The sequence below is a fragment of the Sceloporus occidentalis genome, unplaced genomic scaffold (genome assembly GCF_023333645.1).
Source record: "Sceloporus occidentalis isolate IW3139 unplaced genomic scaffold, rSceOcc1.0.p SCAF_345, whole genome shotgun sequence".
Lineage (NCBI taxonomy): Eukaryota > Metazoa > Chordata > Lepidosauria > Squamata > Phrynosomatidae > Sceloporus > Sceloporus occidentalis.
In genome coordinates, this window is record NW_028317325.1 from 117,521 (window position 1) to 258,695 (window position 141,175).

The window sequence follows — 141,175 nt, forward strand, 5'->3', positions numbered from 1 at the left end:
GGAAACACCATGAATGCAGCCAGGGCTTCCCTCTGTGCTGCAGCTAACTTCAGCTGTAGAGAAGGGGGAGAGGTGTGATCGGTGCCTCTATGGCGAGTGATTTGAATTGGGGAAGCCCACTCGGGGGAGTAGACGGGTGTTTATTGAGTGGAGGCAGTTAGATGTGTAGAATCATGTCTGAAGGAGAGACCTGCATAGAGGAACGAGAGGGGAGGGGGGGTGCAGGAAGTAGTTGCTTGTGGTCAGAATAGAAAGGGGGGAGACTCCAATTTTGGTAAAAGTCAAAGCTGTGAGTGTGTGACAGCCGCTGCCTGACTTTCTTGATTGAGTTTAAGTCGGAAGTGACGGCAGCTTTCTCTCTGTACCCTCTGCCTGCTATTTCCTGTTTACCCATTGTACAGTGCTGTGGAATATATATATATACCCCATACATATGTGATATATCACGTTATAACAAATCTTAGAATGCCAGAAGTGATTCTGGAATTAAGTCACTCTGCGCATAAGTGTATTTGGGATCAGGAGCTGAACAGATTTGAGACAAAAGGGTTTATTCAGAAAAGGGTGAGTTGTGGTTTTAACTCTTTCATTTCACTGTTCAATTTGAAAGGCCAACACTGGTAGGTTTCTCCCACAAGAAGGGCTGATCTGGCCCTGTATAATGCATTAGTCAACATGTGAGGAGACATTATAGAAATCCCCCTGATTGAGCTATACAGTATACAGGGTCAGCCCTGCTCTTCCTGCAGCAGAAGCTTACCAGGGTTGGACCATCATGAAGTTTAGTAGGGCGAAGGCGCTGAGACGCATCTCTCCTGCCACAGCTCGTGATTAACTCCAGAATGAAACTGAAAGAGGTGGAAAGGTTCTTGATTATGGAGAAGATCGGCTACAAGTGGCAGGAGTATAAGATTAATCATCCATGTTTATTGATGTGTATATTGAATGTAAATGGTTTGCTACATAAAGGAAGAAAAATGTCCTCACGGATGGCGCGGAGGATGCAGAAAAGATTTATCTAGAGCTGGTGGAGGGCAGGAACCGGTCGGAGTTACTGGCCGTACTGTTCATATGGGGATTAAACGTATCCATGTTCGTATGGATCTATACGCTGTGCAAGTGAGGAGAATTGACTTTCACGCGGACGCTTTGTTTTCTTTAACTTTTTTACAGAAGGATCCCAGACCCAGTTAGAAGATGAGTTCCCTTTTAGAGCGGCTCCATGCCAAGTACAGCCAGAGCCGGCCCTGGCCTGAAACCGTAAAACTGGTTCGGCAAATCATGGTGAGTTTTTCTTTTTTTTTTTTTTTTTTATTGGATTTTAACAAAGTGAACAATTATCGCAAAGAAAGGCTATAAAACGCTGCACATCGACAGCGATTAACGTATATTAAGACCTTTAATATGCGGTCTTCACAAACCAGCTTGCTTCCCCAAAATGCCGCCTTATCTGCTGTCCGGATTTCATGTCGGTTTTGGCTGCTTTCATCATACCTCCTGCTTGCTCACTGGCCATACATGCTATAATCATTGCCAGCCACTTCCCGCATTGGCTTGTGCCGCGGTTCCAGGGGGGGGCTAACGAGACCCTCAGCGGACATGTTCAGAAATCAGTGGGAGACATTACGAAAGGTTTCTTTTCCATCGTTTCTTAGAATTCTATCCACCAAAATCTGGAGGTAATATCTTCAAACGGTTATTTTGTCGTTTTGCAGGAGAAACGGACGGGAATGATGTCGGGAGGACATCAGCATCTTATCGGTTGCTTAGAAACCCTCCAGAAGGCTTTAAAAGGTATGATGCTGCGAAGATCTTGTCTCATGTTCTTTTCCACTCTCTGAAAAGTATTTTTTTGTAATATAATGTATAATCTGTGTATACGCGCTAAACGATGTACTTAGTGCTTTAATAGCTTACAAAGAAGAGGCAGAGTCAGCGCAGTTGCATAGGACGTATGGTAGCTATACAGGAATTTAGATTGGGGTATAATGGTTGGAAATGCTTTAGCAAAGGTGGTCCCTGCTCCATAGAACTTACATTGTAAATAAATATTAACACATTAAAGAGCAGAACGGTTATAAAGTGATTGGATACTTTTTTTTAACTTTTTTTAATTATAAATAATTTTAAAACATTACAAACATGACTAACAAGCATTAATAAATGAATTTTTTATTTTTTTTTTAATTTATTTTTTTAGTGTCTTCTCTCTCTGCCATGACTGATCGTCTGGAATCCATAGCGAGACAGAATGGGTGAGTAGGTGGTCCTGCCTCACGTGGTGGGTAAGGCAGCTTGCGACGAGGGTTTTCGACCAGACGTTTCTACCACTTAACTTAACGTGCGTTTTAACCTAGACCAAAACCTAAGCAAAGTATTACGTTAAGCAAAGGTGTGCAAGACTTTTGTCCCCCCGAACATGAAAACCATGTCGGGGTCCCTCTGTACAGTGACTCCCCAGCTTCTCTAACACCAAGACACATTGTCCCTGAAATTCTAAAGTTCTGTGTCTACTGCCCAGGCTTACGTCCCATCTGAGCCCCAATGGCACCGAGTGTTACATTAGCTCAGATATGTTCTATCTGGAGGTTCACCTGGATCCAGACGGGCAGCTGTGTGACGTCACGGTGGCGCATCACGGAGAGAACCCCATGGTACGTAGGTGGGCTTTTGCGGAACGACAGGTTTCTTTTAACTTTTGTTATTTGTAACTTCATTGATCGGCATCGGCTGATAATCATTTTCTATTAGTCTCATAACCTGTATGATTGTTAAACTTTTATTTGAATTTTCATATTAATGATATTTACTTATGAACCCTTCTTGGTAGTGTATAGACATATTTAAAAGATGCATTATGCCTGGCAACATTACCTTTAATGCAACCCCACAGTATACATTTTTCAACTCTACAAATGATCCTACATTTTTCCACTCAAGTTACAAAATAATAATATACTGTTCTTTTTTTTTTCCCCTCTCTAGAGTTGTCCTGAGCTGGTTCAGCAGCTAAGGTATGTTAATATTATCTATTCTGTCCTGTATTTGCTGGGGCGTGGAAATATGTTATATATGTTATATGCTGTTATGAAGATCTGCAGGATTATTCCTCCCCATTAAGCTATGCTTTCCCTTAGAAGACATAACACATGCTCTTCTTCTGTACCAGAAGTCTTACAAGTCTTAAGTGGGTCATTTTCTTCCACCAGGTTATTTTACTTATTAACCTTACACAACAAATGAAACATCAGCGGCAGAACCCCTTAGATTCTTACCGGTTCTTATCGCTTTTTTTATAATTATTATTATTTTTATTATTATGTTGCAGGGAGAAGAACTTTGAGGATTTCTCACAACATCTGAAGGGCCTGGTGAACCTGTACAAGGTGCAAGGAGATGACAAGTAAGTAAATATCTGATAGCAGCGGGATGCGGAGAATGTGTGCCTATAGCTGCCTGTATAGACCGCCATTTTTCCATCCAGAAAAATATAATAATAATAATTGAGTCTTTAGTATCCGTAATCCCTTATTTTATCGAATCAATATATATATATATATATATATTTTTTTATCTACAGCAAACTGAAGACAAAAATATACCTTGCACTTCAGTCCCTTGAATTGGACCTCACAAAAATGGCAGCTATGTACTGGTAAGTAGAATCTGGTAAATGGATTCGGCAGGTAAAATTGTAACGGCAGAGGAGTTAAACCGATGGGAAAGAAAACATTTATTGTAATTAATTGTGTGTCTTTCCCAGGCAGGCCACAAACGCCAGCGTGCTGGATAAAATCCTGCTGGGCACGGTCGGGTACCTGACTCCCAGGAGTGGAGGTAATAGCAGCTCTTGTGTGTTGTTGCTGTACCTCCTGGTGTAGAGGATTATTAGGAATGGGATTAATTTTAATCATATTCTTTTCCCCTTTAATTAAACAGGCCATGTCATGAATTTGAAGTATTACGTCTCTCCGTATGATTTGTTTGATGATGTCACAGGAGTAACCTTAACCCTCCCTGAAGGTCACGGTGAGTGACGGGCGCAGACTTCCTTTATCCGCACATAGCGTATAATATATATAATAAGACTATTAGTATGATTATTTCAGTGCAAGGTGTATGTGAGATGGAGAACGTCCATCAGCCTATGCTGGTGCATTTGGTTGTAATGGCTGCAGGGCACACATTGAATTTGATTTCGCTGCTGCCGATGGCAATATCTCCATTTCCAATTGGCACACAACCTGGCATTGCGTTGGATGTACTCATACCATGTGACTCCCTTTCGTTCTCCAGCAGTTCCTCGTTCTCTTGGTCTGAATGTATCTGTCACCATAGAGGCCACTTCTGCCATGTACAAACTACCCATCGCTCCTCTGATTATGGGCTCGCACCCAATCGACAACAAGGGGTAAGATGAATGAATCGCCGGTAGCCAAAATAACATTAACGGGTCTGTGGCCTGAGCGTGGATATTCCATGGATGAAGGTCTACTTACTGAATGAAAGTAACCTGTTTGTTCTTCTCCAGAACGCCTTCCTTCTCCTCAATCACGAATGCCAACAGCGTGGACCTCCCTGCTTGCTTCTTCCTCAAATTCCCGCAGCCCATCCCGGTATCCAGAGCCTTTATCCAGAAAATCCAGAACTGCACAGGTAAGAAATGGATTTCTTATACATATTCTGAAATAAACACACATACAAAGACAACCCAGAATCTTCTGTCTGGAGTACACTCCCCAATTACTTTACGTAAAATAGAGCTTTTTGTCACAAAGATGACTATGTTCTGACCTGTTCCCTCTTAGGTATCCCTCTCTTTGAAACACCCCCTACTTTCCTTCCTCATTATGAACTCCTCACCCAGTTCGAGCTTGCAAAAGAGAAGGAGCCGGGACTTTTAAACCACAACATGCGATTCTATGCGGTATGTATGTTCTTAGAGACGTGTCTAAGGCTGATGTCGTTCCAACTCCCACGAACCTTCATCAATCAGAGTACCTGAAATTGTTGCCAGTGGTCTCAGTTATTGCCAATAACACCATGGTGGTCCATATGTGATGGCTTCACTGATGAGGCTTTTATGGGCCCACTGTGGACAGCAATAGATGCCATTTGGTTTTGCTGTATTGGTAATGCCACCTTAACCTTTTCATCTCATGACATTGATGGATGTACGAAAGAAAATCTACTTATGAGATCTGTGGCTGTGCCGGTACCCGCAATAAAACTTACGAGCATCAAGGATAAGAAAGTGATTTTGTAAACCTTCCCGTTATGTCAGAGAGTCTCGTATCTGTGACCAAGGGTAGTAGTCTTAAAAGAAGATATCTGCATGTATTTTGGACATTGGTGTTTAACAATAAAAAACTACATATCAACGATGTATCCGTGGCTAGAACAGTGGCTGTGAGTCTTCACAAAGAGGGCCCATTAATGACATTGAGAGGTTCAATAAGTGTCCAGATATCTAGAGTCTAGTTGTTTGACTTTGGGCTAGAATCCTTTTATCATACCTACAAATACAACACATATGACCCCAGAAATATGTGTTTCAGCACGTTCGAGGAGAACAAACAATTTCTGGGTGTATTTTGATTACTCGAACACCGTGTTTCACCGCTCGCAACTCTCTATTAGTTCTAGAGCAGCTCTCGTTACCTACCAAGCTCCGTTGAAGTGCTGGACGTGTTGGCGTTCAACATGTCTGTTATATTCTACTAATGATATTCTGGCTATTCCCAGGCTCTCCCCGGTCAGCAACACTGTTATTTCCTGAACAAAGATGCCCCTCTCCCTGATGGAAGGAGCCTGCAGGGGACGCTGCTGAGTAAAATTCCTTTCCAGCACCCAAGCAGAGTTCCAGTCATTCTTAGCTTGATCCGGCACCAAGTGGCCTGCAACACGCTGATCGGAAGCTGTGTCAAGCGGACGGTGCTAAAAGATGGTACGTAGCCGGCCAGAACAGATTCATGTGTAGCCATTGGCGCTGTTGTAGCCGTGCCCCATCATGTTGGGGTTCATGTACTGATCCCTGATTTTTTTTTCTCCAGACTGCCCGGGGCTTCTCCAGTTTGAAGTGTCCCCCCTCTCCGACTCCTCCTTCAGCATCTCCTTCCAACATCCAGTTAACGATTCCCTGGTTTGCGGTAAGTAAAACCTGGCATGTCGATTGGACTACAAAGTAATAATAACAATTACTATAATAAGGATGAATTCATTTTTTTATGGAAATCACAGAGCACTCGTTTTAGGTGTCTTTCTATTATATATATATATATATATATATATATAAGTATTTATTCCTCCCCTCCGCCTTTAGTGTGATGTCTTGTAGGAAGTTACCTACAAGAAAGTGATTAGTTATTTAAGTTTTGCTGCCAGTGCTCGAGTTTCCAACCAAGTAGATCTAACAATGTTAATGGAAAGACAAAAGTTGTAGGCGTTTGGTAGTTTGGAGAAAACTATACCAATAAGCTAATGTCTTTGTGCGTGACGGCTCCACATTAATGACATTCCCTATTATTTTCTGTGTGTAAATATGAGCCGTGCGTGTGATGTCTCTTGCAGTGGTGATGGATGTGCAAGATTCCACGCATGTGAACTGCAAGCTGTACAAGGGGCTGTCTGATGCTCTCATCTGTACGGACGATTTCATCACCAAAGTTGTTCAGAGGTGCGTAGATACAGCGCGTGGGGTTTTTGTTATGTAATCTGTGTATATGTCACATTTTCTTTGTCACCGTTGTGCTGCACCGGGATAGACCTCACCGTCTCGTGGGAGATCTCTGTGATGCTAGTCTAGATGTAGCCGCTGGAGAACGTGTATATGGGGGGAATCCTGCTCTCTTGGCAGCCTGTGAGACTGATTATTGTGGAATTGTCTTGCTGTCACTGCCGCTCTCCGATCGCAGACACATATATATATATATATATATATATATAATATTAGAAGCTGCTTTGTGTCATTACGGTTTAAGTGATTGCTACATGTTCATGGTTTTTTTTTGTCTCCTTTAATCTCATGCAGGTGCATGTCCATTCCGGTGACAATGAGAGCCATCCGCAGAAAGGCAGAGACGATCCAGGCTGACACACCTGCCTTGTCGCTCATTGCTGAGACAGTGGAGGACATGGTGAAAAAGAACCTGCCTCCTGCAAGCAGCCCAGGCTATGGCATGACCCCTGGTTCCACAGGCCTCAGTGGCATCACAACTCCAACAAGCTCATATCCCCCAGGGCCCATTGCTACCCTTTTTGGCATGGGTCTAAAGGAAAGGCATGATTCAACCAGCCATTCAGAAGATTTCAGCAAAGTTACACAAAATCCTATTCTTACCAGCCTTCTGCAGATACCGGGAAGTGTCGGTGGGACTCTTGGATCAAGTCCCACACCTCCGCATCACACACCGCCCCCTGTCTCCTCTCCAGCAAGTAACACTAAGAACCATCCCATGCTGATGAACCTTCTGAAGGACAACCCAGCACAAGACTTCACTGCCATCTACGGCAGCAGCCCCTTAGAGAGGCAGAACTCTTCCGGATCTCCACGTACAGATCTAGGTCCCTCTGGCGCTGGAAAACCGAAGAAAAAGAGGCCAAGACCAGGAACAGAGAAGATGAAGAACCAAACGGAAGATGATTTCCAAAGGGAGCTTTTTTCTATGGACGTTGATTCCCAGAACCCTATTTTTGATGTCAGCATGGCAGGTGATGCTCTAGACACACCCCACATCACACCTGCACCTAGCCAGTGCGGCACACCGCCAACAGTTTACCAGCAACCCATTCCCCACGCTCAGCCTAGCATGCAAAGGATGGTGAGGCTGCCTAGCACGGATGCTATTATCCCTGATGTCACAGACATACTTTCTGACATAGCAGAAGAAGCATCTAAGCTTCCAGGACCCGGGGAGGATTGTCCCAATCTTGGCACCCCGGTTAGAGACTCCTCCAGCTCTGGACACTCTCAGAGCACCCTTTTTGACACAGATGTGTTTCAAGTAGATGGAGGAGGCGGCGGAGACAACCCGTACGCCGACGCAGCTGACCTCATTGCAGAGGCCAATGGGAGCCCTAACAGCGATTCCTCTAATAATTTCTTCAACAGTGTAGATTTCAACCCAGACTTACTGAACAGTCAGAGCCAGAGTGGCTTCACTGACGATTTAAATGACGACAGCAGCCAGAGCGGAGACCACGATTTCAAGGACTTTCCTGGACAGGCTCTGGCCAGTCTAGGTGTAGTGGCAGGGCTTCCGATTGATGGAGGGGATGGCAAATATAAGATGGGACTTGGAGGAGACACAGTAGACTTTAGCATTATAGCAGGCGGCGGGGGCAAAGCACTAAGTGGGGTGGATATCTTGGAAACGCACAGTGGGAGCCAGAGCCCTCTTTTGAGTGGGGAGCTGGGGAAAGACAGACAACAGAAGCAAAGGGTGAAAGAGAACAGCAATGGGGGAGCAGGCGGCAGTGGGGTCCAAGCTACTGGGATTGACGTAAAGTCTGGAAAACGAAGTCGAACTCCCTCTAGTGATGGAAAAAGCAAGGATAAGCCAGCAAAGCGCAAAAAGACAGAGCCTGATGGCAAATCACCCTCTCATATAACCAATCGGCCCTTCACGCCACCAACAAGTAGTGGGGGCTCAAAATCTCCAGGGACTTCAGGCAGATCACAGACTCCGCCTGGTGTGGCCACTCCACCCATACCTAAAATCACAATTCAGATCCCTAAGGGAACAATGAGTGTAGGGAAACCATCATCCCACAGCCAGTACACCAGCGGTGGTTTAGGGAGCTCTTCCAGCAGCAAAAGTCATCATGGCCACTCTTCATTATCATCCTCTACTTCCGGGAAGGTCAAAAGCAGCAAATCGGATGGGTCTTCTGGGATGAAGATGGGAAGCTCGGGAGGTGGAATGTACTCTGGCCAGAGTGGGTCTGGAGGCAGCCAGTCTAAAAGTGGTTCTCAGTCTATGGGCAAGCAAGGATCTTCCCCCATCACAAAGCATGGGGTAGGCAGTGGAGGTAGCAGTTCAGGGGGCAGCAAGACCAAACCTCAGGGGAAACCGTCTGTGCTAATGAATCCCACCTTAACTAAGCCAAACATTTCTCCTTCACATTCTAGACCTTCGGGAGGCTCTGATAAGTTGTCATCTCCGATGAAACCCATGCCAGGGACTCCTCCTTCTTCGAAGGCCAAGTCTCCAATTGGCTCTGGGGGACCTCATTTGGGTGGAGTTTCTAACGCCAACATGAAGTCATCTTCTGGACTTGTGTCTGCAGGATCTCTCGCCCAAAAGCCAAATTCCTCTTCTTCGTCGTCATCCTCTTCATCGTCTTCCTCGTCTTCATCTTCCTCGTCGTCTTTCTCAGGCGGTTCCAATGTCTCCCAGAACATCCACAGTGGTTCAAAGGGAAAGTCTCCAAGCAGAAATAAGAAGCCTTCACTTACAGCGGTCATTGATAAGCTTAAACATGGGGTAGGCACAGGAGGCTCTGGTTCTGAGGATGCAATGGATGGTCCTGGAGGTGGTGCCAGTTCTGTTGCCAGCACTCATAGCATGTCCTCCAAACACGGTCTAGTTGGAGGTGAGTTCCAGGCAAAACGAGAGAAAAGTGAGAAGGATAAGTCAAAAGTTTCAGTTTCTGGTGGGCCATCTGATCCTTCTAAGAAAGGAGGAGGGGACCCTAAGGGCTCTGGGAGCACTGGTGTTGCAAAAATTATCATCAGCAAGCATGATGGAGGGTCTCCCAGCATCAAGTCAAAAATGACGCTACAAAAGCCCGGAGAAGGGAGTGGAGAAGGTATGAGATCTCAGATGGGCAAAAATTATGGCTCACCTTTGATTAGTGGCTCTACCCCAAAACATGAACGCTGCTCACCAAGCCACAATAAATCCCCAGCATATACACCACAAACTCTGGACAGTGAAAGTGAGTCGGGTTCCTCCTCCATAGCTGAGAAGTCCTACCAAAATAGCCCCAGCTCAGATGATGGAGGAGGAGGTGGGGGCAGCAGGACTCAGCCGGAGTACAGTGCAGAAAAACACAAAAAGCACAAGAAGGAGAAAAAGAGACTCAAAGACAAGGAGAGGGAGCGAGAGAAGAAGAAATCCTCCTATAGCATGAAGCCAGAAATCTGGTCAAAGTCCCCCATCTCCTCTGACCCTGGATTGACCATGGGCACGGGCTCCCTGTTATCGTCCGACAGAGGGGCCAGGCCCAGCCCTAGCTTTTTGATTGGCGAAGAAGATGACTTAATGGACGTGGCTCTGATAGGAAACTAATAACCGCCCCGATGGGGTGGCTGCGTGCCTGACTTATCTATTTGGTGCCAGAAGGGCTACATTGCAAAGCTGGCACAGAAAGCAACAATTTCTAGTATTTTTAAATCCCCTTTTTTTTTACCACTTCTGTTTTAAATTTACGTTGGCTATTTTATTATCATTACAACGCGTTTTAAAGTAGAACATTTTAACCATTATCTAAAAATGTCTCAAAGTATTCAGCTTTAAAAAAGGTAATTGCTGTTACATACGGCAAATTCACTGGAGCGGAGGCAAGCAGCCATTTACTTTTATAGCGGTGTTTAGTTAATAATGTTTAGGGCATCATCTGTGCTTCTGTTTCCTGCGTCGGGGAACATGGGAAGTATTGCTGTCCCCGATACATCATAACCAAACCACTAATCTCTGCTGTACGTTTAAAGGAGACTCTGGGGGGGGGGGGGGGGTGTTACACTTTATAGCGTTTTCTGAAACCGTCCTTCAGCTTATAGTGAAAGTTGAGGATTTTTTTTGTTTTTCTGCTAAGCTATAGTGTAAATTTACAAGTGCAAAAAAAAATATATGTATAAGTACGTTTCCTTAAAGATGGATAATATTGGTAAAGAGTTAAAAAGTAAAAATAGTTTTGCTTTTTTTTTTTTTTTAATCCTGATATCAAAGAAAAAATTCTGCTTGGTTCCCGGTTTACATAAAGGGACTCCAAATGGGGGGGGGGGGGGAATCACCTGCACAAAATGACTTTTTTTGTAAAAACATTAACATTCCAATTTATGAATGTGTTTTTTGAGAGAAATCTGATTCACTGAGCACCGCTACAAAGAGAAATGGATATTTTCAGCCTTGTGTACCGATAAAGCCCCAAAAATGGTGATTCGCCCCCCAAAAAGTTGTTTTAGAACAGACAGCATGATTTGTTATTTATTTTAATTATTAGGATGTTCTTTCTAAGAAACGGGGTGCCCCCCGTAGTATAAAGCAAGCCTCGGCCCCCTCAAATGTATGTGTATATGGGGAAAACATGCATTGATTTATTAATCCGGCCCCCGCTTTCATGTATATGTGGAGAGCCCAGCAGACGGGCGCACGTCTCAGTTTTGTTGCACTCGGTGTTAAATCCGCTGTGATTATAAAGAAATGCCTTATTTTTTTTTTAAGCATCCCATTTAGCGATTTGTATTCCTGATTTTATTTTTAGTATTCCTGTTTTTCATGTATCCGTGTTATGTAAATAAGTGCGCTATTTCCTTTTGTAAATACTCCATTCTTTTTTTCTTTTTTTTTTTTGTTATGTTAGTTGACAGCTTTTTGAAAAGAGTTGCAAAAAATGTTTGGTACAAAAAATAAAAAAACATTTGGGATAAACTGGGGTTATTTAGGTGTTTGTGTTATCTTGGCGTGTCCGCGATTCCTTCCTCTTTGTCAGACGCGATGTGATTAGGCAGCAGAAGGCATGTTAACGGGACCCTCCGGCCATCATATGCACTTTAATGCTTACGATAGCTGGGGGTCCTTTTAATCTTCCAAGTGCATCGAGGATTCCCCCCCCCCTATCCGTTTGTTCCGTGCCCTCCTCTCCACCACTTGGCGTGCAGGAGATTGGCTGCTTAAATGGGTCTACGGACGGGAATTGCGCTAAAGCTCTGGAGCTGCAGCTTCTCAAAGGTATGTGACTAATGACTGTACTGCAATACGCATTATTTGATTAAAGGGGATTGTCTCGTGTCCCAAGCAGACTCCTCAACAATCACTTCTAGACCCACCAACTCTTATCGGAAGTGAGTATTATTTCTAAGAGAAACTTGTAGAGATTGGCACGTGATGATACAAAAAGACTTTGGATCACATGACGTACCACTTAGAGAATAAACCCCTTAAACAGGACAGACTTGCCCTCTCTCCTACTAAACCGGTTAGGCCAGGTCCTGGGGTATATGGGGGCTGGTTGAAGTTGCGGATTATGTATTTTTCACCGCTATCTGTTTAGATCATTGATTGTTAATAACGCTATCTAGATCTCTGAAGTTTTAGAAGGTTTTTACCACTTTACCAAATTGCTTGCAGTGAATTGACTAGAAATACATGTAATGAAAACAGCCAATCGTTGCTGACGTCCGAGGACTTCCGACACCTAATGTCAGCGATCGGTCCTATCCTGTGATCAGAACCTTTTGAGGCATCTCCCGAATGATTATAGAGGCTTTATCACGCACGCTATGTAGATGTTTTATACTTTATAGTCTTAGCGTTAACGATATTACAGGAGTCGCCGCTCTCGGGTGTCTCCTCGGCTTTTGTGCCGCTGTCCGGCCAAATATTGGCTGAGAACGTCGGCGCTCTCCAGAGGCATATATTTCCTTTGCTGTCGTGCTTAGTAGTTGAGTTGGATTAGTTGAACTTAATTGGAGCTGAGCTCTTAATCCTTTGAGTTGCCGGGCATTACCGTGCAGACAGCGTCCTTAAGTAGGTTACCTGCCAGTGGAGGTCGTGCTTCGGATGGAAGCCTCATTTTCTAGTTCCCGTGAGAAATCGCTTTATGTCACCGGCGTTGATACCAGACTGGAATACTGCTTAGGTATTATGGTCTTCTGGCGCCTTTATCTATACTGCCTCCTCTTCTTCCTCCCCAGCGGACTGTTCTGCAGCATCCGACAGTCAAACATTGACTGCCCCGGCCCCTCGCTAGAGGCTAACCCCTCAATATTATTTATTAGGAGTTTTTATTATGGATCTAAATTAATAATGTAATATTTTTTTGGAGCTGTCCTGTATAAATAAGCGCATAAGCCCTGGTCTTCCCAAAGCATTTAGTGCTTCAGGTGTCTGATGTATTTTTTGCCCTAAAGCCCCCGGTAAATCCTCTTGGAGACGTGTTAAGAGAAGGAAACTAAAATCCCGGGGCAGCTAATGCGGATTAACCCATTAAACGGCCCCCTCGGCTCCAGCTCCATCTGGCAATCGGTGGCGCTGGCGCTTTAAATCCCTGGCAGTCCCCTTTCTAAGGATTCCCGCGGTAATGACGTCAGGTTTAAATACCCCATGGTCTGTTTCTATTGGCTGATGACGGCAACAAAAGGAGGAGGGGAGTATCGGGGCCCCTGGGGGCCCAAATTTAGACATCAAGTTCAGTTAAAAAAACAAAACAGAGGGGGTTGAGGTCCCCGGGTCGTGAGCGGCTCGGAATATTTGTGGCTGGTTTTTAGTTGAGTCCTCAAGGCTCCGATCAGCTGTCAGCTTGTAATCCACGCCTCTTCTTGCTCTCACTGTCCAATCAGAGGCGTCGATGCTGGCAGGTGCGGGTGTTATTGTTTTGAGCTAAAGTTAAAGGCCTCGGAGACGGGAGAAGAGTCGGGTCTGTCCGGTAATAACACCGACGACGTTTCTGCCAGAGGCAGCCGAGATCCCCAGTAACACCCAGGGGGTCCGTTCATTGGACATTCTGAACAAACAGGGCGTAGACGCCCGTTAACACCGGACCCAGGAGCCTACCTCACCCGGTAACGTCTTCTGACAACACCCGGAGTGGAGAGCCAAGACCCCGGGGAGCCGCGATAGGTCGTCTGAAGACCCTCCCGGGAAATCCGGGCTCATCGACCCGCGTCATCTGGGGTACAAAGGGGGATTTGGACCCCCAAGACACTCGGTGACGCCCGCAGCCGCCCCGATGAGGAGAGAGATGAACGGGGTGACCAAGAGCCGGTTTGAGGTGTGACACCGAGCTGTCTGGTTAGATGGGCCTGTGTGTGACGCGGGGAGGGGGTCGAGTTGTGAGCCCCCCCATGTAGTACGTGAGCGGGGGAGCTGGCGGAGACACCGAGCTGATTGTGAGGTCGGGAGGGGAGTCTGCAATGGAGGATGGCACTGAACAGAGAGTCTGGTCTGGCTCATATACCGAACGGACTCTGATAGGCTGGTAGATACGTGGAACAGGTTCCCAGCAGAGGTGGTAGATGTTAACACACTAAGTGAATTTAAACATACATGGGGCAGGCATAAGTGTAACCTCCTAGGGGGCAGACTAGGAGGGCTGATGGTTGTCTGCCATTGGATTAGGGTGTGAAAATTGTGTTACTCTGTGATGTTGTGCGGGGTTTCTGTCAGTCATGGAGGGGGGGGCGTTGTGTGCTAAAAGCTGTTATATAGAGGCAGAATGGGGTTGTTACACGGGGGGTTGTTTCGCTGTCGTTGACACGCCACGAGGGGCTGTACGTGACGCGGGTGTATTTGGAGGCACTTTATAGCGAGGGTGGACCCGCCTGGCGCCCTGCTATTAAACGTTGGGTGGATTTGTGACATCACGATTACCGTCTGGGCTCAGGAAGAGCCGGTGTGACAGAGCGCTGACGCAGCTCACCGTTTAGCGAATAAGATCCGGTGTGATGTGTCGGAAATAACACGTTATTAAAATCTAAGTGCAGCAGTCACCCGGTAACCGGAGTCCCGCCGAGGATGAAACGTCCGTCCATGCGCGGCTGTCTGTCTTCTGCGCCTCTTTAAAAGCCGCCTGGCACAGGGGCTCTACGGGATCCGTGTATAAAGCGGGTTTAGGGGCAAAAAGAGGTGCTCGTCGTCGAAACCGATCTGCATGAACCTGCCCAGAATCCCCGGCACTGTAGGATCTCAGTCTTGCCTGGTGGATGGAAGTTCTTTTCCGCCAATCCTTCTTTATGTCCTCGATCCGAGTGCCAAAGCCCTGTATGGAGGAGCGGATCCCGGCCGGGCGCGTGGAGGGGTAAGATCTGAGTTATCATAGTGAAGATGTTTGATAGCCGGCGTGCAGGAGTACGCAGATCTACAGGTGGTCTTGTAGATGGCAGATCTGGCTGTTGTGGTTTTTGAGGGTAGGTGGGCTTCATAAATACCCCTAGGTGACAGATCACAGGAACGCCGCTCCGCGCTTTGCTTGGCTTGTGCTGCGAGCAGACAGGTAATTAACTCGCGTCGTAAATACCTTTGTCTGAAATCATCCAGACGGTATGAATGTCGTTATAAGGAACTGTGCGACTCTCGTGCCCTCGGCCGGCATGACAGCCAGCTGAAAAATACCAGGTAGGACCTAGAGAAAGGAGAGCTAGCTCCTCAGTCAAGCTTTCGATCCCAACATGGTTTGCTTATTAATATACGTGGACTTAATATCACGAGCGATAGATGAGTACAGCTGGCAGGGCTCTTTACCCGCTGTGATGGCGCTATAAATATGTGGTATGCCAGGCTTGGTGCTGCTTCATACAGCGATCGCGCCGGGTAACATAGTTTTCATATCTCAATAAGGAGGACAGTCATGGGAGATGGAGAAGAAGCCCTGATAGTGAGGTTTTGAGCCAGATATCATCTTGATGATTAGCATTTGCAACCAGGACGTAGCCTCCCACTCCCAGGACCATTGGACGATCGAGGAAGGTTGGTCAGGAGTCTGATCGGTCTTTAATTTACAGTAAACGCTCCTTAAGGTTTGAATGATATATAATCAAAGATCTGTCTGAAGCTAGGTTTGTTGGGGAGCCCCACAGACGCTGGTTACTAAGGTAATGGGTCATTTGTATGCTTCTTTGTTTTTGGGAGACTTTAGTATTGGGGTTGGTAGAGTTTGGGTGCCCATTGACGTCTACTTCAAAGTATATTGTCCATCAAGAAGAAGTCCGAGGCAAACTGGAACAAAGGAAAGCGAGAGAGATGGGGCAGACACGCATGGCGCTGTAATAAAGAAGTACTTCCATCAATCTAATACACGGATAATGAGAAGCTAAGTGATGTTTATGACTTCATATGGAGCTACAAACCGTATGCACCCTTTAAATACTGGATTTCTACACAAAGGCTACTGGGAGTTGTACCGGAGCTGTGTAACGCATGATAACTCCCGAGTCCAACGATACAAGGAAACCAAATGTGCTTCTCCTTTTTGAGAAGCCACCGTATATAATCTACGCGGGGACAGGAGACTTTCCAGATGCCAAAACCTTAGTAAACTTGGCTGTCAATGAGACGGTGTGAGAGTGATCTGTGTGATTAAGTTTAGGCAGTGGTGTTTTCTGACCATCAGTCCTGTTGTATGTTGTAAGATGTCACATTTAGAAAACTCCAGCTGATTCTTTTGCTTGCATAAGAAAGAGAATGGTTTTTCTTGGGGAAAAGAGGAATAACAGCTTTTGGGTTGAAGGTTTGCTGTCTATACAATGGAGAGGACAGAACAATCTGTTAGAACTAAACTGCAAGATGTCTTCTTCTACAGAAGCTGTCTACCTTGTTATTCCACTTTCATGACCAATGTGATTCCGTGTGTTTCAACGTCAGACGTCTTCACTGCATGAAGGGGAAAATAAATAAACTATATGGCCGGAAGATTGTGGACACCGCGTCCGGCTTGCTGATCTGGCTGTTTTAGCCACGTCCATTGGTGACAAACGCAAAATCCAGACCGTGGCGGTAGAATGGCCGTACTACAGAGCTCAATAAAGTTTGTGTGGCGTTGTCCTAGTTTGCCACCTTTCCAACAAGTCTGTGTCACGTTTCTGCTCTTCTAGAGCCGCGGTGGTTGGTCGTTAGTAGTGTTACTGTAAATTGGAAACGTCTAGGAGTAACGACGGCACAGAGAAGACTGCTGAGTGCTAAAGAGTATGGCACAAGAACTGTTCTTCAGGAGATCTGTGAGAGAGATTTTCAAGGCTCAGCAGCTTCAAACAACCTTAACAGAAGGCCGGAAAAGTTTTTAAAGTTTGCCGCCATGGAATTGTGTTCTGCGGAGTCCAACAAACAGTTCTGGGGTTGATGAATGCCCCGTGTTTGCAGCTTCCCTGACTACATAGTAAAGCTATAGAGTTTGGAGGACTATAAGTGGTCTTGGGCTGTTCTTCATGATTTGGCCCAGGACCTTTAGCTCTATTGAGTGGACAACTTACTGTTACGCCATACATTGCCATTTTATGACTGTGTGGCAGCAGTTTGGGGATGGTTCTTGTCTGGTACAGAATGGGCAATGGTTCTGTGCTCAAAACAAGGTCCATACAGAAATGTGTATATATCGAGATAGATGTGAAAATATCTGACTGGTCTGCATAGAACCCTGACCTCAACCTCCTCTAACGCCAGATGAACTGGAATGCTGACTTCGAGCCAAGCCTAATCACCCAACATCGTTGTCCGACCTCGCTAATGCTCTTGTGGCTGAATGGAAGCAAATCCCCTCAGCAATTCAACACATAATGGGAAGCTGTCCCAGAATAATGGAGGCTGTTATGGCAGCAAAGAGGCGACCAACTCCAAATGAATGCTGCTGCTGATTTTGGAATGATACGTTCGATGAGCAGATGTCCACCTGTTTTTGGCCATGAAGTGCAATCTTAGTAAATTCTGTATGTTGTTTCTACGTATATTATAATTTGTCATACACAGGTGACCGTTTTTATGATATTCCATGACGCGCTATCTCATGGGGGGGGGGGCGATTTGATGGAAACGTTTTTAGACGTTAAAATATAAAGATAATGAGAAGAGAAATAGAACAAGAGATTGTGATTGCAAGGTGAAATATATTAAAGGTTAATGTGTAGGATGGAAAATGTACATGGAATAATTGAGATTAATGGTATGTTTAGTATGCTGAGTATTCGGCATTTGGGTTTTTACTACTGTCCTATACATGCTTTTTTTTTTTTTTTTTTTTAACTATTAAAATAAAATAATGAAAATCCATCTTGGACACAGTATCTATATGGTCCACCTCAATACCTGGTAAAACTCTCCAGGTAAAGCCTTGCTTCTCTGTGTCAGCTTCTCCTGGAGGTGGTGTTTGGTCAGGCCTGTTCCCCACTCACTAAAGAAATGGGTATAACTTGTAAAACTATTTCACAAAAAAAGTGGGGTTTTTGTAGTTCTTCTTTTTTATTATCGCCTGCTGAAATATTCGTCTAGCTCTCCTACTCATATAAAGTAGTAATAACAGTGGCTGGTAGCCCACACTCCATATGGGAACAGAAGCCCTCATCACCCCCCTCAGCTTATCCCACTTACTAGGGCAAGTATGTGGCTGGTTGTGGAGATCCATCCGAAATGTAGTCGGTAGTTACTGGTGGCTTGGATTTGGCTGCTCGGCAGTCTTACCGTTTTGGTCCCTGCAGTAATTAGGATCTCACCCCAGGACTACATGATATAAACAACAAGGTGATCCTCATTTCTGTCTTCTTTCGGTGCCAGCTGTCCAGATTTAGTTGCAGTAGTCTCTAAACTGTGCCTGTGGCCTGCTATGCCCAACAGTTTTAAGCCGGTCTGGAGTCGCTGCCGATTATATATGTGCCGTTCCTCAACAAAAAACTAAGGGTCACTGGGATGTCCCTGTCAACTTCAGCCTCTACTCAACAGGAATAGATGTTCAAACATGAGGTCCTACAGAGCTTCTCCGTTCTGCATATCTGCGCTAATTATGATTTGCTCGCTTCTACCCTCTCGCTCCTTCTATCCCCCTCATCAAGACTTTAGTCCTCTGCACACTATTGAATACTCCGTTTCTTCTCCCCATGTCTACAGATTGTGGTCTGTGACATCTAAAGAAAGAACCGAGTGTTAGACATAATATCTCTACATATTTCTTTTGAACCACAAGCTTCTAGATACTCATCAGGCTCTATTCATTAAAGGAAGAGTTGTGTTTCAGCCCTTTGACTTCCTCATACATTATGAAGGCCCAACCCTGTCTGGCCATGTATAATGTATAGCTAAAGCCGTAAGGATTTGTTGAGTCTAATTTTTTGTATTTTACGAGGCCAAAATCGCAATCAAACCCTTCAAAAAAAATCTCTTCGTATGAGTTCAATTTCTACCCTTAATTCTATGACTCCAGCCTGCCTCATAATAACTAAATTGTCTGTTACTATACAAGATTATGAGGCAGTTTGCTCATTGACAGCGGGGTAAAAACATAAATATCAGGGTAAATAATTGCCTCTTTTAATATGGCTTTAGGAGGGTTCCACCTCACGTGGATAAGGCTCTCCTTCAACCTCTGAGGGTCTTATGCCAAAAGTTGCTCTAAGCAGCTGCCTATTCTACTGTCACTTTCCAGCCATGGTGTCCTCTATAACGTAACGCTCAATCAACGAAGAGTTCTTGAAGGTTATCCGTTTCTTATGCATTAAGAAGGACCAGCTCAGACCTTCTTGCAGAAAGGTTAGCCCCCCATAATGCCTATGTTGAGACCCTGAATACTTAGCTGTCCCTTACAATCTCCCGTCTGTTATATCTCCTGCCGCTTTCCCTCTCAACTGCTCTCCTCGCCTTGAACGTGGAAATAAATAGTTTGAATATAATTTTCTTTAGAGCGTTGGTGACCTCGCTGTGTAGTTGGCTTTGTTTTGTCTTAAGATCACGACCTTTGCCGAGGTTCTCTTCTGTTATACCGGCTGGGATTGATAAAACACAACGCTTATTTTGAGAGACGGGCAAAGAAAGTCGCAGAGTCAGCTGGTTTTGTGCTCGGTTTGTAGCATGAGTCCAAGCATGAGGAGGCCAGATACAAAATGAAGAGGATTGTTTGTTCTTGTAGTCCCCTCTGTGGCACACGGTGACAGCGGCCCTTAGAGCAGCCAAGATCGAGGAGCGTTCCCAACTTCCCATTCGGAGACCAAACTCTCTACTAAAACAGGACGCTCTCACTCTGTCACCAATGAATCCTTTTATACCGCTGTCATCAAAGTCAAAATTAAATAAAAAATTAGGCTTTTTATGTGATGCGTTATTTTCCGTTGTTCTTTCAGTTTTGTTCTTCGGGGGGTTTTTTTGTCATCTAAATTATGACTATTCCTGAAATATTTTCATTGGCCAATCCGCTTTGATCCAATTCCTGGCTCATTATGGAGTGGTGGGTAGATGGCTCCCCCAAGATTACAACCATTCGGCCCGTCTAGTCTGCCTGTTTTTGCTGATGTCACTTGGCCGTTTGCAATATCCTTCTTGTCATTGAATGAACTATTTTGTTGAAAATCACTCTTTAAATACTATATCAAGAAACACATAATTGTTATCATGCAAAAGTTTATCGGTCATATCAGCCACGCACTTATTATCGCTTGTTTTCAGCGCACCAAATAGAGCGTACAACCCGTGTTGTTCTTGTATTCACCTTTATACGGTTATACGAGGCATAGGCGGTGTTACCGTGGTCAGATTCCGGAACATTAGTGTGTATTCGCGGGTGTACACGATGCATTCTTAACTTGCACCGTTCCGTTAGCTGTTACGGTTAGAAGACCACTTCAAAAGTTGAACCGGAATAACTTTTTTTCATTATATATATATATATATTTATTTATTTTTTTATTATTATAGAATGTTTTTTTAGAAATGTTTGTCACCGTGACAATCCGGTGTAGATACTGCTACAAATGGCCGGCTTACCCAGGCCTATAGTTAATGAGTAATAAGCTGCCCCGCGGAGGGGTACATCGCAGGGTTATTAAAGGGCAACTCTTGCCACCACCGCTTCTGGCATAATGAAGTTAATATATTAAAGGGCGCCGGGCTTATGTGTTTGGTTTTTGTCGATCATTGTTCTATGGAAATATATTTCTTAGGGAAATTGAGATCTTTAGCAAAATCTGACATTAGCATGTCTAGTCCGTTTCCTGTCCTGATGTTGTTTCCATTCTCGTAACCCCACCCTTGAATGGGGAGGAATAATAATGCAGCCTGAGAACCAGAAGCACCCATGGCTGCTCCCATGGTTTATACACCCAGCATGGGGTTTAACGCACAGTTGTATTTGGTGTGTATGGTTTATGAACGGTGAGAAACGTATTACTGGATGTTGTCCTGTTAATGGTCAGACAAGGGATTGTGTGCTGAGATTGTTACTGATTACTTTTTCATTCTCTCTTTCTCTCCCTTTTTATTTTTTATAGATGTTCTCAAACAACGATGAGGCTCTGATCAATAAAAAGCTTCCCAAGGAGCTTTTACTTCGGTGAGTAGAAAACACGTAGCCCGATCGCAAGAGGTGCCATCATTCCACCGAATGGTGACTTAAGAAGAAGGCTTTGTAGAATATGAAGCCTCCTAAAGTCCGTGGTGATATTGAGTCCGGTTATACGATTATTGGGACATTAGCATAGTCTTGGCCTGGTGGCCGTTCATAAATCAAGGGTTGGGTTCTTATCCAAGTAACCTCTATTCTTCCCTCACAGGATCTTCTCCTTCCTGGACGTGGTGACCTTGTGCCGATGTGCTCAGGTGTCAAGGGTACGTGAAGAGGATGATGGGTTTGGAGGACGAATGCGTAGCGAACATGCGGTGTACCTGATGCCTTTGGGCAGCGTGTCACTGATTTCCCTTCTCTCTGGTTTTTAGGCCTGGAACGTCCTTGCTCTTGATGGTAGCAACTGGCAGAGAATTGATTTATTTGATTTTCAGAGAGACATTGAGGTACCAAGCGTACAAAAAGCTTCACTTCTCGCTCTCCTGAATCTCAGACTCCTCCATTGCTTTTCCCCTTTGTGTCTTGGGCGCCATTCTATTTTCTGTCTTTAATCTCCTTTTTAATATTTCAGGGCCGTGTAGTTGAAAATATCTCCAAGCGCTGTGGGGGTTTTCTACGTAAACTCAGCTTGCGAGGATGCATCGGTGTTGGGGATAATGCTCTCAGGTACAAAACACATCCTTTGGCTTCCTCCCACCTTCTCTTTTCATTGCCCTTCCGTGTTCCTGATTTACAAAGTTTACAGAAAGTTAATTATTTTGTAGAAAACCTAGGTAGAGATTTCATATGATGCCAATGAATGTAGGCAAGAAAAGAAACATCCCATGTGTGATATGTGTTACAATCTATCTACTAACTGCTACTGTATGACCTTTACAAGATACCACTGGATGGCCAAGCTTCTGACCTGAAAGACGTAGACTGCAAGCATCGTATTAAGTTCAGGTTGCTGTAGAGCGCGTTGTCTTCTGAAACTCAACCAAAGAGTAATAACCGATTGATGTTGAGTTGAAAGGCGTATCTACTTTATGAAGTAGCTGAGGAACGTGGCTGAGCACCGCTCTTGTAAAGCGCATGTATGAAGGGCCTGGTCTCAGAAACCTTTTTTCTGAGTTCAGAGCCACCAAAAGCAGTCTTGATTTCCATGAGCTCAGATGGAGGGGTCAGCAATGCCATGAAAACCAGAGGAAAGACCACTGGAGATGTAAATGCCTTTTTGTGTGACTTGATTGCCGATAAAAAACATACCACTGTATGTTTGACAAGGCAGGAACACGTATGTTCCTGCCTTGCATGGAGGCTTTTTAGAAGACACTGCTCAATGTAACGGAAAACATGCTTTTTTTTTTTTCTGCACGGTTTGGGAACGTGAGCAAATGGAAGGGAAACACAGAAGATCGGTTTGTCAGAGGGGAGCGAAAAGGATCTGGGGCTCTTTGCGTCCCGGGGTGGGGGTGCTACCGATCTCTAACGTGTCTACGGGGAAAAACAGGATATGCAGGATATGCAATAATGTGCTGACAGTCATAGGACTAATATTTTGCTTCTTCTTCCTGTTTATTTTCCCAATTCTCACCACCCATCGTGACTGTTTTATTCAGATTATAAATCTATTCCTCTTTTTGTTTCCTTTTTATAACAGAACCTTTGCTCAGAACTGCCGTAACATAGAGGTTTTAAATTTGAACGGTTGCACCAAGATCACAGATACGTAAGTATCTTCTCTAAAGCATTTGAAGAGAAACGCATGAACTCTCTATCCGTATTCAATATTATATAATAATTACTAGACTTGGGCTTCGTCTTCTGGGGGGGGGGGTGATCTTCGTATTCCATGTACATTCTTCTTCGTGTTCGTTTTTCATGTTCGCCCGAATACGGATGCACGAGTCTAGCAATTACCGTGTTGTGATGATGAATGATTTAATGAAAACCTGATTTTGCTTCTTTTCTGCAGAACCTCTTCAAGCCTCAGTAAATTTTGCTGTAAACTGCGGCATCTGGACCTGGCGTCCTGCACGTCTATCACTAACCTTTCCCTTAAGGCGCTTAGGTGAGGGGAACTCCAAGCAGGACCTTGGGGTACTTATGGGGATTGGCATAACCAGGAAAAGTGGTTGTAGAACCTCAGCAAAACAGACTGAATAGACATGACTGCCGAAGGACCTTAGCCTTGCATACATTTGTATGTTATTATTATTTATAATAATTATTATTTATTATTATTATTCATCCTTTATATAGTGTCAACCATGTATGCAGCACTTCATACAATACATATATTCAAATGATATGACAAAACTAGAATTGACAGACCATGTATGTAAAGAGGGCCCTGCTCACAAGTTTACAATCCAGAGGGATTTATTGTAGATATCATCACTAGTTTCCATTTCATAGTGAGGGTTGCCCTCTCCTGGAACAGCTGAACATCTCGTGGTGTGATCAGATCAGCAAAGATGGGATCCAAGCTTTGGTTAAAGGATGTGGAGGGCTTCGATCCCTGTCCCTCAAGGGTTGCACTCAGGTAATACATCGCCTCCCCTTTATATATGCTAAAATAAAGACTATACACATATTATTTATTATTATATATAGATTATATGTTGTGTATGTATATATAATATAAGTATATAATGTATCGTACTTGTCGCTATACAATAGGCCCTTTTAATCAGTCTTATCTGTTGGGTAATTTGTTAGATGCGGTGCTGAATATGTTTACCTACTTTCTGTTTTTTTTTGCTGTGGAATCAAACAGTATATATATTTTTAAACAGCTGGAAGATGAAGCTCTCAAATATATTGGGTCTCACTGTCCGGAGCTCATCACATTAAATTTACAGGCGTGTTCAGTAAGTTCCCACTGTTTTATGGCAAGTATATATAAATACATTTTGACACTTTCTAATACTTGATATATACAGACACGTGTGAGAGGTCCCAGCCCTGGCGGGTACATATTCTTCTCTTGTCCCAGCTGTTACTGCCTCTTGTTTTAAGCAGCAAATCACTGACGATGGGCTCATCACGATTTGCCGCGGATGCCACAAGCTCCAGTCTCTCTGCGCTTCCGGATGCTCCAACATCACAGACTCCATTCTTAATGCACTGGGACAGAACTGCCCCCGTCTCAGGTAACGGGCTCGGTACCCCGCATAGTGAAGAATAGTTACTGAACTCGGGGAAGATGCTTGTATATAATACATATTAATCTGATCTAGTGTAAGTAACGGATTTCATGCCAATACCCGCATAGTAGTGTCCTTGGTCATTTTCTGGATCTACTAACAGCAGAAAACCGTGCTTTCCAACAGCTGGTAACAGGAAAGAGCCCACGATTGCTTCATTTATGGTAGAAGGCTGCTTGGGGTCAAGGCTTTACTTGACTTTTCACCTGAAATGCCCAACAGTGTAAGCAGTGAGAAATGATGACTCTTCCTTTCATTCAGTGGCTGATTTATTGGTTGTTTGGGTTATCCTAGACAGAATTTACTAATGGTGACAAACGAAACCCTTTGGATACTTATGAGGAAGCCAAGGACTACAGACGTTATAGCCTTAAAGGGACAGTCTTGTCCCCCATTTTTTTTTTTGCACATATTTTAGTACATTTTACTGAATGCAAATCAGCGCAAGCATTATTAAATTATTGGAACTAAAAATCAGACTTAATGAATAATGCTGCTCCTCCATCTGGCTATCTCTGCCATAAGACACGCTTTGTAGCACTCCTGTATTAAGTCAATGGCAGGTGACTGATAGGGGTTGCGGGAATGAATTACATGTATGTTCTATCATCAGTGTTCTGTTAGCATATGTGCTGCTGCCGCTCCCATTAAGTAGAATAAAACAACCATTGACCGTTGGACTCTATTGCCAGTACCCATGGGATCCACGGCTAAGCAATTCATGCCGCAGTTTGCATGCGGTGTAACAGGGTACATTGCACAAATGATTATGTGCGTGATCATTTACATAGGGCTTGGATTGTAAGGCTTTCATTTAAAATAAAAACGTCTTCATCTTAAACAGAATACTTGAAGTGGCAAGATGCTCACAACTGACAGATCTGGGTTTCACCACCTTAGCCAAAGTAAGGATTTTTTTCCCTCTTTTAGTCTGTATCCCTATCTGTCTCTATCTCCACTCCAGCTTTTAACTCTCCTCTTTCCTGCAGAATTGCCATGAGCTGGAGAAGATGGATCTGGAGGAGTGCGTCCAGGTGAGGCATTCTGTGCTTGGATTAATCCATTGAACGTTTTCGCTAGTGTTGGGTGTGGGTTCCAAGTTGTCTCTCCTTGTAACATGTTAACATGTTTTGTGTTAGATCACAGACAGCACTCTTATCCAGCTCTCCATACACTGTCCGAGACTGCAGGTTTTGGTAAGTATCGAATATTGGGGTGTAAGAGGAGGCGTTAGAAGAATTGCAGTGGTACACAAGACTAGATGCTGTGTCTGTATGGGATTTTATGGCGGATGAGGACACTTCTGATACCTGGGAGGGCATTGATTATTAGTCAAACGTTGGATGTCTCATAGTTACTACCAGGAAATGGGTTAACCAGTAGTGACGTGTCCTGTGCTCGGAAGATAAGTACAGATACTTAGTAAATAGCTTCATGACTATATTGGCGGAAATGCCTGAAAAGCCGTCTGTAACCAAGCTTTTCGCTCTGCAGAGTCTGTCGCACTGTGAGTTAATCACAGATGACGGGATACGCCATCTTGGAAACGGGGCATGTGCTCACGACCGACTGGAGGTAATCGAGCTGGACAATTGTCCTTTAATTACCGACGCGTCCCTGGAGCACCTCAAGAGCTGCCAGAGTCTGGAGCGAATCGAGCTGTACGATTGTCAACAGATTACGCGAGCCGGCATCAAAAGGCTACGGGTGAGGAGAAAATAGCGTTGTCCTTTTGTGGACATGTTGCTGCGTTGTAATTTATAAATTCAGTTAAACTATCTATATTGTGTGGTTTTTTTTGGTTTTTTTTGCTTGCCAAAAAAAGTAGTTTTGGAGATATTTTTAAAGGTTCACCTTGTAGAAGCTGACATCTCTGGCTGCTGTTTCCCGTTTAGCCTAATGTTTAATACATTTATAAATTGCTTGTTTTAATTGCCAAACACTATTATATTGGTTTATTTATTATATAGAACAGTGAAATATGTGGGATTTGAGAAATGCGACAGATCCACTTTGAATCTACTATGATCTTAACTGCTTTTTTTTTTTACCATTGCTTCCGTTTCTCTTCCAGACACATCTACCAAATATTAAAGTCCATGCCTACTTTGCGCCGGTCACTCCACCTCCCTCGGTGGGAGGCAGCCGGCAACGTTTCTGTAGATGTTGTGCCATTCTATGAGAAAAGAGACTTCTTGGCCACCTTCTTCTCCCTTCCTGTGTGGGATTCCAGATGGACTCTTTATGACAGAACGCACAATGCGACTAGGGTGGTGGGGAAAGGGAGTGGAGAATGCCCTCTCTTCAAGTGCTCTCCTACACTTAAAATGTGGTGGTGTATGTGAGCCTTCAATATTTTTTTTTAATTTTTTTTTTAATTATTATTTAAAAAAAAAAAAAAAAAAAGACTGTTGGAAAGTGACTTGGACAGCTGGGGGGATCCTATAGCACTCCAGAAGTTAATCAGTCTTTAAAGCAGAGGATCAGCTGCTAAGAAGAGGAGGGAGAAGTCATCACATTTGGGTCCCTGCTCCTTTTTTCGCCCCCTACCTACCACCATCTCCCCATAGCCTGTTTAAATGAGATGTACTTACATTGAAGAGGCACTCGTGTTTTGTCGTACTTTGGAAGAGAGGGTGGTCATCTTACGATCTCTGAGCTTCTCACAATTGATTTAGGGAAGAGACACGGGACGCTTTTATCCTTTGCGATTGTTCGACGGCAGAGGGGTATTTGTGTACGGACTCAGGAAATCAAATTCCGCTGTACTCAATGGACCTTTTTGATGTCCTCCACCCACCGTATCCCATCTCCTTACAACAAAGGGATGGTACGTTTCCTTACTGTCTCCAGATCCTCATAACGCATTCCCCACAAATATAAAAAGAAAAAAAAAAAGCAAGCAAAGAAAACCACAAAAAAAAATCTATTATATAAATGTATAAATATATATAGACTTTGTACAATATAATTTTAATGATATTATGGGGAGCTCCCTCCTCACACTCGTGTGGATGTGATAATGATGCCAATTACATGAGTAAAAATAAAAAAAAAAGTAAGATTTTGTTTGGCTATGTACTGCTTGTGTGTGTGTGTGTGTGTGTGTGTGCACACGCGTGCATCCAAGTTTTATTGTGTATGCCTATATTAAAAGAGAAATGTCAAATCTGAGCAAATACCACAACAGAATTCCACACTGACAACCATCAATCCTTAAATGTTCTGTTTTTGTTCTTCAAATGTTTTTTTAGTTTTGATATAAATCAGCAAAAGCATAATTTGTACGGAGGACCATCATCTTCCTTTTCATTATGATTTGTGATTATGATTTTCAAATCCCCAGAGAGGATGATAAAATTTTGTTATAGCGCTAACAATTTACACAGCAATTACATGAGTACAAATTACTGTAAATTCTACCGATTATAAGAGGAGAAAAATCCAGAAGGATTAGCAACGAGTAATGACCCGTAGATTTAGAATTTAGTAAACCCTTGACCACTTTCATAAGTGGTTTAAAAAGAATACAGGCCCTACGCTGTACGGACCCTACGCTGTACGGACCCTACGCTGTACGGACCCTACGCTGTACGGACCCTACGCTGTACGGACCCTACGCTGTACGGACAACATGATTGCCCCATGTGTATAAAAACAATGCAATGTGCATTTACAAATATTTATGGAAAAAATGGGTCGTTGTGCAGAGTTTAGTAAACGTAATCGTGATACGGTGATCGGATGCCACCTTTGCGATAAATCAGTTATTTAATCCCTGATAGATATTCCAGGGGTAAATGTAAGTGGTATTGTTGGAAAGTGGAAGCTTTTAGGAACAGCAGCAACTCAGCCATGAAGCTGAAGACCACGTAAAGTCACAGAGCGGGGTCACCTGTTGCTGAGGCGCATGGCGCGTGATAGCGGCTCTGCTGATTCCATAGCTGAAAAGTTCCAAACGTCCACTGGTATTCATTTCAGCACAAAAACTGCGACAGGAGCTTCATGGAATGGGTTTATTTATCTTCCTTTTTTTAGGTTCCCTTTATGATATAATGGTGACATCATTCGTTTTAAATGTTACGAAATTTGTATTTATTTTTAAATCTTTTATTTTTATATATTTTTAAACCATTTTTTTTTTTTTTTTTTTTAAATCACATAGTGATTAGAAAGCTGGTCACATGCATAGTTTTTTTTAATGGCTTTTGGAAGTCACGGTGCAGAAAATGGAACATGCGTATTCCCTTTTCTAAACTTGAAATTTTAACATTTTATTTTGTAAGTTTATGTCTCGTTTGGGACCGTGTAGCTGCCCACCAGCTCAAAATACCCCACAAAGGGGCATTTAACTAGGAGCACCTGGACACCTTTCATGCAGCCAGTTCGTCATTCGTAATCTTTGGCGAAAGGAGCCATGATATTCATTTCCTTTGTTTTTTTTCATCACAACCTTTCCATATTTCATGCTTTTTCTGGTGCACCCCCATCAGCCTGGCTGGGGGTGATGGAAGTTCTAATCCACAGAGAGTCATCAAGTGATCCTCAATTATAAACAATTGACAGACTTAATCTTTTTTTGCAAATTATGCCGGGTCAACGCCTTGGTCGGGAATCATCTTAATAAATCACTTGCTAGGGGATGATTTGTTTCACCCAAACTTTTCTTACTTTAACTCACAGTTAAGTAAATAAAGCCTATACACCATTTATTTAATCCTCTCCACCCGGGAGACCGGTGGGGTACAGAATCAGATCTCCCACTTGGAAGCCTTCCCAAGTAACTTAACCTACTGGTGGAATCTATGACATAGATAACAGTCTCTGGGTCCGTTTGGATCAGCACAATGCAGATTTCTATATATTATTAAACATCTGGTGTTTCCTCTTTAGTTTTAAACAAGTGACTAATATTCATAGAAAACAATAATTTATTACATGTTAAATATATACAGAAATATTTTTAAATTAAAAAATATTCGTGACATTATCTAGCAGGTTAGATGGCTGTCCAGGACCTTCAGCGTAGTATTACATATGTATTTTATATACATCTACACCCCATATAAAGCAGTCTTAACCTGTGTTTTATACAGAACACCATGGAGATCTTGGCCATGGGTCTCAGAACAAAGTAGAATAAACATTTATTTCATCCGTATAAAAAATGAGTGCTTTCTAAATCCCTTTTTATTGCCCTCCCCGACATCTACCCTAATAGACACGACCAGTCTGCTATTTGTAGCCCCCCGGCTTGTAAATATATATCACATTAAAAGGTGAATGCCGTGGCAAAGACAAAGAAATGGGTAACTTTAGTCAACTGCTGCATTTCTTTCTTCCGTGGCGGTGAACATCTGGGACGTGTCCAGCGTAGCAACGCAAGGTTACCGTAGGATGCAGTGATAGCCATCTGTATTTTGTACTGCAAGGGGGAAAAACACAGAAAATAGGTTGTTTTTTTCTGAGACTCCATAGCATACCTCTCTACTGACCCATATCTGGTGGGATAGTCCCGAATGCTAACACATGCACATATGTGAAGAGGATAACTAGCGCTCTGCACATGCGTGAAGTAAGAAGTACTTCGCTGAGCCTTAAGGGACCACATCCCAACAGTCCCAGGTCACCATTGGGGGTGGAATCTGAGCAGCTTTCGATTGAGGAACATGGCGAACTCATTAAATTAACCTGTTTTTTTGCTTTTGCCTGTTATCCCCATCATGTAGCGTTTATATACCCCATCCGTGCTGGTGGCAAAAGCAGTGTGCAGGACACCGGAGGAACGGCAACCAATTCGTTAAAAAAAAAATACAAAATATGGGTGTGATATGCGCCTTCCTAATTTTGTTAGAAGTTTAGTCATTTTTTTATTTCTTGTACAGCAGTTAATTTACCAATTTTACATCTTTCGTTGGGTCTCTACTATACCTCACTCCTTCACAAGAATGCGAGTGATACTCACTTTTCTGTAGGGTGGCTGTGAAGCAGGACTCATCTGCCATGTTTCTGACCATCTGTAGGGTGAGAGGAACACAAGTAAGAAACAGATAACCATACTGGGGAGCTTTCTACATGACCCTGAGATTCATTAAATATTAATCCTTTATTGGCCCTTCATGAAGATGCTACATGGCTCCAACACCGGTTCGCGTTTCAAACTTGACTTGTCATTATCTAAAGAGACACTTGATTAAGTCACCTACATTCAAGAAGGGATTTCAACGGTGACATACTGGTAGCAAAAACAAGTGCCCTATGATCACATAAGACCACTGCTTAGAGCCCCTCACAGGATAATGGAGGACGCTTCTGAAATATCTATATTAATAACGTATTTTATTCTTAAACAAACTTGTGATCACATGCCTTGTATCCCTTGGCTTTTAAATAATAGTCATTTTTATCACTTGTGCCTGAAATGATTACATCACCACCGCAAATATGCAGAACTGTTACAGAAACAAAAATGGCGGGAACTCAGAAACACCTCAAGAAATAACTTCCTGCCGGTCATTTGTTAAATAAACGGGCCATGGCCTACTGGAAAGGAGGCCTGAGATGTTTTAATCTATACCACAGTATCCATCATTTTAGGTAATATAGGTGGGGGTCTGTATCTACTACTACTGCATCTACTGTACAACACTATATAACGTCATTTTATGAACACTTCACTAAGCTGACCATGACCATTGGTTGCCCTTGGATACGGGTAACACATTAGGCCACCAAGGTCTGTGATTTTGTTTCCTCCCCTCATCACAATCGCTTTTTGGCGGCAAAATTGTTGTTAAAATGCGCGCGCACTCAGGTGAACCCAGCCATTGGCTAGAAACTGACCGTGTCGCTGAGGGCGATGTGAATTCCATGTGGGCCGGTCCTGGAGATCCGATGTATGTGATTTGCTGGGACACTTAGCAGATCTGCCAGTTTATTGGTCAGTTCGGCTGCAGTCACATCTTCTAAGTAGATTTCCTGATAGAGGGCTAGGGAGGAGGGCGAGATTAATGAAATTTGCAGTTTTTCATTGGTTGTTTCACATCACTATTTGAAGTTGATTGGACCATACTTGAGTTACGGGCGGGGTAAAGGACTGATGGAGCCACTTGGCTTTACCTGATCCCCCGGGTTAGGCTTAAACTTTTGGTCCCCATGAATACATCATTGCCACCAGACAACCATCAAGAACGGTGACTTATTTGGTTTTATTGTCACCCTCACTTATTTACCATTAACTCTTACCTGTCTGATTAGCTTCTGCAGTGTCCTGGGTTTTCCCTGAAGACTCTGTAGTGATATATAGCGTGAGACGCGGACGCACAGACCTGCAGTAGAAGGAGGACAACAAGCATGCTTGTCATTGTCAATGGTTGTTAAAATGTTCATCTGATACACAGTATCATCAGCCTTCGCCATCGCCTCTTTCCACTTTTAATGAGCTACCTTATTCCCCCGGTAGCTCATTTTCCTGTAACGTTGCCTTCACTCACCTTGCTGTTAGTGCGTGACTTAGACGGATCCCATCAGCCACGCCGCAAATCTGAGTGAGGTCCCTCCGAGACAACTTAAGAAGATCAGCTCCTAATAAAACGTTAACAAAATCATTGGCACGGCAATTACCACCAATATATTCGGTTTCCAATATTATACAGCGCTATGTAATATGATGGCGCTATAATAAACAATAAATAATAATAACCATGAATGATTATAACGCAGCACCAGGTTCCATCTACTAAGAACCATGTTTTATGCAATATGAACCATGACTTCCCTTCTCTACACAGACAGACAATTTTAGATTATTTCTCACTCCGGACGTTAGACATTTTTGGGACAGAAATCGAAGACTTGCTACCTCTGATATTTATAAAGCATAGTTTTTTTCCACCTTGTTCTCTATTAAAATGTGTGCAAAAAAGGTTTGATATCTCTCCCAATACTTTGGGGGAACGAGATAAAGAAACGCCAATGGCTTAACGTAAGGAAATACGGTTCCTAATGTTGCCGGTGGAGTCCGGGAAATACGAAATTGTGGCTTTTTTACGTGAATGACATGATTTCAGCTCACTGTCATTTATACCCAAATAATTATTAATCAATGCCAAATTGTAAAATAAACACTAAATAGTAGGTTTCAAAAAAACAATGTAATATGCAAACATCAATACCACATTTAGTCAATTAACAGTAATTGTCAAGATCCATTACAGGCCAATTAACCCAACGCGTCACTCCTCGTTACCTGTGAAATTGGAAAATGTTCGGCAGTAATTGGAGAAGCGGTTTCTCACCAGCCACTGCTGGGTGTCTGACATGGAGGCCGTAGGACTTAGACTCTGGGGGGAGATAAGTAAATAAAAGGATCCTTGTTATTGCATATTATTGTTTAGCATTCATGTATATCTTATTCTTTTTCCTTCATTTTGTACTGTCGGCCATTAAACTTTATTAAGATCTTTACTGGGAGACTGTTCCTCTACTTTGTGGTGTTGTATACGCTTGGTTTGCCACGTCCCCACTTTGGAAGCAGTGCCTTGCCTTCTAAAATGTGCCTTAAATAACGGCTGGGTAGAGTTTTTAATTGTTTCCATTCGATAAGGCTAAAAATTGAAAGTTAAAAACGCACAATTTAGGCACTTTTTAAAAAAGTGACATCATTATCCATTAATACGCACGTGTGACATCATCCTCTGCCGCCCCGCCCCACTGTGTGTCTGGTTAATGGTACTCACCTCGCCGGCACATTCTGTAGAACTATCTGACGCACAGACAGGGGAAGCGCAGTTCCTGGAGGAAAATGAATAGGAATCATCACTCGCTATCATATAATCATAAAATTACTACTTGTGTCTTTATTTATACTGCCCTGGTGGCACCATGGGACTTATGTTTGGTAGATAACTGCTAGATAACCAAATTAGGCATTTATCGCATTGCATTTTTGTTAATCAATGGAAAGCTTAGACTTTGGTTGCCAGAAAGCGGTAACAAAATAAGAAAAAATTCAGTATTTATCAAGACAAAGGGTGGCGAGTAAAGCTAAAGTGGGAATTAATTAAAATAATTAAGCTTTTTTTTTTTCTCTTCTTCAAATAAAACCTCCATGTGTATGAAAGGTGCCCTTTCACGAAATATTCGTTATACTTGTGTTGAGTAAATAAATCCTAGCAGATCTGTAATTTCCTTTTTTCCTCCCAAGATTTAATAAGAAGCAGCACTTTGCTTGTCTTTTACATCATGAACATTAAGTGTTGCTGGCCCAAAAAATCCAACCGGAACAGCCCTTTGAATGAGAACGAGGGTTCCACTTACCTCTCTGGGGTGGATACTTTAAAGTGATGCGGAGAGCTCACTCCCGGGGTGCTGTTGGGGCTCCTGTAAGAATCAGTCTCCGGCCAAGGAGCACACTATGGAAAGGAAGGAATATGTATGTAAGGGACGTGCCTGGAAGAAGCTAACAGGTCCTATTCATTCTTTGAAAAGCTTTTTAAAATTCAAGATGAAATACGCATAGCTGGGTAAAAAAGTAACATTTTCTTTCACCATAATCATCTTCTTCTCTGTAACTGGTTGGCAGCGGGCGCCTTGTTATTTTCCTTCGTCTCATTAAACCATATGGAATGTGTTATCTGATTTAGTTTTTCTTCTGCAAGGTAGCGTTGTTAATGAAAGTATATATCTGCCAACAGTTCTGGATTTACAGGAACAGTCCTGCATACCGGGCAGATGATGACTAGCAGGATTTACATGCAGAGTGCTTGGAATGAGCATGCAAAATGTGTTTCATTTACATCCATGTGTGTATTTTTCTAGATATTCACTGATTGCGTATAAGTGAAACATTCCAAACGAGAGATCCGCTGATTGTTCCACCATAGAGGATCAAACTGATTAACGACATAATCCTTCGATTGCACAAAACAGGGGATACCAGACTGGGGACATATATATATATATATATATATATATACATATATATATACATATATACATATATTGATGTGAAGCAAACCTCTTGTGGTTTGGCTTTTGAGAAATGCACTTCCCATGAACCTTTACCAATCAAGTCCAGTTGAGGTTGATGGAAACAGCAGTTGATTAACACCCGGTTGCCTACAATTACTCTGAAGGTCTTGGTGGTAACATTGAACAGACGACAATCATGATCTAACCCTCACAGACGCCATATATCATGTATACAAAGGTCGCGTGATATGAATCCCCGGGTACCTCAGTCAGGATAGTGTTTTCACAAGGTGTTTGGAACTTCTCTCGTTCCAGAGCTGAACGCTTCTCCACCTTTTCACGGTCAGTTTTCTGCTTGCGATCTGCACCCTTTGGCTAATGAAGACAAGACAATCAATGTAAAGATGTGAGAATGAGTGAGGCATGGTTGGTGCCCCCGTAAAAAGGTACAGGGGTTAAAGGAATTGTAGAAATGATCAGCCATAGGTTTACACACCTTAAATACTTTGACTTGACAGCTGGCTGAGTAGAGATGCTCTGTGAAGCTCCCCTGAGAATCGGCCCTAAAGGTGTCCAGCTGGATACGGAATGGGGCTCCTTTTTCACCTCCATTCTTTCTCTGAGTAAACTCGGTGCTGATGCAGTTAACCTGTAAGCGATTGGAGTTTAAGTACCGACTATGACCATTGCACCTTTACTTAGACAGGACTTACGTGTTCCCTCCAAGCCCCCTCCCATTACTCCCATTTACCTGGATAAACACAGAGGTCCTCTTACTGGGGTCCCACAAGAACTCGAAGGTGTTCACAGTATTGGGGTTTACAAGTGGATCCATCACTCCCACAGACAAGGGAACATCTGGAACCGGCAATACCACAAGAGATGTGTTAAAAATGTCCACTTTTTTTCAAATTCATGTGACCTGATTAAATAATTTCCTCTGTGATTTAAAATCAGAAGATTCCAGCGTCATGGCTAATGGATACATTCGAAGGGTACCTATATCCAGGATTCGATCCCCGGGATGGCTCATTTGCCAGCTCTCCAGCTGTTGCCTCTCACTGTACTGCAGCCGCCGGTCGTGAAAAACCACTCTGACCACCGTCTGTGAGGTTCAAAGAAGGACAACAGAGATAGTTATATACATTCAGCCATTTAATCCCGCACTATGACGTTTACACTTCATTTCAGCCGATTTCGGAACAAATATCCAAACATAAGTTTGGTATTATTAGGTTTCTATCATATTCTTCCACACCCCATAGCTAAGTATAAAAAGAAAAAAAAAAAAGTAGAATTTACAGAACAACCTGGCACCATAAAGTACAGTATATAAAGAAACATGGCCCCAAGTTACGTAGAACTTGGCCTGCGCAGAGAGTTGCCAATCGATCAACTTACTTAAGTCAGGGACTTTCTGTACGTGGGAATATGAGAAGGTTCAGGGGTCTTTAATAACCATGTGTGAAGCAACGTTCAGGTCCTTAGACAGCTAGAAGTAGAACTCTGTTCCATATTTATGTTTAAAATAAAGCTGCCCGGCTGTAGTTCTGTCCTAACAAGAGATAGGACTGTTTCTTAGAGAAATTAATTGGAATTCATGTTTAAATTGGGGGGGGGGAAATACGTAAACTCACAGACCGACTTGGATATTTGGTACTGACCTTTAAGAGATTACGACTTTCAGCAATATCGACTGATCCCTTCCAGTTACAGAGCATGCGGACCTCATAGGACTGACCTGCAGGAAAGGGCGATGAGGTCAGATTTTTTGTATTTAACGCGGAATTTTATATTAATAGCGATAATATATCGTGACACACAATGTTTTCATTGAGTAAATTGAAAGTTTTGTGCCTTTAACGCAAGTTACAAATGAGCCAATCTTTCATCTCTCCCCTAATGCTTTTTCCAAAGCGTTCTATAAAAAATAGAATAGTCCAATTTTTGGAAAATCAATACAATGCAAAGAATGGCCCAAACGATGGTCTCCATGAGATAAAACAATACATGTTTTTAACGTAAACGTCTTTTGTTAATTTTGATAATGTACCCAGATGTATAAAAAAAACATAGAACAGAAAGAAGTAGTAACTGTAATGTAAACAGCCTATGTTAACCCTTTAATAGTGAGCACAGACGCACTCAAATGTTTAGTCTATGCTTCCAGATTAAAATATTAGAAGGTGATCTTGTCTATGTCCGTGATAACCAGCAATGGGAGAGAATCGCAGGTTAGTGAACCCACCCCTACATTTCTTATCTTGGAAGCGACGGACTCTTCTTCTAGGCCCAACACATTTTGTCTACATTCTGGAAAACTCCATTATTAGAGTTCTAGAATCATTGTTAGGTGTGACTGCTCTTATTTCACACCAGATAGACCTCTTTGGAGTCATCTTAAAAAATAATGGCGACATTTCCAGGTGACAAGCTATACATATGTTTAACCCCCTTGTCATTAAGGGGTTAAATCCAAGTATGGAATAGATCCCGGATTTTCTAAGCGCAGCTTTTGGGTAAAGCGTTCTATTTCTCTTGTACCAAATTTAGGATGCTCTGCTTCTTCATTTCAAGGATAATGAAAATAACTACGCTTCCGAACAGAACTTAGTAAGAAGACATCTACAAAGAAGGTTCTTACCCTGGTTGAGGTAGGTTAGTGTCTCCTCGTGTAGTTTGACGGCCGGGGAGGTGGGTGCACAGAGGACACACTGGAAGGCCGGGCACAGAGGGGTCGGGGGCGGCTGGTCCTCCTGCTTCAGGAATGGGAGCTGGATGGACTCTCTGGAACGCGAGAATGCACAGAAACCAAAGGGTTTAGGGCAGGGATAGTCAACCGGCAGCTCTTCACATGCAGCCATCTACAACTCCCATCATGCAAAGGATCATGAAACTTTTACTTTAATAATTGGCGGGACGCTACCTGTTTGTTACCTGGGTCTAGTATATGAGCTTTGGGAGGACGATGGTTAATAGAGATGGATACAAATTGGTAACGGGAAATAAAGGGTGTGAGAATGGGTCTATTGAGCGTTCACCAAATCCTCACTCTACATTCCGTGAGTAGCTTAATATTTTTTTGGACATTAACTACCCCTTATTCTCTTGAATATTTAATACTCCGGGTGTATTTCCGCTGAAATTCACTTCCTGGTAATTAATCAGAATTATGTACAAAGAACAATTCTGGATCAAAGTGGTGCAATTACCATAGCAACCAAAAAAAATGTTCCCTTCAATATGCCACACTGTGTATAAACTAAACACTCTTGCATAGAAAAGTGCATTAGAACAATAGACTATTGTTTCTGAGACGGGTCAAATATACTTTTAAACGACATTATTTCTCGTTATATTAGCCGACCACTCCACGTCCCCATCTGCCACCTCATCCACTATCTGCCACCTCATGCCCCATCTGCCACCTCACGCCCCATCTGCCACCTCACGCCCCATCTGCCACTTCATCCACTATCTGCCACCTCACGCCCCATCTGCCACCTCACGCCCCATCTGCCACTTCATGCCCCATCTGCCACTTCACGCCATACCCCTTACACTGTTCTGTAATCTCACCTGTAGATAGTGCTGGAAGGACTCTGAAAGTGCTCAGCAGGTGCTGGCCAGTAATGATCAGGTTGGCTGTGCCAGAACAACATGATGGCCGGTCCGATCCTACAGGTACAAGATTCCTTTTGATACAATTCCTGAGTAAGCAGGCAGTAGATATACAATGAGCCTAGACATACAATTAAATACAGTAACATCCACACGAGACACCTCTTCTTATACAGCAGAAAGATAACGCAGAACTTGCTGTGATTGGTTTAAACTCATCTGTGATCTCAACTCACCTTCCTGTGATTGGCTACTCGACTTTGTCCCGGGTGAAGATTCGGAGACTTTGTGTATAAATGTGTCAGTGTGTATATATACACAAACACAGAGACATCACAAAGTGGAAACTGTTTGTATGTACGCAACCCCACACTTACAAGCAAAGCTACAATCTCAGATCTTCGATGTTCGTGTTGTCCATACATCACGCAGACACACTTTTGCAAATAAAACATCAAAAAGGGGGGGGGGGGGTGAAACGATGATTAACCTTATCAATGCCATGATAGTAGCATTATTTTTAAAAAAAATGTTTCTTGTAACATGTCGCTTTATACGGCATACAAGTTAAATCCGGGTGATAAAAGCTTTAACTCGCACAAGTATAGCAGGGATAGTACGATACCGCTGGAGGCAGAACATGCACCTTTCTCTATATTTTTACCGTGTCGCTACTGAAAATCTAGAATGGCCAGCATGTAGCTGGATACGACTGCTTCCGCTGCTACTTGATATGTCGTGATTTCTCTAGAAAGAAGCAGGTCTTGTCACTTTTAGGAACACAGGCATAAACGTTCATGCAGCCATACCATGACGCTTCTTCCACTTATGGTGGCGAGGCATGGCAGGGAGTGGGGCTTTATCAGGAATCGCAAAGACTTATCGCTGTAACTGAATAATGCCTTTGGAAGAATAGTTCATTATACAAATTATCGCGACGTTTAAACGCAAACATACTGAGCTCCTGGGAACGAGGGGCGCATGGGAGATAGCCTTCCTTGTTGCTGCACCCGATAATCTTTCCCTATTACGTCTGGGAAAAATAGGAGGAGTAAAAGGGAGAGTTACTCTCCCTTATAATATTTGATATCACACCATATAACTTAACCTCCATACATATATAAAAACCATCTTTATAACCATTCCTATTACTCCGTTCAGCCCCTCTTTATAATTCCTCCATATAAACCCTCAATAACTTATTACGCCTCCTATTACTCTATATAACCCTTGCTATAACTCCTCCTATTACACCATATAACCCCTCCCTATTACTCTATATAACCCTTGTTATAACTCCTCCCATTATGCCATATAACTCCTCCCACTACTCAAAATTACCTGCTACAACTATTAGCGTATAAAACTTTTCCCTATAACTCCTCTTGCACCGTCTTCTCGTAACTCATCCTATTGTCCTATATCCCCCCCCCCTCGCTTCTGTATCACAATATCCTCTCTAACGTTTTTGTGCTGTGGATGTGCCATGTGGCAAGGAGACACTGTTTAGGTTTGAGGTCCTGTGCGTCCATTGTTTGTGGATAAACAAAAAAATCTTGGCCGATGTATGTATAAGTCTTGCACCCACACCCCACCCGAGCCCATGTATGCAGTATACACAAGTACACACAGTCTGCACTATTTACTATAAACACACATATCTGGAGAGGAGAAGACATTGTGTAACTGCTAAGACAGACTGACACTAAAACACAATACGGGACACACAGCCAGTCTTTCTTTCTAAAGGGAGCTGCGTGCCGTTTAAATGGGGGGCTCTGTTTCAACCCGGGGAATGCTTCTTAGAGACCTATATTAAATAATAGAAAGAATAGAATGTATGGCGGAACACTTATTGCAGGGCAGTTATATTATAAACTATAATATATTATAATATTATATTATTGTTTTATTAAGTATTTTAATGTTTTTACAGGTGATATATATATATATATATATCATACAATTATACCATTGTATACCAGCCAGGGTGCAAATGGCAAATGAAATTAATGCCATAGTAAGTAGCATCACAAGCCGGTGTTATCTACTAACCCTACACTGCAACATTGTAATACTGCGATGTATCATATATATATATAGTTGTTTATTAAATATGTGTCTCCTTTGCATTCATATCTCATTTACCTCCCTAGCAGGAGTGATGCAATACTGTCTATTCTGAAGCCGCATATAGTGAATATAGATATATAAATATATATATATATATATATATATATATATATATAAAACAATCAAAAAAATATAATAAATTCCTCTCCTGTACCAGAAAGCCCCTTGGTTTTCATGCGGTCAGTGTGAGTTGAATATAATAGACCATATATATATATATATAACAGGTACACAGGACTAAAGTAGAAAAAACATTATTTAAAGGGTCAAGAGGCCGCAAGACGTAACAGGATAAATGATAAACCGGTTTAGGGCAGTGTGAGGCGGTCACATACCATTCTTCAGGCTTTGTGTGTAACACAACATGTATCCTTTGAATTGTGTATAAATATGTTTAAAACTCCTACATAGAGGGTTAACTATGTTTGTAGCGCAAATATAGGAGATTAACCCTGACAAAAAGTACCCTGACAGAATGTCAACATATCTGCACATGGATGAGCGTGACCCCCCCCCCAACAGACAATAATTATGACAAATCCTACAATATGGTTACTATAAAAGTAGTTATCGGCATTGTCATGAGTTAAAAGAAAGTGGAAGTGCTTTGCGCTTCCCTATTCTCAGTTGGCTTTCGATATGCGTTGTTCATGTTTTAAGGGTCATATTACATGTGCGTAATGCGTTATTGTCTACTTGACACATGTAGGGAGCAGTAGGGGGAGACCAGCAGGTTCCGGGTCCAGCTGGAATAGTCATAATGTCTAGCCCGTAAATCAGGGTAATCAGGGTATATCCATAATTCAGTGGAGCAGAAGGGGCCCGGATTGGGAATAAAACAACTAAATAGTGTTCACTATACCAGAATACAGCAGATGAATTAAAGACTTCAACTCGGTCACTTTGATTGGCACTATGGATGGCCAGCCCCGGCGGTCGGGGAGCTGGCCCTATGTATTCGTGGGTTAATGTGGCCAGTGGAAATTCTTTAGCTCATTTAAACCAACATACAGCTCACTGTTTAGTTAATACGTATTTCTCCTTTGTGGTTCCTTCTGAGAAGGATAAGCTCTGCCTTCACCTACGCCCCAGCTGGTATTGTTCCATTTCCTTGTTTTGATGGGATACACTTGTGAAAGTTACGCACTGCAAACAAATCGGCGATTCATTTGGGGTTTTAAAGCACAGAGCAGATATGGCAACATAAAAAGATGGAGAACATCAAGAAGGATAGACAACCTCTGTCTCTACTGATCTACTGACCATCACCTGATGGCCGTACGTTACCTGCAGAAGGTGCATATGGAGCATCTAATACTAGGGACATGGAAAGTGACATCCAGGGGTGAACCTAGAGTTGGTGGCACCTGGGTTCGGTATTTCTTCGATGCCCCCCCCATAACTAACAACATTCACACACACTTACTCATTCTAATACCATATACATATCCACGCACAAACTCTTTCCCAGAGGCCAATAATGCTAGGCTCGCCCCAACAACATCCGCTGACACAATCTTTCACTTAAAGATTATGCACACGCTAACATCATATACTAACACACACCCTCTAACTATAAATGTATACATAAATATACACACACATTCTCTCTCTCGTCCTCGCTCTCACCCATTTTAGCACATCCTTGGCCTCTTCAGCCAATGCTTTAGGACTAAAGCATGGAAATATGCTATGAAGAATGATAAATTATGAAAGTTTATTATAGTTTAGGACAACACGCGGTAAATATAATATATTCTAAATATTCTAAATAAAAGTGCATTTTGATTTCTTCATCATAGAAGAATCTTATCCCTTTTTGGGGGGAAATGGTATGTTTAATTATTACATATGACAGTTTGTCATTATTTGTGTTCTATTAAAAATCTCACTAATAATCTGTAGAAACTATTAAAGTACAGAAATATCTGAGTACTTGTCTTTTTTAAATTGTTGTTTTTAGTGACAATGCAACAAACCAGTACACTGAGAATGATATAGCGATGTCTTTGGTTATCGCCCTAATTATTGCTTTGTGTTTTTTATTTGTTGTTGCTGAGTGGATTGGACGTTAACTAGTTGGATATTAACACATGCCGTGTATACAAAGTTATATATTTATATCTGATAAATCGGAGATAATTGTGCAAAGTGCTATGTTTCCACCCGTTGCGTTATTGTATGTGTTAGAGCCGTAAGACCTAAAACCAATCAACAATACACTATATTTTATGTCATGATATATTTTGACATGTTTTTAAGACAGTTTTCCTGTTTTATCTTCCGCACCGCACAGATCTTATCGATATTTTTTACATTGTGTTTTCACAATAAGTAATATCTTGATTGACTATCTTGGTGGAATAATATCTCATTTGGAATTTTAAATTTGGGAAGGTCTGAAAGAATTTGGGATCGGTTATAAAATATAGGGTGAAAAAAAACAAATAAAAAACAAAAACTTGCTCACTGTCATCAATAGTACATGTGTAAATATATATTACTACACTATTCACTAATATATATATATATATATATATATATATACTATTTTTTTTTTAAACTGTATGTATATAAGGATTTGAAGGCGATGGAAGGGTTAAAGCAATTGGGACGAATGCCGATTAAGTCACAAAGGTGGAGGAGAGAGAGGCAGGGAGCCCGGATTAACAGTCATGTGGTTCTCGTAGCATCCGCGGCCGTCCCCTGAGCACGCCGCTGCATTTTCTATTGCACATATGCACCCATAAGGGCATCTTGCTTTGTCTTTTATGTTGCGTCCATATGGTCGGGAAGGGGTTAATCTGAAACGCAACTTGCTTATCTAGACAGCGTCCCGAACCACTTAATGGCCTAGTATACCCTGTACGAAACATCAGGAAGAGAGAAATGGTACAGATTTAATTCACATTTATACATGCTCTACGGCAAAGACTCTGCGGCTTCCCTTAACCATTTGAGCCCCAGATTCAGATAATAAAGAAATTATGAGATAAAAACAAAAATACAGGTTATGACGATACGAAAACATGAAAAGTAACCACATGAGAGGACAATGCTGCTGCTTGGTGAATTGATTTCTTGTGCTGTGTTTAGTAAAAGTATTTTTCTACAGTTTTATAGACAGTTTGTATCCATCTGGGATTGTAAATTATGAGAAGGTAATTATTATCTCTGTAATTCCCGGGGTGAGTAGAAATCGGAGACTCTCGATGGTACAGAGTCAGCCCTGGGCAAGCAATAAATATAGAATTTGCGGGCAGAGAAGAACCATTCGGCCTGTATAGTCTACCTGTTTTTTTTCCTGCTTAAAATATTCAAACCTTAACGAGTCGTTGTCTTATCTTTGATTCAGGATTCCTGTCCTCTATTTAAATTATATTACTGTGTTAATTTCTACTAAGGAGGCTCCTTCGCCTAAAACTACAGGCACGGACGGGGATTGAACCCGTGATCTTCGGTTTACGAGACCGACGCCTTACCACTTGGCCACCGCGCCGGGCCCGTCAGGTCTGAGTGAGTCTAAAGCTCATTTGCGTTTATCCCAGACACTATCCCTGAGTGGAGAACCGGTGGTCTATTCACTAATCGTACCTTGAAAGAAAACAACTGAAGCAGACACCTGGGGTTGTTGGTCCTCTTGAGGGAACTTGCCCGTCTGGACCATTCCTTTGGGTGGGATCGGTCTCATGCCGATTAAGCTTTTTTTAAACTTAAAAAGTGTTGCACATCCTCAGCCAAGCCAGCCTCGAGGTCATTTGCTGTTGTTGTTGCCTGTACTTGTTTTTTAAATAATAAATAAATAAATAAAGGAATATATTTTTGACAGCACTGTGAAGGATATGGACATATTGGGGAGAATTCTGGGCAGAATTCAGAGGAGGACGACTCATATAAATATCAGGGAAGACTAAAAGAACTCAAAATGTATAACGGAGAGAAGAGAGAGGGGAGATGTTGATCAAATAGTCAACACTTGAAGGGATTGAACAAAGTACACGAGGTGAGTTTTTTCGGTGGAGACGCGTTCAAAGAAGAGGCCATGGTCAAAAACTGGAGGATCAGAGGCTTAAATGTACCGCAAAAAAAAGGGAGGTAGATAAATGGAACAGCCTCCCATCAGAAGGGGTAGAGGCTAATACATTAGGGAAATTTAAACACGCATAGGATAGGCCTAAGAACAAGGTCGGACGCCTCGGGGAAAATGGCAGAGCCTTTGGCTCCGTTCCTCACAGGGTGATGGCTCTTGAGTTAGGAGACTTGAGAGCCATCAATGATCACCAGTAGAGTCCCATCCCAAACAACGGAAAAGGGCAGAAAACATTAGGAGTGTATTTCAGTAAAATATGGGTAGCAGTAAGAAAAACACCATTTGTTGTACCGATGCCTGAGAAGAAGGAGCTTGCAGCCCCTTTAAGAATGAAAGACCTACTGTTTCCAAGGAGCAACTCTTCCTTCATCAAGGCTATTTATCATCATAACAACTGCAACATCCCCTAGAGGAAAAACTTCCAGTTCTTTCAGTTTTTCGTCTCTAAAAGAATTTCTCCGGGCAATGAAAACAACGCCTCACGGAGAAATCTCGTTACGGTACAATTGAAGGCAACGCTTTTATTTTCTACTATTTAGGTTAGAAGCAGAAATGGAGGCAACCCCAAGCCAGACCACCATTTTAACGGAATATAATGCTAATAAATACAATTATTATATATATTATATGTATTTATATATATATATATTATAATGTAGCCCTAATGTGTCCAGCGCTATGAAATTTGATGGCGCTATATAAAACAATAAATAATAATAATGTCCATCATACTGACCAGCCTACCTTACTCCAACCCAGATAAGTTAACGCAAGCTCATCAGCCAAAACTCCACAATTTCATGTATAATTTCTTATGCATTTTTTTAATAAAGCACCTTGGATATGCCTTCTTTTCCTTTTTATACATTTTCTATCCCTATATTCCTTTTTTTCTCTTCCTTCATTTCCTTTTCTCTCTTCTCTCTCTCTCCTTCCTCCCTCCTTTCCTCTTTCTTCACCTTTTCCCTCCTTTCATTTTCTTCCTTTCTTCCTGCCTAGGAAACACTTATTCTTCCCTTACTGTTAATTCCTCTTTCCTCCACTTACTGGAAGATTGGGCTGGATCAATGGGTTTACTGTCACACTCTATTATGTATTTTTCAAACTTTCCTATTTTTTTTCATTTTTGTATTACTGCCCCATATTTTAATGGAATTCTAATTGCTAGTTTTTTTAGTTGCAAAGCTGTAGCTTCTACTTAAGGTAAGTGATCTTACTGTAAAAAATTAATGTTAACATACTCAGTATGTACTTTAATATTCATTCTTCTTTATGGGGCTGAACATTCCCTGTGCTTTTAGTGTGTAGCTTACCCCTATGTCAGTAAAAACTGAAATACCTGCATTCTACCAGCAGGGGGCGCAAGTGAGCTTTGTGCTTTTCATAGATACTTTCAGTGAATTTAATAGGAGAAATGATTACTGCAAGCTGTTTTATGGAACAAGGGAGGATTATTCAGGGAATAGTTCTATGAATAAGATTAACATTAAGCTCGTTTAACCCTTTAACCACATCAAACTATGACAAGTGCACTACAGAACAGCTTACTTTGTATCCAACTAGCACTAAAGAGGGGGGAAGCAGTCCCTGGTCTATTTTGTGGGCACCCCCCGGGCATTTGGCATTGAGCGCCAGCCTCCTCTGAGTTAATTTGGTTAAATTCTCCACCAGAAATGAAACCTTCTTGGAACAGAACAAACTCACTGTGGAAAATGTGTTTATGCAGCGTCGTACATATGGAGATCTCATGGCAGGGAGCAGAGGGATCTTGGCCAAGGTGGAACAAATGAGTCTGTTGACCCATTTCAATTCTTCGGTGGCCAACATACCTTGACGCTCTCCATGACTGAGATTACTGAGCGATACGCTCAACAGTGAGCCGCTAGAGCTGCTGATCTCACCGCTATTGATACCCTGGGACTGCGCTTGACGTTATGCAAATGGTTTGTTTGTGAAATGCTACGTAATGCCAGATGATGCGGGTGACCAAACTTTTCCATAACACATATACATATCACATGTTGATGACCAGCACATGTGTAAATGGGGCTGTTTTGTGAACATACATCGCGCAGGATAAAGCTTTACATGGACTGATCAGCAATATATTAAATGTATATACAGTATGACTTGGAGCTGTCTCCCTCCCAACGTTTCAGACGATCAGAGAGGGACACTTTGTCAAGACCTTTTATGAGCCATTGTCACCTATTGGTAAGGGGCTTCTAAGAAGAATTATGTATTTTACTTATTATTTTACATTTATTTTGTGTCGTTTGTATCCGTATGGTTGTTACCTTTTTAGCTGTAGATGATAGACATCAGTGGAGGAAGAGGATTGATGAATTATGGTCAAAAATATGGATTTGCTTCTAAAAAAAGGGGCATGGGGAGGTATGGATGATTGACATCTCTGCTTCTCCCTCTTTAGTGCTCGTAGGACTTTGTTCTTTATTAGCCACGGTATGGGTGTTAGCGCTTGTCTACTGTTACAGCCGCTACATATTAATGGGATGGAGGTCTGCTGAAGAGTAAAATATAGCCCAGCATGGGTCCCTCAAGGGTTCATAGTACATAAGGTTGAAGAAAGACCTAAGTCCATCAAGTTCAACCCTTCTACCCAACCTTCCTATTCTTAATCCAAAAGAAGGCAAAAAAAACCCTAATGAAGCGACTCCGAATTCTGCCATCAGGGGGAAAAAATTCCTTCTTGACTCCAAGAGGCAATCGGATTTCTCCTTGGATGTTGTTTAGTAGAACACGTTCGTGCCAAAAGAGGCATCGGTTGCACCTCTTAACCCTTAGGATACAAGATGAAAGTCCGGTGTCATCACATAACAATACATTGCCCATCCCCTGGCATTCATGGCTCTAAAGCTCTATCAGATCCAGATATGAAAAGGATTTCTTTTCCCTTTTTTTAAACTGACAGTCTGCGTTATCGCTCGTTAAAAAGGTTCCTGCTGATCGCTTTGCTTGTGTGCAGATGTTGAGGCCGAGCAGCGAGGCGGATACACGGATTACACGCAATCCGCTTACACGGTCAGCACCGGGCTGTAAACTGCTTAACCAGCGGCAGGCAGAATTATCTCGAGTAACGTTACAGAGAGATAGAGGAGAGCGGGGACCGGAGAGATGTGTAGCTAAAGATTCAGGTTAGAAGGCGAGAATAGAGAACGGGGGGGGGGGGGGGGGGGACAAAGAACAAAGGAGTGATGCATCCTCTAAAGCAGGACTGGACTGGCCATCTGGCACAGCTGGCAAATCCTGGGAGGTCCGCTGGCCGATAGCAGTGGGCATAGAAACGTAGCGCGTGGCCTCGCATATCCACCCGTCGGCCACAATTACGTCACCGGTCCAACCCTGCTGTAATGGGAATATCTAATCTATACCTACATATTTATACGTCACGTTAGGGCGTACGTCCCTTTTTGTATTTTATATATTTATATAATCTAGAGTCAATATTTTTAATATTATAACACACTTTAATATTTTTGCATTCAATGAAATATTTCATAAGCTGCTGTTGTATCACACGGCTGATATGGAAAGCCTAAAGCCAGCCTTAGTGGTGTTAGCTAGCCCTGTGCAATTGCCCAGGTAGCCATAAAGAGCGGGGGGTGTCACATGGGCACTATGACTTCCTGCCAGATTTTGCCTATTTTTTACGTAATACATTTTTGGGGCCATTACTACTAAGCAGTGGTGTCCTTCATGCACAATATTATATACCATTGTTCAATGCCCAGAATTAATTCGCCAGTCATTTATTTATTTCTTTGCCGGGAACACTTAATTGTCGTGCGACACAAAAGTAAGCACTGGTTGTGAACATAGAAACAAAAAAGGCTTCCTTGAACTTTAAGTGTTTTTTTTTATTGTGCGTAAACCATCAAAAGAAAGAATAAAATGACAGATCTGTTTATTTTGTTTTAACATACTTGAGAGTTCAATTGAACAACACCTTTTAATTATTGTTTATGTAAAACACTCTTTAACAATGGAACAGAGCAACTCTTTTGTGCTTGTGACCTATTGTATTCCACCTGAGTGCACTTCTTTAAAAACATTTATCCTTTTACTGCTTTGATACGTTTATTACTCATTTCAATTCTGTTCCCTGGGTGTAATAAGAAAGGCCGGCACTTTCTTATTACACCCTCCTTATTTCTGATCTAGTGCAGCCACAATTCCAGATATATTTCCTATTATTACCACCTTTTTGTTCTGGCATTAACATCACTCTGTAGCTGCATTGTCACTTCCACCTCACTGCCTCTCCTCCTTTTATGCTCTTTTTTTTTTTCTTTCTACCAGCCCTACATCCTTTTATTCGTATCTGTCATTGTTTCTCTGCCTTTCCTTTCTTCTCTCACATTCATGAATTCTTAATAGCATTGCCATGTGAACATGTGTTGTCAAAACAGAGCCCCGTACTGAAAAGATGGGGAAGAAAAGGATTTGTGAAGGTTCCTGGCGGTGCTTCTACAAGCGCTGCAGCTGTGGTCTGGCCCCAAAGGGCCCCCGTGTGCATGCGCACCCTGTGCCGCTGTCACTATAAGTGTGACACAGCATTGAGATGTGAGCCTTCGCTCCCATTTACCAAATAACTGTTTATTCAGCTAAATGAACAGCTGAGCTGTGTGAATAAGTAGGGAAAGAGGGATTTGTCCTACCCATGAGGCACACATCTCTAAGTCAGCAGTAGCTGGCCACGAGATGTCCCCCCTTGACGTTACCCTGGGGAAGAACAACATCATGTGAGCATATCTAGTACACAGCACGTGAGTTAAATATAACTTTAAACACATTGGATTGCAAGCTCTTGTAGCGAAGGAGAAAATTGTCATATGCAATTTAAGTTTATACTATGCGCCTCTTATTTGATCTGGAGGATTTTGAACGGAGTCCAGTGTTGGAACTTTGGGTGGGCATTTGCACCCAATACTGTTTCCGTTTATTGTCTGCTCTGTATTAGTTCCCTGCCAGCACATAAGCTAGTAAGTTCTTCCCCACTTCACGATCAAAAAGTAATAAGGAAACGCTCAAAAGCGACGAGAGCCAAGAAAAACAGAACATTGAAATGCAAATATCCCAAATGATGTCAATATATAGAGGCAAATGCGTGCAGAATGGTTACATTAGCCATTGAGTCCAGGGAATTTCTTTCAAGTACCAGTGTTTGCCCTTCTACATATACCCCCGTCTGTGTCCCAAATTCTCACCCCCCCAGACAATGACCACTCAGACAGAGGCTAAGCACCGTGGCACATTTCCAGCTAGATATGGGGAAAGCTATCTCCGTCTCAAATGGTTGAAGTCAAACCTCACTGAGTATCTGAAGTGAGAGGTGGAGGCAGCAGTCCACTCCAATCCAGAGTCCTAAAAGGGACCTGATGGAAGAATGACTTTTTCAACCAATAATCATGTAAACAAGTATAAATTCAGATTTAGAATTTACGTGAAATAGAATTTAAAATCAGATCAAAAGCAAGTATAGTTGGGAAGTTCTATCCAATCAGTTTCTGAAATATAAAACAAAAATAAGATGAATCAGGTTCACACCAGAAGTACTTGTCAAATATAATGGAATCCAGAAGATAAAAAATGAGATCAAAGGAACAAAAATAGTCAATCTGGAATCAGACGCAGAACCAAACTACTGAAATGACTTCAAAATAAAGTCAAATGACAAAATGTATCTTAGTTAAATCTAGATGGGACAGCTAAATCCTGTACTGGAAACAAATGTAGAAGAACCTAGAGTAGAACCGTGTATATTTCTCAAAAAAAGCAGTCCTTTGTGATATTTGGATCTGCTTTGTGTGAGAAATGTGGTATTTTGCATGACACAAAAAAAAAAATCCAAGAGTCCTTGGTCCTTTAAACTATTCTACAATTAGCTTTATCTTCGTGGAGAACAATGACTGGCGTAATCTAAGGCCACTTCACATTTGCACTTCATGCTTATTATTCTTGAGCCACTTGGTCCTGGGGGGTATTTTCTACAAGGTTTCGAACCCCACCAACTTAGTAGGTGATGAAATTAGTGATGGCGGAGACTACGAAGATCTGCTTCCTTTGGGATGTCCAGACTTGAAGGATATCAAGTCTGGACCCCCCCCCCCCCCCGTGTTCACCTAATCGCATTCTGGGAGGATTTATATTGAACAATTTTGCTCTTGAAGTGTCCGGGTGAAGAGTATGAGAAATATTTCTGTTCCTTGTATTACCCCCCAGAGAACAGTTAACACCGCGTTGCCTCCTCACCATGGGAGCCATACGACTCTCCTAGTACAGCCGATCTATTTAAGCTGTCAAAGGCCACAACAGCCATAAAACGCGGATAGCCGTCTACATGTATGGGGGATTGCATTAGTATTCTAGCTATAGGGCAAACCATTTATATAACTTAGCTTCCCCATTCCGTTCTTAATGGGAGAAGGAAGAGTCATCACAAGTCATACAGTTGGGTTATTATTTATTATTCATGTTTTATGGGTTTTTTTTAAGGCGGGATCACTCAGGATTCAATGATACCAAATATTGCAAGATAGGTAAAATCTCCTGCTGTTTTTGCTCTAGAAAATCCTATCCCGTAGTCATCCCAGGCGGTCAGTAAGTAAACGTCCTCTTTATTCGAAACCGCAACATTAATTACAATAAAGTAGCCAAGGAAGTCAATATTCTCCCATCGCTATGGGCTGAAAAGTTGATAAATGAAGTGAGATAGTCGCAGTTTAAATTTTTAGAACTTAAATAGAAACAAGACAGCTTTCCTCTGACGTCAACTCCTTCTGCCTTCTCCAGCCTCAGAACTCAGTCCTTAGTATGAACTAAATGAAGGTATGGAGAGACAAATCCAGAAGAAGGACAAGAACAAGTAAGGACCAGATCCAAAGTGACAAGTGTTTTAATATTATTATATTATGCCTTAATCTGGAGTGTGATGGGAAACAGCCAGAAGAAAGGCTGACGCCAAGACTGCTGAAGACCCTTCGTCCTACATACTGTATGTGTGACACCAAAACAGAGCATCACGCATGTTCACCTACATATCACAAACATATTAATAAGTACTGGTCCTGTCATAAAACTTCTCTAGTAGACCGACAGACCCAATTGTAGAATCAGTTGCCCAAGAAGCACCCAAGCCTTGTAGCTTCAGCTTCAGGTACCATATCTGTAGACCCTCACACCATATTGTTCTCGTTGCTGGGGCAAAGTGTCGAATCTAACGTCATATTAACCGCACAGGTGAAAAGTCCCAGAGACTTTCGTCAGAAACACCTGAGATTGTATATTTTTCTTTGTATTGTTTTCTTGCTTTTTTTATTTCTTCTAGTATTTTGTCTGATTTTTTTTTTTCCTTTTTACCGTTGTGACTATTTTTACTCAGATTAAATGGAGCACATAATTAGTTTTGTGTTTGTGCTCCCAGCTTTTAAGGACAGCGGGTTACCGTTTATACGTTCTTTAATTAGAATGTTTATAGTTTATCCATTTTTCTAAACTTAGTTCTTGTATTATCATCAATGGCGTTACCTGAGGCTCCTCGTGTACGTTAAAAGGCTTAAATATAGAGGGTGGCAGTGGGGGTTTTGGCCGAACTGTTTGGGGTAAGGTGTAGTTGCCCTGTGGGCAAAAATGACTAGTGAGTCAGAGGGCATTAACCCTTTCACGTCCACGATCCCGACAACACATTCTCACCATGGCCATATTTTAGGACCAGGTGGAACACATTTTAAAGAGTTGATTTATGGTAAGAAAAAGGCAGATCAGCAATTCCCCTCAGTGGCATCTCGAGGCATATATAATATAATATATAATATATAACATATAACATATATAATATGCCTTATGGATAACGTGGCCGTCGGTGGAGTTAGAGGTGGAAACGCAGGCTCAGATGCTAACTTGCGTTTATCCTTGGCTACCAGTGGAATAAAGTCCCATCCTCAATAAAGATATAATCACAGAAAATATATATTAACATATAAAACGTATAGGGCCACAGTCAATGGAAAAGTTAGGGTAGACAAGTTCAGCAATAGGAGGGACCGAGAGATATAATCGGGGCAAGAATGAACTAAATAGTCAAAGTACCAAAGACATAAGTATATATAGATATAGCAGAGAGGTGATTTTATATATATGTATATATATAATTTATTTTATATGTGTGTATACATATATATATATAATTTATTACCGTATATATGTGTGTGTATTATATATATAATTATTATATATGTGTGTATTATATATAATTTATTATATATGTGTGTATTATATATATAATTTATTACCGTATATATATATGTGTGTATTATATATATAATTATTATATATGTGTGTATTATATGTATAATTTATTACCGTATATATGTGTGTATTATATATATAATTTATTACCGTATATATATATATGTGTATTATATATATAATTATTATATATGTGTGTATTATATGTATAATTTATTACCGTATATATGTGTGTATTATATATATAATTTATTACCGTATATATATGTGTATTATATATATAATTATTATATATGTGTGTATTATATATCATTTATTATATATGTGTGTATTATATATATATAATATTTATTATATATGTGTGTATTATATATATAATTTATTACAGTATATATATATATGTGTATTATATATATAATTATTATATATGTGTGTATTATATATATAATTTATTACCGTATATATGTGTGTATTATATATATAATTTATTACCGTATATATATGTGTATTATATATGTGTGTATTATATATATAATTTATTACCGTATATATGTGTGTATTATATATAATTTATTATATATGTGTGTATTATATATATATAATTTATTATATATGTGTGTGTGTGCGTGTGAGTGTACGTATATGTTAAATAGAGAAATATTCTGGACACATAGAAAGGGATGAGAGAGGGAGGGGGTACTGCAGCAATGACAGAGAATGGGATAGACAGACTGCAGCAGTGACCAAGAAAGAAAAAAGATAGAGGCTGCAGCAGAGAGGAATAAAGAGGGAGGGAGATAAAACGAGGGAGGGATTGATTGCAGAGGCAACAGAAAATAGAGTACAAGAGAAGGCGACAGCGGCAGGATTTGAAGACACAGATTCCAGTCATGTCTCGCCACTTTACTACTAGACATTGAAAAGAGTGCAGACGTTCTGCGAGACTCAGAATACAGGAGACAGACGGGCTGTCAATGCACTGACATACTGGAGAGAGAGGTACAGCCAAACGACTGCTGTCTTTTCACCCAAGCACTAGAACTTAAACAGCGTTACAGTTGCATGGAACAGAGGACTCGGAACAATGACGATAGACATTCATCGCCCAAGGGACTGTTCTAAATCTACAGTCAGAAAGCCCGAGAGGGAGAGCACAGATAGCTGGAAAGAATAACTACATATCAACTCAAGAAGAGACTACATATCCAGTGATAGAAGCCTAGGAGGACAGAGTCCTTTGTCCTCTACATAGTTCTACCTTTCGCAAGACAGCAGCTATACAAAGAGTAAAAAAGAATGGGCAACTGAGACCAGCGCAACACACGCAACGTGCTATGAGAGCGTGTGACGCAAAGCACAACTCTGACAGCACCACGAATAGACTACTCCATCAGATACAATTCGCACGGCACTGGCAATAGATGGAACTCATTGATCCGTAGACTTACATATCGGATATATGGACATCAGTCATTATAGTAGGGATTTGTGTAATTAATTACACTGCACAAGGAGCATATCTCACTCAACAATATCCACCAGAGAAGCCGGCTCGGACATTGTTTTTTTTTTTTTTAATCACTCAACGGAGTTGGAACTTCTCTTTACAATGACGGAGATAACAGAAATTGATCCACAAAATTGCGAGCAACGGCCGCCAGAGACCAGCGTCAGTGGAAGTCATGGGCTACCAGAAAGCAAGGTATTTTCTAAAGCACACAGATTCCTCAACAAAACTCTAGGTGCTCCCACCACCATTCCTATATCGCGTTAGTAGATGGCCAACACCCATACTTCTGACCATTGATCAATACGAAATCTCTTTACACAACTCTTTTCACCAAATATCCTTCTTACACAGTTAAAAACTAAGATTATTTTCCAGCATACAAAGAAATTTGTCCAAACCAGCAATTTAAAATGTAATCTCCTTAACGAGTCCCATCAACATCAAATGTTCTCCTGCTAACCTTCAGACATATAATATTCCATCTAACATTTTGTTCCATATTAACAAACTCTTACCTCATTACAACCTCATCAAGCGTGTCATACCACATCATAACCACCCTCTAAAATAATTTGTCCAGTTTTTTTTTGCCCCAACACTTTTAATTTCTCCATTCTGTGATGTTTGGAAATTGTAACTCTTCACCAATGCTCTCTTTGAAGTTCTCATCACTCAACGTTCTGGTTTTCTTCCATCTCACTCGATTTTGCTAAAATTGCCATAAATATCTATATTCTACCATGTCATCGTTACACCAATACAAAGAACCTTGTCATATTTACCATCATACCTACACTCCTCGCATCACCACCCAAACAACTTACATATTCTATGTCTCGACTTAACAAAGAGGTCTACGTTATCCCTCAAGGATCGCGATGTTATGCATTTTTGTGGGATAAACATGGTTAATGTAATCTTGAAATCACAATATATATATATATATATATGAATAAAAACATGCATATGGTAATGATGATCCTAACACATTCCGGTAAATGGGATCTTTACATATGTCTTTGATGTCAAATGTGATGTCATCAAATGCTTCGATAAAGTCAACTTTACTAGAATTAAATTGTTTTGTGTATGGATTATTAATATGTTGGTACTATTAATATGTTGTCAGTCTCCATAGCATACTTTTATTATTATTATTATTATTATTATTATTATTGGTGTTGTTGTTGTTGTTATTATTATTATTTGTGTAGTTTCATCGGATTCTGCAGTGTTGTAGAATGTCGTCATTGTATATTTATAACAGTAGACCACCTGAAATAGAACCATTGTAACCCCGTCACCTCCCTACAGCAGCGATATCCTAGTTGGACTCACAGACAGCCTCCAGCTATATTTTGTGTTATTATTAAAAATATCCCAGTTCTATTTTGGAGCCATCTACACCACAGCTGGACAACTGCGTGGCGGCGATGGTGACGCAGACCAAAAACGGAGGGGTGGCTGCGTCTTAAACAAACTTAAACCACGCCAGGGGGTATAAATCAATACCTTGGGCAGACTGTGAATAATATCCTTGCTTGAGCTCAGGTGGATGAATGCTGAGGATTGATATACGGACTGGCCGATGCTTATTCTCTAAATCTTGGCCTGTTAGCCAATTACCTAATTAATGCCGTCAATATAATCCATACTTCTTCCCCTTACGTCGCTTTCATGACTAAGACGCCGTCATTTTATTCATTCTACGTTGCAAGTAATAGAGTTTTTTCATCATCTCCTTGCTGACGAATCACATCTCATTGCCATACACTTGCAGCCAAAAAAAAGTAATCCATCTAGAGCCAAGAAAGCATAATATCTGTACTAAAAAGCACAGACATATCTATCAATATATATATATATATATATATATATATATTATTATTATTATTATATATGTATACCATATCTGTAACATATATATAAATATATATATAATATTATTATTATTATTATATATATGTATACCATATCTGGAACACACACATATATATATATATATATATATATATATATATATATATATATATATATATATATATATCATATATATATGTACATCATATATATATATATATATATATACTATGTACTATTTTTATTACAAATAATCATTACTAAATAATAATTTATTAAATAAATATTTATTAATAATAAATAATATTTAATAAATAATCATTATTCAAAATAATCAGTGTTTGTCATACTGATAAATGCACATACTAACCATGTACCTTGTGACGCTCCAATCATATGCATTTAAATATCCCCCATTATTAAGTAATAAGCTGCTAAAATCCTTCACTTTTTTTACAAGCCCACCAGTAAGTCCCCTCCGGGCGTCTCAGCCGCAGGTAACTCCTGTCCCCGGCGTGAATGGGTCTAAATGGCTGAATCAGTGAAAATTCTATTTTTATCATTTTGTAGCGGGGCCAACAATGTATGTAATATTTTTAGTCTTCATCAGAATGTACAGACAGGCACGAGCATTAATATCTGCAAAATAACTGTTAAAAATGTAACGTTCCAAATGTAATTATTTATTATTTGTAAACAAACAAAACAAAGAAATAATCCTACTTATTTCCATCTCATAGGATATTAGATTTGTTATGGGCAAATCATGTTATGTAGTATATGTAGGACTACAATAACTAATAATAACTTATTTACTGAGAGGATGGTAGATATGTGGAACAGCCTCCCAGCAGCAGTGGTAGGATAAATGCGCGGACTGGATGGGCCGACTGGTTCTTATCTGTCGCCAGATTCTGTTTCTGTGTTTTAATAATTGGATTTATACAGTCTGGAGCGGACGCTAATACATTTATCTGAACATTCAGACACAGCAAACACAGCAGCTCAATTAAAATGTTCCAGGCAAGTTAATTAACCCCTTAATTAAAATAGAATGTTCAGAATTGTCCCGATACAGTCTTGCACATTCAGGTCATGACATCAGCTGTTTGTTTTTGTTTTTTCTACGACACACGTAAAGTGCGGCCCTGCCGTATGAGTGATGTATAACTGGCTGATTGCTGCCTGTGAGGTTATACATCCCACATATTGCAGGGCAGCCTTAAATATATGCTGATCAGCAAAATATGAAACGTATGTGTCCTGGAAAAACAGCCAACTACTCAACGTTAAGGAACTCGTAGTCATCTGGTTATAAACAGACAGGGGAACCCATAAGGAGTCATAAGATCTCAGTACGGCGACTAAGACACGGCGGTGGTTTATAGTTTGTGGGCAAGGAGTTAATTGGCTTTGAAATGCCCGTAAGCTGCATTACTGAACATAGACAGTTAAGTAGAAATAGCCAGCTAGCTATTAATCAGATCACGTCGCCTGTGATAAATGACCCCCACATTTACAAACCGTGTGTACCTGCTGACAGTGCAATCGGCAAAGCGGGGGTCTGTGTGAGCGGATCAGTGCCAGATGGGGTCTGGAACGAGGACCGAAATCTAAAGCCGGGAGGAAATATCTCTACGGAAGGCTCCCTAAAATATTTAAGTCTTCCAGCCCCCGGCAGTAAAGCGTACATAGAGTCGCCCCCCCGGTATATGTTCATCTATGTATAGGATTGGCGGAAAAAGTGGTTTCAGCTTCAATAAGGAAAGGGATTATTTGCAGCGAGTTGAGTGAAGCTCGGTAATGCGGTACCCGGAGAGAAAGCGGCGGCACCGATTATAGACGTCCTTTACTGTGTGGGATATAGAAGGAAAACGACATGAATAAAGGAAAAAAATCCGACCCTGTTACCGAAACACAACGGCCGTTCTTCTTCTGGACCAATAAAGGGGATTTCGGAAAGGTTGAGCTAGAAGCGTCTTTTTTTTATTCAGCCAGATAACTCCATAGGTCTGACTTTGGGGTAATAGATAGAAAATATAGAGTTTGTGCCCTAACAAAATTCCCACGTTTTGGTTTAATGCGCGGTTATTTTTCTTTGGTATTGGAACAAAATGTTTGCCGAGCGATAACATGCAGCTAAAGATGAATGTATCGAGTGTTCAATGGAACCTGCAGCTTGAATTCTTTTTATAAATGACCGTATTGTTCTCTTAAGGCACCGTTGAAGCTCATACACAAATATATATAGCTCCAAATCTACTTTGCTTTAAAAATAAATGTTTTTTTTGGTGGATTGTCACAACTCGGCTAAGCAGAGATCCGCATTCGCCAGAGGCAGCGAGGTGTTCATGGGAATTTATTTTCGAGGTCGTAATTCTGCGTTATTAAGTTTCTTTTCAGGAGCCTGCGCACCTTTATACGACTCCGTAGTGATGCCCAAAATAAATCTTTGGCGGTGGCATAAAGCGCACCTCGGCGCCCGTGCATTAGGGCATCGCAGCTGTGCGATGTTCTGCAGGGTTGTGTCTTAGTAATTACAGGGTGAACGTGGGGGCCAACGGGAACGTGCTCATTAGCGCACAATGTGATATGTAATTACGCAGCGAGAGCCTACGCTCTGTCATGCACACAAACCCCGTACTGAGCCGGAAAGGTAATAAGGCATCATCCACCGTGCTTGTCAATCGACCAGTCTGTCCCTCTGGATTCACAGATTTTGTGTCATATTTTGCCATCTTTACATTATTAGAACGGGAAGCCTGTGACGGAAGGTAGATGCCGGCTGAGGGTAATTACTTTCTATGCGACAAGTTGCTTGACCCCTGCTATAGAAAAAGCTTCGGGCATTTTGAGTGTCCTGTCTATTCTGCATCTTCTGAATCTAATTACTCATTACTAGCCGTCTTTGCATTCGTGCGACCCAAGAACATATATATTTTACACACGCATCCATTCCTTGGAGTTGGAAATATAAATCACTTTGCCGCTTGCCCGGCCCCCCTCCTTTCCCCTGCTGCCCGCGTGGTAGTGTGTGATCGGCTTTCCATACTGGGAGATAAATGACTGCTCAGCCTGAGGTCACACTTGGCAGGGACCCAGTGTCTGCACAGCGAGAACCACTTACGGGATATTGGTGTTACGGTGACGAGGAAGACATTGTAGCGCATGCCGGCTCTATGTCCTTATAACAGACGGCTAATTCCATATCTGGGTACACTCATTCACAACTCTGTATTCTTTTATCCTCTCAAACATCTTTCCGTGAGTGTCCTTAATATACTCTACTTGTTTCTCTGTATCTGATTGGCTTAAAATCCCATTCATTAAGCTGCCTTGGAATCTTTTTGGTACCTTTTCCCCCTCTCCATGTTCACAAGTTCTCCCTTCTTTAATTTCTACTCCCATCCAACTACCCTATCTCCTTCGCTGCCCTCTCATTGACTAACACCCCTTTGCCTCTTTCCTCTCCTCATTCTGTCTTTCCCGAGCTGTCTCACACAGTGAACTCACTGTCACATCTCTGCCCAGGGCAGTGGTCATCTTCTGATATGTGTATAAACCCACCGCCCCTCGTCACCAATCCTTAGGGCCTGTCACTTCCCATCTAAAAAGATGGCTTCACCTCTTGACCCTTCAGATGGAGTCAAAGTCACAATACACGACACTCAGAAACAGCCGTGTTACAGCCAAGTCTCTCTTCTTCTTGGTTTCCATTTCTTCCATCTTTCTTCGCTTTTTTCACATATTCCTCCCCCCACAAACATATAGTTTTCACTATTTCCTGCTCTAGAGCCTTCGCTTCAATATCTGGCTTTTCTATCCCATTTCTTAACAATTTCTCTTTTGTCCAGCTCCAGCGTTTCCGTCGCTCCATCTCTTTGAAGACCATTCTTCGCAGTAAAAGTGTAGAAAATTTCTTTCAGCGGCCAAACAGCGAACTCAAAGTCCAAACCGACGTCCTGCTTACTCCTCCAGTGCCGCCGCCAGCTCCGTCTCCCCCACCTCTCGCCAACGAGACCGTTCCTCAAGCTGAGCAGTCCCCGCACCCCTGCCACAAGCCCCTCTCCCTCTTGCAGCCTGTTCGCACTCACAGTTTCCATGACCATGTCTTCAAGAAGCAGTGCCCATGCCATCTTTGCCACCAGATCATTGTTGGTAAGTGACCAAACATGTCTACATATAATGTATCAGCAGCATGTCTAAGATATATGTTTGGCTGAAGAGTATCAAAACGTGATAATTTGGCCAGCCACAGGGGTCCTGGGGCGTCCAAACTAAAGAGTAAGGGTTAGGTCAGGAGTGGTAACATTTTTACCCAATGGACATCCTTTATCAAACACCAAAATGTTAACCCAATACCCACATCTATCCATATCATACCTATATCACGGTGAAAGTCATTAAGTAATAGAAGTCATTAAGTTGGTTCTCATTCTGTTCAATTCCAGGCAACTCCAAGCAGGGTTTACGCTGTAAGATGTGTAAGATAGGGGTTCATCTGTGGTGTTCAGAGGAGGTCTCTCATCAGCAGTGTCTGGGGAAGACGGTAAGCGTGTTACTTGTCTTCGTCACACTATGTGATTCCGAATAAACTCTCTAAAGGATGTAATCCCTTTATCTCCTCTTCGTATATTGTTGTGTCCCCTGCGATTGTATCTTTATTGTGTTCTGTCCTCTCTTACCTTTCTCTTTCGGGTTCCTTTCCTTTATTCTCTACTCCCTAAGAACCCCTTTTTTTTACCTGCCTCATACCCCCTTTAATGTTTAGCTTAAACACCTAATTTTGTTTTTTTTCAGTCTACTTCTTTTCGTCGTAATTTCAGCTCTCCACTCTTAATCAACGAGCCTCAGTCCAGCCCGAAGGAGACTCCAGTGCTCCCTGGTAAGAAAAAAAATCAGATTATTATCCTGACTTCAAATACTCAACCACATTAGAGCTCTGTTATTATTATACTCCTCTATATCTAAACACCCTCTGCGTAATGCAAATGGTATCATTTATTTCGAAGTTTCCTATTGGTTGACAATGTGTTTTTTTTATGTATACAGAAGTTAGTCTGTGCCTTTAAGTTATAAAAATGCCTCCTTGTAGAGAGTCTTTGATGAAGGTATGCTCCTTAATATATACAAGAATCCTCTCTGTGTAACAGCTGTCTATACTTAACCGTATGCCTGCTTACAGTTCTATTTCTTAAGGTCTCTTTCTCTCACAGTAGCTGGTCCTAGGGGTAAGGTAGACCCTGTCTATGAGGCTCTACGCTATGGAACCTCGCTGGCCCACATCAATCGCTCCAGCTGTAGCAGTGTTTCAGAGTCGCCCACCCGCAGCCTGGTGAGTTTGGCTATGGAGAGTCTTTGGGTTTAAGCAGTTTTTGTACTGGTCCCAGTTAACGTTCTGGAAAAGGTTGGGGAGGCAGGGTGATGCCCATGCCTCAAACCCAAACAGAACAGAACAAAGATTCTGAAATGTGCACCGGACCAGAGGGTTACTGTAACGTAAAAGTTCTCATATGGTGACAAAAGGAGCCACCAACTAGTTGTCCATTCCTTCATGGAAAGTGGGATCTGATTTATTCTACCAACAATATGTGAGACCTCTCTGTAATCATGAGGGTAACCATTGTAGACAACTTATATAGCTTTTTTCAGCCACCTGGACTTAATATGTCACAGATAGATGAACTTTGTAAACAAGCGCTGTTTCCATACATTATATATATTTTGGAATTCTAGGGTATTCCCAAACTAGAAGCCTAACGAGTAATATTGTGTAGAGCAGGCATTACGTTTTTTTTCCCCCCACCAAAGCATGGTGGCCCGCTTGCGCGTTTTAATCGTCACTGCGTGATCACACTTCAAACATGTGTTTTCCAAGCAGAGCGAGAGGGAGGAAAGAGCAGATGACCCAGAGGGCAGCATTCAAAGCAGCGAAGAAAGTCCCAGTCATCCAGGTTAGTGGTCACATCGAGGAGGATAAGACTTGGGAATTATTTCAACCTTCTATGTCTTAATGAGGGGAGTTGATTTCAGCAGAAGCTGACTTTAAAGACTTTGGAGATGACTATCCCACCAAACATAAAGCACACGAGACCTGTAATATCATTGATGGATAAAAATATTGCTTGCATTTTTCTACATTGTAAGACAGCCCAATATCCATCTTCCCCTTAGCTGTCTCTTTGAGAACATTCTGAAACATAGCTTCATGTTCTCACCAACCTACCTTTCAATTTGTATCAATCCAACACAGTATTTCCAACGGAAAGTGAGGTGGCAACGAGCGAGGACACCCGCAGCGTGTCGGTAAGTTGTTCCCATGGTATTTCGGGGATCTTTGATCTTACTTCCCAGGACTTTTCTCAGCTTTGTGTGCCTTGTTCGCAGAGCTCAGCATCTGGAGGAAGGGTTCGGAAGGAAATCTCTTCCATGTATAGCTACGTGGCTCTCTATAAATTTCTGCCTCAGGAGATCAACGACCTTCCATTGCAGTGAGTGTTTTCCAACGTGCCATGATTTTTTACCTGTTTCATTTTCATATCCATCAGTATAACCAACGTCATCTGTCTATATGCTTTTATATTTCATTCTATCCAAACACCAAGCCACCCAGTCCTTCACAAGTTGGTATTCGTTGTGTCAATGCTTGCGCCCGCGTCTATCAAGTGGAGTCATTTTATCTACAATGGCTTCATTTAGCAGAAGATGACAATGAGTTGGACAACCGAAGGCATTTCACATGCATATGGACTGGAATTAAATGGGGGATGAAAGCTATATTTAGCAATGGAAGTTGGATTAAAGTATTAAGTGTGGGAGAAAGCAAGAGTGGAATGTTTTCACTTTATTCTTGGTGGCCTTCCATTTCTATGCTCATGATGATCGCAACCTTCCTTTATTTAATTTGGAGAACGGTCAGTTTCTCACTGTTTTAAGGGGTTGGAGCTGGCCTGATTTTATGTATTAAATCACCGTTATGTCCCTGACATTGTTGCCCTTACATAAATCATGCAGTCAGTGCTCAGGGCAATTACCGCTCTTGGAATTATTCCTATCCACTAATTGTAAAACTAAATGGTAACTGATGGCCGCATTCGGCTGTCGGGGAAAATGATAGTATTATCGGTCGTTTCAATTGCCGTAACATCACTCTTAAAGGCCCGACAAGTGACTATGTCGGACCTAGGGATAAGGATGTCCTAGAACATGCATAGATAAGGACCGGAAGGCAGAGTTGGAAGGAGATCCTTATTTTAGACGGAGCAAAAAAAGTCAGGAGACATGGACAGACTAAAAAGAGTCAGAAGTAGTGTGTAATATGAGAGATCTTGGCTGGTCTTGTTGGTAGATAACAAACATCAAAAAAAGGTTGTGGTCCACATGGAAGGGAATTTCAGAAGAAATGAACTGGGGAGAGAGGCTTTGGCAAGCGTCCAGAGAGTGGAGAAAGGTCACGTTAAATAACTATGGAGGATTAGTTTATTATTAGCATCAAAGCACGGATAAACCTACAGGTTACATACCATTCTATGAAAAGTGCTGTTTGTAAAGAGGGTGGTTGGATAAATGAGATATGGAACCAATAGCCTTAGGTGAAGATCACGACAAGATCGGGACTACAGGAATATAGAGAGACACTTCTAATGTGAGTGGGCTTCTAATCTACTATGTCATATCATTTTAATCATAATAAAAGAGAAAAAAAACACTTGAAAGAACACTCAATTGAGCTTATTATACTTCAAGCAAGATGAAGGTCAATATGAAAGCATGATGTACTTTATGATCATGGAAATAATCAAAAGGAGAGAATAATTAACCCTTGTGAGTCTTACACAAGGGAGGGGGTAGCAAATCTTGATTGAGCAAAGCTCTAAAGCGATCGCAGAAATTCCCTTTTATCGGCTGATGCAATAGAAATAAATGTAATTTATCATCAGTCATGCGACATTTGGGTGAACACCACACTGAGCCGATTCTTTATGGAAATGCTAATCAAGTCGGTTCCTCCAGACTTTCATTAGTAACAGTGTCAGCTTGGTTGGTTGAGACCAAGCTATTCTATTGTTTACAACAAGGTAGAGTGATATGGGGTCAAGGTGCATTTTCAACTATACCCACTAGGGTGTCTATTGTAAAAAGGGTTTTAGGTTGCATTTGTACCATGTCTGGACCCTTTCTATGTACTTTTTCTGAGTATTCCATTTAATCCATGTCTGTAATGTGTTTCGGAAGTGTTTTTTTACGGGCCACATGGATGCACCAGCCATCTGAGGTGAATCTTGCCAGCCATCCCCTGTGAAGCATCGAGATTATTAAATGATCTTATTTTTTTTTATTATTATTTTTAATAAGAAGCAAATGGTAATTTAGATTCTGAACCGTTCTGGAGATTGTCTAATCAAATTAAACAGAGACATTTTCTATAATGCTCGGGGATGACAGAATGACTGTAAAATGAATCTTTCCGATGATGATACAGCTGGAAGTGGGGAAGTTAAACTGCAGATGACAGGACGTTGTAGGACATTGTAGAACATTGTAGGATATTGTAGGACATTGTAGGACATTGTAGATCCAGACCAGAATGTTTGCTATCAGTTGTTTACAAACCACATTTGGTTTGATTAGGGACTCTTGTCGGATTTTGTTCCACCGATAAATGTAAGGTTATGCATTTTGAAGAATACCAACAAGCAGATCACTCATTTAATAACTGTTGGACTGTGTTAGGCAGGTCCTTGATGGAGAAGTCATTTCATCTTCTAGTGGATTATAGAAAATTCAGGAATGCAGGTTAAATGGCAAGAAATACTTGGCCCTAAAGAAATTGTCGGCTAGAAATTTAGCGCCGTTGGTGAAGCCTTTGTTATTCGTTCATACATTGGCATCTGCCAATATAATCTGTGCCATGTCAGCATGCCATGTAGACAATATCATGGGTGCCACTCATCATACAAGCATGGCCAGTGCAACCAACTCACATATAACGCCAACCAGATCCATGCACCATGATGTCTCTATAACAGGTGCCAAGCATCCATATATACCAAAGTCACTAAGAAAAGACGTTTTACATATCTGCATACACATATAAATAGAATCGTACAAATCGAGTGTGTTATGGGCACAGAATTTGTATTGTCTCATCATATCCCTTCTATCTTTTTTCTTTCTCCACCATCCCTCTCTCTTTCTGCTCTCCCTTCTATCATCGTTTGCATTCTATCTTCCGCACTCCCCCCCCCCCCCCCACAGGCCCGGTGACAGGGTTATGGTGATGGATGATTCTAACGAGGATTGGTGGAAGGTAAGAAATCAGACTTTGGTGTCACCGTGGTATAGGCAGCCAGGTGAAGACACGAGATGAAGGGGGGGAATTTAGAGGGGAGTGGGGGGAGGTGAAACAGAGAGAGAAGGCTTTTCATGTGTCCGGTTTTCCTTCTGCCTACATGTTTGTCGGCCTTATAGCTCCTTTTCAGGCTGTATTCTCCTCCGTATATCGTGTCGTGCGCATCGCTAGAAGGCAACATGTTACGCGGAGACAGAAAAATAATATGTAATAGGGGTGGTGGGAGAGAGATGTGTCAGATGTTTTTTATCACTATTATCTACATATATGCACTGGGATATAATTATTCACTGACTGCTCTATAGGAACGACTCCCCCCTTCCTCCTGAATAACCCTCCCGTTCAGCCCTGCTATGCACAGGGCATTGTCACTGATTATTATTGTGTGACATCTACCCACTCGTACAGGGGCACATATGGAGGCGCAGAGGGAGGTCAACGGAAAAGACCTTACTCTCTGCTCAAAATGAAATCAGTAACATTTCTTACTGCAGTCACCATCCATGAAAACAAGGGGTGGGTTGCCTCAAGGTCTTGTGTGAACAGGCTCGATACGGCCAACGGGAAAACCGGGCCAGTGGCCATTGATCCAGTGCCCATTGGCGCCCTTTTACGTACCTTGAACACCCTAGTTAGCATGAACCTGTAGGTAGAAGGACACTCGTTACAAAGGGCAGGATTTAGGAAGCTAGTGCCGACATTAACTGGTATGGGGTTTTTTTTTACAGGGCAAATGTGGAGATCGTACTGGGTTCTTCCCTGCAAACTTTGTACAGAGAGTGCGGCTGGGGGAGACCGTTTGGAGATGCACCGAGTCTTTTCAGGGAGTCAAGGACCAGGGTCAGCTAAGTCTGAAAGAGGGGCAGGTAGGTGATGTTTCGGGGACAGGTGTACCACAGACATCGCAGGTGCAGTAGCGGCCGGTAGACTCCAACTGGAAAGGTGCCACAAACTCAGCCCATGGCCATCCACTGAAATTTGTCGAGGGGGAGTGCAAAATCTTTGCCCTGTCCAAAAGTTGGTCCAAAAGCAGAATGAGGCAGAGCACGGGCAGTAATAGCAGCTTGATAGGGGTACCATGCCATACCCATAATGGTTTGGCATCCGTGGAATGGGGCCATAACAATTTGCCACGCTCATAAATGGCTGCCCAAGTAGCTGCTTAGTATGGATTATAGGAAGTAAAATCCAAACTGTTTGTGATGAGATTAATAACGACAATCCACATTTGCCACAAAATAGGGCAAAAAACCCTCAAAGTCCATAACATATATTAGCAGATCCTGGTTCGGCCTAAGGATGGCCCTGTCAGGGAATGTTTAGGTGCCTATGTTGCCTGTGTCTGTAGCTTCTCCATATAGGGCCTCCGATTGTTGATTATGGCCATAAACATTCTGTACCTCCTTTCTTCCCATTCTCACTCATTGCTCCTCACCTTCTCTCACCCCTTTGGCTCCTCATTATGTATTTCATCTGGTGTGACGGAGGCTCCCCACTGTCTTCGATTCTATCCTCTCCTATCCGTAATCATCTTTCCCTCCTTTCCTCCTCACTCTCTCTTCCACGTTCTCCTCTCAGACATGTCTCCTGTATCACATATGTTCTTCTCCCCGCTTAGATTTGTGTCGGCGTCGGAAAGCCGGAAACCGAAGGCTTCATTAAAGTGTCCAGCGGGAAGAAGAAGGGCCTGGTGCCCCAAGAGTGCTTGGCAGAAATCTGAAGTCCGTTATTATTTTCAAAGAAACCCGCAGCTCCCCGAGGACGGCTGCAAACACAGGACGGTGTGAAAACGCACTCAGGCTTTGCTGACGCCACCACTAAGGGGGATAACACCAAGATAACCCAACTCCTGAGTGCAGTCACACGTTGCAGAGCCTTTAAATGCTGCGCAGTCTTTTTTGTCCCTGTATAGATATAAATAAATATATATATATAACTATATAAATGTGTATTTTGCAATATATGCCACCAGGTGTCTGTGACATCATCACTCAGGGCCAACTCTTCAGGGAAAGCCACTCAGTGACCTCATACCAGAGCTTACATGTCAACGGCGTCCTCCCTCGATAAACCTTTTCCTGTAAACACTTTGCTGGCCTGGTGGTAGAGAACGGATTCCTTCCACCGCAGTGCACCTCAGGAGTTGGGTTATCGTCGCAGTCACCCTTCCATTACATCACGCCCTGCGTCTCGAACGGCCGAATGTATCTTTACCTATTTATGGAGAGTCAATTATTCTGGTTCACACTCAAGCTTTGCCAGCGGTAGGTTAAGTGATGTATGACAGATACAAAAAATACACAGCGGCGGAACAATATGTCTAGGTTCTAATGTGGAACGTCTGGGATTTCTTTCCATTAACCCCTTAATGACAAAGCCCATACATGTACGGGCTCAAAATGCATTGTTTTCAATGGGTTTTGGGACTGCCCATCGTCCTTAAGGGGTTAAGTAACTATTGTCTATTTAGCAGAGACAAATTATTTAATAGGGAATACTCAACAAAAAAGAGCATATCTAATAATAGTTTGTTCCTCTACTAACCTGATCCCACCTGTCTACTCCCTGCACGTATTACCTGTTCATTACCTGTTGATACAAACGGTGCAATCTTATATGATACATCATCAGTCCATCCTGCGCAGCGATGGGCCAGACCGTTAGGACCTCTTTGTTGGTCAGTCTCCATCGCCTGTTGGATAAAGCAGCCCTGCGGCTAATAAACATTTAACTATACTGTTCCAAGAGGTCAGTGTGCGGGACAAGGCTTCACTACGGTGAGAGGGACAGATCATACCTGTCTTCTCAGCTAACTGAGAGAGTGGTACGTAAGTGGAATAGCCAACCAGTATACATGGTAGAGTCTTTTAAAGGAAAAAAAAGAGCCGATTAGATGGGCTGAAAAAAAGAAATGATGAAAAAGTAGAGGAGATGGGAAGTCCGGGGTGCAGAAATAGACTGTGAGAAGCGGTTGCGCATGAAACTGGGCTCTGAGTTGCACCCACTCTGCTTTCACGGATCATCCCGTCATTATTATAAATATACATATATATAAATAATCTGTGTATTTGTCCGCCTCCGCGTTTAGCCAACAAGCTATGCTGTATGACACGCAAGGGATTAACCCCTGCTGTACAGACACATCCCGCAGCCCGAGGCATCGCTTGCTGTTGAACGGGGTTTGCGTTGAATTGTTTAGTTTGATGATTGCTGTTTAAGCACCGAAAGGGTTGCGAAGTAGTGCGTGTGTACAGTATATATGTATATACCGTATATTTACACATATATATATATACCAGTGTATATACCGTACATGTACATATATATATATACCAGTGTATATACCGTATATGTACATATATATATATATATATATATATATATATACCAGTGTATATACCGTATATGTACATATATATATATATATATATATACCAGTGTATTTATATGTGTGACAGTGCGTTGGCATTAAGGAGAGACACTGCTCTTGGTTGTTATAATGGACAAGGTTCATCTTATTTCCAAATGTTCCTATAAATGTATCGCAAGCAGCGAATTCCAGCCCATTGGCTCTCTTTCCATTCCATGCTTCTCAGCTCGTTTTCAGTACTTCTACCCCATCTTTTTTGCTAATCCCCCCACTGACGCATATCATTGGGGGGGTGGGAGGGGTTCTCCCACTAGACTCTTTGCCCGACTCTGATTCCCGGAGCAGAATTATCATGGGGCCCATAGGCAAGGCACCAGTTCTGGGTCCCTCTCCTTCTCACCCCACATCCTGCTGGACGAGAACCCAGCCTGAAAGCCCCGATTCCCACCCTGGGCCAGAGTCTGCGGCTCACACCGGTACACAGATTCTGCATACCTCCCAACAGTCCCGGATTTCACGGGACAGTGCTGCTTTTCTATACACGCACACACACAGACACACACACAGACACAGACAGACTCACACACACACACTGATCCTACACTCAAGCTTTTTCCTTCCTCTCTCGCCCTGATTTCTGCCTCTCTCGTTCGCTCTGTTGCTCGCATTCATTCCGCTCCATTTCGCAGACTTGTCCTCGGGGCTTGTTCTGCTTTTTAATGCCGTATTTTATCCTGCCCGGGCTTCACTGTATAGCAGCACCAAGTATCTTTACCCCGACCTAGTCTTCCTGTACGGCGTTACCGCGGACTATCACAGCCTCTCTCTCTCCGGCACAATTTATCGAGGATGCTTCCAGTGCTGGGAAGGCTTTGATACTCAATCCGGCTGTAATCTAATGCATGGGATTCACTTTATTTCCCCTAAACAGCAATAAATACCCCAGTAAGGGCAATAATCTGTTATATAACTCTTCCAGTTACTCAAAATTCTGTATCAATAAACTGTTTTATCCCTCGCATTCTCGCCTGTTTCTTTTACATTTAACCCTCTATTCACTAAATAAAAGGATCTGCGAGATTCTCGTACCTGGGAACTTCTCTCTTCTTATGCAGCTTTGTGAGGGGGCGGAGCAAGCTGTGACAAGGGCAGGGCTAGCACCAGAAAGCATTGCATGGGCTGTAAAGGGGGAGTGGGAGGGAGTGGGTGTGGCTAAATGCCACGCCCCTGCCCCAGAGAAAGGCCAGGGTGACCCAAAGACCCGGGGAAGCAGCACTTCACCTGGAGACTCCGGCTCAAACTCGGAAAGTTATTCTTCCCCACTCCATATCACGGCTATATTATAAAGGGCCTGATTGCTGTTGGTTCAGGTAGGCTATGTATACCTCCTAACTGTCCCTCTTTAGTATGTATAGTCCCTCTTTTTGTAGGATCTCAGAATGTTTGGTGGTGTGAGTGTATCAAAGCCCTAAAAAAAGTAATTTGTATAGACACAACAGAAGATGGGATTATTAATTAATCTGTGGCAAAGCCAATATTGTTACAATAAAGATACCAATAGTATCTTCTACATATATACTGAGTGTGAGTGGAGCCCTATTTTGAAATAGTATAAACTATGTCATGGCATAACCATCACATAGAAAGCAGAGCAGTAAAAGGATCCATCATGAAAACAATAAATGTAGAATTAAGGTGTAAGAAAGAGTGAAGAACGGAGATGTCAGTGCAGTTGCGCCATTACCAGGATGGGTGAAAACCGCTTCAGCAGCTCGTGACAGCTCAAGGCAAAGCATGATAGAAAACTGCCCCCCCGCCCCATTAGACAGGCTGCTGGGGGTCAGTAGAATAGCAAATAACCTCCGATCACGTGTTACGGCTCCATGAATAAAAGTAATACGTGGGGGTCCCTATCCTGATTACAAATATCGGCAAATCCCATTTAATAGCTCATTGTGTTCATGCAAGGAATCTTTTTAAGGACGGTGGTCGGCTTGTAGGGTAGGTGAGGGTAGAGCCGGGCAGAATGCATATCAGTGATATTATATATGGGGGGGGGCATCGGTGCAGCATCCACGCCAGCACTGCTGTACTTTTTTTCTTTAAAGATGCCCGTTAAGCGTCATTAGAATTGTAGATTTCGAGCTATGGTATAGTAGGCGATTTGGGTTAATGCACAGAGAGACTTGGTATTGGGAGCCGCCGTCTAGTCTTTGTATCTCATATAAGCTGAGTTATACTCAAACTGATGTCAGAGTCAGGTTCTATCTCTATAATCTGGGAACCGGGATCCCTCTCCGTATTAATCTCCAATAATACGCCCCAGATCATCTCCCAATCTACTAAAACGGACCTTTTATTCTGATGAGATGATGGAAGCCTCATCTCTTCCTCCCCATCATTCTGCGCGGATTGGCTTTACGGGAGGCGTGGGGTTAATGCCGAAGCCCGTAACAGCTGTCAGATATAAATAAAGCAAATGCTTTTATGTCTTTATATACATCCAGCTAGTGCCAATCCTTCTGCTCCATTAACCCCTGCCCTGCTGAGAGAGCAGGAAGGCAGCTGGGGGGGGTGGGGGGGGGTTGTTTCTGCTTGCGAATTTGCAAGCAGAAAATCCTCATTATCTCCCGAGAGAAGTTAGAATGTTTTTTTCTAGACGATTCCTCTGCGTGTTAGAAAAAGCCTTTAAACTTATAATGGACATATATAGGGAAGCGTCTCCAGAATACAGAATCAGGCCGGGAATCAGACTTTTATCATCGCTACGGCGACGACGAGAAAGCCGCTTCACAGAAATAAGAAAAACCGCATTAACATTTTTCCACGTAAACAAATATAAACATTTAGCCGCTTGTACGCTACTAATCACGGGAAGGAGATAGCGGGCCGAGGCAATGAAACGGGAATTAGCAAGAAACTGTAGGGGCCGCCAGACGTTTAGGAGACATTTCTCCTCTGGATGTATGGCGCTTCTTCTATAGGTTTTTCTATGGAGCCTGCCCCCCCCCATAATATAATGATTTCAGGCAGCTGCGTATTAGCCATTTGTCTGAGTTCTTGCTCTGTTATCTGAACTCAATCTACTAGACAAACACCCCAACTCTTTAGTGACCGCGTGGCAAACGATACGATGGCGCACCCAGCTGGACACCAGCTAACGAGCTGGGAAAGAAGCCCCTAGAGTGGCCGGCTTGGTCACAGTTGCGACCCCTGCGACTGCAGTTGCTGCAGGCTGAAGGCGCAGCTGCTGTGCCCCCCCCCAAGAATGAATAGACCTGGGGAACCTGCATCATTTGGTGGCCACCAGTCTGGCCCATGTGTTACTCCCAATCTGGTCTTGGGGCCAAATCTGCCATGGCGGCCTTATTAGAAGAGAAACATGGATTGATCCTTTATAATGTACAGTAAAAGAAGCCCGGTGGATAGTTTTGACCCCATTGCGAATGGTTTGGTTCTATGGTTCTACCTGTAGGCCGGGGGGGGGGTCAGAAAATACGCTCATAGCGTCAGTAAAACATCTCGGCACCTGACTTTCCAACCGATTAACCTTTAAGACACAAGGACTCCTCGTAGTAACTCAGAAATCATACTAATCAAGCAGATATGATACGGCTCTTCTCGGAAGTTCTCAGAGCTTCAAGAAATTCTCATACGATATATTCAAGATGCACGAACGCGTGTATTCAAGCAGAGCGATGAATAATGAAGTATTAGTGAAAACACCGCAAAGCGGAAGATCGGATCCCCGTTAAATGAATGCAGAAGAAGAAAGAGCCAGCTCCGGACGGTATTAAAAACCTTGACTTCTCAGACACCTCCATTAGTGATCCCCGAGAAGCGGCCCTTAATTCAAATAAACCGGAACGGACGGCGATTTCGTTGGCTGCATCTGGGTATCCAAATAAACCAATCCCGTTCCCGGGATCAAAAAATACCCTTATTATAACCCCACCCTAAAACATGACTTTTATTAATATGTTTATTAAAAGGTATCACAAAAAAAAAAATTTTTAAAAACACCAGTGTCACCAGTCCTACTATATAAGGTATCCGTCACAGTAACATAAGCTGTGTAACACTAATATTAGGTCGTACATACTGTTGATGGCTGCAGTCCTAACAACAGAAATAATTCAATTATGACCAGTGACAGAGGCTAATTAAAAACTCAGACAAGTAGCCCCCCTGACATGTTTCGCTCCTCAGAGCTTCATCAGAGGTCTGGGCTAATGGCTTCCAAAATGGAGACTGTTTGGCCTTATATCTCCTTTGTTAGTGACATCACGGATTCGGGGCGGGAACAATCATATCCAATGGTAACCGATGTATTAGATGTGTTGCCAGATCCAGCCAATTGCTTTAAAGGTGACTAAGCATGACATCACCCACATAGTCCAATAGAATTCCATATACATGATGGGCAGTGGTTCTCTCCAATTCCCAAAGGTGAGCAGTCAAAGAAATTGACTGACAGTTATTCTCACCAATCATAGATGTTCCTTTCCACTCAGAACCACTCCTATTACTAGATCTCCTATCCATTGTAATTCTTATTATTCAGATTACACATGGTTCACCAAAGCAAATCGCCAGGCAGCACAGTGGCCCAGTGGCCTACACCATTGTCCTGCAGCACTGGGGTCAAGGGTTCAAATCCCACAAGGGACACCAAAAAACACCAGTGCAAATTTACATCATTTGGCATATTTACTGTACATAGTTATACGCTTCACAATTGAATAATTCCCTTCCCAAATATCCCTATCACAATGTAAGTCTCCATAATATGGTCATACCTCCATATAAAATAAGTAAATCATTATCAGATAATCAGTATTACAAATCAGAGTCCTATTATTTAGGATCTACAAATAGGCTGAGAAGGAGAAACCTTCATTTAAACCTAGAGGACTCAAACTTTTGAGTCTATAGATCCACTTGGCTTCCTCTTTTAATAGTAATCGATCCAGATTCCCTTTTCGTGGACCAAGTTTAAGTTGAGAGATACCCCAAAACCTCAGAGACTCTAGATCTCCACCATGGAAAAAATTAACATGACGGGCCAAAGATGTTTCTTCTTTCCTCCTAATCGTGCCCAGATGTTGGGATATACGTCTACGGAACTCCTGGATGGTTTTCCCTATGTACAATTTATCACAGCTACATTTAGCAGCATATACAATTCCCTTACTTTTACAATTTATGAATTGTCTGACTTCATAATTCCTGCCATCCACGGGATTCCGAAATGTTTTTACAGTAGGTAGATATTTGCAAAAGCTACAGTTCCCACATGAATGTGAACCAACCAGTTGGGATTTCAACCACGTTCCTTTCTCTTTTTTGTACAAGCATGTCTTTAAGGTTTAGGGCCACGTCTATATGTAATCATTGGTCTATTTCCGATTACATCTTTTAGGTCTGGATCAATGGTCAGTAATTTCCAGTGCCTCTTAAAAATCATTGACACCTCAGTAGAGTAACAGTCATAAGTTCCAATGCACCGTATCACTTGTGGGGAACCATTGTCTACCTTGTCTTCATGGAGTGCCCGATCTCTGCTGGTATTTTTTGCCCTTCTAAACGCTTTCTTTAAACAGTTGATGGGGTATCCCTTAGCCATGAATCTAGACTTTAAATTCTCACATTCCTTTTGGAAAGTGGATTCCTCAGAGCAGTTTCTCCGTGCTCTGAGGTATTGTCCTACAGGTATTCCTCTTCGTAGTGGTTCTGGATGACAACTAGTCCAATGGAGCAGATTATTGGTAGAAGTGGGTTTTCTATAGATGTCAGTCTGTATTTTCAGACCGTCATCTATATAGATAGTCATGTCAAGGAAATTGATCTTTCTTGTCTGAACTTCATCCCGATGGTATTATTATTGAGAATATCAACAAAATCCAAAAAAAGTGCAGGATCCCCATCCCAATAAATCTAAATATCGTCAATGTACCGCCCCCAGAATAAAATGTGACTAGTGTAAAATAATAAATCATCATTAAAAACGTGCTCGTGCTCCCACCACCCCAGAAATAAATTAGCATAAGTGGGCGCACATGTGCTCCCCATGGCGGTACCCCTAATCTGGTGATAAAAGGTGGAATCAAACAAGAAAAAATTGTGCGTGAGTACAAACCGTAGTAATGTGAGGACAAAAAAATTATGTTCCCCAAAGATAATACTTCTAGTGTTCAAATAACTCTTCACTGCTTGAATCCCTAAATCGTGCTGGATATTAGTGTACAAAGATTCTACATGGTGGAATCTAGATGGTGGAGATCTAGAGTCTCTGAGGTTTTGGGGTATCTCTCAACTTAAACTTGGTCCACGAAAAGGGAATCTGGATCGATTACTATTAAAAGAGGAAGCCAAGTGGATCTATAGACTCAAAAGTTTGAGTCCTCTAGGTTTAAATGAAGGTTTCTCCTTCTCAGCCTATTTGTAGATCCTAAATAATAGGACTCTGATTTGTAATGCTGATTATCTGATAATGATTTACTTATTTTATATGGAGGTATGACCATATTATGGAGACTTACATTGTGATAGGGATATTTGGGAAGGGAATTATTCAATTGTGAAGTGTATAACTATGTATGGTAAATATGCCAACATGATGTAAATTTGCACTGGTGTTTTTAGGATGTGGTGCCTTGGTGTTTTTTGGTGTCCCTTGTGGGATTTGAACCCTTGACCCCAGTGCTGCAGGGCAACGGTGTAGGCCACTGGGCCACTGTGCTGCCCGGCAATTTGCATTGGTGAACCGTGTGTAATGTGAATAATAAGAATTACAATGGATAGGAGATCTAGTAATAGGAGTGGTTCTGAGTGGAAAGGAACATCTATGATTGGTGAGAATAACTGTCAGTCAATTTCTTTGACTGCTCACCTTTGGGAATTGGAGAGAACCACTGCCCATCATGTATATGGAACTCTATTGGACTATGTGGGTGATGTCATGCTTAGTCACCTTTAAAGCAATTGGCTGGATCTGGCAACACATCTAATACATCGGTTACCATTGGATATGATTGTTCCCGCCCCGAATCCGTGATGTCACTAACAAAGGAGGCCAAACAGTCTCCGTTTTGGAAGCCATTAGCCCAGACCTCTGATGAAGCTCTGAGGAGCGAAACATGTCAGGGGGGCTACTTGTCTGAGTTTTTAATTAGCCTCTGTCACTGGTCGTAATTGAATTATTTCTGTTGTTAGGACTGCAGCCATCAACAGTATGTACGACCTAATATTAGTGTTACACAGCTTATGTTACTGTGACGGATACCTTTTATAGTAGGACTGGTGACACTGGTGTTTTTAAAAATCTTTTTTTTTTGGTTATACCTTTTAATAAACATATTAATAAAAGTCATGTTTTAGGGTGGGGTTATAATAAGGGTATTTTTTTATCCTGGGAACTGGATTGGTTTATTTGTAGTTGTAACTTACCCTTGTCCCCGCTGGGGCATTATTTTGGAATTGTATCTGGGTATCCAAGCGCTGCAACACTTACAACGCCATTCATTTTCTTGTCAATAAAAACCGGGCTCGGATCCCTGAATCTGCAAAGGATGACAAAACCTGACATTTTATTACCTACCCTCTACAAGCTGCAAATGCAATAAATCTGGGGTGAGGTCAACGTGACAGCCATAGAACGTCACAGACACAGGACAGCGCCCTTCTGACCACATATAATGCGGATACTTGGCTACACGCGTCAATAAGCTGAAATAATGTTATTTTCCTCCGGAGACGTCCGAGTAAATAGTGGGAATTTAAAGCAAAGGAGGTAAAGGTGGAAACACCAAGCATAAAGATGGCGCACAAGATGGTAGAGACATGAAGAACGTTATGGGGCAAGGAGAACATTTCACAAAGCAGTCTGGGCACAAACCACAAAGGCTGAGAGAGGGAAAGACGGCAAGAGACAGATGACCAACGCGCCATGCAGACTGCTTCTCCTCTCGGTCCGACAGAGGCGCTCTCATGTTTCTCTACGACCTTCAGCTTCATCTTCTGAGCTGTTGGCTCGAGCTTCACAGCGGCCGTAAAACAGGCACTGTGCCCAGCTAGCAAACTGTGGATGAATAACTGTTTTTATATCATGGGACTACCGTCCATTCCAACTAACACGAGAGAAAAGGTGGAACAAATCTATTTTTTAGCTTTCCCACTGGCTAGCTGAGCTTTGTGGCCCCCCTGCTTTCATGTCGCTATAAAACATGTAAAATCGGTACTCGCCTATGTGCTGTTATTTTATAGAACGTATAAACGCCACCATCAACTTACAAGTAGACACGTCGCTATCTGCCAACACTCGGGCCGGCCAATGGGACAACAGGACGTTAGACATTAAAGAACAATTTGGAAACCAGAGACATCGGCCGCCAACAGAAACAATCTGATAGTTTAAAAATCGGAAACTTTTAAAGAACGGAAAGCCTCGTTTTGAGATGTATTCTCTACGGGTTGATAAGAACCATTCTGCTGCTTAACACCTCCTCGTGAATATTTGGAATCAATGAGTCAGTCGGTGACTAAGACCACTGAGCTGTCTGCTTAGCATTTAATCACCCAGGGACATCAAGCGGATCAATCAGTCTGAAAGGAGAGGAAAACAAGGTTCCCAGCCACGCCGCAGAACAACAAAGGCCGGGACTGGTCTCTCCCTCTTCAGGAACAGCGTGAGGATCATCGCCAACGAGGTAAGCCTGGCGGAGGAACCGCGACGGTATCGGTGAAGAACCTCTACGGCCTCGTTCTAAATTCACATCACCTTTCAGTTAAGGCTGAAGGATACAACTCTTGGCGGACTCCATGGACATGGAATAAGAAAGCAGCGAGGAATATTTACGTACATTATTACAGTTGGGTTTGAGTAAAACCATGAGCAGCAGTAACTTCAAACCTTTTGCCAACTTCATAATATGTTAACAACCCTGTCGAGCATCTCTTGTTAGAAAGGCTAAACTAACCCCGCAGTACATCTCGTTATACCTGTACAATGCAAAATTCATGTTTTGTTCCCCAAAGTCACAAGGATCTGCCATTGATTTATACTTGGCGGCACGGCCCTCACCTCTTAGGAAAAGGATAAAACCCACTAATCATAGCTCCAAATAGCTTGGCTCAAAGTGCTACAAAGAAGCAAAAGATCAGACACAATAAAGCTGATCTTACATAAAATATCTAGCAGTAAAAAAATAAATAAATACCCTCCAGCCAATACCCATAAGGCATTCAATAAATATAATAATGCAAAAAAACAAACTGCAATGGCGCCACCTGGTGGATGATCAGAGACAGGAGCAATTTATTGTAAGATTTTGTTACAACAATAGAACGTTAAACAGATATTCCCAAATCCAGGTCACACCGGTACATCATCCTGTATTACATCACACAGAAAGACAACGGCACTTCAAGTTTCAATGTCTAAATTAAATAAATAGTCAGCCTGCATACTGAAGGCATTAAATCTAGAGGTCAACTTTTTTAAAATAAAAATTAAAAAACCCTGTCTACAGCATAAGTGAAACTAACAAAAAGTTAGCGTACTCGAGTGCAGTTACACTTCCCAATTTAAACTTATACACAAGAAATTCATTCACGCCGCCTTCTCAGTCCGGGCACGGTTTGGGGGAAGCTGGAACAAGCCACTCAGGTTAACCTCTGGCTCAGCAGGATCACGGAGCTGACGCTCATTGAACAGCCTGGAAAGGTTACTCTCCATCAGAGTTTTGAAACGGAATAAGAGCTTCTGGTTGAAGAGGCGGCTCAAGTCCTCCTCCACTACTGGCAAGCGGCGGGGGACTCCTTGCAAGCGCGCTTTTGCAGGCATCTGAAATATAAAAGTTTAATTTTTTTTTGTAGTTCAATTTATAGAAAAGCAGCAGGAGCAAGTCCGGCCATTGCAATACCAAAGACTGATTGATCAAGAAGCCCTTACAAGACTTGTCCAACTTTCCATAGCAGCGCATGCCACCTTATAACTACCCCTAGAAGACCCCAGGCACCCAAAGAGTGAGCCCGACAGACCTATTTGAGCTTTACTTTTGACCCGCATCCTCCAAAAATGGAATACAAGGCTTACATCGGTGGAGTATTACCCGAGTCAGCCCTAGGACCTTACTCTACAGCCACCATCCTCATTATGATGTCATGGTTTACACCCTTAGACTAGTCTGCCTAGGCTAGGACATGCCACGTTCCAACAGGTCACGTGGCCAGTCATTTGTCCAAATTAGTTAGGATCCAAAAAAGGTCTCAAAACAGTCCCTTTAGTCATTGTTGCTGAACCTCAGACACGGTCCGCCCTACCTTCAGCTTCTTCTTCTCAGGGTCATGTGTGGCAAGATGTCGCAGCAAACTTTCCTGGAAGGGAGAGAAGAAAGTAAGCAAACCCCCCTATAGTTTTACGCAACGATCCGTTAGAGTCGTTACATACCCTCATGGCAAAGGCACGATCGCAGCCCGCGTGGTAGCAGCGGTAAGTCTGCAGGCACAGGTGAGTTTTGCGCACATGGTGCGTCAGATTGAAAACCGTTTCAAATGTTTCCTTGCAGTCCTCTCGAGGGCAGGGTAGGTGAACCCGCACCTTCATGTGCTTCGCTTTGTGTCTCCTTAGAGCATTCCGCTTCTTGAAGGACTTCTTGCACATCGCACACTGAAGCTCCACTATAGAGGAACGATAAACGGTCACATTGATTGGACATTTTCCATTAGACGGGGGGGGGGGGGGGGGGGGAAGGGAAATAAGATGCCGTTACGTGGGTGTTTCTTGCGGTGCTCCTGAAGGCCACTCCAAGTAGGAGACACCACGCCACAGCCCTGGAGAGGGCAGGTATATCCTGGAAGATATGCGGGGAAAGTCACTGTAGGAGCCAACAACTCAACGCCGTGCTGAAGCTAAAGCTGCTCTCTACCTACCTCGGTGTTGTCTGCGATGGGCAGAGAGCGCGGCTGAAGATGCCAGTTTCTTCTCACACCCAGGAAGGTCACAGCTGAAGGACAGAGGACACACCTTAACCATTAAAAAAAAAAAAAAAAAAAAAAAAAAAAAAAAAAAAAAACTTTCCCTGGGGTGTCCAACCTGCGGCAGGACTACATGTTTAGTGTATGGTGCGCTACAGCACAATGCATAGAGCAAACCCATGCAGATAGAACAAGGACACTTATTGTATTCCTTCTTGGACACGAAGAATATTAAGTGCCTTATCATGGCAACTCCTGTTACAAAGCGGGTATACCCCCCCACCCCCCTCAATATCTGTCCTTCATATGACCTTCGAGGACATAAGTGCCACCGGACTAGTAATAAAAACGCTCATGAACGCGGTCTCTTCAGATTACACTCACGGAAACAGGAGATCCCCGGTGTGCTGAGCGAGATGGACGCGGAGATCAGGTTTCTTGCGGAACGTTTTCAGACACCCCGGCACAGAACACTGAATAAAAGCATTAAGATAAATTACATAGAGAACAAATTAAATTGACCCCCCCCCCCATGAAAGCAACAGAATCAAAATCAACTGCATCGTTATCGTTTTCTAAGATATTAAGTATCACAGTAATCGGTTTAGCCCCGAATGTTGAGGATGAGATACAGATATTTTCTCTCTACAATAAAATATACACATAATAAATAACTTTATTTGTAGAAATAAATTGGGGGGGGCTGGAAGGACATCACAGCCCTTTTACCATCTCCCTCCAGCACAGTTTATATTTAAATATTTGTCCCCAAAACTCCAATACTCAATTGCCAGAGAATCCTGGTTTTAACCATAATAACGAACACGAGGACTTAAACAGAGACATCGACTGGGGAAATACGGGCGAAGGGGACACAGGGGCGTAATAAAGGATCCTGTAGCCCCCCAAATAAGTCATTACAGAAAACGGTACCCCACCGGCGCATAATTTGAGCAAAATGGTTTGATTCAGAATACAAATAAGTACTAATTTAATATATTTACTGTGACCCAAAAGAGAGGAATCTATACATGGGGCAGCAGGATCAAGAGTTAAACCGCTACATGCTGAAGGTAATGGGAGTTGCAGTCCCACAATAGCCGGGCTCTAAAGTAGAGGGGCCACAGTTCTTTACCTTAAGGGGCCCGCCGTTTCCGTGTTTATACAACACATGCCTCTTCAGGCTCCTCTTGGTTCCAAACGCAGCGCGGCAGCCAGCGGACGGGCAGCTGCGGGAGAGCACAGGGTCAGATATAGTCCCCCCTCTATAGACAGTCCATGATTTTACATCAACGCCAATTTGGACCGATCTCAAGTTACATCGTAGCATAGACAGTATAATCACGTTTACGTGAGGAGGTTAATATTGTTGACTATTTATAGAACATCCTTTTTATGAAAGTAGCAGCAGCGCAGTTTATAACAGTCCTAGAGGTATGAGCAGGAATTTAGACTATCGGACGCGGCAAACCCCCCCACATGTGCTTCTTCAGGCTCGAGTGCTGCTGCAGGTGTCTCAGAAGAGAAGTCCTCCGGAAGAAGGCTTTATCACACCCGGCTTTATCGCATTTCCAGGTCTTCTGTACCAACAAACAAGAGGACAACAAACACATAAGATATGACATGGAAATAGAACAGGCAACCCAAAAATATATATATATAAAAAATACATAAAGTCCCGCATTACATCACGGAGAACCACCTTCCTTAATGTTATAATAGAGATGCAATAAGGCACCGCAAGAGCAGAGTAAGAAATATCGCTCACCGCCCCACCACTCCCTAAACAGCTATGAGAAGCCTTCCTGAGGCCATAAAGTAACACCTGCCGCTGTATGGTAGACCCCCAAGCACCCACCTGCCCAGCGTGGCGGGATACATGATCTCGGAGCCTCCATTCCTTCTTGAATTGGGCCATGCACCCTGCGCTGGGGCATTTCAGAACACACACAACCTTGGGCTTGTTTGGCAGCACCGGCTTTGGCCCCGGGACCTGCATTCTTAATCCACTTCCCCCCACTGTGGAGTCCACCTATTTATAAGCCTTCTACCACTTACACCTGGCACTGATCTTCTCATCCAATTCACCTGGAACTGGTCAGACTGGGTCATGCGTGGATATGAGACAAGTGAACCAAACCTGACCTCAGGCTTAAAACATTTTGTATCTGTAACGGAATCCCAGTAACCAGACTAAAACTGAATTACTCCGCAAAACATTAAGTCGGGCTATGAAGTAAAAAATCTTTAATATGAAATAGGACAATGGAAGAATGAGTTCATATCGCGCAGCTGCGAGGACTTCACCATCAATGGTTCTATTGGGCAGAGCACCTGTCCTCCCCACCTGTGGGATCCTGGGTTGAATAACAATTTATTATTATTATTCTCTTGCTTGTATGGGCAGAAGCTGAGCAGTCGCTGGGGATTTAGCCGTTTCAACTAATTATTAAATGTTGTGTTTCAGGTTCCTGGCTGGTTTTGGTTTCATTTTATGTTTAAACTGGATATGGATCTAAAAATACGGCTCAATCTAATGAAAAACTTGCATTTACTGTAGAACCAATTATTATGCTGTAGACCACATTGCCGACGGGCTGTCTGCTGTAATGTAAAGTCGGTACCAAAATACAATAAAATATAGAATAAAAAATATGCTGAATGATTTGCAATAAATGCAATGCAGCTGTACCCAATATATGGCTCCAGGTGTCACCAATTTAAAGAGGATTTCTGATTGGTCAGTCTCCAGCTTTCCATGTAACAGTTAAGTAACCGTCCAATAGCAGAGCGCCAGATACCCAATTATTTAAGTCTGTGCCATAAACACCTGTATGGTTTCTGGGGCTTTGGTCGCTTCCATGAGATGCCCCGTTATTTTAGTTGTACCGTAGCACCTGATCACCGGCACGCAGGTGAGATACAGCGGTGGACAGTCTGTAAGCCGGTCCTGATAAATTGTACTGTTGTAGGCCGATTGCATGCTTTTTAAAGCTTTTTTTTTTTTACACCTGAGTTACCGTATTCCTCGAAGTCCACAGCCATAAATTACAATTTAGCAATATAGAATCTGCTAGAAGAACGTACTCATTGCTTCAACGTTTAGGGCTCACGTTGGTGGGTAGCACATGGACCCCTCACAGTACATGGGATGCATAGGCTTGCGTTAATGGCTGTTTAAAGAGCCGCCTATGACATCATATGGATTCTTTCGGCCCCCCAAGATAGACTTTTGTGAGTATCCCTTGGAAGTTTTTATTTTTTTTTGATGGCCCTACCACAGTTTAATATGACAGTATGTAAGGAAGGGTTGGGACAATTTAAATATACTGTGGTACTCACTGGGTGGCATTTACAGTGCTGATTAAGCAGTAGAAACATATCACCATATGATGTAGTACATAGGTTATTACATGAGGGGTCATCCGCTTCATATACTCTACATGGCACACGCGCATACACGCTGCTGCTAAAGCCACCCTGGCATCTACCTTCAGATCAGACATTTGCGGTTAGAAGGGACTTGCCATCACACCTGCACTTGGCAGTCAGGACTCTGTTGCAGCATCTGCAAGGAGTCAGTGTGCTCAGATATTTGCCCCTAGGAGGTATTATAATACTTTGCTGAAGCTATACATTTGCAGCATGCAAAGGTTAAGCAAACAGAAGATTCGCTTAATTGCGGACACAAAAATGGCACACATTTTTGCTTTTTCCTTTGTAGCTGTCCTGGGGTTGAGAACTGAAAGAATCAGAAGAAAAATCTCAAGAAACCTCTTTCAAACCCTAGTTTATCTTCGCACATTGACTCCCTCTAATACCGTATTTGTTTTACTAGTAAATATTTACATGTAAACTATTTTCATATTTACTAAAAACTATGATTGAGAAAAATGCAAGTTTTTATTCCCTTTTATTTATCTAGTTATGCACATCTGCCGCCGACATGCCTTACATCCCCCAGACGGTCACGTCATGCTGGTGCTCCGTCACAGAATCGTCTGGTAGCAGCGGAGGTAGTCTGCATGCATTGTGCAGACATTCACCTGTTGCCAGAAAGGAGGATCCAGGTTCCCTGCACCGCTGCGGGGGATCCTCCTCTCTTGCAGCCGGTGGACTTGCACAATTAGCGTAGACAACCTCTGCGGCTGCAGGCAATTCTATGACGGAGCACCAGGTCATGTCACACCAGCGCTCAGCCATAAAAGCCCCGGCAGAAGTGTCTGCGCATCGCTCACCACCTGGCAGGAGGATCCAGTCCCCTACAGCACTTGCAGGGGATCGGGATCTTAGGCTTATAGTCAGATCTCTATTTGAGGTCTGATAAGATGTCCTCGAATATAAGACTAGGTATTTTTCCAGAGCATTTGTTCTGAAAAACAAAAAGCCCTGTCATATGCGAGCAAATACGGTACTTACAACCACACTGAAGTGCAGTTGCATTACAAAAAAATTATATGCCTAAAGAGCCACTTTGGACCTCCCAGAGAGGAATTAAAACACAGACCATACATTCTCTTGCACGTACAAGACAGGCAGAGTGAGTTGAGCACATTTTATTGAGTTTGCACAAGATAGCACTGTATATATACACACAGCCAGGTGGATTATTTTTTGCTGGACTCCTCTTCCTTTGAAAGAGTCTTGATAATCTCCTCTTTCTTGGCCTGAAGTCTCTCTTCCCGGCGTTTCCTTGCTTCCTTGGTCTTGGATCTGCGAGCCTCAGCCTGGTCACTGCAGATAAGGCAAAAGGTTAGATTTCACAGAGATGCATCTTAATCCTTTTTGCAGTTTCATATCGCATTGCAAGGATCTTGGATCGAAGGTTGCCAGTCTCCATTAGAATGAGAGAATTCGGAATTGTGCTAACCAACCAGTTACCACAAAGGGTGGGAGCAAAACTAGTGCACCAGTCACAGTAACAACCACATAGCTTTACACTTAGTATTTCCACAAGCTAGTACTATCTAGCAATCATATGAGATCTCAGCAAATAAATCAATTTAGTGCTAAATAAATCTTTAATCCAGACTATGGGAACCTGAGATAACTACCCCAAAGCCCTCCAGCTTTTATAGACAGTATGATTTTAAATACTAGAAATAGTAAAAATACACATTTCTGCCAGAAAGGCAAAACTGAGTATTACCGCCTAGGTGGTACTGCAGTAAGACCCAATGAACTTTGTCCAACTACTCAAACCATCATATTTCCTTACACTCGGCAGCCTCGTGTTCTAGAATGCTACTGTATTTTTATTCTTCAGTGAATCGCCCTATTCGGGTGTTTCTAATACAAGCACAGCCCCAAATGGGAAAGATACTCACGCCAGGAGCTTCTTGCGTGCTTTGTCTGCCTTCAGCTTGTGGATGTGCTCCATAAGGATACGTTTGTTCTTAAACACATTACCTTTCACCTTCAAGTACAGGCTGTGGTACCTGTGAGGGGAAGAGAAAGTATTAATGAATTTTGATTCCTGGTCGGTTACCAAGCATGACCACAGTTTCTGAATGTCTGCCACACTTTTGTTTCTAATATGTGACAGCGCTGAAGACCAAGTTCTGTTACAGCCGTCTGTTTTACGTTAATGGCCATACAGGGTAAAGCCTCTAGATGTCCATTACAAGAATGCCAATAAGAGGTGCTATTTGCTGCTCTTATTGACAAGCTCCTTAAAAATTGCAGATCTTGTACATTTCATACAACCGCCATCTTTTTTTTTTTTTTTTAAAGTAACTAGATCCAAAAAAATACATGCACTTACATGTGCCTATCAATCTTTTTGGATTCGCGATAACGACGGAGAAGACGGCGCAGAATTCTCATCCTCCTCATCCAGGAAAGTTTCTCTGGCATACGGGCATTGGCAGTACCCTTCCTCTTACCTGGGCAAAAAGGTTATTCAATCAGTAGCAGAACACAAAAGATGCCTTTGTACAAGTAATTAAGGAATCTTACATTTTTAAGGAAACCTACCCACATATAAAATAAACCGGCAAGTTCTATGAGCCATGTCTTTCCTACATCAATTCGATGCTAGCCATATAACAGTTTATATATAATTGCTCTTTAGAAGCTTTGCAGAACTGAGCAGTGAAATAAAAGCGCATATGCTGCCATCTTTAAGGTTTATCATGAAGTTTATACTAGAGTTGGGAATCTATACCTCCCACTTAATAACTACATCTGTAGTTACCAGGATCAGATCAGCAATACTTTGCATCAAATAGTACGTTAGTACAAGTCTTACCAACGCCCATATGTCTTCCCTTTCTGCGTGCAAGGGTGTTCTTGCGGCAGCGGGCACGAGAATGCACAGTCACCGGCTTACGAATGATCAGACCATCCTTAACCAGCTTCCGGATCTGCTGACCTGAAAAGACATAGATGGTAACGGTCAACGTGCCAGGTTCTTAGGAAGCTGAAAACCCACGAGAGCAGGGCACTTAGAGACTTACGTGAGTTGGCATTGGCAATCTCATTGGTCTCGTTGGGATCCAGCCATACCTTCTTCTTGCCACAGCGCAGCACGCTCGAGGCGAGCCTCTTCTGCAGTCTGAGCATGCTGCGAAGCAGATAAAGAACAGAGTTAGTGTTGGAGTAACATGCGCATATCCAGCCAGAAGAGGAGCCATTGTTTCTATCAGCAATAAGGTCTACAAAGCGCAGGGAAGATCAAGTACACCATGGGCCAAAGGAGAAGGGGAATATTACATTTAACAAAGTTAAATATGATAAGTTATGTTACAAAACATAAGGCCGAGTTAAACCCTCTACGATTCCGGTTTCCAGCTGTATCCCATCCCCTGCACGCTAATGTATAGCAGGACAACAGTTAGAACTGCTAATTGGGATAAATTCGAACGTACACTCCGTGTGCCTCAGTCACAACATCTTGCCTAAACGTTAAGGCTTTAAAATACACGAAGATCAAATGTTCCAGCTAAAAAAAATTCTTCAAGGTATCAAATAATTAGAGCTGAAAAGTTCTAGATCTATCAGATGTCACCGGATATTACTGCGATCTTCTGTTAGTCTAACGCCAGCCTCGGTTTACTACACTTCACAACGCTGCCCTAAATCAGCCTGACCTCGGGATAAAAACCTGACCTCGGACATTATGGGGGGCACCGACCAAGACAGTGTAGCGGCCGGCAAGCCTTACTACCCAAGTGTCAGTGCAGAAGATGACACGTTCTGTGTAATGACATCACTGATCATGCAGGTCACCAACAGTAAAGCCACACTAGCCTAGAACCGCAGCAACGAGCATGATGTTTCATTACCTGGGAGATGGCACAAAAGGTGCGTACAATGAAGGAACGCCATGTATTAAGTAACAAAGTGACCGTCCCACACATGTATTCCAAGACATCACACACTGCCGTTATGGATTAGATGATGTCAGACATCTCCCCCATTATAATCACTATATCAGCGCAACCAGTGCTAGACAGCCACATTTCCACCCAAAATTAGATCGAACGTTCTAAACTACCATGGAAATGAGAGGGCATGTAATTTACAAAACACTGATGAGAGATCAGGCAATGCAGAAGTTTCTCCAAGTTTGATTCGCCCCCCCCCCTTACTTCCTTCACTATCCTGAATCACGATAACGTCATATTTCACTTTAAAGCTACACGTCACGCAATACAAGAAACACCACAATTCTAACATTCATCACATCTACCCCGGAATCTGTGATACCAGCTTATAGTATAGAAAGCATATGATCCGGCGATCACTTAACAGGTTAACCACGGTAATTTAATGTCAGGGATCGAAACACTTCCTTCAGCAATCACAAAGCTAGGCATCAGAGATAATCTACCATATTATGCGGTAACGTGGATCAAGGTGCTGTAAATATCCACGAGAGGGGTGAATGGCACCGGCAATGAGACATATGTGTGTGGCGAGTATACACGTATAGAAGCATGTGCGGCCTGTCATAGGCCTTCTTTGTCGGGCCGCGAATCAACTAAACGTATTAGTCAGGCAATTAAACAAAGCTCCCGGGAACGGCCAGCCCTCGATACACCGTGATTGAGACGATCCATAGCACCGGGGAGCTTTAGGCGAGCCCCGTATCAGTAATATTTCACACTTGCACCCGGGCTCCCCAGCTCCTCACCTCATGGCGGCTGCTCTGCTTCAGCTCGGAAAGGAAAGGAAGACGGTCAGCCCCTACCATTATTAGGAGGGGGTGATCCCACTGCAACTCACGGGATGAAACAAATCCAGCAAGGTAACGAATAATCGCGAGTTCAGCACAGTGCGTTCGCGCCACATTAATTTGAGAAAATGATTTGAAAATCAGAGGGAAATTAAGTAAGAGTATGGCTAAATTGGAACGTTTGGTGCAAATATGATTCCCCTCTGTAATGGAGTGGTTTGGTCTGACCAGGTTGCGCATGCGCAGTTAATTGGCTGCTGCGCTCATACCATGTGGGAGGCGCTGAGTTTACAGCAAAATGGCGGCCGGGTCGGGAGCTGGGGATTTTTTTGTAATATGAATCGGGCGTGGCTAATTTAAACTTAACAAAAAAGTTTATTTCAAACTTAATTAGGTTTTAGAATCGTTCGGAAGTTTTATCCTCCCTCTCTTCGCACTCAATTTCGCCAGCTTTATCTATTCTGTGTGCTTTGCGACGCCACAGAGTTCTTATATTGCTGTGGGACAGAGGCCAATTTACGTTTTATTTACTAGCTGGGCCTTGAATAAACCCGCAACCAGAAGAGGCTGAATATATAAACATTATTTGTTTAAAGAGTTTTGGGTAGAAAGGGGTGTAAATTAAATCAATGGAGTGTAAAGCTAAAAAAAAAATACCTCAAAAAGCATCAATACTTACAGAGCTGCACCCCCAAAAAAAAAGAAACTTAAGGTCTATAGAAGTGCGTAGGGCCTTATTCACTATATGGGAACACGCGTGATAACAACATGATACTAACACGCGAGGCAGGCTGCAAGCTTATTATGAATTTAAGTTGCAGGATTTGTGCCTTTACAGATTTTAGCGTCACTAGATGTCTTTACCAAAACTACCAATAACTTTGCTTTTCAAACTTAGTCATTTTTTGGAAATATTTAGTTTATAAATATGAGACTGGTGTACATCAGGGTAGAAAAGGTGGTAATGCTAGGGTATCTAATAAGGATAATCCTCACTCTAGTCTTACAAAAGTAGGACCAAAAACCCACTTAATCAGCAATGTCACAAGTTACTGTTATGATGTCATCGCTGTTCTTTTTGACATCATTTTGACAATAAAGTGATTACGCTATGGAGCTTTATGTTCCCGTTTTATGGACCTGAGTCCATAAATGAGATTGAAGATGGTATTTCCCTAGATAGTACCATGATATAGAATATGGTGACAGATAAGAACCATTCAGCCGTCACTCTCGGGAATTCATTCTTGAATCGTTGCTGAACTAACTTCAAATGAAGACAAAATAATTTTTAACAGTTTGGTGGTACTGTGTGTGAATTTAATATCCATGTAGACGTTTCTTTATATAAAACCTTTATTATTAACCTAATAACAGGATCAATACATTGTGTACATCGCTAGAAAAAATAAACAAATATACTTACAATATGTTACTTAAGTTGTTTACTTAAATGTTTTGTGCTTTTGTAAGCAGTGCTCTATTTATTTGTTATAGTTTGTTATAGCCCATACAATATATTTATATATATACATATACATGTGTAAAAATTGGCATTTTATAATTGCTCTTATTCAGCTTCCATAAGTCAAATACAGTTTACACAACTGAAAGCCCTTCCATTTATTTCTTTAATTCATTAGCTTCCTTATTCTTTTTTTCCTTTTGCTTTTCACCTGGGCCTGTGTGTCGCTATTGTGTTTTCTTAAGTTGCGCAATAGGTAAAAGTCTCCTTCTTCTAGACTTATAAGACGTTCCCACGCCTCTCGCACCCATGTTTTACATAAGATCTCACCCCCAAACTGGATTAAGAGTATCTGACAATAGGGGAGCTCTTAGGGAGAAAAAAAATTCCTCTTAACGGGAAGTAAAGATGACCGCTCCCATGGAATACTCATAAACTCACGTATTACCTATTTTAATCTGTGAACAACGTTACCCAACTTGTTAAGTGGCAAAAAAGGGCCATGTTTGCTTTAGAGGGTGAGGTTAAAGGTATGGCCAGGGCTTCACTGAGGCTTGTCATGTGACTTTATGGCTGTGTGAGCGTTGTGTTACACAGTAAGAAATGTAGAATACAAAATATTTTCCATTTCTGCCGTTTTTATATACGCATCATTGTGACTTTTAGGGCTCTAGAACTCTATGATAGACTCATACCCATACTGAGGATTTCTCTGGGTTTTACTTGAAGTCTCCAGGTGAAGTCCTGCTTCCCCGGGTCTCCAGGGCAGTTTCTTCTTTCTCTGGGCAGAGGAGTAGCTTTTGGCCTCCCCCATCTCCTTCATACTGCCCTGACTCTTAGGGCTTTTTGTGGCTAGCCTCAGGCCTTCACAAAGCCACAGGAGATCTCCAGGTAGCCTACCCTGGGACGTTCCCAGCTATGGTTAGTTCCGACACACATTTAGAGTTCTTGGAAAATGGAGGAAGGATAGGCAAAATGATTTGGGACTTTGGAGAAGGGCTGAATTAACAGCGGAGCACATGGGGGAACAAAAGAAGAAATAATAGAACAGATGAAAAATCTACAAAAGGCAGAAATCAGAGAAAAAGGAAAAAGGGTTTGCCGAAGGCAGAAAATCCAGAGAAGGGGGCCTTCCTCCTTAATTGCTCCAGGGTCCAAAGCTCCCTAATTTAGCCTTGCTTGGGAATTATGCTTATTTAGTGTATAAAACTGTAACGTTTATGCTTTCAGAAAAGAGACAACACGTGAGCAAAAGCTCTCCGACTATCATTGTTTCCCCACTCAAGTTGGTGGGTGTGGGTTATATAAATAAATATACAATCAGAATAATTCACCTTGGGAAAGTTTTTTTTATTTTTGAAATAATTGCTCTACAGGCTGTAGTATTTAATAACATTTAGTCTCTTATATAATAATAATAATAATGATCTAACATTTTGTACATAATATAGTTATGTAAAATGACATTTGATATAATAATATTTCCATTACTTTTAAAAACATAAAGCAAGTATGTACATATATAAGTATTTGGCTACTAGAGATGAAACATCTACGTTTTATTGCTAAACAACCAAGCACACAATAGTTAAAAGGAATCAAGAACTAAAATATACATTTTGTTTATAAAGGAAGAAAACATTGACAGATATATATATGCAAGGTTTTTCGTACATAACAAAAATAAATTTCTAAGACGCAAACTTTTAAATAGTAGTATACATTGTTTTTGAAAGAAAAGCATATTTTGTCCATTAAAACAACATGAAATGGATCAGAAATACAGTGCAGATGGTATTAATGTTGTAAATGACTATTCGAGCTGGAAACGTATGATTTTTAATGAAATAACTTCATAGGTGCCCTTTATCACTCATCACTCCAACGGCGCTTTGTGTTCGCTAATCCAAGTTTAAAAGGCTATTTGATCGTTAGAAAACCCTTTTGCAATTATGTTACAGCTAGAAATGTCATTGTTTTCCTAGAAAACAGCTAGGTGACCCCAAACCTTTGAACGGTAGTGTACATTAACCAATGTAATAATGCTGCTGTCTATGGAAAGCGGGGGAAGCAATTTTCCTTCACACAATCTACTTCCTCTTTTGTCTTGCTCAGAAAGTACAAAGAAATTCACAAACAGCGTATCAATCATTGTATGCATATATGTGTAAAATTTGCAACATTATTTGTTCATATTGGCAGTGTTGTTCCTAAAGGGTGACTAAGGCCGTTTGTCTGTTTTTGGAACCCCAAAGTCTTGAAGAACATAAACATGGGTGATATAGGCAGGAAAGCATACCTGGGAGCTTCCCAGGATAGGTCACCCCGAGCTCTCCCTCTTGTGGTATATGGCATGGTATAGTGCCAGAACTTTACACAGTTTTATTGCTTCCCCCCTGAGCGGGTTAAACATTTGATTTTCTTATTAACATTAGCACTAGCGTTTTTTTGAAACAGAATAATTAAAGTATGTAGATCTGATGGATGCCACGCTTTTTTATTTAGTCCACTACATCCGAGAGGACTATCCGTTAATAATCTTCTCGCTGATGTATCCAGGCATGGTGTACAGGATAAGAACCAGGAAAACTGTCAGGATGGCTATGATGACCAGAGCAATGATGTATTTCTTATATCGCTTCCAGATGAAGAAGATGAATGTCTTCAGGGGGTTGACAAACCAGTTGAAGGAAGTTTTGGGACGGCTGTAATAGAAAACAAATATATTGAACTACAGCTACTGGACTGTGAATGTGTGCCCTGAGAGTACATACAATACATTATATTATATAATGACTTAATTGTTTAATTATGTCATTCGCCACAAATGCGGAGACTAATAACGCTGACATATTGTTTCCATAGAAATCAGAAAAAGCTTCTTAAACAATTGGGTTGTTTTTATTTTGTTGAACATTTAGAGGAAATAATAAAATGACAGATCTGCTAATTGTGTTTTGCTTAACGTGTTAAATAGTGGAATTAATGTTTTTTCCATGCTGAGTTGGCCCTGCCAGTCGATTTTGTGAGCTGACTTGGGTTCACAACCTAACTAATTTCCATGTATTTGATGTAATATCACATCTATTATTCAATATGCAAACTTTACATATTTCTACATGAGCTCATAGTGAAGGCTGCTAAAGAACCTTAGACCCCATAGACTATAATGCACATACTTTGGTTTCTCCAGAGGCTCCGGTTCCTTACGTGCCAGTCCCACCGGACTCTTCTCGGCCTCCTCCAACGTCAACAACTGAAACTCCGCTTCCACTTTTCCCTGTTGGTAGGAAGCATGGCACTGTTATTCATCCACCGTGTTTTCCCTCTTCACAAAATTAGGACTCTTCGTATAAGAACAGTTTTTTTTATTGCGATTACAACCTGCTGAGCTATACAGTTGTTTCATTAAGGCACAGAAAATAATTCCGGAATATGTGAAGGCCACATAGCTGGCAATTGGCATAAGGAAAGTCTGAAGGACATAAACAAAAGGTGGAGCGTTACCTAGCTGGGATATGGCTTGCACTCCTACTTTAACACATGTTGGGTTTGCTATACATGGGGCTAGGTATGGTTTCTCCTCTGATCCATGGTTCTTTGCTTAGCACAGGTTTAAAAGATGTTGACTGATAGATTTGAGAAGATCCTGTAAATGTCTGCTGAGTTGATTTAGAAATTATTCTCTACATTTAATATGAGCTTAATATTGATCATAAAAGCCCTCCTATACAGTGAAGATACGACTGCCGTGTGATGTGAGCGCTGGATATATGTGTTAGACATCTACTTACTACTGCTCTTTAGGGAGGCGCTACAATCTATTGACACCCATTGAGTATATGACCGTAAAGACTTCATTTAGTAAGCATGATCCAAGTATGAAGAACCTTGTTTTGTATTGTCTTAACGTATTACATGCTTTGGAAATTTGCAACCCATATAGCAAAAAGCCTAAAGAACTGCCCCCTCACCGTTCCCAAACCCAAATTGGGAAGTTAGCCACCATTGGGTCACTATAGGTAAAATAATTTTTAGGAAAAAATACACATTTCAAATTAAATTGCGGAGAAAAACTTACTGCCAATATGTATGTATTTCCACTCGGGTCCGTAAACTGCACATCCTCGGGATTCACATTTTTCCTCTTTTTCTTTTTCTTCTTTTTCTTCTCTTTGGCCTCTCTTTCCTCCCTCTCTTCATCTTCCTCACTTTTGAGTTTGATGAAGGGCCACCACCCTCTCATGCGCTTGTTCCTGAAGATCGAGAAGCGAGGGGTGGCCCTATCCTTGGCCATTTTAATTGTACATTGTTGGGCAGCCTTTGCTCCACGTACCATGTCGCTTAATTTCAGCTCTATTGATCCTTTAAATTGAATGTAAGCAAGAAATTGAAGCATTATCCTCATAAAACATATAGTGTCGTATACATAGTAGCTTTCATGGCCCCCACAAATGTTTTAAATTTGATAAATGCAGAGCCAAGGGGAAACTTCAGGACCCCACTGGGTTATTATTGATTAAGAGACTTATTTTTTATTGTTATTTGATTATATTAGAATATTGTATTTTTATACATTTTCTGGGAAAGACTAAAATATGAACGTACCTAGAAAATCGTTAGCTGATATTCGGTCATAATCCCAGACTTGGAGGGCAAGAACAGCTGGTTCTCTGAACTCTGACTCCTCTAAGGAGAAGATGGATTCCTTCTTCTTATAAGTGACCTCCTTCTCTGTCGGGAGATAGTCGAACCGGAATACAAACCTCCAGTTAAAGTTCCCTTCTCCAGTTAAGGAGTTAAAATGTACATCGGTTTCCTGTTTGTCCCCCTCCAAGCCTCTTATCCACCTGAAAAAAATGCATTTATCGTTAGTTCTAAACTGGATTGTCCATAATACTTGTCTAGTGCTGGGCATAGGGGAGTCTTAAAGTACCAGCTTTCCTTATTCCCAGCTTTAAATGTTTACCGTATTTTGTGTTACCTTCCTTATTTGGAAATACTGTATTGTAATAATTTAACGAACAGTTGAATATTTATATTACACCAGCTGTGTTTATCAATTGTATCAATCAGTGCTACCTTAAAGTACATTGCACATTACTGTTTTAGACTACTATGACAGCACAATATATATATTTTTTTTTTTTTATTATTTATTTATTTATTTTCCTGGCATGGGCACCCCAGGAATTAGACTGGTGTAACTAATTTATATATGCCACTGTAAATCCAAAGGCGAGGTGGGTGATGGGTAAAGTCCTTCTATATATAATTTTACCTTATTAGCCACTTCATTTTTCTTCAGAACACCCCAAGACAATTAATGCGTAATCTTGTAATTAGGAGAATGCATAAGGAAGCAGGAGTCTATCATTGGAAACTTACAAAATATAATTAAAACCTAGTACATACCCCTTGACATAAATGTCACTCGATGGCTCGCCAGTAAATGGATTAACGTCATCTAGAATGACATCATCTGTATTCCAAATGATGACACGCAGCTCATAACTACAATGCAAAAATACACTGTAAGGCAACAAGTACAGAACAGTCACAGGGGTTACAGCATCACACCCTTTTTTATCGTTTAGTAGATAGTATATCTAGACCCACTTAAAAATAAAACTAGGATAGTGGCAAGGATGGTTTCCAGATTGTATCCGTATCTAGAACGCAGCGTACGCAGGGAAATAATAGACTGCCCGATCAGACGGTACCTGACTGGTGCTCGTGGCTTGATGTTCACTGGTGGAGGTGCAGGAACATCGTTTGGGAACATGTCAATCCACATGTGTAGGGAACCCTGAAATGCAAAGAAAAATCTTTAGGTGTTGGGATGAAAAAGCGGTATGAATGCAAAATACATTTCAGCGGAATTTTCGGAATCAGCACAGTAGCCTTTTTCCGCTAGTTACATCAGGGTTAGTCACCGGTTACTGTTAACCTTTGCTGTGTAATTCGTTGGCGCTTAATAAATCTAGAATGTGCACACCAAAATATATAACTAACGCTGCATAACCTTCATAGATTCCAACATACATAGTGGTGCGGAGCTGGTATATTGATATCCAATAGTGATTATTATTATGATAATTTCTAAGACTATATCCATTGTCACCAGAGCCGGCTCTGAATATGGCCATTGAATGATGCAACTCAATCAGTGGGATAAAATATTACATCAATAAAATCACAGATTAGTGAATATTGATCTTATAAAGCTTTGGTATCTATAATTGTTTGGTGTTCTGGTTACAATGGCTCTTACCTGTCCCAAGCCTGGATTTTCTTCATTGTAAAGAGTTCTCACTTCTAAATGCTCCGGTACTAGTCGGCACCCATACTCTGGCATCTCGTCCCAGTGCTGAAGAACATACAAGGCTTTGTGCTCATCATAGTCTGCCAACATCTCATCCTCCTCTTTGTTCTTATCTCTCACAAATGCCTCTGAAATGAAAGGTAATTTAAATGACTATAAATTATCGTAAACTGCTGGGTTTCCAGGAACGATTGGATCCTAAACAAAACTTGAGAAGAGTTGGAAGAGAAGGATCAGAACGGGGGAGTGGCAAACAACTATAATTGTTTCTAAAGACCTGATCAGCCTTTAGAATTCTATTTAGGGAAAATATTAATCCAAAGCAAAATGGGTTGACGCAAACTCAAAGACAGTTAGTTACCGTGTGCCACAAAGTGTCTTATAAACAGTCTTACCATTTGGAAATGCTTCACTGGGTATCTTAAATAACTTGCTGTTCACCTTGACCTCCTCTCTCCGGTACTCTGGGGCTGGAAGACTGTGCTTCTTACACAAAGAACTTAAAATCTGGGTTGGTTTAAATGCATCCCTCCATTTGTTATATCCGTCTCTGTTACACAGCAAAAGAAAAATGGTAAAATAGAAAACTAAGAACACAGGAAGAAGAAAAAAACAATAATGGAAATGTTGATGAACTCAATTGTGCATCCTCCCAGTAAGCAATAACTCTTTCTGAAGCCATCATTCTTCTGAACCTGAATCTCATGTATTCACCTGAAACTGACATGTTCCTTTGGCTCTTCCAGCATATTGATAAGGGAAATTATGTATTCAGGCTTCCCCTTTGGTAAAGTTGAAGGAAGTAATGCCCACTCTGGTATTTGGTTGTTCTAAAAGTAATGATCATCTAGACTTTTAGTATCAGGAGTAGGGACATGAGAAGAACTTTTGAAGGCTTTGCCACTTCTACCCAGACATGAGAATATTATTGGCACATCAGGCACTAAACATTTGGGAAGAGTGGTAATTAAGCCGGCTATTGTAGCTAGTAAAGTGGGCCATACCAAGAATAGTTTTAGTGCAAAGTGTCAAACGTGGAACCCATGGAAAAAAATAAATTGGTTGTATTGATGATTGCTATGACTATTTACCCCCTAACGCCCAATGACGGCCCAGGCAAATAAAACAAACGGTCGGGTAACGACCAATGACGTGCCAAAAACAGCCTGGTCCTTAAGGGGTTAAGGTGTTACTGCATTTTGTGCAATGTATAGGCAGTGTAAAGTAATATCATGTGTATGTTAACTTGTTTCATTTGTATTTTGCATTCAGCGTCGGTATTTGGACGGAGGAAGTTGAGTGGCACATAATTTATATAATGGCTGGTGATATACGCCACACTTACGAATCATACTGAGATGCAAATCCACAATTTGCTCGATGGTTGCTGTAGAAACGGTTTTCCAGATCCAACTTTGTTTCTCCAATTAAGTCATCGGAACCAACGAGATCGTGGTCAAAAACCGAGATGGTGAGCTCTGATTCCATGGGGAATGAGATCGTTACTTCAAACACCCTGGAAACACAAAGCAAAGTGCGTTACATTTCAGAATACAACACAATTTTAATGTAATTTGCATCTGCTTTTCAAATCAGATATCCTATAACCCCCTATAATTAAGGGAGCCTCAAGAGTCTATGTCCGAAAGTTAATCATGATACCCAAGGCCACGTTGCATGCCCTAATGATTGCCCTTCGTTAGGCTATAATGTATTGATTTGTATAGCTGGGAATTCTGATTGAATTGACAAAAATTTCAGGATCTATGGATGAATATATAGATTATCAATAGATTTTTATTTATTTATTGTTTTATATAGCGCCATCATATCAAAAGTAGATTTTGAGTAGCATGAGTCCCAGATAATGTGTTTCTTAATAGAATGTAAAATTAAATTGCCCTTTTAGGTCAAGAAACTGCTTTTTAAATTTTTTAGAGGGGCATTACACAGTCTCTGAAGGAGTAGACTAAAGGGGTTCTTTTACAGTAAAGGGGCCCATGAGAAGATAAGTGGGTTTGCCTTAATTATAGACAGGGTTAATGTAAGCATAGATCAGTTTCAATTAACAATTCCCCAGCTGCACTTACTCTCCAAACACTGGATTTAACTGTTTGGGGATGTATCGTTCCTTGCTGTCTTGCTGCTGTTCTCCCACCTTTACAACAACGTATGGATCAGCCTTTCCATTAGGATCTGCTGGGGACAAGTTAGTCGCCTAAACACGAAAAATAAAACGTTCATGTTAGTACATCCTAACAAACAAATGGGCTAATAGTTTCTAAGAGCTGTTAATACCCATACACTTACTTTAACAATGTATATCCTGACAAGAACTTTCACCGGACGGTTTCTTGGCACACCTTTCATTATTTGGAAGTCGGAGGTGGCCTCTTCTGCTGAATATATGTAAAAAGAACCCTGAGGGAAAAAGCACAGGGTGAGTTCTACAGCATTGTTCTAAAAATCAATTCCATTGAATACGAAAACAAAAGAGAATGAAGTTGAATTAATAGAAGCTGCATATTGCAAAAAGAAACATACTGTACCTTATACTTTCCCATAAAGTTATCTTCCTCATTGCCATCGTCATCGTCTAACGCCTTGCCGCGATATAAGGGGAAAACGTGCAGCCAGTCTTCAAAATTGTCAAATTCATTTTCCAGCTCAGAATTGTAGATCTGCAAACATGTATATGTGTTCTGTAATTCTGAATATATATATATATATATATATATATATATATATATATATATATATATATATATATATATATATATATATATATATATATATATATATATATATATATACAATGTTTCATACACAGAAAGCTTCCTAAAAAGAAATCCTGGTTCTCTTTTGCATGATACATTCTTGTAACAAGAGTAGGGTTGACTATTGGTGTAAAAATAATAAAAGACTGGCGCCAAATACATACCGTTAGAGTCGCTATTGTTTTCCTCTTTGGCTTCACAACTTCTATTTCAACAGTAAAGTCCTCCTCGCCGTCAGCATCTAATGAGGCTACGTTCATGTGCCCTGCATCTATTCATCAGAAATAGACATTCTGTTTAACGCTGTAGACATTATCGGCAACATTTAAGGCCAGATATGATCATTAATTAGCTTGCGTGCAAAATAGAGTAGAAAGGATTTCAACTAAAATGGTAGATTTTTATAGCAATTAGCTGTTGAGGACCTGCTGGCCCTGTTACTATCTGGTATTGGAATACGACTCTCATCATATTTAGCTAGCCTGTGGTTTACCAAGGTTGATGGAGATGTAGAACAACAACATAACTGCTCCCAACCTCCCATGATCTATCTAGAGGCATGAGCTGTAAGTCTCACCGCCAGCTTCTTCGTTCTCTCCATCCTCGTCTTCTTCGGCAGCATAGATCTATAAGAAATAATTAAAATATTATGGTGGTCGCACCTCTAATGCTTGTTTCCAGAGAACAGACCATCCCAGGAAAGCCTAGTGTTCCAATAAAACAAACAACAACAAAAGATAATCTTAAACACACTGTGATTCATCTACATTAGTCCTCAGAGATACGCAATACTCAATGCTGACTATTTGGCACACATTTGCACACTGTGGCTCCACTACGCGTAATTATCCTGAAAATGCACTTGAATCTTATTGACACACATTAAGAATCGCCATTTTGAGCCAACCTACCTGATCATTTATTTCTCTTAAAGATTCATAGTACTTTGACCACCAATCTAACTCTTCTGGATCTGGTTTCTCTTCTTCCAGCTCTTCCTCCTTTATGACTTTATTTAAACTCTTGAGAGGATCCTAAAGAAGTAGCAATATGCAAAATATCAGCCATACCTTGAACCTTTCAACAACCATACTATAGTTTGTATTCTACCAGTGGCTGACATTGTTCTGTTCCTTATTACCCATCCTTTGTTGTTACAAGCATATGTGGTATCACTGTGTTGGATAAAGGGTCACTGCTTCTCCATGCATCCAAGCCAGCTTCTGGGGGCAGGTATGACTGGACCACAGTACCACTGGGGTACTAGAAGATGCTTTCCCGGGGCCCCGTTAGAATTAAAGATGCCCCTGACATTTAGCATAATAAACATTATCTTGTGGAGCCATCTCTATGGCTATTGGTTGCATCCACTCCATGACCATTGTGACAAACCTGTCTTTCCGAAGCTCACTTGATGTTGATCCATTGGATCCATTGTGCCTATGTGAAGGATTGCCGTCATAATTACAGAATAGTGCCCTCTAAACTTATAGTGCCTAACAGACAAATTTTAACACAAACATTTCTGAAGCCAAAATCTTACATATTTTAATATGTTTCATTCCCCAAAAATTATATTTTAAGTCTTAGATTTTTTTTTCAGGCATTGAAAGGAAGGTTGGATTACAAAATAAAGTCCGTAAGTATCAAACATACCTTCACAAGGTTAAGAGGGTTGAATCTGCTACTTGTTCCTTTGTCATCGGATTCATTGCTTGTAATACGCAGCATGGAGTTTATCCGAGGGAAGTTCTTTTTTTCTAGAGGAAAGAAACAAATCAGGTTTGTTTTTTTTTAAGATTCCTCGAAATAGCAAACAACCTCTAAAATGTAAAGATGATCATAATATGTGGTGCAAGCAACCCAAAAATAAAGACAACGGAGGAGGGATTGGTTCATTAAAGTCCAACCACCTTTCCCAAAGAGCCACTCCTATACAAACCCAATACACTCACGTTTCTGTTGTTCCTCTTCTTCCTCGCTCTTTTCCTCTAACTCTTTGGGAGCGAACTTCATGAGATGAGATACCACTGTCGTTCCTACCAAAACAGAGCGGCCAAAGGCTCGCTTCTCCACAACAAAGATGCTTAGGGGCGGGTGGAGATATACCTGTTCCGGCAGTTCCTGAAATTAATTTATATGTTTAATTTCTTGGGGGGAAAAAAATGGATTGTTGGCACATGTATAAAAATATACATTAACAATATATTAATGTATATGTGTGTTTATCCAAAAAGATGTTTTCTCCATAATGCACTAGAAATGCGTACTCACCACTTCGATGGATTTAACCAGCTCAGTAAAATTGGGGAATTCCTTGTAATTTAAAATAACCTCGGATTCCACTATCTTTCCGGCACATTCGATGCGGACTTGAGGCTGATCCACCTCAAAAAGATTTATCCTCCTCAAATCTCTCAAGCCCCAGAAAAGTACCTAGATAGATGAACACAAGAGGACGCGGAGAAATAGTGTTTTAGGATAATGTTCTTAAATTACATTTTTTTAAAGAATACCAACAAATCCCATAACACTAGTAAATAGGGGGGGGGGTGAAATGAATAACATTAAAATAGAACAAAATTGACAATAACCTGAACACACATTAAGACATTTTGCTACAGAAAGAGAAGCTTTTGGGATTTTATAATATATTAATGTCATTAAAGTTCACTCTACATTGATTAATGCGCCATATAATTGTTTAGCAGTTTGTAAGATATGTTTGATAATAGATTTGAACCTAATTAATTTGGCACTTAATATTCAAAGGCATAAAAAGACCTTAAACTATAAGGCCCATATCTGTGAATATTCAAAGGGCAATAGGGCAGTTTCTGCACCTATTATGTTAATACGAGTATCTTTTCAATACGGTTTTATATTGATTAATATAAAAGTGTATAAGTTACTATGTTCGTAATAAAATAAATACCTCTATTCGGAACTCCTTTAGTACTGGACGGATACCTCTAGGGATAATGAAGCGTTCAGATTGCTCGTCCATAAATTCAGGTTCTTTGGGTTCCACATAATCCGGTATTGTTGGCTTATAAACATGGAATGAAAGAGCACGTTACAAACCATTAACTAGACGATGATTAAAACGTATGTGATAAAGAGCCTTCCATATGCCATCTTAACCTTTTACAAAGAGTATACAAGCGTTATAGCCTATAGAAGATGCAAAGTCCAGTAATGTGTTTAATAAAAAGAGTTCCTTCACAGAGTGCAACAAAAATATTGGGGAGCCCAAAGGTGACCCCTTGGCAGCTACCCCTTTTTATCTCAGCTCAATGGTTACTTATTGAGAATCAGCACATCCCTCAGGCTTGAAATGATTGGCAATGCCACGAGAGTGCAGGTAGACGGTGCCAACAACAGACCTTACCTCCAAATACTTTTTGCTGTCAAGTTCTATTAACTCAAAGATGGCTATAAGTTCCCCAGCATCCATGTTCCCTTTTGTAATGTCAAAGAAGTGCAGGGAAGGCTGGACATATTTTGGGTTTTCATCTTCATTATCTTCATATCCCAGGAGAGTAACAATAGGAGTGGCAAATGCCCGACCCAAGAAATCTGGAGATCCCTGATTAGAGAGAAATGAGAGAGATGATGGATGGGGAGCCTGCAAATTGTCGTGTTAATAGTTTATTGTTATAATTTAACAAAATGCAAAGTGGGAGAACAGAAGAAAAATTAAATCAAACCAATATTTGGTGTGAGCAGCCATGGTCTTCAAAACAGCATCAACTTCCACAAAGGTAGGGATTTTGTAGGCTTATGGTGAGATGTATGATTAAACCAAACATGTGCTAATGATCATCAATTTAATATGTAGGTTGAAACCTTAATTTACTGAAGCAGAAAATGGTCAGCAAAAATGAAAAACATATCATGCTTATTTACTTTCACACACGGAAGATGTCCAGCTGTGCCATCAGCTCAGCAATGGCAGAAAACAGTGAGACCCTGGTAAACTCATCTACTGTCCAGAGAAGTCTGGTCAGAAATGGTCTTCATGGAAGACTTGCAGCCAAAAAGCCATACCTCCAGTGTGGAAACAAGGCCAAGTGATGCAACTATTTCCAAAAACACAGGAATCGGGGCTCCTTCCAAGTTTGGGGCTGCATTCATGCAAATGGAGTTTGGGATTTGGTCAGAATTAATGATCTTCTCAATGCTTTACCATGTATGAAGATGTAAACATACCTAAACCTGAGTTCACCATTGTGAAAACCTGAGTTCACCATTTTTATTGCTTCATTCTGTTTGTTATATTCATTATTACAAGCCAAAAACAGAGTGCATACTTACAAACTTGTCCATATCAAAAATGTTGATGATAATAAGTGGGGGATCGTTCCTCAGATCTTCCCTGTTACCGTCAATAACGAGATGATCAAATATTAAGAGTTCATTCCACAGTGGGGCTAGAGTCTCATTAATGACCTGAAGAAGACAACCACGTCATAAAATGTTCTTGAAGTAAACAACCTAGTGGCGCATGCTTAAGGCCTATTTAAAAGCTAGACAGGCTACGACTACATACTACAGCGCTTAATACAATACATATATTCAAGGGGTACGACAAGACGAGAATTGACAGACAAACCGATACATTAGGCGCATGTCTCTTTACTCAAACATTTATACAGTCGTAATCTTAGTCAACAGACACAAAGGAAATTCCTGCCTGGGAAGCGTTACCTGGGTACTTTGACACTGGTTTCCAAATATAACCCGAGCAAAAGGATCAGACAAGCCATTATCATCAGCAGGCAGAATGCCTCGGGCCTGGTATAGGTGAGCGCGGAGTTGGAAATAACAGTAATCTACAATGAGAAATGTGTTTTAGTGTCTTGAGTGTGATCGGCGCAAAGAAGACCCAGAACAAGCACTCTGTGTTGTAATGACTCGGATGGTATACAAAGTACAGAATTGTTGCAAAACAATAAAAAACAAAGATTTTTATTTTTTTTACTCTTTTTGTGGTCATACTACATCTGCCCTCCAGTCACTTCATCTACATCTTGACAGGAGATCATCTTCAATGGTCATTCATCAATGCCTGTAGATTCTAATTAATGATGGATATATGAACACTGGACAGATCTTTGCGGTCTTTGGAAGCGTTTACCCCAAATGTGGGGAGAAGAAGAGGCAGAGTTACACCTTTGAGATAGTTTAACGCTTCGCCCTGGATTTCACTATGGATTTTAATATGATTTTTGGGGGAACATCTTACAGCATAGAAAGGTTTTGGGGGACATCATCTGTTGGAGGGTATTTTTGCTCTCACCATCTCGGTTGAGCAGGATCGGTGGATTTGGGGTCGGGGTATCTATGAGCTCTCCATTCCTCTCGTACATCAGCTTGAAGTCCTCCGGCAGGTCGGCTGTGCTGTTCTTGGCGTACTTTGTCACTCCGAGCCACAAATATATTTCAGCTTTTGCAAAGATTTCTCTGTTGTACGTTCCTGGTGTCTGAGCGTGAACAGGCATCAATAATTAGTTAAAAATGGTAACAAAAAATCATCATTAATTAACAGTAAATATCCCTTAATATATTCTTAGGAATAAATTACAGTTACAAGGAAAACTAATATAAATATGAGTAAATTCCTGTATCATTGTATTGTTGCTACCGTTTATAGTAGTTTTTTATACTTTTATGTTCTATAATTAAATTGCCTAAATAATTTTTCTTAGTTCATGAAAGACTGTATGTATTAAATAGAATTTAGTGTATCAGCTCCGTTTGCATCTCTTATTATAATTTTGTTCATCTTCTCTCTCCCTCTCCATATATAAATATCATTCACCCGTTGCTTATATTCAACTTTGTCCCTTATGTTCTTTACAAATAAGAAGTCACCTTGAAGAACACGGTGGTGATTTTGCCGCAGTCTTTTCCCTTCTCCTCTTCCACCACGGAGTAGAGGATGTTCTGGGCCGGGATCCGGGTGTAAGCTATCCGCTTGTTATTACTGAACAGCCAAACCATAATGTCTGGTAGTGTGCACTGTGGCTGTAAAAAGACATCACAAACGTTGAACAAAGCAATCGATACAAACCGTTATTTATTCACGTGCCCCGCGGATCAACATGGAATCCATACAAACGTGAATATGTCTGCTTGTTACATGGAATAGCTTACTATGCTTCACTTTGTCTTAATACAATAATTAATTTTGTAGGAAATACAATAAAATGTAAAGATTAGGATTTTTAATATAATTACGTTATGTGATCCATTGACCCCGCTGTCCATGGAACGGCTTTTGACATTACCTCTTTGGCTAAGTATCTGACTTTTGTAAGGATTTTCTTTGCGTCTTTAATCTTCTCTTTAACGTTATGCTTGTTCAGCCGCCGGCTCGCGCGCAGTGCTTGCTTTGCATAAAGAATCTAGTTGGGAAAAAAATAATTTACTTTACAAACAGGGCTATGAAAAGATAGGATTCTCCACTAGGCACACCGGGCAAATGTTAGTGGCCGCCAGTGCCACAAACCCATGCGATCTGATCAACTGCTGCACAGTGAGCAACTTGGCCACATTTACGTCATCAAGCGGCTGCTGGCCTTAAAGTGACAGGGCCTCCTCAATATCCCCACTCCGGCCCTGCATCTACCTCTCTGGCGGATAGGTCTGTATTAATGCAAAATTCAGCCCCTAGGTCCATGACCATCTCTGACTCTTCCTTAAATGAGTAAAGCCATTTTTAAATCTGTAGTGAGAAGGCTTTCTATGACATTCATTCGTTAAACCTAAACCTATGTTACACAAGCACAGAGTCTACACGGAGGGAATAATAAAAATGAAAAGGACACGACTTACAATGTTGTGGGAGAGGGATTTCATTCTGCATCGGTCCAGGTTATTGGGCCGGGTCATAGCCCTCTTGCCTGAGTTGAGAGAGTACTGTCTGTAGTAATTAGTAGTAAGAAAAATAGTCAGGATTCATATATTGCAGAGGAAATATATAACATTTTGGTTACCATTTTCTTAAAATGAAGATGAAAGATCTGCAGCTTGGCATTTATAGAGCGCCGCATGGGATTCTATCACACTTCGTGGTGGTTGTACTCCTATCGTACTAACTTACAATAAAGCTGGGCAGACTATGTTGGCCGAATGCATCTTATCTGACACCAAATTCATTGTGTTTTTTAATGGTTTTTGTGCTGAAATGCATACTTTTTCACACTTTGCTCCAGAATCTAATTTTTTATATGTTAACAACTACGTACCGGCAACCGGCAACAAATTCTTCCAAAACCTGCTTCAGTCGCACCTCTGGGTTGGATTTAGGTCTTCTGGTAAGTTTTTCCACTTCTTCGAGTCCATGTTCCTATAATTCCATGAAATAGAATAACTCAAAGGGAACTGCAAGAAGATGCGCATATGAAATGTGAAGCAACAAACTTGTATTTGCAGATTTAGTTTTGAATATTAAAATGTTTTGATATAATTATATATAGTATTTAATGGTTCTAAATAAAATACCATATCTTCTAAGGAGTGATATATAGTTTGCACTTTCCAGCTGGGAGGACGGAGTTTGTCTTATGCCAAACGAAATGAAGAGGATGTGATAGCAGGTTATTATATATATTTACATGACACAAACGTGTCTCCGTGTATTGTCTCCCGCATTCGAGTTGGCGAGGGCAGCTTACTAAGGGACTAAGATATTAGGAAAAAGTCTTTTTGTTTTTTTCTTTATGTGCAATTTCACATACGGCCACTAGGGGCAGATGAAGCTAGGATTGTTACAGCCTAAGTATCAACTTTTATGGAAGCACAACCAACTCAACAAGGAAGAAAGAAACTATCTCCGCACTGGTTACTAATAAAGTCTCACTAATGATGCTGTGGGACATACTGAGCCACCAAATAAGAGGTTGAAATCATTAGGGCTGCCCATAACTCGTTGGCACGTGATCCAAACTGTACCCGTCGACTCTTTGTCATTGCAACATTGATCAAACTCCTACAACAAAGCACCAATACATACGTATAGACCAAAACATGCTAGCGGTTGCTGACCCCGATGAAAAATACACATTGTTAATTGGAAGAAACCTTTTTCTGGCATCACCCTAACCAGGCGTATCAACAACTTGGGGTTATGAACTCAATAAAGCGTTTAGTCGATGTGCTGAAGGGAATGCAAAGAAAAGGCAAGACTGTCGGGAAACAAACCTACCAGGCGTTCCGCTATCTTGATAATCCAGTTGGAATTGTACAGTCTCCAGCTGTGGTCCTCCCAGTAACTCCACACATATACACACGGCTTGTCGTTCACAATAGGAATACAACTGTATGAACTACAGATCACACACAAGGGAAAATGTGTCATATACACAGTATAAACTGCAACATACAAGCCGATTCATTGGCCTCCGCTCCTAAAAGCCTGCGGTGAATCCTAACTCCTCGGAAAGTTTAATCACATAAAAACAACACAGAAACCTTTCAGAAGCTTAATACAGAATGAACAAATAAAAACACTATATTCTTATACTTCTTTTGTGTGAATACTGGAATCTTTGTGTCCAATAGTCTATGGGCCTGTTACGTATATACACTTTGAGGCCGGTTATTTATTTATTAATATTTATTTGTTAATGGCTTAGCTTGACGAGTTTCCGTAGCCTTTCCAACCGGTCTTTGTTTTGACCGTTAATTCAATACCCGATGACCTCTGGAAAGCATCATTAATTTAATCAGGTTTACCTGTCGAATTCTGTTGGTTCCGGCCTCATGCTGGGAGTTACCGATTTACCCTCCTGCTCAGAGCTTGCGGGCTGGATGTCCGTTTCCAGTTCATCTTCTGAACCCGTGTCCAGCAGACCCTGGCGCTCCTCGGGCACGGTCTCGGATTTCTCTTTCTTCTTGGATGTTTTTGTGATCACCTCCGCTACTTTTCCGTAGTTCCCTGTGAAACCGGTTCTTGATTAAGGTTTGCATTTTAACAGAAAAAAGGTGCATATATGCCTCATACCTCTGTTGTTCAACTAGCATTGGATTTTGCATTCTTAATAAAAAAAACTCATACTTACCCATAGAAAACTCAAATTTTACTGGTTTGGTGCCGATACTGGGGTCGATCATTGTGACTTCAAACAGCGCACCGAATAAAAGGAATTCTTCCTTGGTTCCCAGAGCATTCTACAGGAATTTAAGAAAACTGAAATGTATATCCAATGTAATTCCCTCGACAACAATATATGATGCCATTTACTATGTCTCGTACCTATAATAGTTATGCAGTTGCTATTCATCTCGATGATGAGTATGGTGCCTATAAATTGAGGTCTTGGGTCCAACGTAGATCTCTCGATACATTGGTAAGGGAATTAATACTTAGCAAGAGTATTCTAAACAAACCTTTAGTTCAGCCAGTTTGGACCAATGCCAGTACTATCAAGAGAAGACCCTTTTGCTCACTTTTCTTGTTATTTTCAGAAATAACAACTATTTTGGAGACCAGAAATGCTTAAGATCAGAAACCTACAGTGCATGTCCAGTGCATACCTCTGGAAATGGTAGAATATCATCAACTTCGACTGTGACGGCATTAGGCTGTTCATTTTCTTTCTCTTCTTCACCCCCTTCACCTTCTTTACTCTGTTCTGCTACACTTTCTTTTTCCTTTTCCTTTGATTTTTTACTCTTTTTCTTCATCTTCAACTTGCTGAATGCGTTTTTTAATGCCTGCAATGGTTTCTTTTCTTGCACGTTATTATTGGTAAATATTTCCACGGATAAGGCGATAAGGATGCGGCCTCTGTAGAATATCCCCTCACCAAGACCTTCATTCAGGTCCCGATGAACGTCTCTCAACGTGTAGTTTTGGGGAGACCCGTACAAGTTTACCCAGGCTGGTCCAAAGGTTGGGTTGTATCCAGCTACAAACAAAGGTTATACAAGTTAGAGATGTTATTCCAAATATTCATTATTATTCAATAATATTTATTATTACTATATCTGATTTATTTTTATTTTTAGATATTTTTGTATTGAAACATCACCATTTCTGCTTGGGTCAGATATCTGTTGTAGGTCGATAAAATGAGTGGCCAGAGCCACATCGCCAATGTGAGCATCGTCTAGAACTTGGACTTTCATCTTTCTCACAAGAGGAGGAAACTGCTCGATGAAACTGATCTGCTCGTTCCACTCTGGGGAAATAGTGTCGCTCTCCACGGAGGTTTCACCCTAGATTACAAAAAAGATGTATAGATGAATTTAAGAAAAAGGTTTTTTTAGCAGTCATGTTTACATTGCAGATGGACTTTGATATTTCACAAATTTAATTATTCTATAAGACAAGGCCATAGAAGTTGTTGTCCATACAAGCGTGATCAGATACCTGGAACAGATGCTCTGACAATAATATACATAATATATAACAATAATATATAACAATATAAACCAATAATATATAACAATATAAACCAATAATATATAACAATAATATATATCAATATAAACCAATAATATATAACAATAATATATAACAATATAAAACAAGAATGCTGAGTACTTGTGTACCTGTTGCCCTGAAAATGAAACCTGGACGTAAGGATCAATAAACACTTTCTTCTCCCCCATTATCTTGGAGAAGCTTCCCATAATTCCAGAACTCATGCTTGGAAGACCCTCGGCTTTATATATTTTAATACAGATTTTTGACCATGGTCGTTCTGCGGGAACCCTCTTGGGAAGCAGTAAGTTTCTACAGGAAACAAAACATGAATTACTGACCACATCAAGTATAACAGTTACCAAAGGATTCCGAGAGCATAGTAACCATTTCCTCTGGTTATTGACACAGTATTTGTTAAGGGGTGTTGTGTATTCTGATCATTGAGGTACCGCATACCCAGAGGTGCTATAATCCGATTTAACCAGTCCATCCGGGATAATAAAAGTCAAGATTTTGAGCAAGGCTTGGCCTGCCCTTTGAAGACACCAACTTACTTTTCAACATCATCATTCTGGCTACTGGTAGAAGATGGCGGCGCGGTCATAGGGTCTCCCCTCGTAAGAACAGACAGGTTACATTTCACAAAACCTTTTATTCCAGCTTTGGTATCTTTCGGGTCTGTGATAACCGCCCATTTCTGAAGAAACCTGTGATCTGTAATCAGCATCAGAACTAGTCAGTGTTGTACAAGAAGTCTATAATGCTCCAAAATGATATCTCCAGTATAGTTCATCTAAAAAGTAAAAGCCTACAGAGGTTCTACAGCTCGTTACAACATTTACGATAGCAACAGAGTTCTACAACTACAAAGTATTAGCTACTGCATCGGAAAGACAGGGAGTCCATAGCTGACCACTCGGTCCAACTACCTCCATGACTCTACAAAGGGCAGGTATTATACCTTAGCTGGATCACATCCCCCCCATATCTAAATAGCAGCAATATATGTAGGGTGGGAGTGGAACGTGTCAACAATGAATGTGGCTTTGTGGGATTTACATTTAGCTCTTTAGTGTTGATTGGGCTATCGCCATACCTTGCTGATTGTACACAGTCCCTGCGTCGATTTTAAACGTCCCCAGACGTGTTCCCATAAATGGGATTTTTTTTGCATGAACAACCTAAAAAAGAGAGAGATTGCAGGTCGCAAGGATGTCATAAATGATCCAATATATTAAAAATGTTAAGACCCTCATTTTTCTTTCAGTTTTGTTTGACTTTATTAGTTTTGCCCTAATTGCGTCCCTGCTGTCTGTGCACGGTTGGTGTGCATCTGACGGATCTGCTCTAACGCACAAAATATCCAGAACGGTTCTATTTGTGTTCCGCGCATGCTGCCCTCAATAGTGCCCTGAACCACACATACAAAGGCAAAAGAATTATACTTACAGATATCTCAATAAGTTTATTGAATACAAGTTCCCGCGGCTCAAGGAATTCAAACAGAAAGTACTGGAGGAAAAAAAAAAAAGATAACAATGTCACATCGTCAAATCCGTCCCGCGGGAGCTCATTCCAGAGTCAAGTTTGTAAAGCCTCCCCCCCCCCAAAAAAAAACAATAGTGACCTCATTTTACTAACAGAATGTTTGCAGCTCTCGTTTGCTTATTAATCAACGTTCTTATCCGTTATCTGTCCCAAGCAGAAGACATAAGGTCCCAGCATTTTATTAAAATTATTATTTTATTTTTTTCTGGTGGCTAATTTAATTAGTGAATAAATGTGCGGTGTATTTTGGGTTACATGGAACACCACCCAATACTGGGTAAACCAGAAAAAATCTAATATCAATTCGCAACATTTTGATCCCTTAGAACACTCTGGCACAGGGGGCGATACCAAAATGATTATTAGTAGTATTATTAATATTATTATATATGTTATTAAATAAAATATTTTTCTATGTGCAGCGGTGCTGCTTGGCTTCATTCAGGTTGATGCCTTTAAGCCGGCCAGCATGCCATTCGGAGGGTTTTAACGTCCGTAGAACAAAAAGAAGAGCTCAAGGTGAAGGTGAGCTTGGGCCAAATGGTGACAATGTCCCTGGGCCTCCTTATGCTTCTCTCCATTTCCAGAAGAAGAAGCGACATTAGCATGGGGCATGACTTCTCACCAGAAACAGGCATTGGTTCAGCATACATCATTTCCTTTATAGATATCTAAAGAATCTGAGCATGAATGACCGTTTAGCCAAACATGTGAAACAGTATGTCAGAAGTTACACACAATGTGATTTATTCTCACCACCAAACCTACAAGAAGTAGCAGCTCGTACTTTACACATCGTCTTCTGAACCGTCATCCTCACCTGGTTGTAATAAGGGCAGTTTGTAGATTTCTGGGTCATTGTGTGTCTTTTCTCATCTCCAACCTTCACGTGTACCACAGGATCAATGTTCACCCCAACAAGTTTTTGGGCCTGTATGACAGTGACGGCGATCTGAAAACACATCGTTCCAGACGATGAATTTAATGCAACAAGATTTATTTGAAGGCAGCTCCTACGGCACATTATAAACCCTACTGACTTTGCACCAGGCTTGTAACAAATGCTGATTTGTTAATGGCTACTACCGTATTTTGCTCCAATATAAGACCAATGCTTATATTCCATTTCGAGGTTGTCTTATAATCAGACCTCAAATAGAGGTCTGAGCTTTCAACCTGTGGTAGAGACAAGAATCGCCGTACTCTACATACTACATACATGCATTGTAAGTCTTTTATCTTCACTAGCCGTTTTTAATGGATGAAGGTCGGATAATCCTTGGCACGTCATACCTGGAAGTTCCGAGGTTTGGGGTTGGCTGTCAAGTCCTTCAAGGGAACATTGCAACGGCTGTAAAAACAAAACAAAAAAAGAACGTTTAAAATATTGTTTGATGTCACTCATTGTCCAAAAACAAAAGAGAGGAATACTAAGTGATTTCTTTAGGTCATTTGTACCCAACACTCTATCAGTATCGTAATTGTTTTAGTATACTCCAATACATACTGTGACACTATACTCTCAGAGGTTCATAGATATAAACACAGTCCCACATTTAAATAATTGTGTCTTGTGATACAAAATATAAATTCTGTGATCTTCTTAAAGTACCTTAGCACTGGAGTGAAATTAACTCCAGATATCTCTATTTCCGAATCATCGTAAGAGTCGTCGTCATCATCATCATCTGAACCTTTCACCAGTTTCCTTCCAATACGGACCGCATCGATATCTTTTTTACGAGCCGCTTCAGCGTTGGAACTGAAACAGAGGACAGCGTATAATTGCTCTGACAATTTAACTATTTGACAGACGGTAAGGGTGTTAGGGTTGCTATTTCCTATGAATTATGAAAAATGAAAGGTAATTTCCATGAAACACCCTGGTGTGACCTTGGTGGGACTCAGAGATGACAAATATAAATCCAGCATAAATCTGGGGTTTAGTTGGAATTGGTGCCCATATGGTAACCCTAGAGGCTTCATCTTTGGTCAAATGATTTTGATGATCCCTTCCATTGCTCTACTCTTGGTCTTCCATTCATGTCATGGTTTGGGGGGGTGCATATGGGAGCCCTTACAGTATTTGTATGATTTATCCCCTTCCCGGGAAAACTGTCTGGGCAGCCAAGATAGCTGGCGTGACTAATTAACTGATATATCCCAAAAAAAAGGAAACTGCGCCCAGGAGATTTTTAATCTAATTGCTCCTGCAAAAATGAAATGAAGATTCCAAAATATGAACAAGGTAGTCAGAAATGACATCATAATCATTAAAAGGGGTTTGAATTTTTTCAGGAAGTCAAACTTACTCCTCGTCTTCAAAACCAACGTTCCGGATAATGAATGCAGAACTACAAAAGAAAGAATGTCAGTAAATACATAAAAAGAGCATTCCGTTTTATAATTTTGAGTACAGTGTGGCATAAAATCACATAAAAATACATTTTGGAAAATATTGTGTTTTCTGTTTTTAAAAAAATAACGAGTTTTTTTAATATTATAGTGTTTTCAGGCAGTCTGAAGGAGACAAATGTTTTCCAGGGGACTTTAACTGAGTGGGTTTATCAACCAAAAGCTGGCAGGTTCTGATTTCCTACCTGTCTTCCACCGAAGCGAAAAAGTCATCTCCCTGCCACACGCCAGCAGAGCCTTCGGGAGGCTGGTAACGTATATCCAACTCAACGTAGATCTGGAAATGGGGAACATGTATAGTACAAAGATTATTATATCTCACGGCCTCGACTCGCAGGTCTCATGGAAAAGGCTAAGTACATTTGCTCAGAAACCACCAAAGACATCCAAACTGAGAAGCCTATCTCTAGGAAGGAAGAAATGCTTAGTTGGCCCTTCACAGACTAGAGGGACACGGTTATTATTTTATTCGTTACTTATTTACATTCCGTTGTGAGTTTTGTAGAATGGATTTGTGTTAGAAAGGAGGAGACCAGATTTCAATAACTCCATCCAGTGCCGTACCTGGGAAGTGCCTGGGTTTGACTCGGAGTCTTTGGGTCTCCCCTCTGGGTCTCCAGGTACGTTTCCTATTTCTCTGGAAAGGGGAGTGGCATGTGGCCACGCCCACTCCCTGGTCATGTTCCGCCCACTCTCTGGTCATGTTCCGCCCACTCCCTGCCTACTTTTCTTTGCTCCCCGTTCCCACTCCTATTCGTGGCTATCCCTGCCCTTGGCGAAGCCGCTGCTCCAGAAGAGGGACAACCAGGTGGGATCCAAAAAGTGACAATGACTCTCCATAGATCATGACATGTGACTGTGACATCACTCCTTTTATTATCACTATTATGCATTTGTAGTTGCAGTTTTCACAGACCTTTCACGTTCATCGTTTAATCTTCGCATCAATCAACAGTGAATAAAAATGGCTGTCCATACGTTGGGCTTTCTAAAGGCAGATTTAGAGAGAGAACCTCTGCTAACGGTCTTCCGTGATCAGAACTTATTTTCGAGCATCATCTGACCCCTGACCTCTGACCTGAGCCCTTGTAATGTGTTTTATAACACCCAACATTCCCCGATTGTAATGTGAAGACGTTTAGACATTTTGGAAAGCAGTATTTAGAGCACATGCGCCTCGGCTTTCCTGCATTGTTAACTCGACGTTCCCCTTGGAGGAAACAGAGGCTGAAATCTGATTGTGCAAGACCACGAAGGGCCGGGGTTAACAACGTCCAAAGTGTCGTAATCACCGAGCAAGAATGCCAAACTCATGAAAATGTTGTATCAACAGAAAATCCCATTTCTGGCATGTTTGTCGAAGGAAGATAAAGAACGGGTGTGTTTTTTTTTTTTCTGTGAGCAGGGTTTATAATGAGTCACGGAGATGTCTCATTACTCACCGGGAGAAAAGAGACAGTTCCTACTAGCCTTTCACTTGAATGTTGGGTGTAGTTATAGCAGGTATTATAATGGTCAATGTTTACCAAAACACGAGAACTCTACACCTAGACGACGCAGAAATCCCACATCAAGGCTTAGAAACGCTGTCTCGAGACGCGGCGGCGGCCGGACAATTAGAGTTAGCGTTCTACGTTATGATTCAACGTGGGAGACCCGGATCATTTTGGATACTTTTTTTAGGGTGTAAAATGTTTACTGACATTTGTTACGGATATCAAAACATAAAGACTCTGTTTTTGCATTGAATCACAATAAAGGACAAAAAAAGTTTCCTGCCATTATTGTTTCCGTCTCTAAAAATAATCCCCCCCGCTTTCTCACCACTTACCCCCGTAATGCTGTAGTTTTTGTCCACTAGGGCTTCAGTTAGGTTCAGACGGCCGCTCTTCGGGAGGTGCTGCAGGCTGATTATTAGGGTGCCCAGCGATCTGGAAGGAACGGACGGCTTTCAGGTGAATCTCAGAGAATATTAACAACAGGAATAGTAATCCGAGAAATGACCGTCTCAATAACGACATCCAATGAGAGCTTTCCTCAAGGCACGACTACTGCCGACTTAGAGTTATAGGAGTTACAGGGGGGTTAAACCAAAATTGTAACGTATGACATGCATGCTCATCTCACACTCCTTTATTCTGATGACTGCGTCTTTACGTTTATTTTTAGTAATGGGATAATATTTTCCATGTTAGATTATTATGAATATTAAATGATGTAGGCCATTTGCAAGATTAGAACTACCGTGGTATTATCGCTTAGTGCAGAGACTAGTGAGCATGCCGATTTACTTTTATTATAGATTAATGTAGTCGTATGATTGGCCTCTCTGCTTTATGATTGGACAGCAGACATGAAATAATTGGTTATTCTCTGCCCGGTATCTAGAGAGCTTTATTTGTTATGTCATGTAACAGTAATTAGAATTTGTGTTATTTTCATACAAGCTACCCCTATACCAAAAACGCATCGCCTCTGCTGTACTGACAGCGATAAATCGGATAATTTAGTCACCATCCCACCCCACCCCACCGAGTGTTCCTCTGTAGGAGACACCGACCCTCTGTCCCTCTTTCCTTGCTGATGTCCCTCTTTCCTCGCTGATGTCCCTCTTATCTCGCTGATGTCCCTCTTATCTAGGAGCCCAAAATTCTTTTAGGGTATAAGAGTGTTCCAGTGTTTCCCAGTTAAAAACGGGTTATAACTTAGCTTTCAATTCCTTCTCCATTCAGCACCTAAAGTTCTGAGAGTTGGTAAAAGTACAGTAAATGGAAGTAAAATGTTCCGGTGTATATATATATATATTTTGTTTTAACCAATAGACATCTCCTGGCGGCCAAAGTAACGGTAACCGACGCTTGCTCTTTCTAAAAATACATCTCCTGGTTTGATAGAAATAATATATTTTTTGCATGATTGAGGGCCACTCGAGGCAAGTCATCTTACCGGTTAGAGAATACCTTGCTGCAGTTGTACACCTTGACAACAAGAACTTCTTCAAACACCAGTTTCCCATAATGTGGCCAACGGAATAACTGTACGGGACAAGAAGAACATTTTAGCTTCTCCAGAAAGAGTCCGGAAACGTTTGTGAAAATATGCAGTTTAGATAGGGTACTAGAGTAGGCCACGCGCCAGAATATCCCCTGTGCGGTGTCAGATCGAAGAGGAAGAGAGGGAAGCCATGCATCCCCTGAGAGCAAGAGAATATTCGTTATACCTGGTCTCGTCCAAGCTCCTCACACCATCAGAGATGGAGGTCATTGAGGGCTTCAACACAGACAGGGTGATCGGTCCACAGAGGAGATATATAGATGACGGCAAATGCATGACGATGACGTGGGGCAGAGCAGCCCAACTTCTTCTAGCAAGAGGCTCCGGTCTTCACGCCCTCTTTTTGGGTGTCGTATTTACCAAAGCTATCTGCACATCATGCGGTCAAAACACTTACAGGATCTCATCCAGCCGTGAATGTAAATATTGTGGTCTGTGTTCTACGTTACATTGGATTACTCCGGCGCAGTTCATTGACCTTGGTGGTTTGGATTGGATTCACAATCTCAGCCATCTTGTTGTCTTTTCCCACCATCAGTCACTTGCAGTATACCAACGTTTTACTTTAACGAGAGGCTGCTAGATAAGTGGAACAGCTTCCTGGCAGAAGTGGTAGAGGCTAAAACAGTGAGGGAATTTAAACATTCTTGGGATAGGCAGACGGCTCCTTAATCTAAGACGAGACCAACGACTGATTAAGGTCTGAATCTGCCGGCAAATTCTATGTTTCACTTCTGTTGCAGGAATGACAACTGCTGACACTGCCGGCGCCTGTACTGCCACCGACTAACACTGTTTACTGGGACACTACGAAAGTCCTGAATTAGCCAACTGGCATACTGGGCAAATGCCGGTGGGCCGCTGGCACATGATTTCCCCACTACAGCGACAGATTGGGTGCTGCATCGGGCAACCGGTGGCTGGATTTGCCCAACCGCACACAACGTGAGCATAGAAACATAGTAGCCAGCGGCCGGATCTACATCATGGGACGGCCATTGCCAGCCAGCTCCAGTGTGGACTCGAGCAGGTCTTCCATTGACTTCATTAAGAATACTTTCCTCCGAGTGATTGCTTCAAGCATCCAAAACTCAAGAGGAAAACAGACGGTGGACGGAGAGGTGCGCTGCAGCTTCTTCTAAAGGTTAAGCGCATTAGTTAGTGTACATTGATCTGCATTATTCATTGATGGCACTCTATTCCTACCCTGCAAGATGCATTAATTAATGTGTGCCCTGTTATGGGGCCATCTGGCCACCTTCACATTATCAGACCGGGTGCGCCGGGCACAGAGATCACTCGGCTTCCCCGGAATAACTGCCTGTGGCGGCCGTCGCTCCGGACTCACCCGCTAGACAAATAAGAATAAAACATCACACGGGAGCTTTTATAGAGCGCGTCGGAGGAAGGCAGCGAGCTTCCGACACTCACGGAATGTATTAAAGGGACCCTCCGGGGCCCCGGACGGCCCCCTGAACAAGGAATGCGTATAAAAAGGATAAAAAAGCATTTCTATGCATTCATTAGATCTGGAAAACAACCCGAGAGGAAATAACCGGGCTGCAGAGCATCGCCTCCTCCATGACCTTCCACACCAGAATCTACGGGAGCGCTTTCTCCGCATGCACACGGAGGGTCTCAACAGCCCCCAAAACACTCACCAAGACTGAAAACGGAAACTGAATGAAAATAATTTCCCTGGAACAAAAGAATTGTTAGAGATCGCATTTCCTGGTTCCTCCCGCAGCGCTCGGTACGACGACAGCAAGCGAGCGGCTCTGAGCGGACTCGGGATTATTGATAAAGCGAGTATGAGTTGGAGCTTTCCATAAAATAATTATTTTATCCTCCCGGAGATTTAACTTCTACGCCGCGTAATCTCTTCAAGTAATTAGAGAAACGATGAGAGATTAGCGCTGCTTAAACCCGACCCGCGCCGGATTTACTGACCTCTCCAAACTCCGCCACGGATCCTGCGTTGATTTTCTTGGATTTATGCGTAAAACCTTTAATGAAAAAAATAATAATTAGAGATCAAGTCAGGTATTTATAAACTCGTTAATAACGCTTCGCTCCGAAACAGACCAACGAGTCCCAGCGTGACACGGGGTGCCACCCTGGTCCCCCTCCCAATACAAGATTGGGGGGCGCACAACCTAAAAAGCGTAAAAAGGCATACATATTCAGATTCCCGGGGCGCTGCTGGAATAATAATAACCAATAAATGCACAAAATAAGGCAGGAATTCAGCGCATGCCCGGCGAACGCCAGAAAACATCTAAGGCATAAACACTGTAACCAATCCAGCCGCGTGAAACGACATCGCCAAACGTGGGGTACGATGGGGTTCAGCAATATACGGCCGTGTAGCGGGCAGCTCGTATCCCCGAGTCCCAGAACCAGGGGAACGGACCGGGAATAGACTGGGAATAGACTGGGAATATACTGGGAGTATACTGGGAGTGTGCCGGGGATGGACATGAAAGGGGCCGCAGCCGTTACGTGGTTCTTTAATACATTGTAACGTTAAGTAGAACGCGTTGGTTTCATTCAGTCGTTTAGCGTTCAGGATTTACAGACAAGGAAATCTCTCTTTATTATCGCAGAAACCTACAAACCGGTGAGGCCGCTTCCTTAACCCCTTAGTTACCGGGGCAGAGAGAGACTTAATGCCTTCCCTTCCAAAACAGAAATACGTCATAGAGCACCGTGTCGGTCGGCTTAATGGTAATTGGGGTATTAGTGCCCCTCCCTGGGGGGGGTATGTGTGTGTTGGGTGTGTTGTATGTGTGTGTGTGTGTTGTGTGTCTGTGTATGTTCAGGGCAGACAGACATTCACAGTTGTGACATTATTGGATTATTGGGGTTGTATATATATGTTTATACATCGGATATACTGTATATATATATATATATATATATATATATATATATAAGTGTTATAGGTGATGGTAAGCAACATGGCAAAATTAGATGTGTTCAGGGGAAAATGCTGATATGGCAACCCTACTCCTTCAACACAGTGTGTATGGAAGTATTACAAAATAAACATGTATTAAGTCTATACGTTTGCTGGCCTCCTAGCCCAATGTCAAGTCAAGAAGTATTTCCACTCACGGTTACGGCAGTGTCATAATTAAAGGCGCAGTTCCACTTTACGCTCCTGACATTTGCAAGTACAACATTCTTCTTTTGTTATGACAAACATTGCTGTGTTTTCACCGGGACTGCTTAATTGTAGCCTTTAGTCATGTGACCCAAGTAAAACAGCATTGTTAGACTGGAAGGCTTTACTGCTATAGCAGCAGATAAGAAACAAACATTTCTGGGTTGGGTTTGTGTTCAGGATAAGTTTGCTTAACTTGCTAGAGAGCTAAGTTACCGCTTGGCCTTGGTGGAACAGCAGCTTTAATCGTGAGTGGGGTAAGTGATGGCCGACCTGAGACTTGGTGAATAGATCCCTATACAGATCTTTGGATCAGATGGATCCTGAATGCTCTGTTACAATGTAGATCCAATTAGTGGATCTGGGAGAAGAGGTTGAGCCCGGAATGAGTAAAAACACAGTAATAAAGTTAAAAATAAAGTATTAAAGTTACATAAAAAATAATTTGAAAATAGCCCAATGGGCTTACTGGACCGGCAGCTTCTCACCGGCAGTCCCAGTCGTTCTATGGCTTTATTATCTATTTACACAATAAGGTAACTTTATTAATATCAGCGACTCTTTTGTTTGGTAAGAAAGTAACTCAAGCTCAAGACAAATGTTCGGAGCGTGCGCGTATTTATCTTTAGATGTGTAGATATCTTCGGCAGTCGTAGACTATGGAAACGGGATTTGCTGGCCATTAAAAAGAACGGACATCTCTATAATTAGGGCAGGCTCGACCATGGGGGCAACTAATATGGTTGCCTAGGGTGCCATCAGCAGGTCCTATCCTACATCAGCGCAGAAAACAAGCAGGAGATGGGATGAACTCCTTATGTGCAGAACGTACGTATTTATCAATCCATATAGCGGATATGGAGCAGATATCCATCAAGGAGAGTGAAAGTCCCGAGGTGGGGGCATCAGACGCACCTTTTTGGGGGATATCGGCTCTAAATCTTATATTTATTACAGGATGGATCGATAAATAATATTCCGGTTATGCCGGAAGGAATCGTCGCTGGCACGGACTGTCTGGAGCTCGAGGAACCCCCAGGGCCGCTCACCGATCTCGCTCTCTCTTTGTGGATACGCAGCCCACTCACCAGTGACGAGTGAGGAGTGGGCAACACAGAGCGTTAAGAAAAAATCCACCCTGGGCTAGTGTTTTTTTTCCTCCATACGACACAACACGACGTTTGTTCTCGGAAGCCTTCGGCGCAGGTATTCAGATCCATACATGAAGCAGACTTACCTCTGAAGGCCAGGGTCACCCGTCTCTCCTGCCTTCCCGGGAGGTTGGTGACCTTCTTCAGACTGACGCTTAAAGACATAGTCGCCTAAATCCAAAGCCGGCCGCAGCGAAGCGTCCCAAATGCTCTATGGGAGTCTCGTGCCAGTGCGGAGGGGGTCCGCCGCCCAGCTCCCGCTCTCTGCTGCCACTTCGCACGGCAGCGTTCCGGCCGCATACTGGCTCTGCAGGTTCTGAGTGACACGGGATACCTGCAGAGCCGGTTCCACGTACATCCACGAGCCGCCCGCCTCGCACCTCCTCGAATACTTTACTCTCAGTCTTATCTCACCAGTAATGGCTATTTATAGATCGCAGCGCAAAAAAAAATCACGTTTCTTACATAAAAATCAGGGAAATCCAAGTGATTTACGTTATCGGTGATAGAGGGGCTGGAACTGCTAAACACAAGCCCAAAATTCACGGCCAGCTCCCCTTTCCCCCTCAATGCTTTGGTTGGATTCATTCTATCCCGAAGTCACGTGGTGCATGACAAGTTTATTGGCAGCTGAAGCTTTGTTGCCATATCAGCAACAAAAAGAAAAGGTTCTTTTCAATTTTGCTGCTTTTATGTTTTTTTAAACTATTTTCCAAGAGAAATGATTGCACTTTTTAAAGGGGATGTCCTCTAGGACCGCAGGACTACATATTCAGTCACCTACAGAAATGTTGATGAATACCGAAATAGAAACAGCCTTCCGGCAGAGGTGGTAAGGGCGAACGTTATTAAGTATGAGATTCTCAGGCAGAGTGGGTAGATTACATGAGCCAAAGCGATTATACCCCAGGGCTACCTAAGTGCCCTTAACATGTAAATGGCTGTGCCGGCGTGATATACATGAAAGCGCAGGGTGTGTATAAATTCACGCCTGTTAAATGACACGCTTTTTATTTGTACGAGGAGTCCGTGTCCTCCGGGAATGAACAATAAAATGAGGAGCAGGCAATTGCCCCCCAGGCCACCCTGAATCCGGGCCGGTGGGCCGGCAGACGGATATTCAACGCAGCCGCTTAGTTTGCGGCTGGATTGAATGCGGCTGTCTTGCCGGTAGCGTACCTGGCGGGGGGCGGCCCGCCCCGGCTGCCGCTCATCTGAGGGGTGCCGGCGCGGCAACTGTGGCTGTGCGCCGGGATTTGAAGCCACGCCCACCATCTTCCGCACCGGAAGGACAGGACACAGAAGAAAGGAAGAACGAAGAGGAGGAGGAAAAGTGACAGAAGAAAGGTAGGACAAGATTCAGGGAGAGTGGATAGTGTGTGAGAGTGATGGGTGTTATGCTGAATGTTTGTGAATGAGGGTTTCAGATAGCATGGATGTGTAAGTGCTGGGTGATAGCATGGCATAGGGAGGCTGTAATCACATTCCTTTCATGCCCAGATTCCAGCATATACTGGCTGCCTAGGCATGATAGGAGTGTGATTGCTGTTATCAATTTTTTTTTTGGTCCAACTTTGGTGTGTTAACAACACTTTTATTGGACAGAATAATTATAGATATATATATATATATATATATTGCAAACAGCAATCACACTCCTATCATGCTAAGTCAGCCAGCACATGCTAGAACCTGGGCATAATAGGATTGTGATTGCTGTTAATTATATATATATATAAATTAATTAATATTGGTGTTACTTTTAATAAAGTATTTTAAAGTTTTTGGGGTTTTTCACTGACGTGGTAGGCCTACACCACATCAATGTTTGGCTTAGTATAGAGTGATAGGAGTTGTAGTGCAGTATTGTCAGCGTCTGGCTCAATGTATAGTGATAGGCACGCATTGACGTCAATGTGTGCCTCAGTATATAATAGTTATGCTGTACCCCTGTCAATGTGTGCCTCAGTATATAATAGTTATGCTGTACCCCTGTCAATGTTTGCCTAACCATAGAAACTATGCAGTTTTAAAGTGTGTGTGGGGGGGGTGCCACATACAGTATATGCCACAGGTGCCAAATACTCTCGGTACGCCCCTGCGTCATGCGGCAGTCAGACCCAATGGCTGTGCCTCAGCTCTTTGTCCCACATCTTAAAAGTGGCGAGATGAAGAGCTGAGGCACAGCCATTGGGCGGCGCGGTGCCTGCACGCCGGCAGCTTTGATTTCATTAGGCGCCGGTGGAGTGACTGCCGCACGACAGCCGCTTTCAATGTCGCTCGCAGCCGCTTTGGTGGCGCAATGGGCCAGTTGACTAGACTTGCCCCCCAGGCCTTGGGCTGCCAGCCCTCCCCTGACAACGCCCCCCCCCCCAAACTTTTAAGGTCTCCAAAGCAGGGCGCCCTTGGGCTGCAGGTGGGGCTGGGGCAGGACTGGCCGCCTAACTTACCCCACTAGCCACCTTGGAAAATACCTAGCCGTACAATCTGCATTTCAGCCAAATATTTCCTTTCCGATGATCCGAAGAGTGCTTTCGTTCTGTTGTCGGAATGCAGTCAGGTGAGATTTAAATGGCTTTTGTTACCGCGACATAAAAGATAAAACAAAGTTACCAATGCAGTTTTATGAAATCCGGTATCTCTGTTAAGCCATCGTTTAGGGCGATTAAAAGGAAATGAAACCTTTTCAATTAACAATTTTTGTAAGAACCTTTCTTTTTTATTTTATTTTTTAGATTTGGGTATATTTAGCATGAAATAGTACGTTGCAGGCGACTGTACAGCCAAATCCTGGCATGATAGACCAGCTATGTTTATCGTGACAATCGTATCGCTCTTGGGCCAGTCTTGGGGTCTCGCATCTCATGGCCCCCGAGTCTTGGGCCGCCGGACTGGGAATTTAAAGGACTCGTTATATCAAATTATCGCAATTACTTTGTCTGCTGCCAGTAAAAATTGAAGCTCTTAGATTTACGGGCAGGTAGGACCTTTGACCGATCCGGTTTATATTCTTTACTTATGTTAAATGTTAAAAAGCTGCCAGGCGAATCGCTGCTCACTCAGACAGGTTGTAGCTATGATTGCACCTTTAACCCTGTGAGCGCCGGGCTGCTTTCAGTTTGGTGGACCTGGAGGTCAAGACAATGTCTAGGTTGTCTAGAATGGTGAAGCCGTCCGGAACCGTCAATGCTGCTACAGAAGATAATGTTTAGAGAATATTGAGATTTGATTGTTTAGTACTCGGTCTAAAGATGTTTGCCCGCAATACGGTTGGTACTTTAGGCATAGAGCTGGAAGGCGGTGCTCGCAGTGGCCGTACATTTGTTACAGATTAGGCGGCTGTTTTATAAGGACGACGTAAATTGCGAGTGACCATATAAGTGTGTAATTAATATTATACAATAGGGGTGCTGCCCCGAAAAACACTTGTACTTTGTGTTATGTGAAGAGCAGCGTGATGGCGGCACAGGTGCACCTTATAGTGTGTGTGCGCGTGTGTGTGTGTGGCATTGTCGCTTATATTATCTGAACATCGCCACAGCAGCGATGGTGTTATACACAACATCCAGCGTGAATCACATTGCTTTATTTTTATTTTCAGTTTGAGGAGCACCCTCCCCACATCTAAACGCCCAACGCCCCGCTAGTAATTTCAATTTTGAGAGGCAGCTCTGGACTTGGTGGGTTTTTACCATCAAGCACTCACGGCAGCACTCGGTTTGAGGATCAAACGTGCAGGAGTTTAACGTATTAGATGGGAGAATCCTTTTGAGTAATTTAAGATAATCTTGTGATGACATCATGTGGGTGTGAAGAGTATGTGCAGCAATAATAAACGCAGGCGCCGCTTATCCGATGAGTGTTGAGCTCTAAAACATTGCAAATATGTAGAAATATATTGGTGCCAATCTATGAAACGTCGCTGAAAGTCTGCCGTGATGTCTGAAATCTACAGGATTTTCATTTGAAACCTTTATCAACACGCTTTCTGTTCTGAAGCCTACTTCAGCAGAATAACTCACTGGTCTGAGTAAAGTGGACACGTCCTACTTAAATAAGTTGCATATACAAGTCTCATGGTTTTAGAATTTTATTCTTGCGCATGGTCATGGACAAAAAAAATACAAACTACAAAATAGAATGGAGTGGTATACAGACGAACTTGGTAACATTTTTGTAACAGCTCTTAACACAAGACGAAATCGGCTAAAGGCACTACTGGAACTATAAAAAAAAAAGATGTAATTTGGCAAAAAATATAATCACAGCAAAATATTGCATAGGTTAATTATGAAGCCTTTGGCATTAGTACATAACTAAGAGAGAAGTGCAATATGGCAACGGTTAACCACTTTGGTACTAGCGTGCATAGCGTAAGGCATCAGGTATGGCTTAGCAATCATATAAAAGGCACAGCGAAAGAGAGCGTTGGTGCGGGGAGAAAAGGAGACTGCAGGAAAGTGCACCGGTTAATAATCTGAACACTCGAGACAAACGCCGTGTATGTATTATTCCTTTTGAGTGCTTGAAGTATTCCACAATATGGAGAGAAGTCCTTTAAAGTAACGGTCCCTACAGTGTCTAAAAAGTTGTTGCGCTTTCACAACAGCCGAGCTCAGGGTGAGATTAGGATGCAAGAGAAAAACCACAGCAGTCTACTGAAAACCAGGACCATAAAACAGGGGTTATCCACATAGTGTTCTAGAAAATCAGAATTATTATTCCTAAAGGAAAGGATTAACCTCCAGCACCCGATGACCGATCAAACCCTGCAGAAGTTAAATGCTGGGATGCAGGGCCGTCGTTAACAGGGATACTATGTGAAGTTTTGTTGTTGTTACACATTATAACAGCTCAAACGGGAAACAATATAATGGAACAATATATGGCATCATATTTAAGGTTCATTTCTACGTGTAAGAGAATTAGCAGGAAGAAACAGCGGCTGTAAAGTGTGGAGGCAAAACAATGATTATATGCAGCATTGGCCATATTTATAAAGGCAAAGAATGGGATGTTTCTGTGGATTTGTTCTCTTTGCCTCCCTGCATAAACAGCGGTAAAGTCCCTTAAGAGATGGGTGTCCACTAATGTTTGCCGCTTTGCTTATAGTCTTATATAGGGGGCATCTTGGGACATCAACTTACAAACAAGGATGTGTTACGTTTCACTCAGGGGATGAGTGGCTCAACACATGAAGTATCAGCAACGGCTCTGTTCCAGTACGCTATTTGTTAATCCTAAACCAATGCTGGCCCCCGAGGACTGGTTTGAGGGTCACTGGAATAAAGCCTGCTGCTATAATCTGGAAAACGTCTGCCACATTGTGGAAAAACTACACATGAAAATACAAAATGACTGCAGGGTTCGATGGAAGCGGCTAGCTGCTGCCCCTCCAAGCTGAGTAACAAAGTTAAGGGTACAAATCTACATAGAATGGCATCTCTACATGATATGGATTCTCCAAAACAAAGAGAATGTTTAGGAAATGGAACAAGAAAGGTGTGCGATTCCTGTAATAAGATTCTTCTGGAAGCACCATGCCCACGGAGAACCGTCATATGGTCTACGCAGCGGTCTGCTGTGGTGGCTTCGAAGGAGTCAGGCCCAGCATCTTGAAATAGGAGACCAGTTGTTTGGGAACTTCTGCCAGAACAGACTGGGCTAAAGCTTCACGGGGTGCCTAGAAGTAAATAAATATGATCACACATTGACATTAAATACCTTCGTATAAACGTGACAGCTAAAATGTGCAGCTTTAATGGCATTATTCAATTGTGTGTCCATTACAAGTGTGCAACTTATTGAGGTGGTTGATACAGAGCTCTAGTAGAATTATAATTAAGAAGGAGAGATATAAGTGACTAGTATGTAACTCTTTCATGATCACTAAGTATACACACACTACAAGACATCCCTGCACCGGCCACCCTGCCCTCAGCAAACCAGGGACATCCCCGGGGCCTGCTTCGATCTGAGCGAGAAAATAAAAGCCAGCTCACGTTTTGAAACTGTCGGAATGGGACAAACTGGACTATATCCCTCGCGGCTGCCTCGCCACTTGAAGACTTTAAGGCTCCGTTGTCCCCATCCAGGAATTCCATGGCCTTGAAATCTGCGCTTCCAACGCCAATAATGATGATGGACATCGGGAGCTTTGAGGCTTGAACGATTGCATTTCTTGTGTCATTTAGATCAGTGATCTCCCCGTCGGTGATGATCAAGAGCACAAAGTATTGCTGGAACAGAACGGAAGAGATCATTAAAAAGCGCTGGACCAATGAAGAGAAATAGAAAGCAGTAGTTTTTGTGCCAAGTACAATAATCAGTCCAACTGTGAAGCAGACGACCCCAATCCTTCACATTTTTAAGGATTTCTCTCAACATGTAATCAAGTAATGCTGCTCATCGCAACGTTACTCCACATAACTTAAAAGCACAACAATTTAGCTGCTACGAGTATGTAAAATGTGAAAATAATTCAGACAATGTTACACATTTAATAAGAGATACTCACAGACGCTACTTTCTGCTGTGCTGCCGCGTAAGCAAAGCGCATGACGTGGTTGATGATCGGGGAGAAGTTTGTCGGGCCGTAGAGGCGCACCTGTGGCAGGGCCTGGCGGTATGCATCCACTACACCTTGTATTCCTGTCAAAATCACCAACATATAAAAAGTCTTAACCAGAGAGGCTCCACGTCGCTCATCACTTACACAAAGCAGCACAATTTGTCTAGAAATTATTAAATTATTATCAGCTGCACAGAAACCACAGCTATCAGTAAATGTATCAGACATTGTAGCTGTTCCTACCTGCACAGTAGGGGTTGCTGGGGTTGAAGTTTAAGGCAAACTCATGAGAAACCTGGGCAAAAAAAAGTCAACAAGAAATGTTCACGCATACAGTTACACAGTAGAAGCTTTTACATCTGTCCCTCAACTCGTTTATATCAGCCCCCCCATACAAGTCCTTGGTGCCACTGATTACGGTGCACGCCTCCATTGAGAATACATGCGCACAGCGCTGCCTGCCAAGAGAGGGACAGCAGAGCCCCTGAATGATAAATGAACAGCGCTCAGATAAAACACTCATGCCGTCGATAAAGCAAACACGTTTCATTGATGGCTTTTTAAACGTAATATAGAGTCTTACAGGGCTTCGCTGCAGACGTATAGTGCTTAATACTCTTGTTTTAATGTTAGTTGTCGTTCTGTTGGTCGCGTCTTTTGAGAAGCAGTATCATAGTAGCGAGAGGGAGGCAGGTGTTGATTCTTTCCCTAAAGCGACTTCCAGGTATCAAGGTATTTCTACATACACAAAGCGGACCTCACCTGCCAGTTTGGGGGGACCTGAGCTCCAAATCCGAATGCAGGAAACTGTTTGTCTCTGAGGGAAAACACATACAGAGTAAGGGGTGGTCCGGGTTACGTCACCCGACAGATTTTACACTCCGTAACCGCGTGAAAATAACACAAATCAAATGCGATCCAAAGAATAACAGTGGCTTTATCTATGAGCAACACTAAATGTGTATTTCCAACCTTTTAAACAGAATAGTCAGCTCTGTTTTGTGTATATTTAAGACATGTTTTCTGGTAAACTTAAATTTAAAATCGTAAATGTAAAAGTAGTAAAATAAGAATGCTCCTTTTTAAGTCTCCCTCCCCAGAATCAGTGAGCTTTAACTTTTTTTTTTCTTTTTTTAGGAAAGGAGTCATGGTGGGAAGATGAGAAATGTAAATATATGGGCATTAAAAAGCCCTGCTCTTTTTCCAAAATAATGTAATCCAATGGTGTATTTCATAAAACCGCCTATATTTAACTTTTTAGGAATTCAGCATAAAGGTGGGAAAACAATGTATCCAAGAGAATGGGGACAATAATTAGACAATGGATGAGGGCTGCTTGTGTTAAGGATTAGGTCAGATATATGTATATATGTATTTAGGAGGTGCTTACGTGTCATAATCCTGGACCACGTTACCCACACACCATATTGCGGTGAGGTATTCATTCACACCGTTTGGGCTGATGTAGTGAAGCGAGTCAGGAGACTTGGGATCTCCGTTGGAGCCGGTGAAATCTATGCCCACCTAGAATACAAAAGCACAGAAATACTATTAATATCAGCATCATAACATGCCAAGAAAACAGAATAAGGTTCTTAACCGCTACAAGTATGAAGCCCAAGTGGCAGTTCTGTAATAAGAGCATGTATAGCTCCATATAACCGATAAATACCAAATACTAACCAAAGACTACTAGGAGGCATAGATAGAGGCTGAATACTCGATGAAATCAGTTATATGTATGCAAAAAACGTACGCTGGATGTCACAGACCCATACATCATGGATGCACTAAGATGTATTTTAGTAAATCCTGCACTATCCGCTAAATAATCCCCTTATGTTTTTTCCCTTTAACAAGATCTCTAGTACATTCCGAATAGAAACGTGCAGCCAGTATGACGCACCGTAAAGTTGATCTGGCATCCACCCATCACATAGTCCAAGAACGAATACTCCACGTCAATCTGGGTAACGGAAAACAAACATATTAGCCACAGCCCAAGCAACATAAAATGCACATATTGCAATATGGAAATGTTTATTCCTTGCTGTGAAGGAGCAATGTGTGCTCAGATACTCCTGCAGCGCTGGCTTGTGCAAGAAACCCAAGGAGTTTGAGATGCCCTTCCACGCACATGCGCCACCCTTATTCACAGCGAAGAGGGCGATACGCTACAGCATTTAAAAAAGAGCATTTTAAAGTAATGCTAAATTTGTAAGGCCGTTTCAGTCCCATTAATGCTGTAGCGTCTTTTCACTGGATCCTATAGATTTTGGTTAATCAAGATAGGACTCTGAAATTACTTTCAATAACCCTTTGCAAGAGGGGCTAATATATTACATGGCCGAATGAGCGGTAAGGATATTCTACATCATGTATTTGTAAATAATGACACAGGAACAGGCACCAAGAACATAGCAATGTTGCCCATGTTATCACAGAACGATGGAGAGTTTATTATAGGTGGGTTGAAACACTGAACCGAGACCAAATGCTGGTTTATACGGAGATAGACAAACACAACTTACTTTACATGACTTAAAGCGTACAACTCCAGAGTTCTTGTAACTTTTTTTCTGTTTCTTCTTGGGGTTGATGCATTCAAACTCTACCTGGTAACCAAAATACAGTGAATGAGCCAACCCCCCTTACGCATTTAAATCACGTCCCACCGCCACTGCATTTTAAGTACAAATAACAGGAATTGCGAGGCAATTTTAATCATACTCAATCATTATGTAAATGATTATCCATGCACTTGCAGGGAATTAATGCAGAATTAATATTTGTGTGTCAATGGTAACGAGGGGGTAATTTATTATTAAACGATAATAATAAATAAAGCTCACCGGAGTACCTCCTCCAGCCTTCTGTAGCTGAGACAAGTTAGTCTCAAAGGCCCCTATTAAGTCATGAGAGCCATCGCTATCATAATCAATACAGTGTACCTGGAGGAAGAGAGGCAGGGAGTGAGTAAGGGATTGGAGAGCTCACCGCGTTCTCCCGAGCTTCCAGCAACTTGGAGGTGGTGCACTCAAACTCTCCTATCAGATCAGAAACGGAGCTGTCATCGTGATCACTAACAGAGACCTGACAACAGCAGAAGAGACGCGTGAGCCTGGACGTAAATACTGATAGTCCATTGTACAAGCAAATAAGGTTATCAGGGAACATGTGAGATTTAAATGTGTAAACCAGTCATTCCACTCGTACTCACAGACTTCCCTCAATCCCATTCCTGGTTATGCCCCACTGATTAAAAAAAACTAGCTATACCCACACAAATTACACATCCTTTTTTCAGAACAAATAGGGCCTTAATTTGAAACATGAAGACATAATTGGGTACTAGCATGTAAAAAAAACAATTTGTCACGGAATGGCGGATCGTGTGATCAGGCATTCTTTATGCAACGGTTTACCAGTGCACGTGCCAGCAGCCATTGCAATTATTCAGTCAGCGATGCTGCTGCAAGGCATGTATGTCCTAAAGGGCTTTTAAGCAGAGCTTTTTAGGAGATATGGACTTACCAAAATGGACTGACCTGTTAAATATTTATTTAGCTTTGTCGTACACCCTGTTCATTGGTAATTACCTTGATAGGCTTATTCATGTCCCCTCCACAGAAGGTCTGCAGCGGCACACTAAACTTCTTCCAACTAGGATTGAGATTATTTTTGATCACCTATAAAGGAAGAGAGGTATTTTGACTGTACCTGCGCTAGTACAGAACTAGTTCATACTTTCATCCAAGTCTCTAGGTTGACCTCGTTTTGTTTTTTAAATATACTCAAATACATGAAAATACCACCAAAAAAAATCTAAGTTTTTGTGGACTTAGCAGCAATTGTATCCTAACTGTGGAAATTGGTGTCTACTGATTGATACCGTACCTCCGATCTATAGACCAGTTGCCAGTTTCCACCATCTCCTTGCCTGAAGAACTCAAGGAATGGATCAGACTTTCCAAGGAAATCCTTTTAGAAAGAAAAACAAAAAGTGAATTCTCCAGCTAGCAGCCTCGTATGGGAATGCTTCCTTTATTAAACATTAAATAAGAGGATTAGTTTAATTGATGGATAGTGAGTCAACAGGCCTCAAAATGTCACCAAAAATTATTGAAAACTTTATCTTCAATCTTACATAAAATCACAAACAGAAGTAAATCTAAACACAGACTTCCATGCTATGCAATTCCATAAGCAGCACTGTACTGAAAACATTAGCACACCTCTAATATGCATTAAAGTGTATACGATGGCTAGAGTGTCCCTGTAACTGCACATTTACTTATGTTTACTCGTATTCTTGTGACCTTTTTGAGATATTTTAATGGATAGCAAGGGCCATCAAGTGTAGTAAAATACAATTTTAAAATAAAAAAAACCCCACAATTATTACACATACACACACACACACACACACACACACACACTCTCTCCCAGGAGGGGATGGACTGACATCAAACGTTCAGGAGATAATTCCCTGGCGTGCTGTGTTTCTTTAATTTATATTTGCTGGCTAGAAGATGCATCTTGATACAATAACCATGCGTACAAATGAAGGATGTATGCAAGATTATGCTAATGTTGGTGTGTGTATATAAGATTTGCTCAATAAGAAAAAAAAAATCATTAAATTGTACCTTTTTATCAAGGTTTCTAGCTTCCACTTCTAAATTCACAACTCTTGTGTCCTTGATTTCTTCTGCAGTGATCTAGTTGGAAACAAACAGAAAAAGCTAAAGACAATAATGTTTCAGGACGTATCTGAAAATTAAATGCAGTTTTTAGGATGTGCGTGGTTTTTACACGACCAGGCAAAATATCATTGCAGTTGGAAAGATTCAGGAGTTAGGAATGGTAACTCACCGAGATCATTCCTTTTCCAGCAAGTTTTCCTTTCTTCAGCTCCAAAGGCCCCTTCAATGTGTGATTTGACACAATCTGAAAAATCAACACAAAAATATTGTCTGTGATGTTTGCTAGGGAAGTATCCATTTATACAAAAGTACATCTCCAATCTTCCTTCCAGCAAAGTGGTAACATTTTATCAATAATACACTAAATGCTGGTTTTGTGTTTTTTCTGAATTAAGCATAATCACGCCACTAGCCAGAAAACATAGAGCAATAGTACATGTTATTATGGAACACGTGATACATGTACATGATACAAACAAATGAACCAGTTTACATCTGAATCTTAGATCTACAGAAATACAAGAACTTTTAATAAAAAGACTACTTATTGGTAAATCGGGTTCTCCTTTTTCTATAGGAAGATAACGTATATATATTTGTATACATGTTGTACCTGACCAAGAGTGCACTCAAATCCTCCAAGATAATCATCATCGTTCAGGTTTACCGACTTATTGTCAATATCGTAGACCCCGAATTTCAAGCTCTGCACTTTTTCGAAGTAGTAATCGATGATGGGCTTTGTTGAGAATTCGGGGCTCTGACAGTTCTTGATCCTCTCTGTGCGATCCAGCTGAACAGGAGAGCGGAAAGCGGGAGAAACGTATTGATATCAAAAGTCAAATACAGACCGACTCCAATAGGCGATGCACTTGGTATTTTCAGAAGGAACGTGTAATATAAACTAAAATATTGTACGTTCTCCATATTCTATACATTTGTACAGATGCACAGTTGTTATTGACTCTTACACTAACATAATGGTGACAGGACTCGACACAACCCTCTTACAAACTCACCTCTGCCCACTTTCCATCGCCAACACTTTGTAGAACCACACACAAGGGATCAGACTTGGAACCCACGTCTTTGTCGAGCAAATCCGTACATGAGACCGACAGCTGGACTTTGGTCACACACTGAGCCATCTGAAATAAAGAAGAAACAGACTGTAAGCTGTACATACAGATATGAGGATGGATCTGCAGGTTAATGTTTCAGTGCATATTGAAACACATAAGGGGAGTGCAGCGTGGGGGGGGGCGAAGGGTCCCTTTCAAGAAAGCACGTTTTGCATCAATAAAGCAGATATCACGCAATAAAGTGTTTAGAAGCACTTTTACGCAAGTCAATTTATCAGTCATGTCTTTTAGCAAATATATATATATATAAGTCCAAAAATAGTTACCGGCACTCCAGGGACCCTCCAAACAACCACACAAACAACCTCGGCCCCCAAGTCAACGCCTCAGTCCTGTCCATTTCAGACTTTCATCAGAACATATTTTTTTATATATATATATATATATATATATATATATATATATACACACACACACAAACACCAGCGCGTATAGAGGTTCTCTGCAATGCAAAAATGATCAAATATACCCATTAGCTTTAAAACAAATGCGAAGAGTCTTACAAAACACGACAGCACCAAGAGCAGTCTTACCACGTCTGCTATTTTCACAAAATAGATTTGAATACCACGCGGACGGCCAATATAATCAATAACTCAGACGCAAAAACCGCAGCGAAGCTCTGCGCACGGCTCACAGTATAACAAGCCCCTCGGCATTACGTTTCTAACGGTAACGAAGCATTATAAGCGACAATGCTGGGGCTTAAAACACCATTTAACTCCCATTTAAGTAATCCCTCCACGCTTATAAAAAGCCCCCTTCTCAAGAAGCTCATCATCAATGTATATTTTCACAGCGAACACAAAGGAAAATAATTCCCAGGACATCATGAAACGATTCGGGGGGCCTAACGATGTGCGTTCGGCGACCCCCGTAGTGTCAGATATCAGGGAACGGCTGCTTGGGGTCTGTTTGTCATCATAACAAAGACTGGATGTGAAAAGGTTCGCCATTGTGACCGGTTTCCCGGATAATCCTTCTGGTATTTTCTGTGCTGAGCAAAACTGTTTACACAGCAATGAAAAGGAACATTAACTGACTCGACAAATACCGAGAGGAAACCCGACCCCACGGGAGAGGAACACCGAAAAGAAAGGCAGGGAGAGTCAGCCAGGAGACAGGACATCAGCCCGTTGGTAGGCTAGACCCTCCGTTCTTGTTTCAACCGGAATTCGCTGCATTTATTATTTTGGAAGTCCGTTCTGATGTAGACTTTCGTTAGTCAGACTGTCCTGCTGGGTGATTAAGACTGAGACATTCTACTGTTTAGCACAGAATAATTAGCGGTCAAAGTGTTTGCCAAGTAGACCGAGCTACAGATCTGAAACATAGAAAACTGCTAATATGCAGCTTTATCAATAAGTTTCCTAAAATAATTTTCATTCTGATGCTACCTATAAATATTGTGGTAATGCACCGATTAAGAAAAATAATAAAATCTTAACATGATTGTATGCGTCTTCTTTGTGAAACACGACGGCTAGAAGTTGCATACACAGCGACAGGAAGTTACCGGTGCGCTATACTCAGCGGTCCCCCTTCGATGGATGCATTTGCTCGCTATCATTGACACGTGGGTTGTAGTAAAAGGCAAACATGGAATAGGTGGACAGTAACAGACGGTGAAATAATTTAAAATCTGCACTTTGGGTTATCTTTGCCTGATATTAAAATTACTTGGGATGATCTGAAGAATTTGAGTGACAAAAATATGCTTTTTCACAGCACTGTATGGCTACCTACAAGTCCACGCTAGGCAGTTAGGGCAAGTTTTAACAATGATTGGCATTACAATATAATAATTTTATGATTGTCTTACTTACTAGACACATCCTATGGAACACAATCCCACGGAATACGGTGCTTCCCAAACCAGTCTGGAAGGCATACTAACAGGACAGGATTTGGTAATCACTGCATTTCCAATAGCATGTAACGTTGGTGTGGCTTGCAGATTGCTGGGGGCCACGGGTCTAGGGCTCCCTCTAGCATTAAGTATCGCAAACCCACTCCAAGAGCGTGGTGACAGGGAGCCCTGAACAAGATGCGCTTTCACTCCCAGAACTCACATTCTTATTTTATTACCGTCCACGCATGTTCACAGCCAACCCATCCAACCGGTCTGATGAGATGAAATGCGAGCTCTCTTCAGGAATTTACCTACATTATATTTGCAAATGTTAATGTAACCTGGTGGTGTGGCTTTACTCCCCCGAATGTAAGAAGCTACCTGAAATGTTTTAGAATTCAGGAACCAGGTAAACCAGATTAAGAACCAACTTTATTGTAAGATATGGAAAAGGTAATAATTGGCATTTTGTTGGTTCCTTTTTCCCTAAACAAATGAGTCCTAACAATAAGCAGAGCTGCTTGGCCCCCACGGACTGGCGTTCTAACTTGGTTCACCAAACGCGTGGACGGGTCGCATCAGAGAAATCCTTTCACAAAATAAAGTTAACTGTCACTGTTAACTGTAATTGTCACTGTCTTTTGGTAAACAGTAGAAAGGCTCGGTCTTAATCACCCAGTCAGACTAGTCTATGTAGGAATGGACTTGAAGTCTGGAGCAACATGAGATAAGACCTGTCTCTTTAAAATTTGATTTGAAATTAGTACTGATGCATAGATATACTTTCTAGAAATATCTTCAGCAACATTAGGATTTCTCAAAGGGGGGGGGGCATCCAAACAATGTATAAGTGATTCTACAGAAGTGTTAAGGTCTGCAAGCGGGTAGACATTCCAGGGGGAATACATCAAATGGCATATTATTTAAGTAAATTAGAAGAATGGTGGAGAGCGTGGCGGCTGCAGTTTAATGTTGATAAGTGTAAAATAATGCACTTGGGAATTAAAAATCTCAAAGCAGTATATAGCATTGGGGGCTCTGTTCTGTCAGTGACAACGGAAGAGAAGAATTTAGGAGTAATTATTTCTGATGCCTTAAAGGTAGGTAGAAAATGCAATAAAGCATGTGAAAAAGCAAGCAGGATGCTGGGTTGCATAGGTAGAGGCATTAGTAGCAGGAACAGGGCGTGATTATACCACTTTACTGATCTCTGGTCAGACGCTTACATGTACAGTTATACTTTAGTGAGAGGGTGGTGGATAAATGGAACAGCCTCCCAGAAGAAGCGGTGCAGGCTAATACAGTGAAGGAATTTAAACAGGTATGGGATAGACATATAGCTATTGTCACTATGGGACCCCTTACATTAGGAAAAATGGGCCGAATGGTTATCTGCTGTCCAGTTCTATGTTTCTATATTAGTTCAATCGCCTTCCAGTAGAAGTTCCAGGGGAACGGTAAACGGCACTCGGGCAGACAGAGTATCTATGCATTCATTTACAGGCCAGGAGTTACCGAATAAACCGGAAACCTTTCCTTACCTCGGAAACGCCCGGCAGTAAAGACACCGATGTGCGATCTCACCCTGGAAGCCTCTGCAAAAGGGTGGGGCACCTTCCTTTGGGGAAGAGGAGGTGGCTGGAGAGACACACAGCACTGGGTGCATCTGCTGTCAATCACCCGGACCACACCCACTGCAAGAATCCCACGGCCAGGCTCTACCGAGCGCGGCATCACTTAACCATTTAACGTTTAAACATACGGGGGCCGCATGTAAAGACTAAGCACGGATATCACCCACAGCAACTACATTTATTGAGCATTTACGCGGATGCAACTTAAGCAATTAGCATAAGACTCGTGTCCGGTGTTTACAAGCCTCACAGGTATCCCGGTATTGGCGAGGAGCTAGACGGAGGCCGTTCCTGTGCTATCTATGGAATGTGGCGGTTTAATAGGTAGAGGCTGGATGGCTACAAGTAAAATCGAGATGATATGGAGTGACGCGCATCATCGCGCGTGGAATTTCCTGAATGGCTCTCAATACAAATAATATAATTCACTTCTATGGGGTTTTCCTGCGACAAACATATAAAAGCTCTCGCGTTATGCTGCGCGACTGTCTGCGTCTGTAGATATAATACAGTAAGCCTGCGCGTTACTTCTGTGCTTTATAAAAGGGACTTTGCATTTGTTGCTATGGCAATTAGTCCACTCTTAAGAACTAGGCACCAGAATAAATATGAATAATCCCCAGATAAGTGGTATACTGCCCGTTTTCTAAATACTCTTGGAATAAAATGGATGATATGGTCTGAAATGGGTATACAGACCCACTACCCACTATCACCAAATACACCAAGTAACCTCCAAAGCACGCCATGAACCCCGAAAACACACCGAGCCCTTCCTACCGACTCACTGCTCACCTCCACACACTGAACCCGTTTAGAATACATTTTCTATTTGAACGTCAGAATAAACCAGCAGCTGCAGTCCAGTCATTCATCTCCTGAAATGCCTCTGTGGCATAATAAAAATAAAATAAAGTTCCCCTCTGTAAACAGAAACATGTAATAAACACAAATATATTTAAATCGGCCACAAGAAAACTGCCATAAGACGAGGCCTTCCTTCCAGATCTTATTGTTGGCTGTTAGACGCGGGGTGCGAAGCCAACCACAATGCACTGAATCCACCCGAGAACCGTCCTATGCTGCATGACACCCAGAACCAGAACCACCGGGTTAATCCAACTCACTAGAAACCGGTAAAACTGTGCGAAGAACCCACAGAACAAAGCAGACCCCCTTCCCCAGATGCATCACTCACACCGGTAAGACCCCATAAACAGATAACGGAATACATCGTTTCCACCATGTTTGTTTTTATATTTTACTACAAAACTGAAAAAGAAAACACCGACTATTAATAAATCTTCTCTTTGTGACATTTAGATATTATAATAAAAGTAGTGTTTCTAGTAGAACCTGAAAAGTGAAACCCTGCTAGCCGTATCCATTCCATACAACTGCTTTACCTTTCTCCAAATCCACCAGGGTTCAAATCACCTGCAAACGCACAGTTTAGTGAATAAGCCTGATAGACTTACCGGGCGAAGAACATAAATTAAGACAGAATGAAACTATTTACCTAGTACAGTACAGAAGAAGTACATGGTTATCACACTTTAATTGCACACATTTTTAACCCATCAAATGACATAAGAAATGCCTTCGATATACATGAACCAAAGCGCTGCTAGATGTTTCCTTGGTTTGTTACAGACAGATAACCCACAGAGCTACAAGAGTTAATCCTAACAGTTCATGGAGAGACCCAACCCGACAATAAAAACACACGTTCTGCCAAATGCCAGATAATAAAATTCCGGATAAACCTTTCACCTTTACAAACAGCCCCAACGGTTTTTCTGCAAAGTTCATTCTCAATACTGGGCGCTGCGGTCCCTTATTTAGGCCCAAACCGGTGCATAAACCAAGAGAGAAAAAAACAGCACTAATAACATGAAAAATACATCATTGAAGCAAGCGGCTCTTCTGGACCCCTAGATATGGATAACCCATTCCGAGTCACAAAAAAAAAATAAAAAAATCGGAAACAGCACAGAGCAGAACGCTTATCGGCACAATATTCCCTTATAGCATAACATAGCGTTAATTTACACGATACAGATATAACACAGAACTCAGAAACGTGATTTTCAGCAATAGAAAGTACAGGATAATAGTATTGTACAATAGAAAAATACACATGCGCAGGCTGGGATACAATGCAGATTGTCAGAGCCGCATCATTGCTCAAGTAAAATAAAATGAGATAAAAAGCAAAAAAAACCATACTTCCTCAGGTCAGACTAATGAGGCATCGAATCCTCAGCAACTCAGCCAACTATCCTGTAACAGAAGGGTTAACGCAACAAGAGGCTGAGACGCTACCAGGCAACTTTAAGACCAAACCAGGCACTGGGCCCAATGTCAGGCCCTTGAAGGGGCCGAGAGAGGCTATTGACTATAATATCCAGGCACCCTACATCCAAACAGCCAGTGCCACAGGGACGGACACAGGGTTAAACACAAGCTGCTACGTTTCGACCCGCGGGGTAAACATTAATTGTTGGTAACGGAAAGGAAACATTTGGAACGTATTATGAATCCTCCTTAAATTCTTAAAATCTTCTTGGGATCGGATTATTCCTCCACATTATAATTCGTCCTCAGTAGGGGGCTGTAGGGCCCAGCAGTGTGGGGGGACTGCAGGTGCAGAAGTTTATTTTAATGAAGAATATTAATAGCGACACATTTTGATCGAGGAATTATTCTGATCACTAAATTAGCTTCCATTTACAATTTTGTTTGCCCGCCCTGGGATTATCATGGAAACGTTGAGATGTTGGTTGGGATATTCTAACGTCTGACTGTTTCTAGTTACTTGTTGGTAAGGCTGAAATGTTTTCTTAACAATCCAGGACGGATGCATCCATTGAGCCCTGTCTGCTCTGGCTCTTGGCTAAAATGAATTGGACCGACCGTGCGCTGTATTCAATAGGTTTGTGTTATTTTACTTTTGCCATTAAGCGCATCTTACAAGCGCTTCCGCGAGCCTATTTTTGAAATCAGTCGGTCATCCGCCTGCTAGTGAAATCACGTAACCGTAAGCACTTAGTAATCAGGCCTAAAGACTGCTGCGCGGCGGTCCCTTTTTCTCCGTTTCTCGTAAGCCCGCGCATTAAAACGACATTTGTCTTCTTAGTCTCGGTAGCAAGATATGGGAACGGTTTCCGCCGCTCGGCGCGAGAGAGATGCTGCTCGGCTACGATAAGCCTCTCTCTCGGAATGTTTTCCATTTACACGTCTCTAGTACTATTCCGTTTATTGAATTCCAGAGAAAACCGCTCGTCCTTCCCGTGTACAGCAGCGGGAATAACCCGGTGCAGCCGAGGTGGACGTCCTCTGTATGTCGGCACTTCGTAATGTTTCCATTTCCCCATAACACCAGATTAGATGGTTTATGTGATAAGAACGTTCCTGAGCTTTTATTTTACGGAATAGATTATCTGCTATAATTCTTTTTTTTTTCTCTTGATAGCTTCCTCATTATTTTGTACACAGCCACAACTTGACCGGTTTTAAAGTATTATTTTGCCAATTTACAAATGAATTTAACACGTGCTGTAACAGCACAGATTCCCTCGCTACAGTCTATCTACTGAAAGTGTTACAGCTGCTTTATATATATTTATATTTTTAAGATCTGAAATGCACAGAGACATTTAAAGTAACATGCATTTTATATTTGGGAAAAACACTCGGTATCTCATATGCCGACATGTTGTGCAAAACTGTCTTTTTGGTGCGTCCAGTAAAGTCATGTTTGGCTAGAAGGCATCTGCGGATCTGTCCACGCTTCTGATGACGCCATCTAATTGAGCTCTCGTTTGGGTTATATTTATCCTAAAATGAACCGCATGTAATGTTTGCTACCCAAGGCTATGGCAGGAGTACGAGGCATGTAGTGATTTAGGGCAGCACTTAGCGGTTATCACCCTCCGTTTCCCCGTATCCATACATTATGCTCTTCACAGCGAATACTCTGCGGCACACAGAATTTCTCGTAACCAAATTCTTTGCACGGCCGGTTTTATATTAGGGGGGGATTGTTTTATGAGACGGACACTCATTTACACCGAAGGCTTACACACTATTCACTTTAAGCCAAACTAATATATAATATATACACACAAAAGCACGCACACACTGCCCCAAGATCATTTAACCCTGTGAAATTTAGCTTTCACATATTGTAATTTTTGCGTAGACTTACAGCTCAGTTAAAAGGAGAAAATGTAAAAACCCCTTGAAACTACGAGCAACTTTAAGATCCGTGGTACAGCTCAGGGGCTTGTCACTCACTCACACTCGGATTCAGTCTGTAACATTCTGGCCTCTTAGTATACTTCCACAAAAGGTGCGGCTACAGCTCCTCCAATTGGGGGTGAGGGTGCGCATGGAGGCCCCGCCCTTTCACAGAAGTACCTGGATAACGGATCCAATAGCGGGGAGAAGTGGATGGAGATTTGCAGAAGAACGAGAAGAAGAGTTGTGGATAAGGAGACAGGGACACAAAAGTAGCCAGGAGAGAAGGTAGGGAGACATTTACAGAGAGCAACGAAAGCAAGAACAGTGGTTTTGACCCCCCCCATAGGGTTCTCTTTTTTTTTCAGGGGTCATCTTATAATTGAGCGAATGAGCTGCTTTTCCCTCTATATCTAAACTATCATAATACCAGAAAACCTGACGCCAGCCTAAATAAATTGTAAACTCAACATGAACAGCATTTGCTTTGTGTCTGGAGTTTTAGACGCATTTAACAAATGTGCCTCAGTTTGGCACCGACCATAATGCTGCAATAAACCGCTCCGTGTCCATCTTTCTCTTACTTCCCAGGTTTCATCGTCTCAATACATTCTGCGCTAGCAGCGGGGCGAGACCAAGCAGCCGGGCCCCTAGACACGCTAACACGACAGACAGCGGAAACACTCCCTGTGCAGAAACGTGTGTGTGTGTCTGTATATAAAATATATATATATATATCTAATTAAAATTACTGTCCTGTTAATACAGAAAAACATCTGTGAACATTTCCCCATACATGTGTCTAATTGTGAGGTAGGCAGAAGAATGCATTACATTTTTTTTATATATATATATATATAATGAAGACAGTTTGTGTATGGCCATCATACGTTGTTGGGTTAAAATATCAT

General features: G+C 41.9%; 8 protein-coding genes and 1 non-coding gene across 11 annotated transcripts; 3 read left to right on the forward strand and 6 right to left on the reverse strand.

The window, feature by feature from the left end:
* Positions 1–1,197: 1,197 nt before the first annotated feature.
* LOC149274153 (mediator of RNA polymerase II transcription subunit 1-like) lies at positions 1,198–10,292 on the forward strand. The gene is made up of 16 exons (XM_089505750.1): positions 1,198–1,284; positions 1,716–1,794; positions 2,201–2,255; positions 2,522–2,654; positions 2,986–3,014; positions 3,329–3,403; positions 3,581–3,655; positions 3,764–3,837; positions 3,940–4,029; positions 4,300–4,411; positions 4,532–4,656; positions 4,809–4,927; positions 5,746–5,947; positions 6,054–6,149; positions 6,571–6,676; positions 7,031–10,292. Exons 1-16 carry the CDS (start codon positions 1,198–1,200, stop codon positions 10,290–10,292), a joined length of 4,719 nt encoding a protein of 1,572 aa, XP_089361876.1.
* Positions 10,293–13,953: 3,661 nt separating this feature from the next.
* Positions 13,954–26,628, forward strand: LOC149274154 (F-box/LRR-repeat protein 20-like). Of its 3 annotated transcripts, XM_089505743.1 has the most exons (15): positions 13,954–13,995; positions 21,182–21,243; positions 21,464–21,518; positions 21,627–21,701; positions 21,827–21,921; positions 22,898–22,966; positions 23,213–23,308; positions 23,656–23,782; positions 24,036–24,110; positions 24,262–24,392; positions 25,291–25,351; positions 25,436–25,480; positions 25,586–25,642; positions 25,941–26,153; positions 26,521–26,628. In XM_089505743.1, the coding sequence occupies exons 1-15, from the start codon at positions 13,954–13,956 to the stop codon at positions 26,626–26,628; spliced, it is 1,311 nt and encodes a 436-aa protein (XP_089361869.1). The 3 variants fall into 3 exon arrangements, with proteins under 3 accessions (XP_089361869.1, XP_089361870.1, XP_089361868.1); XM_089505744.1 differs by lacking the exon at positions 23,213–23,308; XM_089505742.1 differs by lacking the exon at positions 13,954–13,995 and having other exon boundaries at positions 25,586–25,690; positions 25,911–26,153.
* Positions 26,629–29,833: 3,205 nt separating this feature from the next.
* Positions 29,834–38,080, reverse strand: LOC149274155 (transcription factor CP2-like protein 1). Its single transcript, XM_089505740.1, has 15 exons — positions 37,998–38,080; positions 37,063–37,205; positions 36,083–36,159; positions 35,418–35,523; positions 35,170–35,276; positions 34,915–35,067; positions 34,683–34,793; positions 33,765–33,859; positions 33,185–33,239; positions 32,695–32,788; positions 31,940–32,030; positions 31,692–31,774; positions 31,290–31,435; positions 30,412–30,463; positions 29,834–29,871 (listed from the first exon to the last, which is right to left on the reverse strand). The coding sequence occupies exons 1-15, from the start codon at positions 38,078–38,080 to the stop codon at positions 29,834–29,836; spliced, it is 1,434 nt and encodes a 477-aa protein (XP_089361866.1).
* A 5,519-nt stretch (positions 38,081–43,599) lies between these two features.
* Positions 43,600–43,671, reverse strand: TRNAT-CGU (transfer RNA threonine (anticodon CGU)). The gene has a single exon. It is a non-coding gene; the product is annotated as a tRNA-Thr (tRNA).
* A 10,468-nt stretch (positions 43,672–54,139) lies between these two features.
* LOC149274157 (SH3 and cysteine-rich domain-containing protein 2-like) lies at positions 54,140–66,972 on the forward strand. The gene is made up of 11 exons (XM_089505756.1): positions 54,140–54,232; positions 59,755–60,058; positions 60,352–60,449; positions 60,701–60,785; positions 61,120–61,235; positions 61,782–61,854; positions 62,154–62,206; positions 62,288–62,391; positions 65,159–65,210; positions 65,981–66,118; positions 66,871–66,972. The coding sequence occupies exons 1-11, from the start codon at positions 54,140–54,142 to the stop codon at positions 66,970–66,972; spliced, it is 1,218 nt and encodes a 405-aa protein (XP_089361882.1).
* Positions 66,973–78,232: 11,260 nt separating this feature from the next.
* On the reverse strand, positions 78,233–81,598 carry LOC149274158 (P43 5S RNA-binding protein-like). Its single transcript, XM_089505757.1, has 9 exons — positions 81,458–81,598; positions 81,079–81,179; positions 80,735–80,828; positions 79,984–80,072; positions 79,555–79,628; positions 79,395–79,475; positions 79,073–79,302; positions 78,925–78,999; positions 78,233–78,466 (listed from the first exon to the last, which is right to left on the reverse strand). The coding sequence occupies exons 1-9, from the start codon at positions 81,596–81,598 to the stop codon at positions 78,233–78,235; spliced, it is 1,119 nt and encodes a 372-aa protein (XP_089361883.1).
* Positions 81,599–84,154: 2,556 nt separating this feature from the next.
* Positions 84,155–86,163, reverse strand: LOC149274159 (large ribosomal subunit protein eL19). The gene is made up of 5 exons (XM_089505745.1): positions 86,058–86,163; positions 85,850–85,972; positions 85,364–85,484; positions 84,927–85,037; positions 84,155–84,333 (listed from the first exon to the last, which is right to left on the reverse strand). Exons 1-5 carry the CDS (start codon positions 86,161–86,163, stop codon positions 84,207–84,209), a joined length of 588 nt encoding a protein of 195 aa, XP_089361871.1. The 3' UTR covers positions 84,155–84,206.
* A 5,604-nt stretch (positions 86,164–91,767) lies between these two features.
* On the reverse strand, positions 91,768–120,282 carry LOC149274160 (fer-1-like protein 4). Its single transcript, XM_089505758.1, has 45 exons — positions 120,204–120,282; positions 117,751–117,806; positions 115,693–115,781; positions 114,578–114,677; positions 112,932–113,023; positions 112,644–112,685; positions 111,944–112,093; positions 111,625–111,682; positions 111,152–111,283; positions 110,233–110,295; positions 109,880–109,964; positions 109,338–109,497; positions 108,909–109,092; positions 108,386–108,572; positions 107,889–108,262; positions 107,414–107,522; positions 107,088–107,289; positions 106,558–106,678; positions 105,599–105,699; positions 105,186–105,273; positions 104,639–104,755; positions 104,223–104,375; positions 103,648–103,831; positions 103,056–103,180; positions 102,663–102,797; positions 101,737–101,934; positions 101,281–101,394; positions 100,620–100,781; positions 100,301–100,469; positions 100,002–100,105; positions 99,257–99,379; positions 98,923–98,971; positions 98,510–98,610; positions 98,118–98,249; positions 97,879–97,989; positions 97,659–97,786; positions 96,914–97,084; positions 95,964–96,118; positions 95,518–95,696; positions 94,967–95,052; positions 94,659–94,757; positions 93,852–94,093; positions 93,325–93,608; positions 92,423–92,523; positions 91,768–91,948 (listed from the first exon to the last, which is right to left on the reverse strand). The coding sequence occupies exons 1-45, from the start codon at positions 120,280–120,282 to the stop codon at positions 91,768–91,770; spliced, it is 6,075 nt and encodes a 2,024-aa protein (XP_089361884.1).
* Positions 120,283–125,683: 5,401 nt separating this feature from the next.
* LOC149274161 (copine-1-like) lies at positions 125,684–132,542 on the reverse strand. The gene is made up of 15 exons (XM_089505760.1): positions 132,414–132,542; positions 132,008–132,187; positions 131,564–131,638; positions 131,338–131,409; positions 130,586–130,669; positions 130,288–130,377; positions 129,686–129,781; positions 129,220–129,303; positions 128,595–128,654; positions 128,079–128,212; positions 127,451–127,505; positions 126,932–126,983; positions 126,635–126,768; positions 126,120–126,356; positions 125,684–125,800 (listed from the first exon to the last, which is right to left on the reverse strand). The coding sequence occupies exons 1-15, from the start codon at positions 132,540–132,542 to the stop codon at positions 125,684–125,686; spliced, it is 1,599 nt and encodes a 532-aa protein (XP_089361886.1).
* Between the last annotated feature and the right edge of the window lie 8,633 nt (positions 132,543–141,175).

Bases quoted from the DNA above. Each gene is read 5' to 3' on its own strand.
- LOC149274153 (XM_089505750.1), top strand. From the start codon at position 1,198: ATGAGTTCCCTTTTAGAGCGGCTCCATGCCAAGTACAGCCAGAGCCGG. The intron at 1,795-2,200 runs GTATGATGCTGC...TTATTTTTTTAG, and splicing joins CCTCCAGAAGGCTTTAAAAG to TGTCTTCTCTCTCTGCCATG. The intron at 6,677-7,030 runs GTGCGTAGATAC...AATCTCATGCAG, and splicing joins ATCACCAAAGTTGTTCAGAG to GTGCATGTCCATTCCGGTGA.
- LOC149274159 (XM_089505745.1), bottom strand. From the start codon at position 86,163: ATGCTCAGACTGCAGAAGAGGCTCGCCTCGAGCGTGCTGCGCTGTGGC. The intron at 85,973-86,057 runs GTAAGTCTCTAA...ATGTCTTTTCAG, and splicing joins GATTGCCAATGCCAACTCAC to GTCAGCAGATCCGGAAGCTG. The intron at 85,485-85,849 runs GTAAGACTTGTA...CTTTTTGCCCAG, and splicing joins GGGAAGACATATGGGCGTTG to GTAAGAGGAAGGGTACTGCC.
- LOC149274161 (XM_089505760.1), bottom strand. From the start codon at position 132,542: ATGGCTCAGTGTGTGACCAAAGTCCAGCTGTCGGTCTCATGTACGGAT. The intron at 127,506-128,078 runs GTAAGCACCTCC...GTTTTCCCTCAG, and splicing joins GTGGTCCAGGATTATGACAC to AGACAAACAGTTTCCTGCAT. The intron at 126,984-127,450 runs GTGAGGTCCGCT...TTTTTTGCCCAG, and splicing joins AGGTCCCCCCAAACTGGCAG to GTTTCTCATGAGTTTGCCTT.
- LOC149274155 (XM_089505740.1), bottom strand. From the start codon at position 38,080: ATGTTGTTCTGGCACAGCCAACCTGATCATTACTGGCCAGCACCTGCT. The intron at 31,436-31,691 runs GTAAGAGTTAAT...CCTCCTCCCTAG, and splicing joins TGCAGAAGCTAATCAGACAG to CCCTCTATCAGGAAATCTAC. The intron at 29,872-30,411 runs GTGAGTATCACT...TCCCCCTTGCAG, and splicing joins CACAGCCACCCTACAGAAAA to TACAAAATACAGATGGCTAT.
- LOC149274154 (XM_089505742.1), top strand. From the start codon at position 21,182: ATGTTCTCAAACAACGATGAGGCTCTGATCAATAAAAAGCTTCCCAAG. The intron at 23,309-23,655 runs GTGAGGGGAACT...TCCATTTCATAG, and splicing joins CTTTCCCTTAAGGCGCTTAG to TGAGGGTTGCCCTCTCCTGG. The intron at 24,111-24,261 runs GTAAGTTCCCAC...TGTTTTAAGCAG, and splicing joins TAAATTTACAGGCGTGTTCA to CAAATCACTGACGATGGGCT.
- LOC149274160 (XM_089505758.1), bottom strand. From the start codon at position 120,282: ATGTCTTTAAGCGTCAGTCTGAAGAAGGTCACCAACCTCCCGGGAAGG. The intron at 108,573-108,908 runs GTACACAAGTAC...TTTGTAATCTAG, and splicing joins TTTCATTTTCAGGGCAACAG to GGTGAAACCTCCGTGGAGAG. The intron at 100,106-100,300 runs GTGAGTGTATTG...TCTTTCCTCTAG, and splicing joins AGAAGAGGAACAACAGAAAC to AAAAAAAGAACTTCCCTCGG.
- LOC149274157 (XM_089505756.1), top strand. From the start codon at position 54,140: ATGACGGAGATAACAGAAATTGATCCACAAAATTGCGAGCAACGGCCG. The intron at 60,059-60,351 runs GTAAGTGACCAA...GTTCAATTCCAG, and splicing joins TTGCCACCAGATCATTGTTG to GCAACTCCAAGCAGGGTTTA. The intron at 62,392-65,158 runs GTGAGTGTTTTC...CCCCCCCCACAG, and splicing joins ATCAACGACCTTCCATTGCA to GCCCGGTGACAGGGTTATGG.
- LOC149274158 (XM_089505757.1), bottom strand. From the start codon at position 81,598: ATGCAGGTCCCGGGGCCAAAGCCGGTGCTGCCAAACAAGCCCAAGGTT. The intron at 79,303-79,394 runs GTAACGGCATCT...GTTCCTCTATAG, and splicing joins GCACCGCAAGAAACACCCAC to TGGAGCTTCAGTGTGCGATG. The intron at 79,000-79,072 runs GTATGTAACGAC...TCTCCCTTCCAG, and splicing joins ATCGTGCCTTTGCCATGAGG to GAAAGTTTGCTGCGACATCT.